General features: G+C 36.1%; 11 protein-coding genes, 6 long non-coding RNA genes and 1 pseudogene across 18 annotated transcripts; 13 read left to right on the forward strand and 5 right to left on the reverse strand.

Annotated features, from left to right (window-relative positions):
• Positions 1 to 6: 6 nt before the first annotated feature.
• LOC114526206 (scavenger receptor cysteine-rich type 1 protein M130-like) lies at positions 7 to 6,401 on the forward strand (the record flags this gene model as incomplete). The annotated part of the gene is made up of 8 exons (XM_028547721.1): positions 7 to 19; positions 447 to 566; positions 1,502 to 1,624; positions 2,904 to 3,224; positions 4,542 to 4,667; positions 5,134 to 5,253; positions 5,427 to 5,546; positions 6,154 to 6,401. Coding segments are annotated over 8 exons (1,191 nt in total), but the record flags the coding sequence as incomplete, so codon positions are not given.
• A 28-nt stretch (positions 6,402 to 6,429) lies between these two features.
• LOC114526184 lies at positions 6,430 to 8,502 on the forward strand. The gene is made up of 3 exons (XR_003687319.1): positions 6,430 to 6,473; positions 7,546 to 7,668; positions 8,415 to 8,502. It is a non-coding gene; the product is annotated as an uncharacterized LOC114526184 (long non-coding RNA).
• A 283-nt stretch (positions 8,503 to 8,785) lies between these two features.
• LOC114526073 (galectin-3-binding protein A-like) lies at positions 8,786 to 9,842 on the forward strand. Its single transcript, XM_028547575.1, has 3 exons — positions 8,786 to 8,822; positions 9,355 to 9,675; positions 9,811 to 9,842. The coding sequence occupies exons 1-3, from the start codon at positions 8,786 to 8,788 to the stop codon at positions 9,840 to 9,842; spliced, it is 390 nt and encodes a 129-aa protein (XP_028403376.1).
• A 1,177-nt stretch (positions 9,843 to 11,019) lies between these two features.
• On the forward strand, positions 11,020 to 11,902 carry LOC114526152. Its single transcript, XR_003687310.1, has 3 exons — positions 11,020 to 11,113; positions 11,220 to 11,330; positions 11,590 to 11,902. It is a non-coding gene; the product is annotated as an uncharacterized LOC114526152 (long non-coding RNA).
• Positions 11,903 to 12,366: 464 nt separating this feature from the next.
• LOC114526153 lies at positions 12,367 to 14,157 on the forward strand. Its single transcript, XR_003687311.1, has 3 exons — positions 12,367 to 12,449; positions 13,515 to 13,625; positions 14,122 to 14,157. It is a non-coding gene; the product is annotated as an uncharacterized LOC114526153 (long non-coding RNA).
• Positions 14,158 to 14,162: 5 nt separating this feature from the next.
• LOC114526151 (fibrillin-1-like) lies at positions 14,163 to 22,378 on the forward strand (the record flags this gene model as incomplete). The annotated part of the gene is made up of 9 exons (XM_028547669.1): positions 14,163 to 14,244; positions 14,721 to 14,840; positions 15,362 to 15,484; positions 16,315 to 16,716; positions 18,196 to 18,318; positions 20,509 to 20,631; positions 21,078 to 21,404; positions 21,567 to 21,689; positions 21,766 to 22,378. Coding segments are annotated over 9 exons (1,725 nt in total), but the record flags the coding sequence as incomplete, so codon positions are not given.
• A 2,563-nt stretch (positions 22,379 to 24,941) lies between these two features.
• Positions 24,942 to 27,289, reverse strand: LOC114526074 (annotated as a pseudogene).
• A 3,422-nt stretch (positions 27,290 to 30,711) lies between these two features.
• LOC114526060 lies at positions 30,712 to 32,624 on the forward strand. Its single transcript, XR_003687298.1, has 3 exons — positions 30,712 to 30,765; positions 31,606 to 31,728; positions 32,406 to 32,624. It is a non-coding gene; the product is annotated as an uncharacterized LOC114526060 (long non-coding RNA).
• Positions 32,625 to 35,190: 2,566 nt separating this feature from the next.
• Positions 35,191 to 37,144, forward strand: LOC114526075 (collagen triple helix repeat-containing protein 1-like). The gene is made up of 3 exons (XM_028547576.1): positions 35,191 to 35,250; positions 35,551 to 35,673; positions 36,722 to 37,144. The coding sequence occupies exons 1-3, from the start codon at positions 35,191 to 35,193 to the stop codon at positions 37,079 to 37,081; spliced, it is 543 nt and encodes a 180-aa protein (XP_028403377.1). The 3' UTR covers positions 37,082 to 37,144.
• Positions 37,145 to 38,929: 1,785 nt separating this feature from the next.
• Positions 38,930 to 45,052, reverse strand: LOC114526054 (vicilin-like seed storage protein At2g18540). Its single transcript, XM_028547550.1, has 10 exons — positions 44,843 to 45,052; positions 44,730 to 44,761; positions 42,393 to 42,528; positions 41,970 to 42,000; positions 41,501 to 41,585; positions 41,343 to 41,387; positions 40,586 to 40,646; positions 40,048 to 40,283; positions 39,655 to 39,867; positions 38,930 to 39,265 (listed from the first exon to the last, which is right to left on the reverse strand). The coding sequence occupies exons 1-10, from the start codon at positions 44,847 to 44,849 to the stop codon at positions 39,038 to 39,040; spliced, it is 1,074 nt and encodes a 357-aa protein (XP_028403351.1). The 5' UTR covers positions 44,850 to 45,052; the 3' UTR covers positions 38,930 to 39,037.
• Positions 45,053 to 50,118: 5,066 nt separating this feature from the next.
• Positions 50,119 to 54,734, forward strand: LOC114526057. Its single transcript, XR_003687296.1, has 3 exons — positions 50,119 to 50,246; positions 52,087 to 52,301; positions 54,607 to 54,734. It is a non-coding gene; the product is annotated as an uncharacterized LOC114526057 (long non-coding RNA).
• A 6,334-nt stretch (positions 54,735 to 61,068) lies between these two features.
• Positions 61,069 to 64,022, forward strand: LOC114526056 (adhesion G protein-coupled receptor E2-like). Of its 2 annotated transcripts, none has more exons than XM_028547552.1 (4): positions 61,069 to 61,202; positions 63,528 to 63,653; positions 63,738 to 63,868; positions 63,965 to 64,022. In XM_028547552.1, exons 1-4 carry the CDS (start codon positions 61,154 to 61,156, stop codon positions 63,998 to 64,000), a joined length of 342 nt encoding a protein of 113 aa, XP_028403353.1. In that variant the 5' UTR covers positions 61,069 to 61,153; the 3' UTR covers positions 64,001 to 64,022. The 2 variants fall into 2 exon arrangements, with proteins under 2 accessions (XP_028403353.1, XP_028403354.1); XM_028547553.1 differs by lacking the exon at positions 61,069 to 61,202 and adding an exon at positions 61,663 to 62,120.
• A 10,855-nt stretch (positions 64,023 to 74,877) lies between these two features.
• Positions 74,878 to 80,503, forward strand: LOC114526053 (bromodomain-containing protein C631.02-like). Its single transcript, XM_028547549.1, has 8 exons — positions 74,878 to 75,314; positions 75,568 to 75,771; positions 77,235 to 77,470; positions 77,603 to 77,759; positions 78,232 to 78,347; positions 78,570 to 78,647; positions 79,460 to 79,603; positions 79,955 to 80,503. The coding sequence occupies exons 1-8, from the start codon at positions 74,954 to 74,956 to the stop codon at positions 80,069 to 80,071; spliced, it is 1,413 nt and encodes a 470-aa protein (XP_028403350.1). The 5' UTR covers positions 74,878 to 74,953; the 3' UTR covers positions 80,072 to 80,503.
• Positions 80,504 to 84,878: 4,375 nt separating this feature from the next.
• On the forward strand, positions 84,879 to 89,459 carry LOC114526055 (microfibril-associated glycoprotein 4-like). Its single transcript, XM_028547551.1, has 4 exons — positions 84,879 to 84,921; positions 86,465 to 86,658; positions 87,727 to 88,104; positions 89,180 to 89,459. Exons 1-4 carry the CDS (start codon positions 84,881 to 84,883, stop codon positions 89,437 to 89,439), a joined length of 873 nt encoding a protein of 290 aa, XP_028403352.1. The 5' UTR covers positions 84,879 to 84,880; the 3' UTR covers positions 89,440 to 89,459.
• Positions 89,460 to 96,148: 6,689 nt separating this feature from the next.
• Positions 96,149 to 96,667, reverse strand: LOC114526077. Its single transcript, XM_028547577.1, has one exon. It carries the CDS (start codon positions 96,665 to 96,667, stop codon positions 96,149 to 96,151), a length of 519 nt encoding a protein of 172 aa, XP_028403378.1.
• Positions 96,668 to 118,251: 21,584 nt separating this feature from the next.
• LOC114526078 lies at positions 118,252 to 119,376 on the reverse strand. Its single transcript, XM_028547578.1, has one exon. The coding sequence runs from the start codon at positions 119,374 to 119,376 to the stop codon at positions 118,252 to 118,254; it is 1,125 nt and encodes a 374-aa protein (XP_028403379.1).
• Positions 119,377 to 125,804: 6,428 nt separating this feature from the next.
• On the forward strand, positions 125,805 to 131,607 carry LOC114526058. Its single transcript, XR_003687297.1, has 4 exons — positions 125,805 to 125,965; positions 127,428 to 127,482; positions 128,024 to 128,111; positions 131,508 to 131,607. It is a non-coding gene; the product is annotated as an uncharacterized LOC114526058 (long non-coding RNA).
• A 749-nt stretch (positions 131,608 to 132,356) lies between these two features.
• Positions 132,357 to 137,813, reverse strand: LOC114526079. Its single transcript, XM_028547579.1, has one exon. It carries the CDS (start codon positions 137,811 to 137,813, stop codon positions 132,357 to 132,359), a length of 5,457 nt encoding a protein of 1,818 aa, XP_028403380.1.
• Between the last annotated feature and the right edge of the window lie 4,164 nt (positions 137,814 to 141,977).

The raw sequence follows: 141,977 nt of genomic DNA on the forward strand, positions 1-141,977 counted from the left end.
AACAGCATTTGGTGCGTAGGTTAGTAATTCTGATCCCGCAAACATTACTATATAAAGAATTCATGTATTTTTTTGGTTTAATTCAGCAAAATAATCCTACCGACCGACCGGATCGAACATTATCGTGTCTTTTGTGCTTAAGACAATTATTGTAATATTTCAAAGCATTAGATATGAGTTTTACCAAAACTTAGCTCATTAACGTTTAGCAAAAAGGGCCATTATAATGTGAGTTTTCCAGCCGTAAAGATAAAAAGGTGGACCTTATTGCTTAGCTACAAACAAACCTGCTTTGTACCGCGATCTAACCTATCCTACATCACATGCAGTGCTACAACACCATGCAACAACGAGTTTTATCCTTATTACAACATTTTACCCTTTTTCTCTAACTTGTTTGTTTTAAAGATTGCTTTTTTAATGAATTTTATAATATACATCCTTAGATATCAACGAATGCTGGTCGCCTGACATATGTCAACCAAACGCTTATTGCATTAATTATCAAGGATCTTACCGATGCGCATGTAATGACGGGTATGCTGGAAATGGAACTGTTTGCCAAGGTTTGTAATTACCTCGGCTTCACAGAGCAATAATATAAAATTATACACATAAACAATAATAAGAGGGACGCACAGAAAATTTTTTGGCCCTGGGCAAATGTTTCTTTTAAAACGCCAATCCACAGCAAATCAGAAAAATAGTATTTTGAGTGAACACATTTTTACAGTTTGGTTTTTGAATTCATACTGCTTGAAAAAATGTTTGAGGCTTAAAGCATGGCAGATAGTGGTGTAGCCAGCTTGATGATTTTGTCCGCTATGTAAACTTTGAGCAAGTAAGTATAATTATTCATGTCCTTAAAATTGTTTGTTTTCAAAGCCAACTGATGAACACCAAAATATTAGCATAGCGGAACAAATCGTCAGCCTGGCTACGCTACTGATAGCAGATGCGGGATAAAATTTAAGTTACGTTGAAAGGGGGATAAGAAATAGGAGATAAGATTTAAGTTACATTCAAAAGTGACAATGTTAATTATAATAAAATTGCATCACTTCAACTATGAAAGTCCGAACCCTCTCTCCAAGTTGACCATTCCCCCCCCCCCCCGCGTAGGCGGCTATGTGTAATAATGATTTCAAATTTTTAAAAGCAGATTGTTGAAAGTAAAAGTACTAATTCTGAAATTGAACTTTCGTACTCTCTCGAATCGGTGTATGTATCGATTTTAGTGTTCTCATCTACAGGTTGAAAGAAGAAGTTTAAACAGGTGTTACTGAAACGTTCAAATCTCTTTAAGTGATTTTGTCTGATTGCCGGAGTTCCCCGTTACCCGAATGAGTGAGTCTACTAGACGTGACACTTGAAACCTCAAGAAAACAAGTCGAACTCGAGACTATTATAAAAATGAATTTACAGCTCTAGGCTTAGCTCAACATATAGGTGAATATCCAGTATGAACATAAATTCAAACTTCTTTATCTTGTATTTATAGACATCGATGAATGTTCTCAGTCTACTGCCAGGTGTCCTTCAGTCGACGAATATTGCTCCAACATCCCAGGATCATTTCTATGCTGTATTGGCGAACCTGGTCGAAACGAATCGACTTGCAAAGGTAAATAAAACCTTCCAATACATCGTGTTAAAATGTGATGCATGAACATTTCCAACACGACCGAAGCTATAGCCCAATAATTAGGTCAGTGGTTTAATATTCATATCATATTATTCTGTTTTGCCCGACGTAAATTTATATATAGGTAGAAAGGAAATAAGTACGAAATAAAGAATAAGATGCTTCATAAACAAGACAAGAGAGTCTTGGGAGAATCTGGCAAAATAACAACATTTTCAAGCATGCATCTATGAAGCATTATTTATAAACGTAAAAGCTTTGAAACCTCTAAAGACCGTGTTACACGTGCAATTTTTCTCGCAACTTGCAATGCAATCTTACTTACGTACAGACTATTCAAAATGTACTATAAGTGTACGACACGTACATGGAGTTTGTAATAAACATTAAAATTTCGTAGTGGCCAAATTTACATCTCTCAAAAGCGGAATTTGCATTGCAAGTTGCAAGAAAAATTGCACCGTGTAACAGAGCCTTTAGAAAGGTCACATTTTGCATCGCATTATGCATGATTGACTTGCTTAAATGTTGCCACTTATCATAATTTATTACGTCAAGGTTTCTTGCTTAATTTGAAGTTTTACTTCCATGCTATAGAGCATGCATGACACATATAGAAGACGGGTTAGACATCTTGACGAATTATTAATCGTCTTGTGGCTAAGTGTGACTACTGCCGACTAGTATAAATACGAGATGAACATAAACACGTGCAAAAAAATCATTTGCTCTATTTTCCGAGAAATGTTTGGACCCACATAATCGTCTGGATGGCCCCGCCTTTGTGCACAAAATGCGTTCATTTTATGATCAATAGTCGGCCATTATAACAAATGCGGCAAACAGAGTTGGATCTTGTGTGGTTTCGGTGAGCGAGGGAGGCTACCTGCTGAGGAGTTAATCAAACACCAGCTGTTTATTCTAAAAATTATTTATAAACATTCATCTAAGTTGATGATAAGGTGCGACATCAGCTGTTGGAGCCCCGGAGGGAGCCTAGGGGGACTCTAAACTTATGAAAACATGTACAGAAAAATATCCTAAATCGGGTACAAATTTCTTATGTATCATAAGCTATTTTACTGAAATTTACTACAATGAAAACTTTATGTATTGTGAACAAGGAAATATTTCGAAAATTTAAAAATAGCGACAAGGAAATACTTTTGGGAATTTTGTGCTGTCTTGTGATTTCGATGTAATGTTGGGCCTTACTGATATTTAAAACATTCCTCAAATCACTTGAACTTCTTTACAGAACCCTCTATAAAGTTAAAAGGTTCGATAATTTCAAAAAATACTGGCCGTGTTGAAGTATTCCATGATGGACAATGGGGAAGAATCTGTGGTAAAAATTGGGATATAAGAGAAGCCCAAGTGGCATGTCGTCAACTTGGTTTCCCTGGTGCTATTCGAGCATTGTCCCCTCGTGAAGTACCCCGTGGCTACGGAAAAATATGGTTAGACAAGCTTGATTGTACTGGTCGTGAGACTCATTTATCTAGTTGTTCTGGTATTGACTGGAGAGATCATAACTGCCACTATTATAGAGTTGCTGGAGTAGAATGTGCCTTAAGAGGTTAGATTAACAATCAGGGCCGGTTGTATCAAGCCCGTTCAGCTTAATCGTGGTTAAGTTCAAGATAAAGAGCAAGTCTATGGTTTTATTCAAGAAGCAAACTGAATGTTTCTAACCTTAATACAAATACACTGTTTACAACTACATATTCAGTGCATAGTATTCAAGTTGATTCATTGAAGAAAGATGTAAGCGTGTTATCTAAATTTGACTTATCCACCGTTTAAGCTAAACGGGCTTGATACAACCGGCCTCTGTTATATAACTTGTTATATAACTTATAGCTAATGCCACTTACTGTCACCATATTTACAGTGCTCGTAACTATACATTGTTTTTGGTCTGGTCGCTGGTCTTTTAATTTAATATCGCACATATAAGTAGTAATTCTTCCCACACATCTCAATATTTGAAATATTTGACCTCGGCTACTCGTTTAAAACAAGTCATTTTGTTTTCTGCGATTAGTAGTGACGAATTTCAGTCTTTCATACAATCTGATTGGCTGTAGCACCGTGCGCTGGGTATATCATAGTTTCGAATCTCGTATTCAAGGCTCGTGTTCGACTTTGTCTCAATTACCATTTACCGATTTTAATTTCTAACTTTTCCACGACCTCAATCAGCGGTGTTACCTGGTGGTTAATGAGATAGTTCAGTTTTGATTTGGCGGTTGACTAGTACTCGAGGAAGGATCTCAGTGAATAGTGATCGCGGAATTCATTCAAGGGTTAAGCCCTGGTGAAGGGAAAATGAGAGTTGATGAGAGTTGAGAAGCGAGAGTTCGCACGAGAGTTTTCCAAACATTTTGCACTATTGTTCTGTCACTAGTCAGAGTCTAGTCTGCTACGAAATGCAAACCGCTGGCGCTTTTGCAACTCTCATCAACTCTCATGACCGATCAAACGCGCCCAAACTCTCATCAACTCTCATCAACTCTCATCAAAATTTGAACCAGTTCAAAGTCGATGAGAGTTGATGAGAGTGCACGAGAGTGTATGAGAGTTCGCGGTCAAACGCAAGCGAGAGTTGCAACTCTCATCAACTCACATCAACTATCATTCTCGTTTGACCAGGGCTTTATAAAATGCTCAATTAAAACCATTTTATATTTCTTATGTCCGTTTCAATATTACATTGCTTTCAATATAATTTTATTGCTTTTGTTATCTGATATATGTCTTACAGCGCATTGCTTTCTTTTATTTCATTGATTATTATTATTTATATTCCTTTCAACATTTTATATTTTTTATTAATATATTGCTTCCTTATTTGGCTTTCAAAATTTTACATCACATTCAACATTGTTTTTAGGTGTTGATTATTGTTCCAGCGGATTACACAGCTGTCATAGAAATGCTGAGTGTATTACAACTCTTGGTGGTGGCTTCTTATGCAAATGTAATCAAGGTTATACTGGAACTGGCTTTTCTTGCAATGGTTTGTAATGCATGTATACTTCCACCGAATAATCGTTCATGCATGATTGCAAAAAAAGTATAAAACGCGTAAAATCTAACTGAAAAATACTTCAAAGACTGAGCCTTAAAGAAATCAAAATTTTATATATTGGAATGTAGAAAAGGTTTAAATTGTAAATATACAGGAAACTGAAGCTATATATTACTCAGTTATGGCCGTCTTGTCTCGATGATAAGATATTTCAGACGAAGATGTGCAAACATTAGCGACTGTTTTGATGTCACGTTCACGTCGTAGATTTCGTGGTCTTAAGCTCACTACCCTGCAAATGCAAACATGCTTAAATGAGATAATTTATGTTCAATCATAACATGTAGAATGTTTAAGAGTATAAGAAGAAATCGCTTCTAAATGTTGTGCGCAAAGCAAAGCTAGTCTAAACTTTTCGTTGTGTTAAGTGGCAGATTTATTAACTTTAACCTAGACATCAATGAATGCTCATCACCTCACATCTGTCATTCAAACGCTTCATGCACTAACACTCCTGGAACTTACCGATGCACATGTAAAAGTGGATTCATTGGAAATGGAACTTTTTGTGAAGGTATTTTTTCACCTCGACTTTTCAGAAAAATAATCATTTTCAAGCTAGACTATATACAGTAATCTGTGTGTAGTTACCGCGACGTTTTAAAAAATGTAAAGACTAAACACGATGAGGAGGAAAATTTTATAATCATTTAATATTCTAATAATAATTTTCCAAATGCTTCTTAGATTATGATGAGTGTTCCCATTCCGCGCACTACTGTCCTTCAATTGAAACTTGCAGAAACATTGTTGGCTCGCATGAATGTTGCTTTAGACAATCTGATGGAAGTAATGTTACTTGCCAAGGTAAATAAATCAAAGGCATAGAATTATACCCTTCGAATAAGCAAATGTGCTCCATAGTGATAAAATTTATAACCTTTTGCACTTAAGAAGCAAAATGAATTTAGAGAAAAGTGAATTTTGACTTTTTCAGCATTACTCGCGTTTAACATAAGAAAAAAGATTTGTGCAAATTTATATTAATTTTGCATATTATACTGGCTGAGAAAGTGCGTACGCCGCAGGTGGCAGCAGGGTCAACTCCTTTTTACCAGCAGTGGATTTCATTTTAACCATTGCATTCAGTCTATACCTTAATTCCAATGAGCATCAAGAATAACACTATCGTCTGGTGAAAATTTATCAAAATTCAACAGACAATGTTTTCCAAGCGTGTAAATTGCGCAGAAATGCCTTTTCACCCATCTACCCCTCTTTAACTTTGCATAGTTCCGGGGTCTCCGTGAGAGAAAAAACCCGGTATGATCTGTGTAGGACTTCTCGGACAGTCAAACCCTTGACGATCTACCGAGTTCTGAGATATATTTTTGTGTTCTTTTGTGTGTGTACATCTAAAGTGAGACGTGGTATGCGGCTTCTACAAAATTAATTGTCAATCTTAATTTTTCAGAGATGACTGTCAGATTACAAGGACCGTCAAGTTTCAATGGCACTGGTCGTGTAGAAGTGCGCCATAACGGACAATGGGGGACAATATGTGATCATAATTGGGACATAAACGATGCTCGAGTAGTCTGTCGTCAACTTGGTTATTCGAGTGCGCTCAGAGCTCTTCGAGGAGGGCAAGTTCCTTCTGGTTCAGGACAGATTTGGTTGGACGAAGTTGGTTGTACAGGGAATGAACAAAATTTAGAGAGTTGTCCTCGCACTTCGGGTGGGGAGTCATCTGCAGTCATTCTGAAGACGCTGGAGTGCAATGTTCTTCTGAAGGTAAAAAATAATTTAACATCTAGGGTAAAATTAATGTAAAAATCATTAAAAGTAAAAGTATCATGGCAGAATTTCTTGCTTTTAAGTGGGGTAAAAGAGTTTATCTTGACAGATATGTTTGCAAGATAACTGATCTAATATTACAGATACTGTAAATATTTTTAAAATCCATTTTAATGTCGGTGGATCGTGATCAAAAGATTCGTGTTATTGAATCACGTTCAGGTAGAACCATAACGCATTCCCATTGGCGTTAGTTACAATGACCTATCTTCTACAACAGGGTTACGCTACATGGGGGAACAAAATTATTAGTTATAACAAGTTATTCTGAGTGAAAAATGAGTTTTAAGAATGTCAACTTCCCATAGTTGGAACACTACACAACCCAATGATTGAAAAGGATTTTTTTTAAATAGGTAACAAATCAAATTTGAATCTGTAATGATGAAATTGTTTTTGTTTAGCTTTAAAAATGTTTGCCTAGTTGCTGGAAGAATTAAAAATTGACAAAATAATAATAGTTTATTACAAAATCTATCGCTAATACTCGTTTATCGCACAAAGACAAAAGTGTTTATGCTCTGTCCTCGAATTTTGCCATGTTCGCTTTTTTATTTTTTGAGATATCGTTTTGAAAAGGGGAATAATAATTTTCGGTCACTAAGAGAAACTATAATACAGGTTTTGCATATCTTCATGAAATATAGAGAACAATACAATAGAACAATGAAACAATAGAATAAACCAATCGAACACTTTTGTTTGCTAGGGTAAAACCCTAATTATTAACATTTTGTTAAATTATATAGCTTTCTTTATATATTTTGAAGAGAAAAGATACCTAGGATCGATTAGGAAAAGTTTTAGATTATACCCTTTAAATTTTTCATAACAGTATAAATTATAAATCTGTTGTAGTGTACCCCTTACACTAGAACTAGTTACGTCGCTGTAGAGCATTGAATCCTCTTTTTCCCTCTCTTTTAACAAATTGGAACTATTGAAAAAAATCGCGACTGTCTGGCGATTGTCTGCGCTATTTATAATTTTAAATTTGCCGTCCATATAGATGTTGATTATTGTACATTGGGGCTGGACAACTGTCACAGTCGAGCTCGATGCATTAATGAAACTGATGGTTTTTCATGCAGATGTAATCCAGGCTATACCGGCAACGGTGTTTTTTGCAATGGTTAGTAACACTTATGTATAGTTTCTAAGTTAACTAAGTGACAAAAATAAATATCCACCACTAGTAGCATTATATTTCTAATATTTTTAATTATAAGCCCTACTTATAAAAAAAAACTAAATGAGTTTTTCTCCAATATAATGGACCACTTGCGCTTTAGATTAATTTTTGATCGAAGTAACCAGAAGAAAATAAATCACCACAGCTACATGCAAAGACCTTACTTAAATTAGTGCAAATGCAAAGTTTGGCTGGGAAATGTTGTAAAATAAGGAAAATATAGCCATGCGAAGTGGCAAATTTTGTATACTTTTGTATTACGTGCAGAAATGTGTAACTAAATTAATTATAAACTTCTGACCGTAATACAAAGGTATACAAAATTCGTCAACTTCGCATTGCAATATTTTCCGTAATTTACAACAACTCCCAGCCAAACTTGGCAATCTTTTTAATATTAGTAAGCTCTTTCAGAAAATGTCGTAAATTTCGAAAACGTCCTGTATTCAAATGACTAAAATTACCCGACAATAACCAGATAAGCAAAGGTGCAGATAGGTATCGGCATCCCTAATGACAGATATTAGAAATGATCTGTAGTGGTTACTTGCATCATTAATTTTCTTTAAAGTTTTCTTCAGTGACAGAACACAGTTTTTGATGATTTAATCATGGAATATTTATGTTTTGACGTTCTAGGTTTCTTTGAATATTTTTCATCATTGTCAGACTTATATTCATCTTAGATATTAATGAATGTTCATTTCCAAACGCCTGCCATTCCAACGCTTTTTGCACCAACACTCCTGGATTCTACCGATGCTATTGCAAAAGTGGATTCATTAAAATGGAAGTGTTTGCCAAGGTACTTGTTTACTTTGTTATCAAATAATAGAATTAAGCATTTTATGTTTTGCAAACAAGTCTAATTTTTTTTATTACCTGTTCATATAAAAGTAAATCAACTTTCTCTTTAGATATTGATGAATGTTCTGATACAATTTATAACTGTCCTAAAAACGCAAACTGTACCAATACAGTTGGAACTTATCTTTGTTGCGAAGATTTGATTTGTAAAGGTAATTGAAACAATTTATATATATACGAATGGTTTGATATGGCGTTGAGAATATTTTTCTTTAAATTTATGGCCAGTAGGTAAAAACTTTGCATGGAAAATAATAACGATCGATGTTGATCTAGGATGGGTTTTGAAAAAAAAAGCCATGTCTGCAGACACCTACAAAAGAATTCTAAACTCTCGCTAATTTCATGTTTTGTAAAAGTTTTCGTGTTTTTTAAATACACGAAAATTTGTAGTAAAATTATCCATACTATGTCTTCTTTTTGCTATACGTGTTTATCACATATAAGTGTATAGATTAAGATTTTTAAGAGCATTTTATATTTGTAACATTCTATTAGTGAGAGTTCGAAACCTTTATAATATATCAAAGTGACAAGATGGTCGCGTGCGAACGCATCATGGAAATAGGCTAGAAATCTCGTTAAGCCAGATAAATAGAGCCTGAAGTCCGTTTTCTGCTAAAATGGCTTCCTATTATATTTTTCTCTATACTATCGTTAATATAGTATGCGATTGTTTTTTTAATCATGGCACAATTACAGTATACAATAACGCATTCGGCCTCTAATTTCTCCCAATAATTTCGTCCAAATTATTAGAGCCACACATCAGGTTACAAGGTCCGTTAAGTTCAAATGGTACTGGTCGTGTCGAAGTTTTCTATAATAAAAAATGGGGAACAATCTGTGATGATAATTGGGATATAAGAGATGCTCGAGTGGCCTGTCGTCAACTTGGTTATCGGAATGCTCTCAGAGCTCTGGGTAGTGGCCAAGTTCCACCTGGTTCAGGACAAATATGGCTAGATGAGGTTAGATGCACTGGGAATGAGCAAGAACTGTCCAGTTGTTCTTCTCGATGGTGGGGACGCCATGACTGCAGCCATTCTAAAGATGCTGGAGTAGCATGTTCCTCTGGAGGTACGTTTTTTAAAATGAAACTTCATCCGTATGTCACATTTAAAGTTTCGATAAACGTTGGGTCTCCTGAATACATCCAAGAATCTGGTGGGCAAAATTTACCCGGATTTTTTTTTCTTAGTTCTGTCTCTTTAGGATTTGAATTAAAGCATTTATCATCTGCATAGTTGACTAGGAACTTCTCCAATTTGAATCAGTAGAGCATCAATTGCCTGTATAGTCTATAAAAAAATCAGTTATTCGAATCCGTGTAGTTCCTTCACTACTATACTTTAGCTGATTGACGTTGATTAAAGAAATTTCTATTTCTCATCATCTTTCTTGTTTTTGTATACTAAAATTTATGTCTATAGTCAACAATTCCTTATTTTATTCTTGCACAGAGTTTTGTATTTATTATTGTTCACAGCTGTTGATTATTGCTCCATGGAATTTCACAATTGTGGCAGGAATTCCCAATGTATTAACACCAATGGATGGTTTGCATGCTGCTGTAATCAAGGCTATGCGAAAAATGGTGCTGCTTGCAACAGTGAGTAAAATAATATTATAGTTTAATACGATAGAAAAAAACTTCAATTTCAAATGCATACTAGCTGTCGCTTTTCCGAAAGTCGAAATCTCAATGACCTAAAGCCTGTTTTCCACTAGGCGGAATTTTGCTCGCGGAGCGGAATTTTTCTTTGTTTTTCTCACATTAGCTCTGCGTGAAAGCGCGCAGACAATTAAAAATTCCGCTCCGCGGGTAAAATTCCGCCTAGTAGAAAACAGGCTTTACGTAGATCCTAACGTAGATCCTAAGGTACATAACGCTGATTTTAGTTTTAACGTTCTTGATATTTACCTTGTGTCTTTTACGCAAAAATCGCTTCACGCTGAAGTGGAGGACTCAACGTTAGTGAATAAATAGAACAACTCATAAGGATTAACATTAGATAACGTAATAGAAATATTCTTTGAAATTTCGAAATAAATACAGCATGCATGATCGTTTTATGGATACTTTAAACTGTGCTTCAGAAATTTATCGCTGGATCCTCCTCAGCAGTGTTCTCCGGGACTGCCTTAAACAAATTAAGCAATAATGCATGCAGTATAACAACTTTTACTAAAAGCATTCCAAAAGCTAAATCACCCACACTGAAACTCAGTTCTCTTTCATAACGTTTCCATGGCGGTTGACTTTTTTTGGCGGTTGACTTGTTTTTATATCTTTTCATTGTTTAAGAAATAACTTTCTTATTGTTTCACTCAATAAGTGTGAGTGGGATTGAGCTTTTGAGCATTAGCAATGTTTTATTTGCAAATTTATTTCCAGATATCAATGAATGTCTATCATCTTACAACTGTTCATCGGAAGCCTTTTGCACCAATACCCCCGGATCCTATCGATGTACATGCAATAATGGTTACACAGGAAACGGGACTGTCTGTGACGGTGAGCACTTATTTCGAATTCTAAAATAAACCTTGCATGTAAAATCATTGAATAATCTTTCAGTAGAAGTGATAGTTGGATAAACTGAAGACATTCTTCAATTCAGATGTCGATGAATGTTCTCTAAATATATACACCTGTCCTTATCCTTCAAACTGTAAAAACTCTGTTGGATCTTATGAATGCTGTTTCAATGAAAATGGGATTTGTCTACCAGGTACGCCATAGATTAACGTGAATTACAACTAAAATAATATTGCAAACTTCAAGTTTAATACTTTCTGTATGAACATTTTTTTTATTTCAGTTTAAGTGCAAATGTAAATTAATTTTTCAAGATTAATATTTTTATTATAATGACCTGTATCAATCTTGTCCTGTCTATATTTCCAAATTTAATATTCTTTAAACAAACTTTGATTAAAAAAATAAACTGAATTATATCCTGGCGTCTTTTCTTTGCCGTAAAACTTTAGGGAAAGGTATCAGGTTGAAAGGACCATTTAGTTCAAGTGGTGCTGGTCGTGTGGATGTATTCCATAATGGAGATTGGGGAAGAGTATGTAGTGACCGTTGGGATATAAATGATGCTCGTGTTGCATGTCGTCAACTTGGTTACATCGATGCTATTGCAGATATTCGCAGTAACGATGTTTTTAGTCGTAGAAAGATATGGTTGGGTGATGTTAATTGTGCTGGAAATGAGGACAGTGTATTCAGTTGTTCGCATTGGGGCTGGGGGAAACATGACTGCGGCTACAGGGGAGATGCTGGAGTTGCTTGTTTAGTAAAAGGTAAAATTAACACCGGACAATTGCGAATAAACAGGACATCTTGAGAGTCTAAATTAATATGAATCAAGCAAGAAAACGTCACATGCAGGCACAGTTCCTACCTGTGTCTTGATTCATATTTTGACTCTCAAGATGTCCTGTTCCTTCGGAATTTGTTTTTTACTTTACTATGGGTTCTGCTGTATATAATGGTATTGCATGGTCGAGCATAAAATTTTTCGTGATATACTTTTTAATTTCAAAAAAATATTTCACATAAGTCGAATCATAGATTATGATTACAAACTTCTTGAAAAACAAATAACAAATTTGTTGAATAATAAATATATAAAGCTGTAAAAGTTTAAATAATTATAATGACTTCCAGCAAAGTGGTTAGATTAAATTACTGAACATTTTACGGTTCTGTGTTTTTACAGGCTTTGATTACTGCTCATCGGGAATGGTTGATTGTCCTAAAAATGCTCATTGTAAAAACACTGATGCTGGGTTTACATGCTCATGTAACCCAGGCCTAGGCTTTGCCGGAAACAGGTGCCATGGTGAGTAATGTACCTGTAACATATCATCTTTGACACTAGTACCATTTTGAAACTAGTAAACAAAGCGATATCATTTCATGCCCAAATAAAATCTGAAGTTTGAAATCGTCCTAAACTTCACTAAGCAGTTCCATGGAAAAAAATATTTTTGTTAAAATTCCTATTTTTGTTTTTGTGCTCGTATGTGGACATAATTATGGACATTTCTTTTACTCTTATTTCTTACCCTTTCTTACCCTTACCCAAAACAATTGTTAGCGATGGAGGGACATAAGTAGTTAATTGATTTTTTTACCATCAAAGAATGAAAATATTACGAAGAAAAGTGTAAACTAATAAAAATTCGATTCTGCCATCATGTTTCTGGCTCATTAATAATTATTAGCATTGTTGAAATCTACATGCATTATCAAAGAGAATGGACGACTTGCGCTTTCGACTAATTTTTTACCTCGGCGATAAAAAGGACATTTTCTGAAAGATCTTACTTAAATTAGTGTAAATGCAAAGTTTGGCTGCGAAATTTTGTAAAATACCGAAAATATAGCCATGCGAAGTTGTCGATTTTTGTATACTTTTGTATTACGTGCGGAAATGTGTAACTAAATTAGTTACACACTTCCGGTCGTAATACAAAAGTATACAAAATTTGCCAACTTCGCGTGGCTATATTTTCCCTATTTTACAACATTTCGCAGCCAAACTTTGCGTTTGCACTAATTTAAGTAAGATCTTTCTAGCTGTGATGATTTATTTTCTTCTAGTTACTTCCATCAAAAATTAGTCTAAAGCGCAAGTCGCCATTATCATGCATGCGTCTTTTTCGCATTAAAACTAATCCACATGTATCATCCTCTGCATGTGGACCTGTAAATTTATGTATACCTGTTAAGTCTGTTCATGCTGTGTAGTTTTTACCGTGAAATATTTTCAGTGAAATAAATGCGAACTTTTCAATGACTCCCCTCTTGCAGCCCTAAACTTAAGGTAACTTCTAACACTCCTGTCATTCAATAAAAAAGGCGTCTTATTCGTAAATCAACACGTCATTAATTTCATTCGTAGATATCGATGAATGTCGATCCATTTCCTGTGGTTTCAACGGTCGATGCATTAATTCTTTTGGATCTTTTCAATGCATATGCAATGCTGGATACACTGGGACTCTTTGCCAAGGTATGAACCCACAAGGATACTGAAATATTATATCTTCTCTTAACTCAGGTCGTGTATGGGTTGAGCTTACTTGCCATGCGTATATGATGAAATAGTAGCATATAATCGCTAGTGTGGTGTAAATATATTGTTTTTATAGTTACTGCATAATTGCCATTTTTTGCCATGAATTATTTATTACATGTATATGAGTTACATAATTTCATATAACATGCACTTCCATTTAAAATTGAACATTTTCATCAAATTTTCAATTTTAAGCTTACAGGACACATTTAATGGCATTCCGTGGAGAATTGCCACTTAATATAAGTCCATTTTTAATGAAATTTTCACCAAATGCTCGTTGGCATTATGCATGACGAGTATTGTCAAGTTCATGAAAAAAGATAATTATATGAAGTATTCGGGAAAATTTTAAGTTGCGGTACCTTATACGTCTGAATTTTTCTCGGATTGTCTGTATGTTTTGACCACTTTCTGTTTAACCATTTAGATGTTGATGAATGTGCCCTAAGAGGGCACACGTGTGGCAGTAATTCCCAATGTAAAAAAACATTTGGAGGATATTTATGTTTATGTATTCAAGGTTATACAAGAGAAAATGGAAATTGTACTGGTAAGTTCCTAATCGCTAATTCTCTTCTACTTTTCGTAAGTCAAAACGTACCTCTACTTGTCAAATTAATAGCTTTCGTTATCGTGTTGTCGTTTTCGTCCAGGGAAAACCTTCTTCATGGTTGGGCAACAGCTTTAAAGTTTTTTCTCACTTGTTGTTTTTCTATAAAGCCCAAATAGAAAAAAAAATTGGAGCCTTTGTATACTTGTAACCAAATATTTCTTTTCCATCACCTGCTGATTTGTATATACATGCAGAAGATATAACAGTAATCACATCACAACGTGAAAATACATGATCGATTCAATTTTCCGTGTGATGGTGTAACAATAATTTTGCGAATCAGATGCAAACAAGGAAACTGTTATTTTTTCACTAAGCGAAAATTTAAAGTTAAAACCTGTTTGTTTCTACTATTTATCTATAGCCATATATAAAGAAAGTCAAGAGTCTAAGTTTATGTAATTCAATCCTAGATATCAACGAGTGTATAACACTTAACAACTGTGATACGAAAGCCTCTTGCGTTAACACGATTGGATCTTTTTCGTGCATGTGTGATGTGGGATACACTGGAAATGGAACAGTGTGTGAAGGTATATCATGTATAATCATTTTTAGTAAAGTAATTAACTAATGCAAATTCTGGCCATGCCCTAATTAAAAACAATGTCGCATTGTTAGGCGATAAACACGTGCCTAATTGGATTTCATAAAATGGCGCCCAGTCAGTGTATTTGTCAAAATGAAAGCCTAATAAAATAGTTATTTTAAAGAGAATGCTGTACCTAGAAATCAGCAAAAGAAGCAATTGTTGGGGAAGGATGCTGCCGTTGCTAACGGTTGTTAACGTTATTTCGTATAAAGCATCGCTTTATTTGAGATACCGTGAAATTACAAATAACGACACAAAAGATTCCTGGTTGCCAAATCGACTTCTCTCAAAAGTAGAATCGCATTGCATATTGCAAGCAAATCATCATCGTGTAACACGGCCTTTATACGACTTACACCACGTGAAAAATATGTGAAAATATTTCCATGCATGGGATTACAATGATAGCAGCGAGAATTGTAGCTGAAATGGTAGAAAAAATTATGTCCTGAATGTCTTCAGATATAGATGAATGTGCTCTGTCTCCTCACAATTGTCTACAAGGATTAAACTGTACAAACACCGACGGATCTTATCTATGCACATGCGATGATCAACATGCTGGAAATGGATCAACTTGCCAAGGTAGTTTCACAAATTTCATTTTATCATGTAATATTTCTGATCATTTTTTGAACTCCAGGTGCCGCTGAATGATATAAGAAAGGCAATATTAACAATTGGCCATAATACAACGACATTAATATTGGAAAAATTGTGTTTCAATTTGTGTCCAGTACTAAAGCACGTCAAAGCAGCAGCAAGCGATCCTGAAAAATTATCGTCATAGATATTTAACTCCCTGCAGCAATTCATTCTTACCTCCTTTCGTTGAAAGCTAGTGCAAGATGAATATACGTCCTTTACATTTTGCAGTTATTGCTATTCTGGGTGGCGCCATGTTAGAATTTAGGGCCATTGACTTCCGTTAATATTCCGCTGATATCGCAATCACTAGATTTTTCAAAACAACGCGTGGAAAAATATAATTTGTTCCAGTGTTGAGAACTGAGATATCGTGAATAATCTCAAATCTTATTATTGCTTTTCAAAATTGCGGCTCGCCAATAAAACACTGCATATTGCATGTATAATGAAATATAATTATTGGCAGGGGCGGGATGAAGGGACTGTGTCCATCCTGTTATTTTTTGCAAGACTGCTTTCGCAGTTATCTAAAATTCACGTCTGTCGACGCTCCCTGTTTTACAATACAATTATGAATCCTGATGAATTAATGAATTTTTAGTGACTTCCATTGAGAGGACATCTTGTGAATTAGATCCCCTAGCTTAGATACCTCTTTATACTTTTCATTGTAACCATTACGATGTAATTTGTAAAATATAATGCAAATTTATGCATAAATGGCCATCATTTGCTTACTAATTCGTATGGTATTTATTTCAATTTAGCTCAGCCTGGCTACAATACATATCTTGTCAAATCAGTTGACTTTGGATATTTGCACCATTTTACATACCAAAACGTCGATCTTCTTCAATTTTCATGGACTCGTACACCAGCCCATTTTCGTTTCATAAATCGAAACGTTCTGCAGGAATTGAAGACTGGAAAATGTCTTCATATCCCAAAGTCATGGTGGGTTGTTATTCTCACTCACGATTGTGATGGACCAAATGCAAGACCAAGGTGGTTTTACAATTCTACCGGGAAATATTTAAAAGATGTTTCAACGAATGATGATCAGGGTTTGTGCCTTAGTGCTCAGGAATATCATGGCAAACTTAACTTTGAAAGTTTCCCTATTTTGTCAAATTGTGGTAGACGGAAGAGCAAGGTGACACTGGGTTTAGGTGAGTGTCACAAAAACTAATTATTCCATAGGTTACCCGACAATGTGTTTTTTCATAGCATTAATCCATAATTAAGGTTCTTATCCGTTATAATTTGCATTACCTTGCATTACATTGAAATTTTTTAATTATGTGTGCGTGCGCTACTTCATGTAATGCAAATTATAAGGGATCAAAACGCTAGTTGTGGATTAATGGCATGAAGAAACACATTTCCGGGAAATCAAAATTTAAAAAAAATTTTAGAAAAAATGTTATTAGTCAAGCATTTATCTGCTAAAAAAAGTTAAATGAAGAAAGATTATTTATGTGACAAAAAAAAGAGTGCACAAGCGCCGTTTTGTGAGCTTCTAAATGAATATGAATTGCATGTTCACAAGATTTGTGTTGACAGGAGTGGAACGCTGAACCAGGCATCTGATTAACAATTTATATAGTTAGCACCGATCTTGATCTGAAATGTACTCCAAATCTATATTGGAGATTCCAATATAGTAATAATTGTAAATAGAACTCACACATCTACAAACATCGACAAAAACCTAACTGCAAAACTAATTACACCCGCTCTTACTTTAAGGCGCTGTTACATTGTGCAACTTTTTTGAAACTTGCAATGCAATTATAATTTTGAGGGATGTTAATTTGTAGTAAAGAGTGCAGTTAAAAATGCCCCGAAAACGTTATTCATAGAGTATCACCTTGCGTGTATCATATTTCTAACTTAATTGATTATGAAAATAATTATTTCATTCGCACTAATTCGCACAGATTGCTTATAGTAAAGTCGAAACAAGCTGTCTTGAAAAATTGTCGTTGTTTTATGCATATATATGAGTGTTATGACAAAAACAACCGCAATCAACGTCAATCATGACAAAATAAACTGTCTATAATTATCAAAATTTACGTATCAAAATGTATCTATCAAAATGTACGTTCAAAATGTAGGCATATGTTTCAAAATGTATCTATATCAACAGGGCCGTAACTAGAACGATAATTGGGGGGGTCTTTATTCATATATTCAGTTCTGCCCGACGGATTTCTTTTGTAAGTGCAATAGCTCACAATGGAAATCCGTCGGGCAGAACTGAATATATGAATAAACACCCCCCCCAATTATCGTTCTAGTTACGGCCCTGTATATCAAAATGTATGTATCAAAATGTATGCATCAAAATGTTTGTATCAAAATGTATCTATCAAAATGTACGTATCAAAATGTAGGCATGTGTATCAAAATGTATCTATATCAAAATGTATGTATCAAAATGTGTGCATCAAAATGTTTGTATCAAAATGTATCTATCAAAATGTATCTATCAAAATGTATCTATCGAAATGTAGGCATGTGTATCAAAATGTTTGTATCAAAATGTATGTATCAAAATGTATCTATCAAAATGTATCTATCAAAAATGTATCTATCAAAATGTATCCTTATCCTATTATCCTATTAAATTATTCTTATCCTAGATATCGATGAATGTTTTTTGAAAATGGACAACTGCGACAAAAATTCCAGGTGTATCAACACTGTTGGTGGTTTTTCATGCGAGTGTAATCAAGGTTATACTGGAAGTGGCACTTATTGCTTTGGTAAGTCGTCTTTTAAGGTTTTTGTGACAACCGCGTAAGCGGTAGCCACTATGTCAGAGGCTTGCTTGCTTGCTTGCTCGCTTGCTTGCTCGCTTGCTCGCTTGCTCGCTTGCTCGCTTGCTCGCTTGCTCGCTTGCTCGCTTGCTCGCTTGCTCGCTTGCTCGCTTGCTCGCTTGCTCGCTTGCTCGCTTGCTCGCTTGCTCGCTTGCTCGCTTGCTCGCTTGCTCGCTTGCTCGCTTGCTCGCTTGCTCGCTTGCTCGCTTGCTCGCTTGCTCGCTTGCTCGCTTGCTCGCTTGCTTGCTCGCTTGCTCGCTTGCTTGCTTGCTTGCTTGCTTGCTTGCTTGCTTGCTTGCTTGCTTGCTTGCTCGCTTGCTCGCTTGCTTGCTTGCTTGCTTGCTTGCTCGCTTGCTTGCTTGCTTGCTTTCTTAAATGCTTGTCTTGGACAATGACGTCACACTCAGCACTACGTCACACAACTGATGTACGTCACACTCGGCAGTTTTCGCCATTTATCGCCAACCTTTCCGGTGCAATCAAATATGCAATTCAAATACAAATTATTTTAGTATCAACACAGCTTTTCTATATGTACGTTGTTTTGCTTACATTTTTGAGCTGTTTGAACTTTGCACGTCTTCCTCATATATAATAATCAATATTTAAACGACACATTATGGTCTTCTACAGTATTTAGACGACACCTGCAGACCGCCGACAGCAGGCGATTTGTTTGTCTATAGACGATTTGTTCGTCTTCTGATGTGAAAACGGCTAATATATCGCTCACATTTTATGAAATTTGGAGTTAATCAATACGGCAGATGCGTTGCAAAACCAAATGCAATTTCTATAGTTTAATAGTAACATATAATATTTGTAGATGTGAATGCTGTCTGCTGAAACTTTAGCATATAGCTCACATGCACAATCAGTTTCTGTAAACATAAGTAGAGGCAGGAACGTAAAATAAAAGGCTGTGTCATTCTACCTAAAATTATGCTTCGGCCGAAGAGGTCTGAACGTGATCCCAATTATTTTATATATCGTCACGCATCGTCTTCATCAGCATCAACTTTACTGTCATCATTGAATATGATCAATGAATGTGGTAATTATTGGCATGGTGAGTAAAATAGCCTGCTCATTTGGGAAAGAATGAGCCCCTTTATTAATCATCAGCAATGGAGAGTGATAATATATGCCAATCCTCACTGATCCATTGTATTCTTCTCTGACTGCACGACAAAGGATTTTATACATGCACCAATGACCTCCGGTAATGACATAGCCCATTCTTTGGACTACAGTAGTGTCAACCACGCGCTTTAGTATAAGAAGTCACACCCAGTTTACCCTGCTGATTCAGTGAATCAGTTTAATCAGACGATATTCATGGCTTCGCGAAGAAATAATCCGGCTGTAATTGGCTGCATCCACAACCTGTCACCTTTGAAAAAAGGTGAAAAAAACTGAATGGTGCGACTTCGAACTCCAAATGCAAAACAAACGGGTACAACTATTAGCACTAGCTATTCTGCCACCTAAATCCATGATACAACTCAGATGACAAGGACAGAGCGGTAGTCACATGTACGCGCTGCGTACCTATTTTTTCCTATTACAATACAATAATTATAAAGCAATAATTATTAAACAAAGTTTTCAATATTAGTTGGCAAAGATACATTCTCATCTTAATTATAATCCATGCACCGTTTGTGTGATTTAAACCTAACCAGTAGCGTAGCCAGCCTGACGATTTGTCCCGCTATGCTAATATTCTGGTGATCATTGACAGCGAAAACCATCAATTTCTAAGGAAATGAATAATTATAATAACTCGAAATTTACATAGCGGGACAAAATTGTCAGGCTTGCTACGCCATTGAACCTAACCATGGCCGTTAGGGAAAGGGAAAGGGAAATATTGTACCTCAACATCAAAAGCATCCACTGATTGCAACTTGTTTAAGAAAGATACATGCACTTACCTCTAGACACCACCACCACCCATTTATTGTTATAACACATGTTTTTTTAAATCACGCATCTTGCCGCCACAAACGAGACATATAAAACGATTTCCGTTGTTACTGCGTGTTTCATGATTTACCATGGAAATGCTAAACGGCCGAGATAATTTTTTTCCACGAGTAATGAATAACATATTTCATAACACATCCGTTGTAGATATAGACGAATGTTTCCTAACTACCGACAACTGCCTTCCCAATTCAACCTGCAACAACACAGATGGATCTTATGAATGTATTTGTGACGATGAACAACCTGGAAATGGAACTGATTGTAAAGGTAAAGAAAGGTCTTGATTTAATATTGGAATCATATAAAGTCATTCAACAGTTTTTACTGGACCCTTTGACGGAAATGCATCTTCTACTTGTGCCTCGAGAAAGTTCCTACGAACTTTGCTTGTTGAGGGTAAAATTCCCGCGTAGTGCGGTTGGGTCTTTCTTGTGCGTCGGTTTCTCAATATACCACATTCGCAACATACCATGCACAATTTTTATTTGAAGAATAAATGAAGCATGGATCTTGAAAAGTCTTCAGGCCCACGATATATCATTATTGGGAGCGAGGAAGTGTTCAACATATTAAGAATGTAGCCTTAATAGGCTCTTGTAGTCGGACGTATTACACAATTTCATATAGCTTGCCATCGTTTTAAACCTTTGCAAACTCTAAAACCCTCTTAAAATTACAAAAAAAAACACAGTGACTGATAAATTCCTTTACAGGAAAAGATATCAGGTTAAAAGGACCATTAGGTTCAAACGGAACTGGTCGTGTAGAAGTATTCCATAATGGAGAATGGGGAACAGTTTGTGACTATAATTGGAATATACATGATGCTCATGTTGCATGTCATCAACTTGGCTATTTGTATGCTGTTAGAGCTTTTGAAATGAGACGCGTTCCCTCTCGCCCCAGGCGGATTTGGTTAGACGACGTTGATTGTGCTGGGTATGAGCAAAATCTGTTTAGTTGTGCTCACGAAATTCGAGAATTTGGCGTTCATGGCCGCACCTGTGAAAAAGATGCTGCAGTAGAATGTACTTCAAACGGTGTGTAATTAATATGAAGAGCGAGTTGACTTTACAATATGATTTATAGTTTCGGTCGAAAATTTATAGTTTCGGTTTTTTTGCTCATTTGTGCAAATTATTCATCGAATGGTGCAAAAATTAACATTTTCTCTAATACTCTGGTTGGATTATTTAACACAGATATAGATGAATGTTTCAATGCTTCTGAATACTGTGGCCTTACTGCTAAATGCATTAACACTTGGGGAAGTTTCATATGTCAATGTAAGGCTGGTTATACTGGAAATGGTTTGTTCTGCAATGGTAGGTTTTTGCAATTCTTAGCATGAGGTATAATAAGTACATTAATGAACTTTTTTCCATTGATCATTATTACTAGCAGAAAAAGAAATTCTTCACCGGAAATCAGGATTTCCGAACTTTGCTTACATTATTATTGGTCTAATTTTACTACTTGGAATAATACTGCTGGTAATATTGATACGAAGACGACGTAGACGATCACAAAGAACATTCCATGATAATGAAAACTTGCAGTTGGTTTCAAAAGAAGATTTACATTCTGGAATTGGTGACGACAATAAGAATCAAGGATCAGCTGTTAGCAAAACTGTCAAAGCAAGTGATGAAAGATGTGAGCTAATAGATCAAGATGAACTCAATAAAGTCACTGAATGCTAGAGCATTTGAGGTTTTGAAAAAGTGATTATTGACAACAGTCATTTTACAATTCATTATGCATGTTTAGCTATAATAAGTCTAGTAATTTTTTTTTTAGTTTACTTTTTAGTACAACTCAGCTTGTTATCGTAGTTTCTAATTTCTAGAAAATTATACTTTTCAAATTTAGTCAAATAAATAATCCGTAGTTTTAGGAGCCTGAAATCAGATAGAGAAAGAAACTGTTTGTGAAAACAAGCATATAATTATGCACTTTGCGGACAGGATGCTTTAATTTTCAGCTTCGTACCATGACAATAAACTGCTTGATAATTCTTTACATGTTTATCATGTCTAAGTTTATTTAAAAATTGTCGGTAAAATAAAGCTTTCATTTACAAAAATCCCACGTGTTTCATGAGATTATAACTCCAAAATTAATATAATTTAGGATCAGTAAGATATATATAGCACTGGTTGAAATTCAGCCTTTTCGCAGGTAGGAATTGCCTGACGAAAGGCCCATTATGAGGAAGAGCCAGAAATTTGAACACTTGTGAGAAAGAATATTGGTTGATTATTGCGAATATGTCAATTGCATCCTACAATGAAAACTTGCAGTTGTTTAAAAACAATTTTCAGCTTGGAATTGATGATGACAAAAAAAGCAGGGATCAGCTTTTAGCAAATCTTTGAGTTCCAATAATGAAAATTGTGATCGATTAGTTCAGGATGAACTCAATGATGTCACTGAATGCTAGAGCAATTGAGGTTATGAAAAAGCGATCGCTGATAAATGTCATTTTCGGATGAGATTTAAAAAAGTAAGGATTTGTTATACTTGAGAAAGAGTATTGTACATTAGTTTTGTTTTGGTTACTTCTTAGTATACTTCTTAGTAGAACTGAATTTGTAATCGTATAGTTGCACCTTTTTATCACATTGACGCAGGTGAACAATCGATTCCCCCAGCAATAAACTGTTTTAAACATGGCGGGAAATAAGAAGTGAAAACCTGAGAATAAATTCTGTTTAAAATAAAAAAGAAACGTTTTGTCTTGTTTTTTCTGCATTTTTTAATGTAAAAAGCTATTTACCATGTTTATGCTGAAAGTTTTATTACGACCTTTTGTCGTCACAGTGAATTATCGATCAATAGTACCATTATAAACCTATGTTTCATCATCCTCGGATTTTTACTAAATTCTCTTCATGAATTATACCTGTTTTCGAAATACGTATAGGTATATTTTTTAAGCTGTTACTTAAAAAAACTATGTTCCAATTATATAATATTTCTTGGCATTTCCAAACCCATGGGCTAATGCCATCAAGAAACGATTTGTGGAGCCACAGAGATACAGCCCATTCAGATTAAAATCATGACAGCATTTGTACCAACGTAACCTTTGTATCTTTTGGCACTTTTGTAAATCGGTAAATTATCATCACGATCTCTGTTCCAAAAAACGCCCTGCCTTTTGTAGAGAGAGTGTTTTCAAGTGATATCAAGGATTATCTTGCCTCAGTTAGGTTAATAATTATAAATTTCTTCGTATCATGTTTAACCTTATTCAAAAATTATTGTTGATTATAATGTTTGGTAAAACGCAGCTTTAATCTACACGAAAAAACATCTGCCCCTTGAAATCCTGCCCGCATGGTAGGAAATGCCTGAGCGAAAGTGCCTGATTATTTACATACTCCATTATGCCTTTCGAGCTTTGACCATGACGGGAGGAAAATTCGAATATTTGTGCGAAATAATCTTGGTTGAATATTGCTTGAATAAGTCAATACAATCCTAACTTTTACTTTATACAGTAACGATAAAGATTCACACGTCTAGGGATGGTCCTTTAATGAGAAATGAGTACGATAGCGGCGAAAATTGTCGGGATTTTAGGTGAGTTCTGTGTCCATGATGTATAAAATTATGTCAACATATGAGTGTACTTGCATGCTTATGCTTATATGAAGTATAAAGGTTCTTTGTTTTCCTATTATATATCATGAATGTTTATCGTGGAATGATTTTTGCTATAATTCTCTTAAAACTATTCTGTTAATTAAATCTATTTAATACTTGAACCAACCTGTCGAAGTGTCTTTATAGGGTGGCAAAAATATGCTTTGACTTTCTTTGCAAAGGACTATATAGGTATTAAAAGGAATAATTGGGACACGTACGGTGTGTACACTGTATTGAAATTAGATTTGGAATGAAAGACCAATCAAGATGGGTGATCTAAGTAATAAAGTAACGGCTTGGAGTTGGAGATAAAATGTAGTTATGATAAATATGATAATTCATCACAATTCTTCGGTAAATACTACCAACATGTGTAATATATGTCAGTTATTGGCACTTCTGGGGAACTCGATGCAGAGAAATGCTAAAACGAACGGCATCTATATTTAATTAAATGACGTTATAAGTAAAACCAGGCAACCTAATATGAAAATACTAAGACGGATTATTGTCTTGAGCACGTGCTCAACAATCGCATAATGATTTAATGGTAAGCAGGGGTGCTTCAACATTATCGAAGTTTGTCATCTGTCAACCTCTGGTCAGTTGATTTCCAATTTAAATGACCAGGACAGAAGTATTAAGGAATAATATTTTGTGGGAATAGAGCACTATTAGGGGGGTTGAGCCGTCCAAGGCATCCTCCCCCCAAAAAAATTTCAATGTTTAGAATGCAGCAAATTTCATTTCCTGCGTTTTGTGGGTGAGATTTTTACAATATCGGATATAATTTTATTGCATTACCTGAACTAAGAATAAGCCAAATCTTTTCTGAAAGACGACCATACACTATCCAATGATGGTTTAATTTTATTCTTGTAGCAATTTGGGAGCTGGGGAAAATTGTCCTCTTTGCTCTGGGCGGTCCTTTTTTTAATTTCAGATTTATACATCTTTATACATTATAATTACAATAATAACACAAAAATTATCATATTAAATGTTTTTATTCAAGCGTCACTTTCGGTGAAATGGAGCTCAGCGATAGGTCGAGAAGAATTTTTAGCGGTCCATTACTTTCTCGTAATGGACTAGCACTTTCCCGTAGTGGACCGGCGTTACCGGCGATCCATGTCAAGATGAAAAAATGAGAAATTCTGAATAAAAAGGCACAAGAAAAAATTTAACTGCTTTTGAAATTAATAACACATCTCCGAACGGTTTAGGTTCACAAAATAATTCAATTATTATATTAATGTATTAATTATTTTGTTTTTGTTTTTATCAAATGTGTATAACCAGGCTATTGATACGAATTCATGCATTTCTTGTTTGTTTCAAGTGCAAATACATTCCTTATGCCATATGATAAACTTATTAACCTTGCTTGCTCGTTTTTCACCGAGAAATATCGGACCTCGATCTTTTTGTACAAACCTCGCTCTTCGAGCTAGGGCTGTTCAAAAAGACCTCGGTAAGACTTATAATGTATCACACGTGTCTGTGTGGGTAGTTTGGTTGGTTTTCTTTGGCAAATATTTTTAAAATGTCCCCGCATAGTCTAAGTAACTTTGATTTTTCATATTATATATGTCGTTTATAATCTGTTGATAATTCTAAGAATGCTGCCTTACGAAAACACTGCCAACTCGTCAACTTTGCAGCCCAGTGGTCGGATTTTCATTGACGTTGCTTTTAGTGAATAATGATGTCCTTTCCATGACCACCAATTGATACCATTAGCAAACGATTGGTGTGAACCATACAGATACATACCATTTAAATTAGCTTTGTGACAATGCTGGTACCACCATGCACCTTTGAATGACCTGGCACAATTGCCAGGCCATAGATCATTGTCGCGATCTCTGGTCGTAAATGCCATGCTGTTATGTATCGAGAGAGAGTCTCCCGCCGTGCCTGAATAATATAAATAATTACAAATGGCAATATTACAGCAATTAAAAAAAAATTAAAAATCGCACATCACTGTTATGATGCAGTAGAATTTATCCCGATTTAACAAAAAATCTTTACATGAGAGAAAATTGCATTTTCCTGTACATTTCTTTCCAAAATTTTATAAATTTGGAAAATCTAGCTAGAATGGTCAATTATCGAAACACCGTCATCATACTAAATTATTGATGAGCGACACAAGTTTGTATTTAGATAAATTAGCCAGGCCTAAATTATTGTTACTTGTACAAAGTAAAGGTGTCTTGACCTGAAAACAAAATTTACCGATCCAACTGAAAGCACGAAATACAAGAAAAAACCGTGAGATCAATTTAGAAGGCAAAGAAATAATAATGCGATTAAAACTGCTTGTTGTCAAACTTACCACTATACGCTCCAATTTTCAAAGTATAACTCTGCAGCTCGCTTTTAACTTTGAAAAAATCGTAATTTGCATACTTAGTGTTTCCTGAAGTGTCCTCCATATCGATGCGGATTTCATTTTCTGAATTTGATGTAAGCCTATGGATTTTATCTAAGCCAAGCCAGAATTCCCCATTTAAATCACCAAAGCCGTGTTTGTAGTCTTGCCATTCCCTGTAGAAATTGACACTGCCATCAAGACGTCGTTGAAACACCGTCCAGCCCCCTCCTGATGTTTTCATGTCGCAATATACTTCAAAGCTACCATTTCCATCTGCATTTATCTTGTAAACACCGCTTCTCCTTTCTCTGTTTGACGGGTCACTACACCTCTATAAAGATTAGTATATTCAATTTAACTATAATAACAACAAGAACAGCTAGAAATTGTAGTATAACAAAATAGCAATATTGCGTGTAATTTGTTCCTTGTTTCGTTGCGTCCTTAATTCTGTTATTAGCGGATGTAATAGTCGTAAATATGTCTAAACCGGTGGTTGATGTAAAATTCACACCCGAACTTTTTTAAAGTTTTTTTTTAACCTAATAAAATGAAGTTAGACAAAAAAACAAAAGGCATATTCGAAAATGTGGACAAACATGTTTCAATATGTACTCATAATGCTATTTTTTCCAGCCAGAATTAATCTACCTCGATAACTTGGTGAAATATTGTCCAGTCACCTACTCCGATATTCTTTTTTCTGTCTGTTGTGTTTGTAAGTTGACAGTTAACTGCGTCTTTATCGTTAGTTGTTGTCCTGAAATTAAAGCCAGCACAACTTTTTTCTTCGTAGCAAAGGATGTTGCAGTTCACTTGGACATCGTGTTCGAAATGATGACTTGAAATTATCTCTTCAAGAGGTAATGAAGGTCCATCTGGAAGCATACATTTTTTGGTGGTTTAAAACTTTTGTATTATGAGTCGGTGAGATCGTGTTTGCAGATGGCTTCTTTGCTGGATATAAATTAATATTTCTAACATGCAAGCTAGCTTTCAGCTGCTAATCTGCATACGATCTTCAATGGGACTGCTATGAATTATAATTGACAATGATGCATGCGGTCGGAATTATAAACCCATAAGGCACGACTATATGGAGGCAATATTTTTGCTGTTTTTTAAGCGGTCCATGATGCAAAAATCGCAAACTTACTTATTTATTCAATTTTTAAACTGTTTCTTGAGATACCTCTTTACCACTGTAAAACGCTCTATTCCGTATTCTCGATTATTGCTCCAAACTTAAAACAAATGTTTTCGCAAATTCAAAGTAAAAAATGTGCAAATAGAGCATGCATTTATGAACTTTGTAAATGTGCACTTTATATGCAAACTAGCATAAGAAAGACAGTTAAAATTTCAATGATTGAATACCTTTGAAATGCCTTGAGGTTTCAATAATAAAGTTAAAATTAGAATTATAGTTAAATTTTTAAAAAAGGTTACCATTTTTCTAAGGTAAAAAGAATTATATTCAGGTTTCAATCGACAATTTGAATATGGAGCAATTTGAAAGTATATTTTGCAATATATCGCATATAGCTGAAACGATAAAAAGAATATACTGTCAATGTTTCATTAACTTGAATAGTAATTTGATACTAACCACTCAGGATAATTTCATAGTTCCAAATGCCATAACGCTGTGCCTTTACTCTTGAAATCAGGAAGAGTATTATCATAGGTAATATAGTTCTCATCGTTAATGTAAATATACAGGAGAAAAATTCATCGTTCATCTACGTACGAAATTCGTGGCAAATAAGTAACAAACAGAAAAATTAAAATAGACTATTATAAATTTGCAGGTGCCATAATTCGATACCTTGACTAAAAGGCTATTAATAAGTTATTTTAATGCATATATATAAAAATATATATATATATATATATATATATATATATATATATATATATATATATATATATATATATACGTATACTAGCTTATAATTATTTTATGCGTATATAGAAAAATGTTCTCAAAGCATAGTAATTACGTATGTGTCGCCCGCTATCTCTACGTATAAAGTGACTATTCTGTTTCAATGTTATTGCGGCAAGGATTTGGTAAAGTAAATCCCCAGCTATATGATGCACTTAATTTATATTCCCGAGGGAAATAGTGAGTTTTGTTTTCCCAAAAGTCTAAATGTTTCCCGAGATGAAGTCGAGGGAAACATTGCATGAGACTCGAGAGAAAAAAAAACTCACTATTTCCCGAGGTAGTGTATATGAAGATTTTGTTATATAGGAACAAAAACATAGATACATGTTACACAACAATTTCAGTTAAAAAAAAACCTACTTTACTTTGTTATGACAGGAAGCGGGCAACAATTTTTCACCTGTTTGCCTGGCGGGAAACATTGCATTTATTTAAAGTCATGTGACTGCAAATGAACCAATCACATTTAAAATACACAGCACTCCTATATAATAACAAGTAATGTCCCCAGTATGAGGCGAAAACCCGTACTACACGAAAGTGTTGTGAGGTAATATAAGGGAGAAATAAATTACAGTAAATGCTTTTTCATAGTAATGCATTAATACATTGCGTATCTATTTTTAAGGCTCTTTAAACCCTGCCAGGGCGTCTCACAGCGTTTAATGTAGACACGGTCGTCAAAAATCTGCAATTGGATTACACGGCTAAAAACTCTGAGCCTGCGGTTTATCAGCATGTAACAATGTTATGCTGCCATTATTGTTCACACTTGTCAACAACATTGAACAATATTATTGAAACTGAATCGAGTGTGACAATATTGTTCAATGTTGATAACAACTCTGAACAATGTGGGCAGCACAACATTGCTCTATCTTGTTTGTATCAATATTGAATCAACCTGATCGTTTTTAGGCGTGCGGCTACAACAGAAAATTGAGAAACAGCGGTGCTTACTATGAAGAATCAAGAACAGCTGAACGAGCTCGGCATCAACACGCGCACGCGCAGACTTAAGGATCACTAGGTGGGTAAGCTGAATAAGAAAGGATACTTTTTGAAGAATAGGCAAAATATTTTCAGTCTGCCTTCTCTGCAGGAATGGTGAGCGTCAACATGGTTGGTAAAGTTATTATATATTTTTTGCATGAATACTTCAATATTTCGTTGTTGAGTTGATCGCATATCATAAGCTAACCTAATAATTAAAAAACCCATGGGACGTCGACGACAACGTAACGTTTTGCGCAAATAGAAAGTTGCAAGTTCATTGGTATTATTATTTATCTAGGTCATAGGAAGTAGATATTTTACATGTTTTGTTTGTTTCACATGTTTCGCATATTTATATGTTTCGCTTGTGCATGACTGCTGTTCGAGTACTTCAAGTGCATCAAATGAAGTGTCACGATAATGTTGCGACTGCGGAGATAGCAAACAAGATGTCTTGTCTTGAGCATAATATATAGGCTATTGATAATCTGTCTGAGGAAATTTTGAACATGACCGCTATATTTCACTTTGTTGCAATTTTCGGTACTTCAAAATGGAGAACCAATTGCCATGAAAGTGTGCCTGACTTAACGCATTACTGCGAAAATGATGACGTAGGAAATGTGACAGTTGACATGTTTCAGTACTTATATATCATCGAGGAAACTATTGTTTGTGAATAGTTTATAAACAATATTTTCCTTTTACATGAATAAAAATTAATATATTGAGTTCAATTCTATAATTCGAAAAATTGCTCTACAATTAATACTTACACAAAATTGTTGCAATTTTCAGTGCTTGAAAATGGAGAAACAATTGTCATGAAAGTGTGCCTGACATAACGCATTACTGAGCCTGTAGTATTTCAATAACAATCGCGCAGAGTTGGGAAAATGATAATAATTATAGGAAACGTCTCGCTTGTGACTGTTGACATGTTTCAGTACTTCTTATATCATCTAGGATGCTATTGTTTTGTCTCCAGCTCTTCCCATGAATATAATATCCCCCACAAAATTTTACTGAATTGAACTAACGTCATACAAATACCATGAATAGTGTATAAAGAATATTTTCCTTCTACATGAATAAAAATTGATCTATTGATTTCAATTTTAAAACAAAAAAAATCGCTCTACAATTAATACCTACACAAAATGAATCGTCATAACTCTGCGTCAAAAGATCCATTTTAACCGCAAAACGAAAGAACTTCCGTAAACGTAACATCCGTTCGAACGATCACGCAACAGAAATATATTTTCAATTCAAAACTAAATTTTATTCATAACACGCCGTAAGTCAGCAAGAGAAAGATCTCAAAGTTTTCAACCTGCAAAATAAAGAAAACCAAATAGAAAAATCGCATCTAACGTGTCTTGGTGTTATTTTGCTCTCCTTAACATTGTGCACGGTATGTTTGTATCGTATTGGCTGAAGTGACCATAGGGCATCTCTTTACACTTAAGATTAAGGAAAGAAGATATAAAGTCTTCGTATGTTTCGTATATTTTTGCATGATAAATCTGGCTAATTTACTCATCGTAAGTGAAAGAGCTGATGTATTTCGAGTTACGGTTGTTTTCCAATTGCGCGTTTTTTATACGCACGGAAAATTTTAAATGCTTCTAAATTTTTATTATTTACCATCCGGGTCTACAAAGATAACATCTAAAAGGATTTAGACTTTTACGTGCGGGTACGTGCATATGAAAAACGCGTAACTGCATGGAAAGCAACTCTTAGTCTAATTCAATGATCCCTCTAGGTCCAACTCGCGTGTACCGTTAACCGTTTTATATCTTCTTAACGATGAATCCACTGACGATTAGGTTTAGGTTAAACTAGCTGCCTCAGGAAACATTTCCTACCCCAAAAAGAAATTCAGCCGTTACCACGGAGTAGGGAAAGAGGGGGCTATAACAAAACAAAGTAGCTTCAAAAAGTGTTATAGGTCTAACATTCAGGGGCATTGCGACCGGTATGATAAAGAGGTGGTCAAATTGCTTTGTTATTTGTTCGGGAAATCAAGTAAATTGACCAAAATTTACAACAATATTCATTTGTACATTTAGCTACGAATATTTCAGGCTAGTCATCCTCACCAATTGTTAGCTAATTTCATACAGCATGGACCATGGTTCGGATCTTGGACAATGGATCGTAAAGCGTTCGCGATGAATCATGATTTATAAAACCTAGGCTTTAGCAATAATGACTACATAATTATAGTTATTATGCTGTTCCCTTTTAGGATGCATCGAGCACATGCAGTTGCTCCAGTGGCGAGAGTTCGTGTTAAAAAGAGGAGAAACGGACCATCAGACAATGCACTTACACTAATCTGAGAGATGGCAGAGATTCGGGACAAATCATGGTTCGTGAAAAGAGCGACATTTCTTCTAGAAATATATGTTTTTTGACAATCGTACTAGTTTATTATTCCTTTTGAAATATTCAAATTGCTGTCAAGAAAGTCAAATTGCTATGGATTGCCATTTTAATACATTTATTTCGAATTATGTACTCAATTTCCGTAATATTCATGCATGCATGCTCCTAGAAAACACTGATTGGCAATTTTATTAAGGCTATATGCGTCCAATAAGATATGGTTATTGGGCGTTTTCATTTGTGTTTTCACGCTAACGGGTAAGCAATCACTATAAACGTACATAGGTGTACGAGACAGGGAGGTCACCTTCTCTCGCCAGACTTTTGAATTTAGAAAAGCCTTAGTTGAGCAGATTTTACTGAATTGTACAAAATTTCGAGCGAAAATTACACTTTCGGCTAAATTTGTATTCACCGAGTTTTTATATAGCTTATAATCAAATTTTACCTTCAAGAATTTATCGGATCGGAGAGATTTTGAGCTTCTGGGGCGACATCACTTGCATATCAACGAGGCAATGAGTTAAGCTACAAAATTAATTGGATTTGCACGTGTTAACATTGCGAATATTACGAGACCTTAGAAATTTTTTTTTCCGAATTTCACCTTCGCGGATGTCATTTTTGAAAATTTTTGAAGCGGTTTTTGTTTTCTTTCAGACATGTGATTTCAGAAAGACTCGCTCTGACACAGCTCTGCGTGTTACCTACCAGGGAGATTTGAGAGTAATAAGTGGCAATAACGTTTGTCGACGTTGGTTCTTGACAATCAATGGCAGAGAATGTCAATCACCTGCTACAATTGAAACTCAAATCCACCCTATTGGAGTCTCCGGCCTGAATAACCATCGCCCTGCTACTGTGGATGGTTTTTGTGAGGGTATTAAGCAAGGTCGTATCATTGTTGGTCTCTCTGTTGGTAGTTGTAAATATGGTTACGAAAGCCAGGCAGGTGATGCCTACACTTGCTGGGGTTCAGTTTGTCGTATTATCATTGAAGAAGTGCCGCCATTGCAATGAAATGTTTGAACTGAAATAACTATGTGTTTGCACTTTTGTGTCACTTATAACAGTATCATGTTATAATTATATAAGCCAGAAAGATAGATAAATCTAAACCATATCTGTTCACTAATTAAAATGCATTTAAAATGGTGCAATGGTGCCATAAACGTACCCACCAGTCTTTTTTATATCATCAAGATGCTCGAAGCGGAATAATAGCACAAAAATATTTCTTATCATTATTCATTTTGAGCATAGTATGTTTTAAGTAATAACTTGCGGTCTCTATCTGAAATGTGCATCATATACAGGTAAGTTACCAACAGCGAGGTTCGAATGCCAACAACTGATACTATTCTACCAGTGTGAATATTAATCTTACAGCTTTTCTCGCGTGCATAGTTGTAAGAAAACGTTCTCATTGTGTTGTTTTTTTTCTGTCTATGATGGGAAAAATATCGCGTGTGCGGATGGATTTTAAGCTGTGTGATGAAAGAATTCAGAGGCCAATAAAGATACGTACTTTTAATTTGAGATGGCGATATCAAGCGGCTATTGTTTATATAAAAAAAGGTACGCAAATCGTGGATATCGGTTGCCTTTGAGTCTGAAAGCCTTTGAAGCCAATCACTGATGTGAGATCAGTGGAACCAATCTATTTACAAACTTGCGGGCATCAGTAAACAATAAAGAACTTTTATTTAAATATTGGCTGAAAATATCATACAAACTGCTTCTACTTATTAAAATTGTGCTTAGAATTGAACGATTCTAAATATGACTGATTTAATTTCTGTGTAAACAATTGCATACCATGACATTAAAATATTACCCTGATAATAATTATCATGTACTGTACAGGCTGAATCAACTATATCATTTATAGTCCTAGGAACTGGATTTTCCTCCATGTCATTTAACAGTCTTAGTAACAAGTACCCATACAAATTACGACACAATTGACAGTATATCATTCGAACATACCACAAATAAAATTCACTGTTTTTTTTACTTTATTTAATTAACTTGTCGAAGGGAAGAAGTAAAACTTGAAGTAAAACTTTATTAGTCTTTTGATTCCCAAGCTTATATAAGCTTGCCATTAAGACCATAGGCAGCCCAGCAAACAATGTTGGTTCGTAAGATTACTTCATTATATCAGTGTATTAAAATTAAGACTGCACAGCAAGTTGTGACAGTCTGTACAGCACAATAGCTGTCAAATATTCGGCATGCAGGTGTCTTGTTTCGATGTATGCCCCCACAATCAGTGGAACTAATCTATTAATCAAAAACTTCAGGACATCTGTTAACAATAAATAACTTTTATTGAGTATAAAAATGACCAATTCAAAAATATGACTTATTTTAATCTCTTTGTGAAATATTTTGTATACAATAGCTACAAACTGTTTACCAGCATTTGCACCAAATATCAAATCGTTACCCTAGTTAAAATCAGCATGTACTGTACAGACAGCATCAACTATTATATCATCTATAGTCCTAGATCCTGAATTCTCCTCCACGTCATTTGAGAGTCTTAGTAACAATCGCAAGTAAACATTATGACAGTATATATTTGAGCATACACAGGTACAATTCACTTGATAACGCGCACGTTTATCAGATACAACGACCACTTGATCGTGACGTCATTAAACACTCAACCAGATGCAAAGCCCACTTGATCGTGACGTCATTAAACATCAACCTGAATCTGCAGTCAATGAAATCTTGAATTATAAATGGACAACTCGCAATCTTTTCCGAAAGTAGCGCTGAACGCGCGAACAAGTATGTTCGTCATCTTTCGTACGTCCAAAGATGGACGGACAAACCCACGGATCCATGCAGACACATTTCAATTACATAATTGTTATGCGCGCATGCGCAGCGGCTACCTACAAAAACTATGTTAATTAGAGTGATAGAGAAATGACAAACGAAATATTTTAAGCCGGACTGTGTATGTGTTTTGATGCATTGTTGGTCTCAAGTATTTCGAATCCAAAAATATTGCGAACCGAATTACTCATTGAAATGCTCAGTGACACAGTGAAAGTCCACAAACACTTAAAGTGCATTTTTATCCAGAAGTCCTGGAAATATCTGTTGTTTGTCTATAATTATACAATTATATGCAGTTACACGAACACATGACTAATAACTCGGGCACTTTAAATTTTGACGAAAAGCATGACTGAAGAACGTGGCATAACATCCGTCTCAGCAATCACGCAACAGAAATATATTTTCAACTCAATCTATATTCTATTCATATCACGCCACAAGTCAGCAAGAGAAAGATTGCACAGTTTCATTCAACCTGAAAAATATAGCAATTAAATGCAGAAGTCACATCTAACGTGTCTTGGTGTTATTTTGCTCTCTTTAACATTGTGCACGGTATGTTTATATAGTATTGGCCGAAATAACAATGATCGTCCAGTTCAGCGACAAAAATGATAACTTGACCGACTCGATAATCTCCCTGAATGTATATTCTGTTGATATCCTACATAACGTCCGCCAGGGCCTGGTATCTCAATGAAAGGGCAAGCCATTCTAATGACGCATATATCTGATCCTATAAGTCCGATTGGCGACTTTCAATTTTTGAACTTGCATTGTACTCATCAAAGTGTAGTCATCTCCACCAATTGTTAGCTAATTTCATACACTATGGTCCGTGGATCGGATCTTGGAAAATGCCGGATCGTAAACTTAATCATGACTTATGAAACCTAGGCTTTGCCAATGACTAAATAATTATAATTGTTATGCTCTTCTCTTTTAGGATGCATCGAGTACATGCAGTTGCTCCAGTGGTGAGAGTTCGTGTCAAAAAGAGGAGAAACGGACCATCAGACAATGCACTTACACTAATCTGAGAGATGACAGAGATTCGGGACAAATCATGGTTCGTGAAAACAGCGACATTTTTTCTAAAAATATATGTTTTTTGATAATCGTACTATTTTATTATTCCTTGACTATTGGATTTCAAAATTTTCAAATTGCTGTGAAGAATGACAAATTTCTACGGACTGCCATTTTAATATATTCGAATTCGAATTATGCGCTCAATTTCCATAGTATTCCGTCTACAGTCATTTGCTCCTAGAAAACAATGATTGGAAATTTACGTCCAATGAAATATGGTTATTGGGCGTTTTTATTTGTGTTTTCACTATAAACGTACATAGATGGACGAGGCAGGGAGGTCACCTGGCTGTATGAGCAGGAGGCTACCTGCTCTCGCCAGAGACTTTTGAGTCTAGAAAAGTTGCCCAGATTTTACCGAATTGTACAAAATTTCTAGCGAAAATTACACTTTCGGCTACATTTGTATTCACCGAGTTTTTATATAGCTTATAATCAAATTTCCCCTGGTAATTGAGAATATACCGGATCGGAGAGATGCGAAGGCGCCAGGTTTCGAGTTTCTTGGGTCGAAATCACTTGCACATTAATGGACGACTTGCGCTTTAGACTAACATTTGATCGAAGTAACTAGAGGAAAATACATCACCTCAGCTAGAAAGATCTTACTTAAATTCGTAAAACTACAAAGTTTGGCTGCGAAATTTTGTAAAATAGGGAAAATATAGCCATGCGAAGTTGGCAAATTTAGTATATTTTTGTATTACGTGCGGAAATGTGTAACTAATTTAGTTACAAACATTCGGTCGTAATACAAAAGTATACAAAAATCAACAACTTCGCATGGGTATATTTTCCGTATTTTACAACAATTCGCAGTCAAACTTGGCAGTTTTACTTATTTGAGTAAGCTCTTTCAGAAAATGTACTTTTTTTCTTCGAGGTAAGAAATTAGTCTAAAGCGCAAGTCGTCCATTCGACTTGCATTGCGAAGATTAATAGACCTTAGAAAAAAATTTTTCCGAATTTCACATTCGCCGATACCGTTTTTGAATATTTTTGAAGCGGTTTTTGTTCTCTTTCAGACATGTGATTTCAGAAAGACTCGCTCTGACACAGCTCTGCGTGTTACCTACCAGGGAGATTTGAGAGTAATAAGTGGCAATAACGTTTGTCGACGTTGGTTCATGACATTCAATGGCAGAGAATGTCAATCACCTGCTACAATTGAAACTCAAATCCACCCTATTGGAGTCTCCGGCCTGAATAACCATCGCCCTGCTACTGTGGATGGTTTTTGTGAGGGTATTAAGGAAGGTCGTATCATCGTTGGTCTCTCTGTTGGTAGTTGTAAATATGGTTACGAAAGCCAGGCAGGTGATGCCTACACTTGCTGGGGTGCAGTTTGTCGTATTATCATTGAAGAAGTGCCGCCTTTGCAATGAAATGTTTGAACTGAAATAACTATGTGTTTGCACTTTTGTGTCACTTATAACAGTATCATGTTATAATTATATAAGCCAGAAAGATAGATAAATCTAAACCATATCTGTTCACTAATTAAAATGCATTTAAAATGGTGCAATGGTGCCATAAACGTACCCACCAGTGTTTTGTATATCATCAAGATGCTCGAAGCGGAATAATAGCACAAAAATATTTCTTATCATTATTCATTTTAGCGCAGTATGTTTTAAGTAATAACTTCCGGTCTCTATCTGAAATGTGCATCATAAACAGGTAAGTTACCGACAGCGAGATTCGAATGCCAACAACTGATATATTCTGCCAGTGTGAATATTAATCTTACAGCTTTTCTCGCGTGCATAGTTGTAAGAAAACGTTCTCATTGTGTTGGTTTTTTTCTGTCTATGATGGGAAAAATATCGCGTGTGCGCAGGGATTTTAAGCTGTATAAAGGACTTTTATTTAAATTTTTGCTGAAAATACCATACAAACTGTTTCTCCTTATTAAAATGGTGCTCAGAATTGACCGATTCTAAATATTCATTCATATTGACTGATTTAATTTCTTTGTAAATGTAAACAATTGCATACAATGACCTTAAAACATTACCGTGATAATAATTATCATGTACTGTACAGGCTGAATCAACTATATCATTTCAAAGTCCTATAGGGACTGGATTTTCCTCCATGTCATTTAACAGTCTTAGTAACAATTACACATACAAATTATGACACAATTATGAACATACCACAAATAAAATCCACTGTTCTTTTGACGTTTATTTAATTGACTTGTCAAAGGGAAGTAGAATACATTGAAGTAAAACATTAATAGTCTATTCCACTTCTCATTTTGGAATTTTATCATCAAGTACTTTTAAAGACAAGTAGTTATGATTTCCTTGGAGGCAAACATAAGCACCATCTCTAAAATGTTACAACAGACAACATCCTGTACTTGCTTTCTATACGCAATTTCGTATCATTTGCTCATTCCTGTTCAGCATTTAAGGTTCACCCACACTCAAATCACTATAAAAACAATACGTGAAACCCACCAATGTTTCGCACTTTACAGCGCTAAGTACATAGAAAAACGGTTAGAAAATTCAAAAGAAAAAAAAGTTTAATTTTGCTACGAAGCACAAAGTCAACACATACAGTGAACAATTACTCCAATTTACTGTGTCTCGATTTCGAGATGACCCCCACTGGAATTATGAAATCCAATAATTAGCCACTAACATGAGACCCAATAATTAACCACTAGCAGAAAAAGCTGATTTTTTATGTGTGTTTTTTTAAATATTTGGACGAATATTTCAATTTATTTACTGCGCCTTTAATGGTGTCGAAAGATTTCGTCTCGACATAGCGTGAGAACGTTCATACGTATCATAACCCCTTTACCTGAACAATCAAATATATTATGAATTTTGCACTTTATTATATTCAATCATAATACGTTATAAGGCAGCAAGAGGAAGACCACAATTACAATCAACCTGCGGATCAAAGCAAAAATAAAACAAAATGAAGAAATTGCATCTAACATGTCTGGTTATTTTGCTTTCAATGTGCACGGTAGGTTTATATTGTAGTGCCTGGATTAATGTGCTCTTTGGCGATCGGCAAGAAAAATGTAATTCCTGCAGATAAACATCCTGCATGTGAATTCTGTTGATCTGTTGATTACCTATATATAAATTATAACGTTGGCCAGTGTACCTCGATATTAACTTGGTTGAAGCCTATATAAGAATGTTGATTTACAACAGACGAATCTGCAGTCACAAAATAACCACAAAAATATATGGCCAAAATATTTTCCTCATTTTTATTATTCAAAGTACATAGATTCTTGTACCAAAGTTATGGCTTATATCACTTTAAAAGTAAAAGATTTCAAAATCAAAACGTTTGTTTGCAGTCTATTTCTTTTCGGCCTTTTTCAAGGAAACACCTGACCATGCGGGTTTCTTGGCGCCCGCGGGCTCTGCTTCCTTCTTGGCACGTGGATCAATGACGGCTTTGTGAAGTTTTGGTTGGTTTTGCCAAGCTGCTTTTTCCTTCTTCTTTTCAGGATCCTCACGCTTCATGACAGTTGTTCCAATGATATTATCACTCTTTCGTAAGTTATTAACCCAATTTGGTTGGTTCTGACAAATAATATGGAAAGAAATGTCATTATTCCTGCTAAAACTTTGAAAACATAATATAACTAGCAAACTAAAACGGACAATCTTTAGAGAGGTGTTATCCTGCTTGGATGTACAACGGCCCAATATGGACTCAATCGACCTAATTTCGTGGGGATTACTCTGATATGAACTTTTAAACTTTTAAACGAACTCTCGCGACAAGCGGCAAACGTTCTCACGACAACATTTTGTACAATTATAGTGGGCACTACTCTAATGGGAAAAGCAATGGTGCAGCTTGTTTATATATCGGGGATCTGAATCGTCTGGATATCTGTTCAATCGCTATGCCAATGTTCAAGTGCCTTCAGCCAGAACGTAGTTTGCTCGTTACTGATTACACTCACCGCTGCAGATTCGCGTTGCTTTTCCTTGAAAGCACGGAACTTGTCTTCCCAGAGAGACGATTGCGCTTTCTTAACCACATCAAAGAAGCCTGCGCCTTTTCCAGCGCCCGCACCTCGTCCGCGTTTAGGCGCCTCGGGCACAACAGCACCATTCTTAATGGCTTCGTTATACTCGGCTTCAGCGACTCCATATTCTTTACGAAGTCGTTCCACCTAAAATTGAAAAAATACTGCAATCCTGTTTGTTTCTAATTAGACCGCTAATAGTTTTGTAGCTCTAATCTGAATGTTTGCAATAAACATGCATTTACTATTACTATAGTCGGTAGCATGCATTTGGTAGACTCCGGTCAATCTAAAAACCTCAGTTTCCAATAGTAACCTTGCACTAACCTCTTGATGATTCATTTTAATTTTCATTTCAACATCTCTCTGCTGTTTCGCTAAGTTCTCCGTAGCATTTTCGGCGTTGCGTAGGCGCGTGCGCAATGAGCGCACTTTGAGATCGAGTGAGCTGATGTCAGCAGTTGATGCCCCGGATGTAGCGGTCTTTGCATCAGGTTTGTTCTTTGCATCCCTCTCCTCGGCGAGTTCGTACAGACGATCAATCAGAGAGTCAATGATTCGACCTGAAAATGAAAATAAAATATAACATTAATGATAAGAAACGAATAATATAGTCGTGAAATAATCCATTTGAGAAATTTAGATTAACCGCCGATTTGGGTTGACTATGGTTTCGAAAAAAGGACGCACTCAAGAGCGATTTTAGCTTAGTGTCTGAAATCTTTTAAGTGTGCATAAAAGAGAGATTTTTTTTGAAAAATCTTAATGGCATTCATTTTAAAAACGTTTCAACAATGGGTGCCTGCATTCTGAGGAAATTATCTATAGTGGGATGATTAATTCAATATTAATGAAATGAACTTACGTTTTCGATCATCATCAATCTTTCCAAATGCAGTTTTGGGACCGTCAGTCTTATCACCTCCCTGGAAATTTAAAAAAGTTGTTGGGTGGTGTTAATATGAATTGGGTGCGTCCCACCCTAAGCAACTAGGCGTGTAGAAGAACTTTCACTGTTGTTGCATTGAACCAGTAATCATTGGTCTTATAGGTGAAAAAGACGAAAAATGGAATGCAATAATTGCTAAATAAATTATTTCCCCTCCCCTAAAAAACGCTTAGCCGCAGCCCCGACGTGAAGCAGGTTCTTCCAGTTGAAATGTCGCAATAGAAACGTCCTTTGACGCGACCTTCACGCTCAGTTGGTAAAGTATTGGGTTACCTGGCAATCCTACACCTAGCAGGTGTTTCTATCCGGAGGCTAGGGGTGCCGCAAGAACGATTTTGATTTCAAAAGAGATAAATACTGCAGAACACGAATATATGAATATTGTCCCACCCCCTCCCAATTATCGTTTTTGTAGCGTCCCTACCTACAGCGGTCAAGATTTATAAGGACGCGCTATCATGTCTCGAAATATAAAAGTGGAGCACACTTTCACATTACTTGTAGTTTTAGATTGTCCTAGAATATGCGCATCGTTAGGTAATTGTAAAAGTGATATAAATCAGTATCGCAGAGTGCTTAACGCTGCTCTTATGTAACAATAAGCCTTCCATTTTTTGTATCCGATCAAGCACGACATCTCAAATTGGTATGGTGGACGATGGAATGTCTGTACCTTGGCAGGTGGAGCTTGTTCTTCCTCTTCTTCTTCTTCTTCCTCCTACCAACATCAGGTAAAATACTTTATTTACAAAACTTGTATCTTAATTTGTTTGAATTAAAACTTAATGATGTCGAAGGCTCAAAAACGTGAGGTAAATAAATATATATAACCTCCTGTTCCCGTTGTTTCCTTGCATCTTCCTCTTTTTTTCTTCGTTCTTGTTCTTGCTTCGCCTTTTTATCATCTTCTTCTTGGCTGAACACCATAATAACGAACAAAAATATACGCATGAATAATTTCCTCTACCTGTTAGATACAGTACCAGAATTATTCATGCTGTTAAAATAAATAGTTTTCACCATATTTCGAAGGCAAACAGAATTAATTCACAACATTCGCGGATCCAAGCTCTGAAATTTTGTGGGACTATCCTTTCACATTTCTTATTTGTAAGTTGAATCAATTAAAGTTTAGATTCTGATACACAAAACAAGATTTCCATGGATAATGATTAACGTTCTCGTTGCATTACCATCAAGCCTTAAGTTTAAATCTGGTAGAGTGGGTTCATACGATAAGGGGTTTTTTTTCGATCTAAATGAAGAATTTGTAATCATCAGGAGTAACCGTCCCACTAACCGGCGTGATTTTGCAGAACCCGCGTCATCACCTGTAAGGAAAAGGTGAGCTTTAGTAAGAGGTATATTATAGATAATACGACAGAAAAGACGTTCGCAGTTCATCATGCTCAAAGAAGCAAAATGTACGAATTAATATATTTCCACGGATGTAAACCCCAAAACGCACCAAACTATAATTAGTCTCCAGCCCCCAGACTTTATTTTCAGAAATTTAAAATGATACCCGGATCTTGAGGTTAACAAACGTTCCTGTACACCTGACCGGGACTTTGATGTGCAAGGTCTCCAATAGCCCCCCCTTCCCCCCACCGGGTACAATTCGAATACCCCTGCATTTTTGCCAAGATAACGGATAAAGCTATGAATACGGCAGTTTCGATATTATGAAACATGTTTCGTTTATTTGACTGTGTGATCTTACCAGACTCTCTCTTCTTGCGTCTTTCTTCTCTGGCTTTTTGCCGTTCAGCATCCGCCTGATTAGCTTCAGCTTCACGCTGGCTTCTCCGTTCTTCACGTTCTAATCTACGTTTTTCACGTTGTTTGGCCAAGTCGTCCTGTTAACGTAGAGCAAAATTAAGTTCAAGATATTTATCCAAGGTCAAGAAGGGTAATAAGACAATGCCGAGATAAGCATTGCCTAACGTTAGGGAGTATCTTAAGAACATTTTATCACTGCACAAGAGAGCAAGGAATAGTAGAATCTAAACAAATATAACATGGTTTAAGAAACGCTCTGGTTGCTTTGGGAGTATCTTAAGAACATTTTATCACTGCACAAGAGAGCAAGAAATCGTAGAATCTTAATCGTAGAATCATGGTTTAAGAAATGCTCTCGTTGCTTTGAATCCGCATGTGAATTCGAACGGGTACATGACACGTAAAGCTTGCGTTGTTATACTATAGCTGTATCAGACTTGTCAGAACAATCTTGTAACTAGACGGATAATGACATCGGACTTCCTACTAACGGCTTGTCTGAAACTTGCCACAACGACCTAAACGTGCTGCGAACACAACTTGTTGACAGCTTGTAAACAGACTTGCAACAACTTGTTTGTACGTTTGTTACAACAGCGTTTCACGCGTGAACTATATTTGCTTACTATGCGTCTTACATACGCAGCACATACCGTTTATATAATTAATATGAACATATATATAATCAGTCTCAGAGAATTACTTTGCAGATAAACTACGTATTAGAGCAGTAACCAATTCGATATGGCCACATACTACAATACTTCATTTGTTCAATAATGTAATTGCAACCATTCAATTCATTGAATTCAAGACTAGAGGCCGGTTGTTCGAAAGGCGTTTAGCTTAAACGGTGGATAAGTTAAAAATGGAAAACCAAATTATCTATTTATTGAACAACTGAGCTGAAATATTTCGATAAATAGTTTAATTGTCAATGGAAGTACATATTTAATGCTAAGATGCTAATTTAGTCATTCACAAGATGTATGAAAGTAATTTTAAACTTCGGCTTATCCACCTAAACAACGTTTAAGCGTTTAGCCTTTCGAACAACCGTCCCCGAATGTTTTCAACCAAATATGAACGCATTTCTTGAGCCAGTGAAAACACGTTTACATTAGGTTATTCACAACATAGGGTATCATGTATCACATCTCAAAACTGGTATTTACATTTATAAACACTGCGTCGGTGTCTCTTCAGGATTTACTTCCAGTATTTAAGCCAATAAAATTGAAGAGACTATATTCTAAAAGAGCTCATAATGATCTATAATTACGCATACAAGTGATACAACATCACTTGGTTACAAAAACACGATACATACAAGTAGCATCATTTGTGTAATAATATATGATTTGTAAATCTGGTGTATGCATGCCCTCGCAACATTGTGCATAGATTATGTTGCATGTGTAGAGGGACACTCCTCGCGTATTAGGTCGAAGTTCAAATATAACATGATATAAGTTTACATTATTTTTGCAACGATATCTAAAGAAGAGAAAACAGCCTCACACAAGGATCGCAGTATTGTGACCCAAAAAGAAACATTGTATCACCAAACTGATTGTAATAACAAGGATAAATACGGGGAGACATGTCTACCATTGGTGAGCAAGCCGTTACCAGTTGGGTTGTGGATTATTGGCTGAAAAGAGTTCGGGTCTGTTCGTCCAAACCGCGAAGCTCAACCAAACACAAACCACAACTTCTTTAAAACCGTAGCCCGTCGGTCATGCGTTAAACGTTGTCCTATATAAATATGGGCATGAATTTGCACATGCAAATAATCTGTTGCCGAAACCGAAAGCCTTTTTATTGCATGAAATAGGGTAATATTGCGTTAAATCTTTACAAAATTCCATTCCCATTGTATATGAAACCTCGAATGTAAAACATCATATAGTATGGTTGTATGTTGACTGTACGAGATTTCAGCGAAAATCATCCCAGGCTTTCCAGAATGCTGTGACATCGATTTGTATGTCCCATATCCTTAGTTACAGTTGTGGCTTCTTGAGCTCAAATGTTATACAAAAATACTTTACGGTCACGAAATGTAGTCTGATATCTATAACCTAATATCGGGGCTATATTTAAACCGAGAAGATCAATACACGAGGATGATCTGAGCAACAGCATTTTTACAGACATTCGGTGTTATGAACTTGATCGCGTGGTCCCATTTGCAACAAGTGTATGCACAGTTATCGGCGTATACTAGCTAGCTGCTTTTCTACGCCAAAATAATATTTTGTGAAATGACACTTACATCATCGTCGCCACCACGTCTTGATCGTCGATCTACAAGCAAGGAAATACATGTCAATATACGGTATTAAAATATTTCCTTCATACTATAAAAGTCGCGAAATTTAAACCTACCACTCATCTTTTAACAGTCTAAATGTCAAATGTCTTAACGTGGTGTTTTATTAAGGCAACTGTAACTGCTTTGTCAACGCAGAAATGATTGAAACACGAAGCGCTGGCTTGCTTAGCGATGCTAACGACGAACAGCAAAAGACAGGCCCAACCTTCGCACTACAAGCAAGAAAAATGACAAATAGCTTACGTTCCAACCCCTCAGATCCTGCTGTGGATTGAAGATTACTGTTTAATTTTCAACTCAATGTGTTTAGCACCGCCTACTGCGGTGCACAACATTACAATCGATTCTGTTACCATAATATAATCCCGTGCATGTACATTCACAAAAAAATATACTTCAGACAAACAGTGTTACGACAAACAAAACGATTTTGGTATTTTATTTGAGAGTTTTAGTGCAAGAATATGGAAAAATTGGCAACATATATTCTTTGGTTGTTTGGTTTAGGCGTCAAACACAATGCTCCTGTAGACAATGCTTATCCGTAGAGCTCTTCACTGATTGGTTCATTTCACAATGTATTTCATAACATGTTGATATGGTCTGTCGCTCGCAAGCAAACTGTTTGAATAAACTTGACTAGATAATTCCTGTTATGGATTACTACATGAAATCAATGTTAAAATACCACAAAAGAACCATATAAGTATAGCCACTATCAATATGAAAAGCCGTGAAATGATTTCTGAGTCAGGAAATGCTAAATTTAGCCCACTTTTGAATCAGCTGGCAGTGGCAATTGATCCTGATAGCTTGGCGCTCAGGAAATTATCAGATGTACAACAACGACAGACATACTTCGTAATGTAATTATCGTTCTAACCGTTTTTTCTGTCGACCAGCTTAGGCAAGATTAACTGAAATATTTGTATTATCGAAATGCTTTGTTCATGTTTATAACTACGTATGCTAAAATTGTGAAATTTGGTATAAAAACTATGGTAAATATAACATGGTCTTGCTACCAACGCTGAAATGTTCCATAAATTTCCAATTATAAATCTGATGAATATCATTTGTAATATCATTCCGATACTCGCCCAATAAATAGATAATCCGAATATATATGAACACTATCACTTATATATTTTTCATGTATTCTCCATCTTATGACCTTATGTAAGCTTATAAGAGCAATCATAATTAATTAATTATTCATTATATTTATCCTAATTTTTTACATCTAAAAACAGCGCTTTGGTCATGGTACTAAAAATAACATGGGTAATAGTTTTGACCATTAAAATACTACACTGGCATGGCCCATGAAGCCAAATTCTCGCGTGTCTGAGTTCCCGACACGCGTGCGGGAATTTTCAGCACAATGAGAATGCGTGGCAATGCCTGATGAAAATACACGCACTCCTTGGTGGAATTTGGAAATTAAAATTAGAATATTAATTATGCCTGCCGGATTTTGTTTCTAAGTGTAAATAAATACAACGCTTTGGTATAGTTATTGAAAATAGAATATTAATCCTGACTATTTAGTGAGGCTTAACCTTTTTTAAAGCAAACAGTTCCGATTAGTAATTACACCAGCAAATCAACACCAACCTCAGCCTATGCTCAACACAAATTTCGTGAACGTTAAAACAAGTTCAAACTTTGGACGTTTTTACAGTGATGATGATTGGATGTTGATGCGTATTGGCTCATAATCTAGTGCAACTGTGCAAACGAGTTTGTAGTTCAAAATTGTCTTCAATTAAAAAGTGATTATCTTGCAAATTTGTGCTTTCAAACTTTCTCACTCCCAGTCTCAGTCTCGAAAACAGTTAAACAGAGCCCGCGATCTCCCTGTGGATCGCGGGCTCTGGTTTTGAGAGATTGTCTCACCACTCCTTGGTTGTCTTCCCATTTTTTTGCATGTGTGTTTTGCCTGCACGGCCCACCAAATATATTATATAAGGGGTCCACTACTTAACTTTGGATAACAGAATGATGTTATTGTTTCCACACTAGCCAGTAGGCACTGGCAGGTTATTCTAAGTAAAAAAAGAGTTGTCTCAATGTCCAGTTACCATAGTTACGAACACTAGACACAGCCAACGATGGAATCTTGTAAACAGCAAATCAGAGTATCGCTGTAACGATCGATGGAATTTCTTTAAACTTTCAATGGTTGCCTGGGTGCTGAACCGGAACAATTAAAATTGGTGCGGTAATAAAAGTTTGGCAAGCTAAATCTTCCCCGATCTATCCCTCAAAAATCGTCGCTATTTTGCTTTTGCTAAACGAAATACAATTCATTCAGTTCATCCCGAACGGACAAATTTCAGAATAAGCCCTGAAAATCCTGTCAAGTTAGGTTTATTACTTCTTAAATTTTCTTGCGTGAAAGAAATGAGCCGGATTTTTCGTTCGCTAATTAGAAAAGTATATTACAATAAAACGATCGAACAACTCAATGAATAGGCCAATCGAACACTTTTATTTACTCAGGGTAAAACCCTAAGTGAATAAAAAGGTTCGCTTAATTCTCGTATTTAAAAACAGGATAAATCATATTATTATGCATTACTAATGCAATCTCGATTGTGATTAGCTAAAAACCTACAAATAATTGTTGCCTGCTTCTTGCCATAACAAAGTAAAGTGGTTTTTTTAATGTTTTTGTTCCTATATAACAAAACACTTAATGTACACTATCTCGGGAAATAATGAGTTTTGTTTTCCCTCAAGTCTCAAATGTTTTTCTCGACTTCGTCTCGGGAAACATTCAGACTCTTGGGAAAAAAAAACTCACTATTTCCCTCGGGAGCATACATTAAGTATATAATGTCTTGCCACCTACACGACATTGAAAACTATCCGTAGATGACGTAATTTTTTGCCGCTGGTTTGTTGTCAATAATGGCGCAGGCTTTCTCTCTAAAAAGGAAATACATAATAAAACAATCATATTGAATTCGATTTTCGCATGATATCGAGAATTATCAAGCCTCAGTTTGCGTTATTCGCCTCAGCGAATAATGCAAACTTCGGCTTGATAATTCTCGATATCACATTCAACCTCATCCAATAATTGTCAATTATTTCTGAAGTGGACCACCTTAACTGATCAGCTTCGTCCAATGACTGGACTTTATTATGTAGTTATCATTCCATTGAGTTCACTAACAATTAGTGGAATTTGACATGTCACTTTACAAAGTTCACCAGACAATAAAACAATACCTAATTTACACACAATACAGGCAACACAGAGATGATCTCCAATAACAAGGTCGAAAATTTGTAACAACATCGTAGACAAATGCAATCATGTACACGGAAATAAATCCAACGTTATAAGTCCTTTCCTCATTAACTGGGAACTCAAAGGCCTCAAACAACCTTTTCGTTTTACCGTCGATATTCAGTGCTGTATCGCTTGCGCGGCATATGGTAAAACGCGGACTGGACTGGACTTGTAAAACACGGACTGGACTAAATTAGTAAAACACGGACTGGACTAATTTAGTAAAACGCGGACTGGACTAAATTAGTAAAACACGGACTGGACTAAATTAGTAAAACGCTGACTGGACTAAATTAGTAAAACACGGACTGGACTAAATTAGTAAAACACGGACTGGACTAAATTAGTAAAACGCGGACTGGACTAAATTAGTAAAACACGGACTGGACTAAATTAGTAAAACACGGACTGGACTAAATTAGTAAAACGCGGACTGGACTAAATTAGTAAAACGCGGACTGGAAACATTCCGGGCGTAAAAATCGAGCAATTCTTTCAGAATCTACACAATTTATCATCTTATGTTATGAATTACGAGCATTCAATTCAACACAAATATAATTTGGAAGGTTTATTCCATTAATAGAGCTAAGAGGTTAGGAAGAAACGACGGTGTGTTGTTTATGTATTGATAGATCTCTTACACGAATATATATTATATCGATAGCGATAGCAAGTCGATACCTGCATGGTATTCTGCATATACAGTACATAAATGATATACAGAACGGACATATTGTGCAGTAATCAAATCATTTTGCCGGTATACAGTATTGATTGTAAGTATATTGTTTTTTATCGATTTACGCGTCGAAGTATGATTATGTCTATGATGTGGATATTAACTATTATGTCTATGATGTGGATACTTCGACGCGTAAATCGATACAAAACAATATACTTATAATCAATACTGTATACCGCCAAAATGATTTGATTACTGCACAATATGTCCGTTCTGTATATCATTTATGTACTGTATATGCAGAATACCATGCAGGTATCGACTTGCTATCGATATAATATATATTCGTGTAAGAGATCTATCAGTTCATAAACAACACACCGTCGTTTCTTTCTAACCTCTTAGCTCTATTAATGGAATAAACCTTCCAAATTATATTTGTGTTGAATTGAATGCTCGTAATTCATAACATAAGTTGATAAATTGCGTAGATTCTGAAAAAAATGCTCGATTTTTACGCCCGGAATGTTTTGAAGCAATGCTCGTCGCTCCTCGTTTCTTTACATCGTGAATAATGTTCAAGGCTCTACGCTTCCTTTCCAAAACTTTGGGAAAGTATATACGACTTTTTAAATCTCTTGTTGTGTTAATAATTATAAAATTAAAGAAATTTTATCGATTCCAGTCCGCGTTCTACTAATTTAGTCCAGTCCGTGTTTTACTAATTTAGTCCAGTCCGTGTTTTACTAATTTAGTCCAGTCCGTGTTTTACTAATTTAGTCCAGTCCGCGTTTTACTAATTTAGTCCAGTCCGTGTTTTACTAATTTAGTCCAGTCCGTGTTTTACTAATTTAGTCCAGTCCGTGTTTTACTAATTTAGTCCAGTCCGCGTTTTACTAATTTAGTCCAGTCCGTGTTTTACTAATTTAGTCCAGTCCGCGTTTTACTAATTTAGTCCAGTCCGTGTTTTACTAATTTAGTCCAGTCCGTGTTTTACTAATTTAGTCCAGTCCGTGTTTTACTAATTTAGTCCAGTCCGCGTTTTACTAATTTAGTCCAGTCCGTGTTTTACTAATTTAGTCCAGTCCGCGTTTTACTAATTTAGTCCAGTCCGTGTTTTACTAATTTAGTCCAGTCCGTGTTTTACTAAGTCCGTGTTTTAGAAGCACCGCATATAATGCTAGAAGCACCGCATATAATGATAGAAGCACTGCGTATAATGTTAGAAGCACCGATTGAAATGACGATTGATCACTTAAGACAGCTATGGCTTTCCATACATGCTGGCATGGAAACTTTATCTTTCTTAGTGGAAGCACAGAACGTTCGATCATTATTGTTCTCGCGCAGTATTAATCAGCATTTTACTAACCAAAATAAAGCCAGAAAGAGATGTTTTTGTCGAGCTATATATTTTACAAATTTTTAACATTTAAATTACTTTAAAGAAGGAGAATAACATATCCAGGTAAGCTATATGTATTCTATTTTCGTTTGATGCTTTAGATGGATTGATATGACCGCTAAAATATTGCTTTTATCAACGAGTCACTTCATTTGTCTCGTGTTACAGTGTATCTTATCACCAATATATTCTGTGAGATTTTCCTCAGCAGAAGTTGCAAGAATACTGCCCATTAGGAACCGTAGACAAACGCTAGTTTCGTCTAGAAATAGCGGACAATTGGCCGCAATATTTGAACCCCCTCCCCCCTCTATATAGCGCACCACCCTAATTTTGGTCATCACAAACGAGTAGGACAAGCTATTTAGAATTTCCCCGCCGCCATTTTTGGTTTTAAAATGCTGTGATCGGAAGTGCCGGCATGCCCTGACGGCCGGAGGAACGAACAAACATTCGCCCCAAAATTTAACACTTAACTCCTTAAAATTATTGATATATTGTAATAAATTTCCTGCACAAAGTTCCTTATTGCAAGTTTTGTGTGAATTTTAATAATCCAAGGTAGGACTGAGGCTCACTACCCCTTCAATTGGGCCAAATTCCCTATTTCCAGGCAAGACCTATATGTTGGTTGCTGAAATAGTCTATGACATGTAATATACTGAACATTTTGTACTTGAAGTACGGTATTTTAGTTTATCACAGTTTTTACAGAGATACAATTTCAGCTTAATTTTAAAGTTAATTATGACAGTTGTTTTCATTGAGGCAATATTCACTAAAATTAGGTTGCTTGCCCAAATGCCATTTCACACATACTCATCCAAAATCGAATTAGAATGGTATGATCCTCTAACAAAATCCAATCTAACTATAAAATTATTATGTATATACACACTGCCTAAATGTAATATCTGATACAATATTGACCATGCCTCAAACATCAATCAGCAGATGTATTTGTCTCAAAGTCCATGGTAATTTTTTAACAAACTGCTCAATCATTGTTTCTTCAACTAACTAGTGTACTAGTAAAGTCATGAATGTGCGCTAGATCTTTCCTTATAACTTAGGTATTTATAACATTGGGATTAAGATATTGTGATGTGCTCAGGGACACCTTGTCTCTGCACACAATATATTGCTTTGTATTTAGTTTTGTAGTTTTAGTTGTTAGTGCTGTATGTGACTTGTAATGTGATTAGTCTTAACAACTGCTCCTATAAACCTCCATATTTGAATTTATTGTCATGGTTTATTTATGTATACCATTGGATTTGGTGGGAAAATCTTGTTACAAGCTGGAGAACTAAGAAACCCTGTGCCTGCAATGCAATGCTTTTTATTTACACAGATATATATCAGTCAGATAGTGAGGAACTGGAATCATTGTAAATACCTTGACATTGTTCTATAAATGCGAATTTGTAAAAGCTAAAAACAAAATTGGAGTCCTTCTGCTCTATCACTTTCATTTGAATGTGGTGCAGCAACTACTAAAATAGACACAAAAAAGCCTCAAAAACATTTGTCAACCTATTTGGTTGAGAACCAATTTTCAAATGAAATAATTGATTATGTGTAACTCCAAGATTTGACTCAATCTGGCGTAATTGGTTGCCTAATTGCCTGTAGCAACCAGCCCCAAACAATGGTTATATGACTGGTACATATGTGGTGCTTGTTAGCAATATCAAATCAGATCTGAATGCCATCTTCCTTGTCATCCTAATTTTTATTGAAGCCTATAAACTGTCCATTTTTACATGTATAATATTATAACAACATACAGTAACTTCTCATTAATTTCTGATACAAGATGTTAACACTTTTGTCTTATTTGAATTAAATTACCAAAAAACAAGGCCAAACAAAGAGTTAAAACTATAAATTACCATTGCAGATAATCAACTGAAAGCAACTATGGCTCCTCCCGACTCAGGGACGCAGCGTCAGATACAGCGACAAAGACAAACAAGTACAGATGAAGTTATGGTTGAAACACCAGATATTGTGACCTTCTTCATTGCTGATAGAGTTAGGGAACAAGGACTTGTTGTACCAGAAGAAATGAGAGCCATTTCAGTCAATGGTGAAGTGGCGTCATGCTTAAGACAGGTTTATTAATTATAAGATTGTTTATCAACTACAGTAGTTTAGGCACCCAACCATTTATTAAACACTACCAGTACTGATGTTCTTCTATAGCTGAAGTACTGTACAGTTTCTAGTTGTGTAACACTTGGGAATTGATTTTTAATTGAAAGATCGACACTTGAACCTTCATGAAATGTCTGCAATGTCACATAGTTTTGTGGTTTGCAGCAAAGCAAGCATGTTTTTGCTTGACTGACTCGCCACACTAGCCAATCAGAAACATTCACTAGCTGTCCAAAAAACAATGTGATGACTTGATCATCAAAATTTGATGATGAAAGTCTAACATGATCACAGTTTTCCAGCTCATCATCAGTAAGTGCACTACAGGTACCAACCTTAATCTGAAAATTCAAAGAAATTATTTGGTACTATATTACATTTTTCTATTATTTACTGTACTAATTGACCTAATCACATTGTAAATATGATTTTGGTATGGCTATTCTCCGTACTCCAAATTCGCATGGCTATATTTTCCGTACTACTTGAGATTTTACCGCAAAACTTGGCAATTACACTAATTTTGGTATGCGGTTTTTAGCTGTGGTTTTCTCTCGTGTCACCTAGATCGTAAGCTCGTCTATTATGCAAAAGGTCACACCATGCAAATGATTGGCAGATAAACATTTGTGCTGATCCTCCAAAACCTTAATCTCCCTATTTTTAGTGCAAAGTTTCTTTGAAACTTTGAGTTTCTTTGAAACTTTGCAGTATTGTGATGAGTGGCGAAAATTCAGGCGAGTCAGTCAGTCATACTGTAAACTTTCCGGGGGGGGGGGTATATTCCATAAATAGACCTAAGAGGTTAGGAAGAAACGACGCTGTATTGTTTATGTATTGAAAGATATCTTACCTGAATATATATTATCTCGATACCTGATATTTTGCATACAGTTCATAATTGATACTATACAAAACGGACATTTTGTGCAGTAATCAAATCATTTTAGCGGTATACAGTATTGATAATATTGCTTTGTGTCGATTTACGTGCCACATCGTAGACGTAATATGCACGGTTTATTTACATTATTTACTAGAAATACATGCATGCAGCAACCCCTCGCCATTTTAAAGAAGCAAAATATTTCGTGCGCCACCCAGACTTAACTTTCTACGCTAATATTATGAAATAACTCGTGCAAATTTTTCGGAAACAAAGACAGTCGTAAAGGTGAACAGAAATCACCTGATTGCCTGCTGCATTACGTTGCAGTTTAAGTGAGTGTTAAACTTTTCTATAGCTAAACCTTCAAAACATCAAAACAGCACAAATAATTATATTAACCATACAAGCACTAAACGTCGAATGTTGTTTTTCGATTATTTATTTCATTCAATAATTTTAGCGACTATATAAGCTGCAAAGTGATATTTGTTTTATCAAAACTCTGAAGTACACTTTTGAGAACTCTTTTTAAAGTTTAAGCGATGATGTAAAGCCTTAAACGGTCGGTTAGCTCCTTGTAAAACGACATACCAAGCTCGTACTTGTCAAAAAAACAATGCATTCTTACAGCAAACACTGAACAAGCAAAATATAGACACCTACCACTTCAAAGATTATAAACTACGAGTCGTTCCTATTTCACCAACTGTTTCTGTGCTGTGATGATCTTTAAATCTTTTATTATTGTTTTAATATTTGACTCCATGATTTCATTTAATATTTTTAAAAAATAGTTTGAAAAATGACGGTTAAAATGCTGACGCTATCATGCATGCTCTCTTTTTGTCTTTGCCAATCAGCAAGTCGTAGACGACCGTTCTTTCTTCGTTCAAATTTCGCACATTCGCACAACTACCATGATCATTGAACGTCCATGACATTTTGGCAACTTTGGATTCCGCTATGTTCTTTCGGGTCCCGGGTGTAATTCCTAATCTCCGGGCGGAATTAGTACCCTCGCACGGCGCTCCGCGCCGGCTCGGGGATTACAGCGAAACTATTTTGGCTATTCTTTTGAAATGACGGATAAATTGTTGCCATCATATACATGTAGTTCATGTAGTCACAGTTGTTTCACGAAGAGGGGATACATAGTTTTTCTTGCCGAACGCTGTAATAATAATCTGAGAAAATAGCGCCCGCTTTCCATGAGCAACCAAAATTATATAATAATGACAATATCGCGGCTCACGTACTTTGAGGACAAACATGTGGTTGCTTACATGCATTAGAGGGCATGGAAACTTTGCACTATCCTTGGATCCCTAGTTTATTAAAACAGTCTGACTTATGACTTATTCTTGTAATTTTAAGGTTGGCGATGATTTAGAAAACAATCTCGAACTTAACAACCTTATTGGCCAAATAAAAGTCACGCCGCAGACCGCATTCGATACATTTGCGGACGTAGCAAATAAAATATTCGCTGATGGTGTGTACAACTGGGACGTGGGGTAGTGACATTGCTGTACTTTGGCTTTAAATTGGCATCGTCTGTCATCAGTCAGGTTCCGTTGCTCAAGCTTGTCGTTGATTGGGTCGTTAGATTCGTCAAGGAACGATTGGTCAATTGGATTGCGCAACAAGGGGGATGGGTAAGTTTTATTATCGTTCTTTGCTTACACATTTTTGGTGAAAATCGAGCTTTGGATGCTTGTTTTCAATTTTGTTTCATATCGTGTTTAAATCCTGAATGTTTTTTTTCCCTAAATTTTAACTAATAATGCTCGAACTTCTGGCAGGGCTTTTACTGAGTCTGATGTTTACAAATAAATGATGTAACTAAAGCCGTCACTATGAGCCTTTATATATCTACTAGAAATACATGCATGCAGCAACCCCTCGCCATTTCAAACGAAGCAAAATATTTCCTGAGCTAGCCAGACCTAACCTTCAATGATATGAAATGTCCTAAATGTAAAGCCGATAGCTGATGTTTCAAATTTTTCGGAAACAAATACAGTCGTAAAGGTGAAGTGAAATCACCCGTTTTCCTGCTGCTTTCCGTTGCATTAAGTTATAGACTTTCACAGTTTAAGTGAGAGTTAATACTCCATTATAGCTAAACCTTCAAAACATCAAAACAGCACAAATAATATAAATAACCAAGCAGTGAACGTCGAATGTTGTTTTTCGATTATTAAATTCTTGCAGTGATTGCAGTCGACTCTTTAAAGTGATATTTGTTGTATTAAACCTTTAAAGTGATATTTATTGTATTAAAACTCCAAAATACACTTTTAAGAACTCTTTTTGAAGTTAAAACGATGATGTAAAGCCTTAAATAGTCGGTCACGTCTTCGCAAAACCGAGCAAAACGACACACTGTACCAAGCTCATAAAATGTATTTGTACAGGAAACACGAAAGAAACCTCGAAATAAACAAAATAGACTCCTACCATTTCAAGGATTATAAACCAGTTGTTCCTTTTCACCGCTAATTCTTCCAGTTCTGATAATATTTTAAACTCTTCCCAGTGTTTTATCTATTATTTGATTCCACATTTCATATAGTGTTTTCGAAACATTTTTTTAAAAAAATAGTTTGTTAAAATGACAGTTAAATTCTGACGTTTTTCACTGAAACACGAACGTTTCGTCTTAGCCAATCAGCAAGTTGCTAATTACCAGTCGTCACTCGTTCAAATTTTGCGCGTGCGCACAAGTACCATGACCATTGAACGTCCATGACATTTGGGCGACTTTGGATTCCGCTATGTTCTCCCGGGTTCCGGGTGTAATTCCTAATCTCTGGGCGGAATTAGTACCCTCGCATGGTGCTCCGCACCGGCTCGGGGACAATCGGTGACAAAATTGGGGTTTCGTCGTTGCCTTAGGCTGTGGAATTTCTGGCCTTTCAGAGCAAGTGCTGCCCTATTCAACGAAAATCTAGCTGAAAGCTTAGTACTGCATGTACGAGTATCTTCCGACCTAGGCTCATTGAACATTATCGACCGTAGAACAACGTGGGGAGACTGTTGGATTGTTGGATTTACAAGCTACAGTGGGACAACATTAATGACTTTATCTTTCAGAACATTATTCTTTAACGTACTCCCAACATAGTTCATTGTTATGCGGTCTTTTAATTCACACGATCCAATTTTGTCGGATCCTATTCACTTCTGTCGTCGATGGTTATAAAACAACAATAGACTATAAAACATCCATCAGAAGTGAAATGGATCTACATACGACGTCAGCTTAACGAAGTTTCACGGTTATCCTCGTTGTTTACGATCGATTACATACTTTCACGTCCTGTATCAGCAACGAGATGCTGCGCAATTATTCAACATGACACCTTGCATTGGTGTATTGTAGTTTTACATTGTTGTCAATTATGTGCATATAGTCTTAGTCTTAGGTGGCGTCTTGCATGTAGCTTCTTCCATCATATCATTGCTTTGTGCCTTGTAAAATAAGCTATAGCCGTGGAGTACAACTTACTACAATTACTATATGAAATTAAAACGATTCATAATTGAGGCACTGAATAGGGAGATTACGTTTAAGATCGCAACAACAGCGAAAATGGTCCGTTCTGGATATATAAGCAGTCCTTAATCCTGATTTCATTGCTTTTATTTCAATTAGCTCATATAGATACTGTAGGTTCCTAAAATAATAAATCTATCAAATAAATAGTAGAAAATTCTGTCGTGGAATAATCCTGTCAAGTAGCAGTCAATATTTTTGACAGTGTGCTGATTTGTGTGTTATTATATACCTAGAGAGCCATCACAGACCATGTCATGGAAACAGCACGACAAGCGTCCACGTATCAAGTAGTTGGTGTTGCTCTTGCTGGCATTGCAGTTTTCATGATGGTCCTTGGTCGAAAGTGATGCGATTGCTTCTAATAATGTGGTAGTAAACGACCACGGACTAGGTTTCCGCAAGTGATCGTTGTGATCAAATCTACTTTCAATTTACTTAACATTGATATGAACCGAGTCGAACATGATGCATGAGTGCGTGCAATAATTTAACTGCAGCCCGCTTTCACTAAGCGATTGAAATACTACTTCATGAAACTGTAGCTGTCAGTATCTTCATTGTTGTCAATTTGAATTCAACTTTTTGAAAATTATTAATTTTTATTCACAACTCCTTCACATAGTGCACTGTCTGTTGTTCACATTACCATAACATCGTTTTTTTGCTGCCGAAATTTTATAAGAAGAATGGTGGGTAGGGACCCAGCCTGATCGTGGGTAGAATTATTCTCCTTACTTATTAGCTGCTTATAGCAACAACGCTTTCCATTTTGATTGTTTAAACTCTAGTAATTACTCATAATTATATAACAATTTATGAGCTGGAGATTCGTTAATTGATAAGGGAGAAGGCGGAATGAATTATCACTATCAACTAACATTATCAACAATGAACTAACATTATCAACTGAGATATACAACTGGGACGAACATCCCTCAATTAGTGAAATTGGAAAGTTTGGTGGCGAAATATTGTAAAGTATTAAAAATATCAGCGTGTGAAGTTGACAAATTTGGTATAAATTAGTTTTACGTTCGAAAAAGCGTTGCCACTTTTCGAAGTTCGAAAAGTTTGCAAACTCACGCGACGATATTTCTGGTATTTTCAACACTAATTTTGGAATGCTCTTTCCAGCTGTATACCTCAGAACCGACGAATTTTCCTTGTTGGAGATTTACTAAAAAATCTCGTTTAATTTTTAAATTCTACTACGTCGTCAGCTAGGGTCGTGTCAGAGTTGTACGAGATTTCACAGTGAACAATGAAGTCACTGTCAGGTTTTTTGTTAGAAAATAACAAACACAACATAATGAATACGCAACCCTTATTATACAGGGTGTCCCAAAAAAAACGAAAACTATTGAAATCACCCATAACAATGCAATTGTTAGAGTTTGAATGCTTAAGCACTCTGTTGGGACCCACAAGTGTATAAATGTTTACCATACTCATTTTTATGCATGCATATGATGCAGTAAAGTTTTCTGGTTCGCAAAAATGGTATTTATTAACAATATTTACAATTTACAAATATGAATAACAATATTTAAATGTGCATCTCAAGGACCATGACCTTCAACATGTTCCCTTTCTCTAGCAACACAAAGCATTTAGCATTTTAAACTTGCATTAAATCCCCACGGACTGAAATTCGTACACACGGCATTCAAATTTTAACAATGAGCGATTTCAATAGTTTTCGGTTTTTTTGGGACACCCTTTATATAAGTCTATTCAACTATATTTATAATACAAAGGTGTCTTAATTATTTGTACTTGAATTTGGAATGGCAGATTACACCCACTTGCCAAAAAGTTAACTGAAAATATGTCATGTAACAGGCAACAACTCACCACAATAGGTGTGAATATTTACAATTGGTCTGAATAATCACAATAGGTGTGAATATTTACAATTGATGTGAATATTTACAATTGGTGAGAATAATCACAATAGGTGTGCATGTTTACAATTGGTATGAATATTTACAATTGGTGTGAATATTTACAATCGGTGTGAATAATCACAATAGTCATTTATCAATTAGTTAAATTAGGCCGTGTTTACCATTAGTTTCTTTCTAAAATAATGAAAAACATTATTCACGTCCCAAATACATTTCTATCGCGGGAAGGAAGGTCTCGGTTCGAAAATACCCTCCATGAACCGTTTTACCAGAGGGTGTTGACCAAAGGGGATCGTATTGTTTGTTTGACTAAGTGTAGACAGGCACTGCGTGCCTGCACAGAAGGCACTGCGTGCAAAATTGATAGCGGAGTAAGACAAACCGGAATGATAGAGATCTGTGGGAAAGTCCACAATTTTAGTGGTCGGACGGTCAAAAAATTCACAACTTGAAGTACTACAAAATTGGCTCCATTTGTTTATGAATGTTTGGTATTGAGACTTGGTCCCTTTCCTCCAAGATGCCATACCGATTTCAGTGGATTTTTGTGACATACCTATTGTGGTGAGTTGTTGCCAGATACTTGACATATTTTCAGTTCTAACTTTTTGCAAGGGGTGTGATTCTGCTGGGGCAGCTGGAAGCTGCTGCAAGTTGAATGAGTGTCCATGATTGTCGGCGAATCAGAGGGGGTTGTATTAGAAGTGGTACAATGAGTGGATACCAGGGTTGACCAGTTGGCCAGTTTGGAATTACCAGGATGCGTGGCTTTTTCCTCTATGGGGCAATGGTTTGACGGAAGCCATGGTGACCAGTGATGGTGACCATGGTGACTAGTTGACTAGCACCCAGGTCTCTGCGCTGTGAAATTCAATATGGCCGCCAAAATTGAAATTTGATTGTGAAAATTAGGCTTTAGTCTCTGTTACTTTCTTGGCGATCATGAGTTCCAAAACAACGGATGAACAAATGGTTCCCAGTCAAATTACGTACATGGGTGAAGAATGGTCTTTAGTTAGGTCATGTGGTCAAGGTACATTTTCAAAATGCTTTCAAATCCTTAACAAAAGAGGACAAAATCTAGCACTAAAAATTTACAAACCATGCAAGAGATTTGAATTCGCGTTTCAAAATGAAGTCGAAATATTATCGCTATGCAAGTCATACCAAAAATCAAATTTGTCGTCCTATATTGTGAGCTACGTTGATAGCTTCATTTCATCCGGACGAAGGTGCATCCTCATGGATCTCCTAGGCTGTAGTTTGAAAGACCTACTAATCAAGCACCAGTCAACAAGATTCTCATTATTTCTGGTCAAGAAAATTATTCATGATTTGCTCTCTGGTGCTATGTTTTTAGAGGAAATGGGTATAGTACATGGTGATATTAAACCAAGTAATATTTTGTGGAATATGAACACAGAATGTTTTCAGTTGATTGACTTTAGTGTCAGCTTCAAATTAAGGCTCTCAAATAGAGTTCAACAACCTTTGCAAAGTATGGGGTATCAGGCACCAGAAGTTGTAGAGTGGAACAAGGTGATGAAAGGTATGTACTTTATTGTTGTACTAGGTTGATTTCAACTTAGTGCTGGGCAATGATGTCCACATTTGTTTCCTCCATGCTCAAAAACAAGGGTTTTTGCAATGCAAGGAAATTTGCTTGCAATCAGCAACCACAAGGGAGGCAGGGATTTGTGTTGATAGGATATATTATGCAGTAATTATTTTCAAAAATTTTTCCTTTCCCTTTTTTGTCCATACTATAATGCCCCGTATGAGGACAACCATATGAAAATAAGTTGTAGAAACCCTGCATGTGAATGTGAATTTTCATTGCAAGCCTCCATGTAGCCCTATACTTTTTTATCGGAGGTAGTATGTGCAGAAAATGGCATATGAATACTTAAAGTAGAACTTCTGTACATAGAAGTACCCAGACTGGAATGCTACCAAGACCATCAGCTTCCTTGCCAGCAACTTATCATCTTAAAATAAGTTTAAATAAAGTACTTATACACTGTACCATTATGGATAAGTGTATTACAAAAAAAACTAGCAAATGCCAATGGTAGAATCTGTTTTATGATATTTAATCATGCCATAAAGTATCAAACTTGTTCTGCCTCAACATGGTTAATAGAAATGGTCTGTAGTTATAGTTATTTTCTCTCAGTGTTTAAAGTTCAGTGTTTATAAGTTTATGCAAATCGGGTCATAGCTGCACAAGTTAATAAATGCTTAAGAGCGATTAAGAAATATATTGTGAGTACTACAATAAAAATGCTTTTGATATTTCAGGTGCTACTGTCAGCAATGAGCAGGATCTTGATTCGTCAGTGGATATTTGGTCTATTGGATGTGTGCTTGTTTATGTTACCACTGGTCAACCTTTATATAGTAATGAACATGCATCTCAACTTCCTAGATTATGCAAAAATTGTGAATTAAAATGTTCTCCATGTGTCCATGCATTAAAATCAGCAGAAATTATAACATCGGTAAGAAATGAACTTCCTGTTCACGAAAGGAATATTTTAACACATATCATTTCTGGATTTTTACAATGCCACTCTTACAATCGTTTATCTCCAGCCTACGTTCTCAATCATTCTTTTTTGTTGACAAGCCCCTCTCCAGATGCAAGCATAACAGACTTGCTATTACTTCCAACAAGTGTTCTCCGTTTTCTGAATATGTTTAATGAAACAAAATCCGAAGTCATTGAAGATATTTTATTGGATATCCGTGAAGAATGTGAGCGATTTGGTGAAGTTGTGTTAGTAAAAACAAGCAAAGTGAATAGCGATGGATATAATGTTTATGTTGAATATCAAAAGGCTGAGGATTGCTGTGAAGCGCAACATTTATTGACAGGAAGATATTTTGATGATAAATTTGTCGTTGCCACTTTCCTTCCATTGCAACACTTAAGGGAGAATCGTTTCTATTAGAGAAATTATTTGTAAGATGTTTAAGCCTGTGATGGAAGACATTATTGACTGTTGTGTGAATATTGCCCAGAAATATTAAAGCAGAAGCACACATTTTAGAGTGTGGGGAGGTGTGACACCCCCACCCCATCTTTTACCAAATATGTCTTAAAAGTCGGTCTCAAAATGTGTATGGGGCATCAAAAAGACGGTCTGACTAAAATTTGAAATACGGTAACGTTTTGTATGGAAAACGGCGAACAGATGTGTCTTTTGTTTTGAGAATGGAAATTACATAAAACAACGAAAATTGTTTACAACTGTTTAGGTCAAACATAGATATTAATCATGTCATACTAGCACCGAAAAATAAACTTTCGTGCCGCAACAGTCAATCACAACTATCAGATTACACCTAGTCATCAAGGCAGCCTTGGAAATATTTAGTTCTCTTTCAAAAAATGTTTTGGGTTATTTATAGTTCAGGTAATGCAATAATTTATATATATTCGATATTGCAAAAATCTCACCCATAAAACGCGGGGAATCGCATTTTCTGCACTCTAAAATTTCAAAATTTTCTTGCGGGAGGACGCCCCTAACTTCCCTAACAGTGCTCTATAACAAGGGGAAATTTCGTTTTAGACCAATCTGCAAGTTTTTTGACATTTTCAGTAACCCAATCAGAATGCATAAATTTTTATAAAAAGTAGAATATTTATAATTTTATATGAAGTATTATAAATTTAGGCGTTCTGATTGGCTTTGCCTACACGTAAAAGTTGCGCAAGTTGTTAAAAACAGGAGCTAGTGAATAATGTTGTGCTGCACCCTGTGAACAGTATTGTTAACAATGTTGTTGCAACTTGTTACAACAACATTGCATCGTGATTGCAACAAGATTGATGATTCAACAAGGTTCAACAACATTGTTAACAATACTGTTCCCCGTCAGGATGTCCCATAGCCTAGGTGTCTTAGATATTAATGTATAATATCTATTCGGGATCGCCTTTTCATGTAAAAGCGGACTTGCCAGTTCAACGTGTTTATGTCAGGATGTAAACACTTCTGGACCCTGAAAAATTTCTTACTTCGGCAAAGCATTTGGAATAAAACACAAAGTAATTTTGGACAAATTACCATGCAATATTTACGAAGCAACATTAACCCCCACTGATCATGGATAAACATTGTTAATTAGACTCTACGCATGTTGAACCATATGGTTGATAATTCATAATCAATGTTAATGATTAATATATATTAATTATTATGGCAGGCGCAATTGTCGCACACTAGGGAGAAAAGCATTTTAATTAAAACATTGCCACCGATGTGCGAATTTCATGACTGGACCCTTCGAATTCAAAGTTTCCTACTTTGGCAGGGGCCGGTTGTATTAAGCCCGTTTAGCTTAAACGGTGGATAAGTCAGAATTAAATTACACTCTTACAACTCTCTTGAATGAGTCAACGTGAATGTTATGCACTGAATATGTAGTTGTAAACAGTATCTTTGTATTAAGATAAAAAACATTTAGTTCGCTTGTTAAATAAAACCATAGACTTGCTTTCTTTTTTGAACTTATCCACCGTTTAAGCTAAACGGGCTTGATAGAACCGGCCCCAGATGAATAAATAGAATAGGCAATGGAATTAAGCCGATATATATCGAAATACCAACCTCATCTAGCATAAAGGTCAAATCAGTTATGGTACTATAGCGCGTGCTTTGGTTCGAAAACTTTTTTACGTGCATTCGTAAAAAGAGAGGGAGGGGAGTTCTAACGCTGCGCGGTCATGGTTATGTCATGAGTATGCTTTGCATGGCTGGTTAATAATCCAAATACAAGAAGGTAATTTTTAATTACTTAATTACTTACAATTTTAGACATTGACGAATGTTTGTATGTATCTGCCAAAGTATGTCACACAAATGCAAGTTGTATTAATACGAATGGTTCATACAACTGCACGTGTCTCACTGGGTATTCAGGAAACGGAAAGAATTGTTCTGGTAAAAAATTGGGTTAGCAGCAATTGATGAACTTTTCATGGTTAAGATATATGCTTGTACTTTCTGAAATATTTACAATTTTAGACATTAACGAATGTTCAAATGTATCTGCCAAAGTAAAGTCACACAAATGCAAGTGGCAACACTACGAATTAATGGTTCATACAACTGCACGTGTCTCTCTGGATATTCAGGAAACGGAACGAACTGCACAGGTAAACAATCGGCGTTTTTTGGCGACCATGCATTATTGATATATGTCAAGCTTTTTATCGTTTATATTTGCGTTTCTGACTAACTCACAATTTTAGACATGGACGAATGTTCTAATGTATCAGCTAGTGTGACGAAAACGAAATATGTACAAACAATTGTTCGTTCAGCTGCACCTGTTCATTTTGATATGCAGGAAGAAAGAACTACACAGGTTTTGCTAAATGAGATTTCATACTCCCAACTAGCTTGAGCTTGCTGCAGTCTCACAAAATTATAGTAACAAAAATAAATGAAAATAATAGAAAGAAAAAATGGTTCCTTATAATTATTCATTATTCTAGACAATCACGGATGTTCCAAGTTCCAATGCATGTTGCAATGAGTGTCACACAAATGCGAATTGTATGATATAATACGAATGGTACCACTGCACCTGCCTTACACAGCCAAAAACGCCACAGACTTGTCGCAAGATGCGTTCGCACGGCTTGCTCCAATTTGTTCACAAGTTGTAGCAAACCTGTTCACAAGTTGCTGCAGCCCTGAAAAGATCAAGTTGCAGCAAGCTTGTGAAAATCAGGCCTGTTTGAAGTTGTGAATTGCGAACTTGCTGCAAGTTGTTAAAACAACTTGAAACAAGCTGATAACAACTTGCAGCAAGTCTGTTGATAACAACTTGCAGCAAATCTGTTGACAAGTTGTAGCAGGCTTGTGGGCAAATTGGGTCAAGTCTGCAGTTGACAACTTGCATCAAATCTGATAATATACCGACTTGTAGCAAGTTGTCGACAACTTGTAACAGACTTGTTCACAACAAGTTGGCGCAAGCTATGCGAGCGCATCTGATATGAACTTGATGGAACAAATCGCATCAAGTCTGCAGCAGACTTGTTACTACTTGCACGTTTTTGGCTGTGTACTGGATATGAAGGAAATGGGAAGAATTACACAGGTAGCTATCTGACACTATAAACGCCTGTGAAATTGCATCATGGTTGAAAATTCTGTATTATATTGAAAACATTGATATGTCAAATAGTCTTTACCGCCGTGGAAGCTATCAAGTGCAGTGGGGGGGAGAAGGGGTACAAGCAGCAGTTTTAATGGATATCAAGAAAGTATGTTTGTTCGAAAAATTATCAAAACGACACGAAAGATGCTACCTAAATTTTCGGTCTGAGATGACACAAAATGCCTTTTGAATATCTTACATCTTCAGTCGGGTACGTACCCAAAAACATGCGGTGAGCTTTTGTTATACCTACCCAGACACATGTACGTGTTTCATCTGTTAGGGGCTGTTTACATGAGCTCGGTTACCCGAGATTCAACAAAGCGTGAGGAGAATTTGAGGTATTGAAATAAATCTTTATGACACGAAACAAGCACATGCTATTGACAGCATTGTTGTGGGGATTATACGACTGTCAGGATCATGTTATCTGCTCATTTCAATATTTCAAAATCATCTCATGCTTCGTTGAATCTCGGGTAACCGGGCTCATGTAACTGTATGGTCAAACGCGCATAGACTTATCTCCACAAATAAAAGTAACAAAATTAATTATCAAAACATGAATTCTTCTAACGAATAAATTTGTTTTGTATTTTTCTGTTTAATAAAGGTTGTAAGCAGAATGTTAAGAAATATTTGTATTATTTTTACCGGCAGCTTACTTTGTTCCGAATGCAAAAGCTGCGCCTATAGATCTCGAAAACGGTAAATTTTTTTACTCTAAGCTATATATCTTTTAAACCATTCTGCTGAAGATGAATCGATCTTGATTCGAAATATACAGAATAAATTTTGTATTATGCTATCATTTTTCGGAATAACTTAAATTCTATATGTGCTAAAACTATCAGCTGGTAAAGGATTATATATCTTTTATTTTTATTTTGATTGCATTGTAAATGGGCCTACGTTTGGTGGTGGTTATATCACTTGTTCACTTCCAATGATGACAGAAGAGTAGTTTTATATATCTTCTACCTATACTTTTAAAAACCACTAAACCAGTCATTTTAGCCTTTTCTTCAAAAAATGATTTTCACCTGTCGAATGATTTTTTAACGTTATTCACTTTGCAAAACATGTTAATAACTAATATTATTTATCCAATATATCAAATCGCACGTCTTTAATATTTGCCAAAATATTAGTATTAATACCAATATACCAAGGAAACCAAGGAAAAATTTTTGTTTTGTGGAAAATCAGTGGTGATTGCCGGCCTTTATTCTTTATTCTTCCACAAGCACTTTTTATAACATATGTCCCGTTTTTGAAGTATTGCAGCACGGGCCTTAATTAAAAACTGTGACATGAATTATTCAATTAACTCTTGCGTTTTCTATTAGCTAGCACAAAGTCGTCCGCCCCTACCTATTAGTTTAACTGCGTGTTATGTTTATAGTAATTAAGAAAAATTTTTATTAAATGCAGCTTATCTCATATCTTACGATCCATTCCTATTTGGCTTCATTCCATGCCATGCATTCAGTTCGGTGAAAAATATTAATATTGAGTAAGAAATTTGAATGATGTATCTATCAGCAACTTTTGTCTTGTTTTTGCTTGATATTGGAAACATTTTCGCAAACCGATGTTCCCCGAAAAATTACAACATAATCATAAGAGGTGAGTCAACTTCGGATGTGACAATGTGGTACGTTTCCTCAGCGTAAAATATCGTATTACTCCGTTTTATATACTTCATGCATGTGATAGGCTTAGTTTGCAATCATACGCTTTTTTGATAGGAACTTTTTTTGCAAATTTTGCTTAATAAGTTGAATTTTTAGATGGTCCATCATTGCCCGCTGATGAGATAATATCAAGACACAATATTACATCTTTACATGTCATGTTGGGATGTCACACTCACTGCCAAGACGAAGAAAAATGTGTTGGATTCAACTACAGAAAAACAAAGAATGTCGAAAATTGTCAACTGACAAACGTTACTAAAGAGAGAGAAAAAACCAACACAGGAGATTGGATGCTGATGCTTGATGTTGAAGCGGTAGGATAATGTTATGATGTTCGATATTGCAACGGCAATAAATAGGCCGAATGATTGCGTAGGTATACAAATTACGAATAATATAATAATTATACACGGGCACTGGCGGAACTTACAACTTATTGAACATCATCGATAGGATAGATTTGGCCGTTTCTTCACAATCACCTATTGATTCAAATTTGTACATTGGGAAAATGCATAAATGGTTTTTCTTTTGCTAATTTATAGTTGTAAATTTATCTGGAATTGACCAGGCGACACAGTTGTCGTTCTCATTCACGATTCTATAGCCAACTAAGCAATATAGAAATGGACAAAAAATAAGTGCAGTAAGGAAAATCCATCCTACCAAATATTCACGGGGTAAAATAAAAGAGAAACCAACTTTATAGTAACTGAAATTATCTCCTAAATACCCGGTACCATATATCCATTAGGTTAAGGTTATACCTACCCAGTATTTGTTTGTCATAACAGAATAATTTTTTGCACTATGGATATCAATATCACTTTTTTGGCTGTTTCCAATAATAGTATTATCGCTTTTCAAGCATTTGGAACGGTTGAAAAATCACTATCCGGTGGATAGCGCTATTCGGCTTCATGCAACCGTCCCCGGTCAATTTATTGGCACGGCACGGCTAAAATAGGTACCCGTGTCAATTTAATTAGTGTTCAGGCTAGCAAACCAAATGCTACGCACGCGAACATTAATTTTAGCCAATAAATTGACGCAGTGAAAACGGGGTGAAAAATGTTTGAAGGATTGAAGTAAGATGCCCATAAAAATTTGCCATAGTTGCCATATACTAAAATACTATCGTATATTACCGTATTATATTGACTATATCATTATTGTTAAAAGGGTGTACGGTAATCTAGACCGTGTATAGTAATCTAGGCCTATTTCTTTTAGAAAAAAAATGAAGAAGAAAAGGGAAAAACTGTCGACGGAAATTCTGGTATTGCTTTCAAAAATTATTACTGATATAGTGCTAGAAATTGATGTAATTTATAATCCATAGCCCGTATTTGTAATATGCATGTCAATTTGGGCCAGGAAACAGTATTTTCTTTCTATAATTTAGACGTTGCCGAATGTCCCATTCAATCTTCCATTTTTTGTCATAAAAATGCAATATGCGCCAACATCAACGGTTCACACAACTGCAGCTGCCTCCCTGGGTATGCAGGAGATGGAAAAAATTGTGCTGGTATATATATTAGCATTTTTTTGTTAAAATTGGAAAAATAACAAAGTACATAAATCATATTATTAGATGGACATGGGCATGTTGTACCGGAAACTAAAACTTAAGGCTAGTTTCCACTCAGGAAAATTCTACTTCGCATCGGACAGGACAGGAAAGTTTCCTTTGTATAAACGCCGCCTGAGAACTCACCGACAAAGGAAATTTTTCTGTTCGTTCCGATCCAAATGAGATTTTTTCTGAGTGTAAATTAGCCTTTACACACTTTTATTTTCCACGATTCACTAGTGAAATTTTGTGTAATGCGCGTGTTTCCTAGGGCGACCGTCGCGAGTTTTTCCGCTTTGTTTTATTCTTGCCAATTCTTGCCAACAATGGCGGCCCGAGTTTTTTGTGTTTCCTCTTTTTACATGATCAAGAGGATGTGAATCATGTGATATTTCAAAGAATTTCCTGAAAGCAGAAAATCTTTCTAAAATATAAATGTATTGTATTTTAACAATCACAGTAAACATCTAATGCTTTTCAATGATTGTATCTCCCCTATTTTGAAATTCAGTTTTCACAGTATAGCAACGGAAGCATGTATTAATTATATATGAGGAAACTCGCGATGGAACAACGAAATCAACCTTCTACGCTAAAGAAGGATTATGACTGGACATAATTATTTTTCCGAATTCATTCATTATTTTAGACATTCACGAATATTATTTTAGGGCTACAGCCCCGGTTCCGACGGGCCTGCTAATAATCGATCCTTCAATATTGTATATTATAGCCAATGAATTGGGTTCAGTCATAATGGCCGCCGAGTCACCAGAATTTACAAAAACTTTGGCAGAATGGCTGCCGGTGACAGGGAATTGGAGTGTTTGTTGGCGGGCGACAAGAGACGAGAGTAAAAGTGAAAGATTTCATGATAGATGCGACTCAAAAGTCCCGACATTGACAGTTGTAAAAGTTTTAAAAGATAACAAGACTTTTATCTTTGGAGGATTCGCGACAGTTAAATGGGAAGTAACAAATGGTGCTTATGTATCTGCTCCAGGCTCCTTTTTGTTTTCAATTCGCAATAATGATGATCTCCCGCCTTTCACGTTGCCTTTGATAAGTCCGAATAAGCCATATGCAATTCAACGACATATGAAATGTGGGCCTAAATTTGGGGTGGACCTGATCTTACCATTGTTGACGGACATCTTTTTCGGTATAGAATAGTTAATTACGCAAATATCGGTTACACATATCAAGCTCCGCCTGGATATACGAAAGGTAAAAGCAAGACACAATCCCTCCTTGCTGGCAGCCTCTATTTTACTCCAGTTGAAGTGGAAGTTTTATATTTACCGTGAATCTATGCCGCGTGATAATTATAATATCTTAATTGCCATTGATTATATAATTTATGCCCGCATAATTAACAAGCCAGAAGCCGTAGTTTACAACGAACGATGTATTATACTTTATTTATGCTTTATGACTAAGTTTAGTCCTATAGAGTGGCTAGTTCTCCCTTATTTAGACTCGAGAGCCGCTTCTTCGGAGGGAGCTCCTCTCCTGTTGTCTATTTTCTAATAATTTGTCATATTCAGTTAAATAAAACTAACAACTACATAATATTATACAAGTATACACAATAATGTGACAGAATTTATTTGTGATACATTTCTGGTGTGTTTGACATTTTTAGTATAGAGCACTTTATGAATGATTTTGTTTAGGTTTTAAATTTTAAAGTTGCGCCGAGGATAGATCGAAAGTTCCCGTGTTTCTATAGACAGTTATAGAAACACGCTTCTCGGCCAAGCAAAACGCGTGAGCATACTAAAAGTAAAATACAAATGGTAAAATTATGTATAATTTATACTATTACAAATAAAAATCGATTATATAGAGTTAATGCTTTCCATATTCATAAACCAATTATGTAGTGACGGATGAGTGCCAGAACAGCTGTTGACCATGCAAGGCCACTCAAGTTTGAATCACTAATTTTCCCTTCACATCCTACAGAATCCACTCTACACCGCATAGGATTCTTGCCCTTTTGAAATCATAATAGTGAATAAAATTGGTCTTAAATCCTCTACCCTAGAACATGGAACAATTTTGCATGGTGGCGAGGCTGCACATATTTGATATTTTCCAAACGTCTGGGGATTTCCTAGAAAGAAACGATTGGTTAAAACATATTTCACACTTATTGGTCGTACTTTCCTGATAAAGCTCTTAACAGATATTTGAAGCAGACGTTCTTCTATTTCAGTTTTTAAACACTCAACTGATACTTCCGGATAGCTCTTGATTAAATTCTTATTAATTGTTGTTGCCCCTAAATAATTTTACCTCGGCCATGCAAGCTTGGTAAATAAGACGATCGTTCTTAAAATATATTAATTTTAAAATACTGCGGCGAAATTTATACGCCTTTATCTATGTTCTCAAAAGATGGTGTTGGTTTTTTCAGACAGCATATTTCAGATGAAGAGAGCTATTATATTTCGCGGAGATTTTGAGGAGTGGCCTGGGAGGAGGTGGAAAACGTCTGCGTGCATGTACCTCGATCAACTTTACCTGTAATTGGCATTGAAGAGCGGTTCCGAACGTCTCCGAAGGCTTAAAATGACTAACTTCATTCTAAATAAAACTAGAAACATTGCATTCTAGAAACTAAGAAGTTGCATCCTACAAGAACTTGAGCTAAAGTTGACTGTTAACAAATTTATCTTCTAAAGCATTTATCAATTAAACTGAGCAACGGCAGTTTCAGAACTTTTATTTGAGACACATTTTATTACTGTAAAGGTTGCTTACAGTCGCTAATGTAACAAACGCCTTGTTTACACTTTCAATTACTATACTCTAAATGTCAGTTCGAGAACGACCAGAACATTTTAAACAATTTTTGTTCGTCATAGCTCTAAATGAGTATAAGCTGAGTTAATGATAGGAAATTAATACTGAAACATGTTACATTTTAGCACTTTTAAATCAAGTAGGTTACCCATTCTTATGAGCAGAACCACTGTAACCTACTAACCTTGAAGAAATATTTTGCCGCACACGAGAAATTTTCGGCTTCGCAATAATTCAATTATTGAAATTCAAGATGTAATTATATTTTATCAATTAATGGGTATTTTTTGTTCGAAAAGTTGCCATTCAGATTTTCCGCTATAGCTTGATAATTTTGGCGCGTGCGCAGACGCACGCTTTCCCCAGTATTGGGAGTGTCACTTCTCTGCAACCCCCTTCGATATGGACCTGATTTTTACTATATCCAGCTTTAGAGAATAGTGTTCATTGTCTAATTGTCACATTATTTATTCAATTATCTTTAAAAAGAGTAATTCACTTCCCTGAGGAATATTTGGTTAAACCAGCGCATGCGCAAAAATTTCCCGATAAGAACAGTTTGTAAAGTGGAAGCATTTCCCGCCTCGCGCCATTTTTAAATTTTGGATTTGACGATGAATGCACTCGTGTGCAAATATTTCAATGAAACGAAGTGTATTTGGGATAATTTCTGCGAAATAAAGTTGAATTTTTACACAGGTAAGTGTTTTAGATGCATATAAAGAGTGTAAATTATTTTGGGGAAGACATTCAAGCGAGATATTCGCAGTATTATTATTATGTTACCTGAATGGGTTCAGACGACAGTTGACATTTTATTTGGGCGCGTTCATGCCCGTTTAACTGTGCTTTTATTCGTATTGGTATCGAAGGGCATTCGTCTTTGTACTAAAGTGTTCTGAATATAATTTAAAATCAAATAAAATGCTCAGTTTTAGCCTCAAGTTATTTTACTATTTGAGCTAATATTTCTATTAAGTATTAACCGGGGGGAAGATATTTTTTATTCTTTGAAAACAATGTTTGTTTTTTTCCTGGGGTCAAATTCATGTGTGATAATTGTGTAGTCAAATTGTTAACTTGACATAAAAGTCTCTGCCTTTGGCTAATTTATATAAATGACAGTTTATAAAAGTTTGTGAGTCTTGATTTAGCAGCCAACAGCTTTGCCAACATGATCAGGCAGCAGCAAGGCCAGTGGCATAACCCCACCATTGTCTCCCCATATAATTCTTGAGACAAATAATATTTCCATCTTTTTGACATTTGTCATACTGTTTAAATTTTATATGAAAATTTTTTCATATTCAATCCAACCCAACTTTTCATCTATGTAGGGGAATGCATGAACTGGGGTCCTCTTCCTTGAAATTTAAGCATACATTAAATTTAGAAAGTTACATCAGTGTTTAACAGCTGGGAGCTTTACGTACTTATATAACAGTAGAATTCATATAATCCTTGAGTAATTTGACTGACTTTGGCTATAAGGACTTAAATAATTTGGCTGGGTCACTGTGATAGTTAGTTGGCAATAGCTGCAGACTACTGTTGCATTTTGGGGGGAAGTTCATAATAGACAATGCAATTGTTGCTCTCTGCAACATAATTTAAAATTTCAGTTAAAATTTGCCTGTATGAAGTAATATTTAAAGGTAATATATTATAATTTCAAATTTGCATATGTTTGCAATATTAGTGAAGTATAAAATCAGATAAACAATCTAATTGATGATTGGAGCAGTAGTTTTAACCTGCCAGCATGTTCACAGGTTGATTATCTGTTCCTGCATGAATAGGGTTAGGAAACTAAAGGAAGCAAAACCAACTAGTAACACAACCATCTAAAAGCAACAATTAAGTAACAAATAATTAAAAGGTGATTTTTGTTTTTAATTAGAGCATACATTCTGCAAACCAGTTGAAACATTGCATAGGGTATATAACAATGATATGTACATAGCCAGAAAATATTATACAGGAAGCATTAAAAGTTTATACTTGGTATGGAATTATTTTCCATATATGTTCAAAATCAGTGCGAAATCATTTTTAAATTTATTACTCATGCAAAAGTTCATGAAATCCTAAAATATGCTGCTGTTCTCATGATATATTTTGTACTGTTAAGTAATATGGTACATTAATTAAAATAGATTAAGATTAAAATATTCTAATATGCTCAGGATTAAATTTCATTTAATTTTCTTTTGACAATTTGAAGAATTAATATCAAAGCCCAACATAGTGTTTTAAAAATACATTCAACACATGTTTAACAATTTAAAGTACAAAAATCTCTTGTGACATATTTAAGTTATTATGCATGTTATTTATGAATATATTTCTCTAAGTTTGAAAGTACCAATGTAATGGTTTAATCCAAGAATAGCATTTTTTGACCAAAATATATTCCATGGCTATTGAAACAATTTTTTTACAAAATAAGGAAGGAATCAAAATATTTTATTTTAGTCTTTTTGTTACTAATATTTTAGATTTCAATGTGATTTCACTGATATTGTATTTTTTATTATTTGCCTGAGTTCCTTTAGTGTCCTGTATTGGCTCTTTATAGCTAAGTATTACCTAACTAGAGTATATAGCTAATAGTTGATGAATTTAAAAAGAATTCCTTCTTTTCTTAAACTGTTCCTTACGGGTATTTATAATGCAAATATTAATGTAGATAATCTTTTCAGTGCTACTCTTTCAAATTGTTCCTAATTAACATTGCCTCCCCTCCCCCCCCCCCTCAATATCAAGTGAGAGAAATTAAATGAAGCATAACAACTGATGTTTAACAGTAGCAAAACAAAGTATATACTATATGTCTGCCTGTGATTCTTTCTTTTAATTTGAAAGCTTACCCACTATTTTGCATTGTGCAATGGCACATATATATGACACATACCATTCATACCATACACAGTAATTAATGGGTATTCCTGTTCTGCCTGGATTGTTTGTATTTTGTAAACAAAACATGTCAAACAGTAGTTATTTCTTTTGATTTTGAAACACCTTGTAGTTGTAAAACTTGTACATAAACTGTACAATATATTGTGATCTTTGTAATTTTTGGGCACATTTTGTTAGTATAAGGCTGTTGATAAGGCTATTTATAGCCAGTTAGATCCAAGATGGATTTCTTTTTATCTCCATATCACTACTATTGGGTGTTTAAAGCTGTATTAATTAATCGGATAGTTTGAATACTTATATAGGTCCCTTTTTATGTGTATGTTATTTTTTTGTGTACCTATTTTTGTAATCAGATATGCAAATTTTATTGACCCAGTTGTTAATGACATTTTTAAATTCATATAAAATATAAGCTATATTCATTAGCTGATAACATCATCCTGCTTTTTGACTGTATGTTAACCTAAAGGTAGCTTGAACAACTCCTGCAATATTATTAGAAAGACTACAGTCACATTTCCCCTTTGATTTACGTAGAAAATCGTGTTATAGATGCTTAGTTGCATGGGCCATGATCCTCTTGAATGTCACTTAAGCATGTTAGACCCTTAGCTAAGTGTTGTGTCATTTTTAGGAAATGGTAAAATAGAGTCAAAGCATTTCAATGACATAAAAAGGGCTGATAGGCTTTACTATACGTATGGTTATTTCATGTGTAAGTAGCCAGTCAAACCTGGATTTTACATACAAGTACAGTATGAACATACATATATATTATTCTTTGACATTCCTCTGTATGACGACTGTGTGTAACTTTTTAGATGGATGCAACTGTCTCAAAAATTCCAGAAAAGGAAGAATATGAACAATGTAGAGAATATTGTGAAGGAAATATTGCAATCTTTTATTGTCCCCAATGCTTGACCAACTTCTGTGCAGAATGCTATGACAAAGAACATAAACTAAAAAGAAGAAAGAAAACCACGGTAAAGTCTCTACACCTCGTAAAGTATGTCGAGAACATCACCTCACACTGGAATATCAAAACAAATCGCGATTCATGTGCTGTATGTGTGTCAAAGAACTTCCACCAGGCGAATTAGCTAGAAATAGCATTGAACCTATAGATGGAGTTGCATCTGTTCTTAAGGAAAGGCTTGATAACAGAATTAGAGAATTGGATTTGGTTTCACAGTCAATTCACAAGAGAATTGAAGCGAGTGATGAGAGCATTAGCTCTGCTGTGGAATGTGCAAGATCTGAAGTGCGAAGGTTTTTTACTGCCCTTAACTTGCTTCTGAATAAACAAGAAGAATCGTTTCAACATCAGCTTACGTCGTTATTGCATACGACGACATCGCGACCAATTTTTAATGAAATGCGAGAAACTTCAGAAGCTATTGATGAACTTGTTGAAAAAGGTCAGTTTTAAACTTTCTTTAATAATATATAGTGGAAAGATATTTTGGGTAAACTTTAAGAAGTAAATTAAAACGGGGCTAAGGCAAGAATGATTCATACAGAAGGTATTGTTGTGTTGATTTTACCAGTGAGTGTGGTTTTTCTTAATATGGTTGTTTAGATAATCTTGTTAATTGTTTAATTGCATTGAAAAGCATGTTGATCTGGCAAAAAATTTCTATTTGCAATTGTTTATATACACGTTAATTTTAGGGAAAGGATTATTGTGTGAAGATAATCTTGTTGTTTCCAAAAAGTTTGATCATATCTCCAGAGTAATCGATGAGTTACTCCTTAGTGACAACGTTAATAAATTTCCATCACCTACGTTACAAGTATCTATTAATGTTCATCGACATCTTCTGGAAATGGTCAGACATCCTGGGTATATATCCACCACCTTTGATGAATGTAGAGGTATGTGGAGTGTGAGAAAGTTGCGATTATTGCAATACAATTGATAATAGTGCACTAATGGTAATATTACTGCTGTAATAAATGGATTATATGTACGCAGATTATAGGCTACGTACAACTATTTTTAAATCATTACAATATTTTACAAGAGTAGTGGGCGAATACATACGCGTGGAGGATAAAAAACAACCTATCCACTGGTGCGATATTAGTGAAAATATAACGGTTAGTGATGTGATGAGATCTCTGCAAAGCAAAGTTTTGTATATAACTAGGTCAAAAGGAGTTAGCCCTATAGGGCTATGCATTCGTTTAGAGTGCATCTCCTTCAGGAATACCATTAAAAGAGGCTTTTGATTTAAAACTAGTTTACCTCCATATGAAAGTCGTTCACTCCAATTAGAATAACATCTTTCTCTGTTTATCATAAAAAAACTTTGACATCCTTGAGCACTTGTTGAAATGTGTTGGTGAAATCGTTTCGTTTACACTTTATGTAAATAATTGCCTCTAAAGCAGAAAATCCCTCTAGGTAGCTCAAACAGTTGAGCATTGTTGGCTTTGGCGTCTGTATCCAGTGCCACACATGTAGCACTTTTTTTCATGTGAGCAATGGGCTTTAACTGATATCAGAATCATACTTCATTATAATGATGAGGTTTTCCTGGTTCCCAAGGGCGAAGAGTGTAAGAATTCCAGTTCTGTATGTATCTCCAGTACGTGTCAATTTCTCTAAGCTGTTGTTTCTCAGACCTAATGAAACATATTTATCATTTCTTTCTGTATTTTTATACAATCATTGACATTTTGAGCTATCCATGGGCGTACTGAGGTCTTTGAATGTTCCACAGGCATCTGTTGAAACATTTTCTTCCTGTCTGTCTGAAGTAGTCAATGCAATTTATGTGTTCAGGGCTTCGTCATAAGCAAACCAACGTCTGTAGAACTTTGCAGTATATTAAACACAGGATTAATTGTTGGATACAATCACCTTACACCTGTATCCTTCCACTGATCAATTTTAAATTGCAAATCAAGCAATTAAGCAACTGGTTAGATAATTTGAAGACTTCTCTAGATTTGATTTTTTTTGTGGAACCATCATACTTGTTTCCTGCTGTGAATATATATATAAGAACTCTCACAGAACAAAAAATTAATAGTCATTTTGCGTTTCACTAGTCTGTCATGAAATTCCCAATTGCAATATCCGCATGCCGCTGCGTTTTCGGCATTTCATACAAAGAAAACGATTAGGCGATGGAATGTATACTCATGAATCGCGCTTTTAAAGCAATATGAAGTCGACGGCAAGATTCTTTAATCCGAATTTCAGGCAAATGTAAATTGACGTTGACAGTGACTTCAAAATTGAGTTTTGCATATTTTTTTCAAATCGTTTGAAATCACATGTCTTGTTTTTGTTTTCCAAAACAAGTTTTGAAATTATGGTTCTCTTCAAGCATCAAGAAATGTTGTTTACAAAAGTGAACAGAAGCCAAACAAATTTGATGAAAGTGTTGAAGAGAATTTTGATGCAAAGGAAAAAGATGATGTTGGGGAAACATTTCCTACTCCACCTCAAGTCTCTATTTGTTCTCCGCCAATTAGTGTAACAGGAGAAGACGATGAAACCCCGTATCCGCTGATGCCTCGATTTTCTCGAAATTCTAGTCCAATGTTGTCCAGTCCGGAAGAGGTGGGCGAAGAATTTCTGTGTTTATGTCATTGTTTTAGTATTTGTTTTCTTTTTCTTGTTTTGACAAATTTTTAAACTGTTAAACGCCCATGGTGACAAGCTAAAACTGTCTTTTTTTCTTTCAATTGTAAGGACATGACTTTACGACCATTGGCTGTTAATAATGTCAACAACGAGAACGAACAGAAAGGAGTATGTTCTTGTCGTTCTAACGAGTCACTTGATTCAGAAACTCCGAGAAATACAAAAGATGCAAAGGATTTAAACCAGAAGACAGATGGCAATCATGGTAAGATAAAGAGCAAGCTGAAAAATTAGCTTAAACAACCGTGGGAATCAAGTCAGCGACCTTTTGGTTTGCTATAGTCCCAATTCTCTTTTTTTGGACAATCGCCGACAATCGTTTTTTTGGCCAAATTTCAAAGATGCATTGTCTAGTCTATATATCTATATATACATCTATGATGAGCAACATTCAATATTTAAAAGCACAAGCAAGACCAAACCATCTGATCTCTACACAAAACGATTTTCATTCTGATTTATCTGCTTAAGTATAAGATAATAATAAATTCATGTTCTAGAAAGACAGATCGCCTTAAAAAAAACTTGATGTAAGATTTGTATTAATTCGAGTAATATCTTTGTCTACCTTTCTCGGTTTATCATAAAAAAAACTTTGATATCCTTCAGCGCTTGTGCAAAAGAGTTGGTGAAATCGTGAATGGCTTTTTATGTGAAACTGCGTGTGATGTTTTTAGATCCAAGCAGTAAATGTAAGGAAAACAAAAGTGTTAAGAGGAAACTTTCCGAAAAGAGCCTCTTACTTCCTTTTCCAAGAAAATCAAGACGCACTGAGGCGTCGAAAGAATTGAATGTGAGTATCATTCCTTGTTTGTGACGAACTTTACGAACAGTGGCAAGCCCACCAAAGGGGTATAATTTTTGTAGTTTTGTTGATCAAGTAAAAAATGATATTGCTTTTTGGAGCTACTATTGTCTTGTGTGTGTTGTAGTTACTCCTTAGCTTCTCGACATAACGGAGTTAGGAATTATTAATGTAAATAAAGTTCTTATTGTTTCACTGTTTTTATTTCAGCTGTGTGACAAGTTATTAACCGAACTGTGGGTCTCAGATGATTCATTCCCGTTTGCTAGACCAGTTGACCCTAAAAAGGTGAAAAATGTCTATTATAGTGTTTGATCTAAGGCATCAGAGACAACTGTGGTGGGTGCAACTTTACTACAGTAACTCCTGCTGCATAATGCACACCCATGCTGCAGCATAATGTAAACTTATGTTCTTTTACTTCTCGTGAAGGCGTTATTAGTCACGCGAGATCCTCTGGAAATATTTCGTACGGTAGTCTTCATAATTATAAGGATATCTTCATTTTAAAATCGTTTGTATGGTTTTATGGAACCGCACGCGACTTCAATATTTAGTACAACATTTTCTAGACAGCATGATTACTTTGTAACTGTAATACCGGGTTCAATAGCGACCTTACGCATGTAGGACGCGAACGCGACGACGACGGCTATCAATAGTCAATACAATTGGTCATTGAAAAGAAATGAATAATTAAAGACCCATGATGGGTTTTAGACGCCTTCTTCGTTCTGTTTACAACGGGAAAACGTCGTTTTTTACGTCTTGCCTAGAACGGTTGCATTTCAAGACCCAGCGAGCCCTACCTCGAATTAGGCTCTATAGAATTGTCCTTAAACACAGGCACAATGTTTTTAACGCCTTTATATCTCACTAAATCGGTAAAATTAATAATATACAACAACCACTTTGCCAAAGCATTTATTTAAACGAGAATTTCAGCCGCGTCATCGTCGTGTTGCCGTCCTATATGCTTAAAATCCCTAATGTTTCCTAAAACGGGGTGGAAAGAAAACCTGCATTCAACTTAAAGATAACCATGCAGAGGTAGCGGGCATGTTTTTTTTTTAACTCTTTCTGATTTTTTTATATTTTAGGTCCCTAAATATTACGAAATAATAAAAAATCCAATTGATTTGACGGCCATCAAGACGAAATTACAAACTATAAACTATGATTCAGTGTATGATTTTGTTGACGATATGAAATTGTTATTTGATAACTGTTATCTTTTTAATCCGGTAAGTTTTAAATCCAAAGAGTTTATTAGATTAGATTAAGTTAGATATATAAGATAAGATTTACGTAGAATACTTCATGCAGATTGCCAACGTTTTTGTAAGCCAAGACGAAGGTTTTTATAATTTATGTAATTTTGGTGACGGTAATAATTTTACAAATGTTCTGAACTGAACTGCTCAAAAATCAGTTTCCAGCTATTATGAACATCTATGATTGGCATGTAATTTTTAAACTCAGAATACTTTAAAAATTGAGCAGTTTTTTACTACTTTAACACAGTATTATCTTAGTTTATATACTTCCTGTGAACTCTGCATGCTTGTGCTTATTTGTCGCTTTTCTTTTTTTAGCAAAATACGTCCATATATCAAAATGGTGTGAATTTGGAAAAACAATTTATGACCTTGCTGCGAGCAAATTTCCCCACGCTTTACTATCAATCATCAATTCCCGAAAATAATGTGTAAACTTTTTAAATATTGTTGAAGATACCTCTTTGAAGTGCTGGAAATAAAGTTATCTAACTGTGGTTGTAATAGATTTGCATGGATATATTTGTGTAATAGTCGATGGATAGTCGATCAAGACATCGCCTGGAAACTCGTCTAGAGTCATGATCTCGATAAAGCACTAAAACAGTATTTACGAATTACGGGGAGATTAACCCATGGACAGACAGTTGTGTCGTGGCCATTTTTTTTCCGCAAGCAATCGAAAGCATCCTTATAACGTCACGGAAAACGGGCTTTATCTTGTCTTGCATGCAGGCACACGCACGTGTTAAACGCCGGATTTGAAAAGCGCGATATATTCCGCAAAGACGCCGCAAATATTGTTTTATTATTTGAGGGCAACACAATGAGATCCCGACCCCCGGCCTAAAGTGTGTAACTAATTTAGTTACACATTTCCGCACGTAATACAAAAGTATACAAAATTTGCCAACTTAGAAGTTTGCATGACTATATATCTTCCGCATTTTACAAAATTTTGAACACGACGACGACGTGGTTGGAATACTCCTTTAAATAAATGTTATGATAAAAGGTTTTTGTATATTGTCAACTGTACCAATTTAATGAGATATAAGACGTTGAACACATTTTGTTTACATTTAGGGACAATTCTATAGGGCTTAATTCGAGGTAGCCCTCACTAGGTCCTGAACATAGACGTTCTATACATAGGACGTAATAAACGACGTTTTGTCGTTGTAAACAGAACGTAGATCACGTCTAAAACTCCTATAGGTATTTAATAATTCACTTCTTTTCAATGAAGCATTGTATTGATAGCTGCCGTCGTCGAGTTCCAATCCTACATATAGTACATGCTTAAGATCCCTATTATGCGTTGGCGAGTACTGTATTTAGGACAAATGCATTGTCCAGTTGGGTTTTTGCATCGGTTCTGCCCGTGAATACTCTTGTACAAAGACTAGAGTCATATTTATCTTGTCATATTCATCATAGAGAACAAATGTGTGAGATACGCAGACAGCTCGTATTAAAAAAATAATAGTTCAGAATGTAAAGAAAGCGTTCGTTTGATAGTATCCTTAAGTAATAGTACGATTGAAATTTACTATCGTTGCTGGCTCCGTTTTGTAGAATGTTTAATCAACAGGGCCCGGTTGTATGAAAGCCGGATAGCGCTATCACCGGATAGTGGTTTTTTAAATAGCTTTAAAATCACCCGTTGTTTGCTATAACTTTGATTAAATCTTTGTATTCCTAAATTGAGGATCCTTTTCAACAATTGCTGGTTCCAACACTGAAATTTTATTGCTCTCTAAGCATTTTTAGAACGGTTGAAAAAATCACTATCCGATGGATAGCGCTATCCGGCTTTCATACAACCGGCCCCAGTATACCAAACAACAGCAATATTTTTACCGAAAGTTTTTACCCTGGTTGGCGAAGCTGGCGAGCAGAATGATGAATTAATTTCTGATGCCGAAGGCAGTCAGGCATGCATATAGTTGTTCCGCGAGAGTTTTTTTGATATTTGATCTGTGTTTTTATCGAATGCACGCTCAGACTAAGAATAGTAAAAAAAGTAAATCATAACATTACAAATATAAACAAAAGTTTATCAAATCACGAGATTTGTGGTTTATCCACGCCACGCTATTAGACGTTTATTTGCAGAGCGCAGTGAGCGCACGAAATAACTCACTGATTCGCTATATATTGTTTCTGTCAAGCAACAATTATCTATCATACGAGGTCATTCAGAGTTTGTTTCGTACATGCACTCATATCCAAATTATTTCTATCCCACGTCACCGTATAAGATTGCATAGCGTGCGAGACCATACGTCGTTCATAGCTCGCTGTATAAACCAGGCCTTGCATGAGAAACGCCGCCTTACAATCACAAAGCCGTAAACCCATTATAAAGTGTGATTTCCCTCGACATGCCAGGAAAGTCTGGAAGTTCTCAACATTGTTCTCACGGAATTATGAAACTGCAAAACAAATCGTTAGAGGAGAGAAAAGTGTTGTCTTTCATCTATCTACAACTCTGCATGCCTGGACTTGAGACTCAATAGTTCAGAGGGATGAGCGAGTCGTGATATTGGAAAGGAAACGGAAAATCGAGCTGTTCGGAATTGGTAGGAGGTACTCTGGTTTATGTAGTTAATTATAGGAGAGCTTATAAACGCTAAATTATGTACAGGCTGGCTGTATGGATTACACTTCACAAACAATGATTCGTGCGCAAAATCGCACCGGATGTGATGCGACACCGGGGTTTTCCAGGGAGGTTTTAATCAGGAACTGGCATGCCATGATCAGCAGCACACATAAATTCACACACTATCACGCATTAGTTTTGAACAACCACAGATAAAAATATTAAAAAAGCATTTCCCATGCATGTGCAATGATTTGTACTTACGCGTTTTACTTTTACCTTAACCTTTTACCTTTTAAAATACCTTTAGGGCAGGCGTTTAACAATGCACAAACCACACAATATCGTATAACATATTAATTAAGGGAAGCGTTTTAAATTTAGTTAGGGTGTGACACGCGAGAAGCGCGCGGAGGGGGGGCAGCATTCCCGATATTATATGCATTTGGATGCAAATGATGTGTCCTTTAGCTGACTTTGTTCGGAGAACATTCATTGCATTACACATTGTTTTTGATTATATTAAAAAAATGAAATTGAATCTTCAGTCTTTCTAGGTCAGTTTTGTATTGAATTATATGAATTATATTTAATATTTAATAATGCATGTACAATATTGGGCGCCAAGTATACAGCAAAATTATTTTTCACTGAATTTCTGCTAAAAAGCGCCTATCTTAGGTTTTAGATGAGGGTAAATTAATTATGATTTTTTGCACTTCACTCGATGTAGGGAAATTCTAGAGGTTTAAGGGTCTTAATTTCGAGTGGAATCATACACACACTTCAAATTCAAGCCAGGAACAGTTGATGGAAAAACTAGTCTAAAAACTATAGGTCCTCCGGCAGGAATCGAACCTACGCTTTTGCGATGCCGGTGCAATGCTCTTGCCACTGAGCTACAAAGGTATAAAAAGAGCAAGCGTGGTTAATGTGTTTATGATGGTAATGCCGGGGATAAGTGAGGGTAAATCAATTATGATTTTTGACACTTCACTCGATGCAGGAAAGGGTCATTAGCATCATATACTCATTAACCACGCTTGCTCTTGTCAGCGCTACCTCTTAGTTGATTAGTTTTTCCATCAGCTGTTCCTGCATGGCTTAAATTTGAAGTGTGTATATCTTAGGTTTTAGTCTATGAAACAATTCGTGTGGTTTTTCTCACATTCTTATGCTCTAAATCACAAGTTTGACTCACAAATATATAAAACTGATTGAATACAGACATCTAAAAGATTAAGGCTAAAAGATTAAAATCTTCTTCGCTGTTATATAATTAATTTTATTATATGACAAGCGTTTGTTTTGGTTTACCATGCAATTTGATTTGTTGCTGACAGGTCCGCGCGCAATACGCGCAATTCTTATTGCCCTGTGAAAAACACAGCAAAACGAAAACGGCGAAAACAATAAATTTCGGCTAATTGTATGTGCATAAAATAAAATTAACGAGATGACTAATGAGGAGCATTCTGAAAGCGAGTTTTTATTTTCCTGAAATGTAACGAATATAATGTTTCTGTTGGACCGTTGCCAGTTCATCGACAAAATATTTCAAATCATTTTAAATCTGGCTTTAATCACAATTAATACGGAACTTTTAGTTTTAAGCCAGATAAAGCCTGAACTAAAGTTTTATGATTTGTTCATGTCGTTCGATCTTCATTAATATTAAATAATTTATGATGTTGTGTTTATATTTTACACTAAAATAAAGTGCTTTTTTTCCCTTTTGTTCGCCACTGTCGTCAGGCCGGCTCCAGAAGTAATTAAATCTGAATGTTTCGGTTGCGTGTGCTCGGATGTGATGAAAAAATTAATCATTACAATATACGCATGGATTATGCCATATAATAAAAAACTTACCAACTTTGACTGCATGTTCGGTCTATACGGAAAGATATACATGCTCAGTTAGTAGGCTAAGTATAGTTATTATTGCACACCAAATCATCAACAGAATCCAATCCTATGCATCCATTCCATCGTTGATTTCATAAGTATTGTTTAAACTATTTTAAACTTTTACGTGCGTGACGTAGGTACAAAAAACGCGACAGTGGGAAACAGGGGCTGTTTACATGAGCTCGGTTACTCGAGCTCGAGGTATCGAAATAAATCTTTATGACACCAAACAAGCACACATGCTTGTTCTGGTGATTATACGACTGTCAGGATCATGTTATCTGCTCATTTCACTACCTCAAAATTATATCACGCTTCGTTGAATCTCGGGTAACTGGGCTCATGTGAACAGCCCTTGGTTACAATCAGATTGAGAATAATTTGCACAATTATCCTCTCGCACGAAATCACCAACAAACTCACTAGACACTAGGAGGCTCTAAAATTTGACTTGGCCTTGAAATTATTTGTCATTCTATTACATTTCTGCGTTTTTAATTTTTTTTAATTTTATAAGAAACACGAAAATTTTTAACACGCAAATATTTTTACACCGCCGCCTGTGATCTGTGACAACCTGAGATAGGAAATCAATTAAAATGTTTGTATATAATTACTTGATGACAGGATAACACACGTAATCAAATCACTCGTTCTGCCTCTTCGCTACAAATTTTCCTTAATCTGGGATAACCAGTCACACATATCTCAACATGCAGCGAAGTAACATGATTCAGTTTCTCTTCCCATTTATCTTGGCCATCTTAAGGTAAGTAGCCAAATATTAGTAGAAATTGTATAAGTTAATATACTCTTTCAGGTGTAAAAAGGCGTTCATTAGGGGCGCCCAAATAGACTCCCTGTTATGCGTGCGAAAATGTTTGTTAAAGAGATCTGAGGTGGGCGGCCCGAGCCATCATAAATGCCTCGTGTATTTTGAAGTCATGAAAAATCTATCTTAAGGGGAAGAATATTGCTGTAACTGAACGGCATGACATGCTGTTAAATTTTGAGTGACTGAGAAACTGCATTTTCAATCATGGCTTCACCGTGGCAACAAATTCAATTATCACTAAGAGGGCCATATGTTGAAATGAAAATATATTTTTCTTCAAAATTATACCTTGCGTTTCACTGAACAGGTCAGTGCATGTATTGCTTACTCTATGAAATTGAAGTATTCTTTAGTAGTAATACGAGAAAGTAATCTAATTCGGTGTATAAGCCAGAGACGGCGACATGGAATGAATTGAATTCCATGCATAATACATCATTACGTTACCATAGGACTTAAGGCCCCGTTTACACTACACTCGATTTATTGGCACGGCACGGCTAAGATGGGTACCCGTACCAATTATAGCTATGCTGCGACGATAAATTGAGTGTAGTGTAAACGGGGCTCTATACTTTATACGGTTAAAGCAAACTTAGGGATTTAAACAATGTGATTATAATCGGTCTGGGCCTTGTGGATTAATGAAATTTGAACTTTATAATATTGCTGTCGGCTGTATTGCAACATATTTTGAAATATATATGCATACGGATAGGGCAACTGCTCTCCCAGAAGATTTTAAATGTATAGAAAAGTTGGGCAGATTTGTAGCGAATTCAACCAAAATTTGGGCCGTTTTTTGCTGCAATAAGTCTAAAGTGATCAAGTCGATTTGTACACTTATTATAATCATATTACCCGTGTCTAAAAGATTTCTTTCACTAGTCAGCCATTTAACTTGTCAAGCTATTTTGTTTACTGACGTTTGATAAAGACCAGGATATAACCATGCATTAATTATCATGGGGTGGTGCAGTTGGGTATATTCAATATAATTCAATTTGCAATATAACCAGGGTGAAGCGTCTGATCTCGTTTCTGAATAGACTTCCGTCATTGCGGGCTATTCTTAACTCACAATCAGGCGTCTCTCTGATTTTTTTTGTTTTCTATTGGCCCATTTTTATCACATGTTTTGCCTCCATACAAAACCATTATTCTCCTCTATTTATTTTCATACTAACTCTCCTCACGAAGGCCCTCAGGTCGAAACGTCTAGAAGTGTTTTGTCCATTTTAGACAGCTGTTATACCACATTTGATGCTAATTCAATTTGCATGCAAACCAGAAAACAGTCTGTATTTTTTAGAAACAAAATGCTTTTATTTTCGTAAAACACCGTGGCATTGCAAGTCTAAACTTTAGCAACTAATTGAGCAAACCTAAATTACAACTCGGCACAAATTTGGCCAGTCCCGCCCTTGTAGTGACACCTTACAATTCAATTTTGTTGCAAGAAAATTATTTTCTTTAGCGTGGATGCTGTATATTTTGAAGATGGAGAACTGTGTATGGTAAAAAGAAACTTTACTGTAGCCACCTGTGGTCTCAAACCAGAGATTGTCGCTATCAAGAATGCGCTGTCGAGAATGGAGAATGAAATTTCAAGTTTAGGAAGTGAATTAAGACAAGTTAAAAAAACCTGTGGTAGTTGTGTTCATCGGGAAGGTATCAAATTAACAACATTAATATTTCATCTAGAAAGTAGTAAGACACAACTAATGCATTTCTTGTGCATGCATGTGCTCTTGGAATGCCGTATGACTCGAAATTTTGGGCTCTCGTTTTTGAATAAGCCCAGTGCTCTTTATTTAATAAGCCTTCTATACTTTATACTGCATGACAGGTTTTCCAGCTTGTGAATTTTTGAATGAGAATAAATCTAAAGTGCGCATTGTGGGGGTAGGTTCGCATTGTGGGGGTAGGTTCGCATTTTGGGGGTAGGTGCGCATTGTAGGAGGTGAGTGCGCAATATGGGGGTAAGTGCGCATTGTGGGATGAGTGCGCATTGCATTAGCAAGTAAATAAGGTTAATTATGTTAACACGAAGGTCAACAGGTTATTATGATTATGTTTATACAAGCGGTCAATTAAATGTCTGTCCAAAACCTTATTACCATGAACCACTGTATTTAAGTATTTTTTCAACGGCTGCTTTTAATTATTGCTCAGTGGATACAGAGTATGGAAATCTTAGATCAATATTTGTTCTTTCACATTCTATCCCAGACCCGGCAGGAAGGTTCATATTTTCATATTTTCCTCTAATTCCGACTTATTTCCTTCGAAAGGAATTGTTTTACGGTGTGAGAACTTGAATATCTAAATGAATAGTAACTCTTAAAATTTTCATTATACGTATTTCTGTATTTCGACTGCACAGAACTTTATGAAGTGGCTTTTACGTTACGTAATAGGCAATTTAAATAATGAAGTTTTACTATTCTACGTAGATCGTAATTATAGTTAAATATTCTAAATTCTTTGGATGCTCCCCAAATAAGCGCTATCACGAGAAACAGGAATTTTTGTATGGCCTAAATTATTGAACTATATATGCGTATAAGAAGATTTGTGAGTTGCATTTCAGGATTTAATAGAGGAGCTTCCGAGCTAGTCTACGAAGAAATCAATGGAACGAAAAACTATTTGCACGACCAGAGCGTGCGATGGAAACGTTATTTGTAATGCAACTTGATGAATACCCCAAATACGTAGACTTATTCTTCATTTTAGCAAGAAGTTGTGCTGACAACCTTTATCTTGGAGCAACTGAGGACGGACTTTACTACATTGATCCAGATGGCAACGGAAAATTCAAGGTATTTTGTGACATGACAACATCAGGTGGAGGATGGACTGTATTTCAACGTCGTCTTGATGGAAGTGTCGACTTCTACAGAGGATGGCAAGATTACAAGACAGGTTTTGGCACCTTGTACGGTGAACATTGGCTTGGTCTCGAAAAAATTCACAGAATAACAAAAAGCCAAAAGCATGAACTTCGGATTGAACTAGAAGATTTTTCTGGAAACACCCGTTTTGCCCAATATACCAATGTTTCAATTTCTAATGAAAGTGACAAATATCGAATAAATCTCGGAGTATATTCAGGTATGTTTGAAATTAATATTCTTGTATGTTTGCATGGTGACATCAATGATTAAATTAGGTACACCACGTAAGTATTAAATAGAGAGTTTACGATTCACGACGCGGCCAGCTCGACGACGCGCTTTCAAAACAAAGAAACTCCACACGTGAGAAAATAAGTATGTATAATTTGTGGTCCGATGACAGTGTTGCGATCCCAGCGACGCCTTGAAATAAGACACGGCTTCTCGACGGCATGAAAAGTATTCTTTTATAAACTAATTTCAAGCGTAATTAAATTAGCTTGTAGGTACACCGCGTAAGTATTAAATACTGCAAAGCTTTCAGTCCGGTAACCCGTTCCTTCATCAGTGCAATTATCTGAATACACATCTACACGTCACTTAAATATAAATGTATATTCAGGTAAGTGCACTGATGAAGGCCCAGGGAGTTTACGATCTACCACGCGGTTAGCTCGACGACGCGCTAGTCGATTACTTTGCTAAAAAAAGGCTGCAAGAAATTAGTTATACTGCCAGGACTTTGAAATAATCATACAAACGTTTCAATTGTGCTAAGAACTCCGATGTCTAGCTGATATCGCAGTTTCATACTACCAAAGAGCTATCACCTTGCCGCTGCTATTCATTCGGCATAAAATGAAGTAAGGGTTTAATAATTTTCCTTACTATAAGCTTTCTCCATGGTGACGTTAAAAGCGGTAGTCCGATGTGAGCCAAAGTTAGATTGTTATGACGTCATCATGGGAAAGACTTATTGAATAATAATTTATATTCGCGACAGAGAAACATAACAAATTCGCATATCGCGCCCAGCCACCCTTTTGCGAGAACAAAATTCATGCAAAATATATACCTTAAATTAGTTTTAAATTTTACAAAATATATTATTGATCGTATCACGATCAATCTTAAGCAAGTATTTGTATTCATTTATATATTGCGGTCTGTCACGCACGTGCATGTATACTGTGTTAACAGACGAAAAATTGTTGCCAACATAGTTCAAGCAGACGAGGCTATTTAGGTTTTCTGAACAGAAACTCAAAATATTTTGTTTATGTTTCTCACAGGTAATGCTGGTGGCAATGCTCTAAGGTTGCATGAAAACATGGCTTTTACAACCAAAGATTCTGACAACGACTTATTCAATGAGAATTGCGCTGTTAAATTCAAAGGTGCTTGGTGGTACAATAAATGTCATCATTCAAACCTGAATGGAGATTATCACCAAAGTGCTCTTGTCCAGTATGGGAATGGTATTATCTGGTATGAATGGAAAGGGTATTATTTCTCTCTCAAACACGTTTCAATGAAAATTAGAGCTGTGTAACAGAAGGAGAGGAAACTGTGTAGAACTATTGTTTCATTGTCATAATACATGCAAATACTTTGATTTTTTCTGTCTTGTATCTGTCTTGAATTATCTTTACCAATAAAACCAATGTACTTTTAGATAGTTACTGTATATTTTCATCTTAAATCGGCTTGTCTCATTTTTGGTACACCTGCATAATGCGAAATCTAAGCTCAAACTTGTTCTCAGTTGCATAGGAATCAGGTCAGGTGGACTAGAACCGTAAGGCTTGAACACCCGCAATGTTTTTGCCCTCAGTGATGTGATTTTTCTCAATCACTTTGGGGGAGATCCCACATATAATCCTGCCAGCTCCATTGCACTAACCCCCCCCTGACAGTCGGTAGAACTACTCCCTTCTCTTGCCCGAATTTAAGGTATGCGATGTCAGTATCGTAAAGTTTCAAACGTTGGAAAAACATTAGGAGGATAAGAATTCTAACGTCATATTGTTTTGAATTAGGTAAACTCTGTTGTTAGACACAATTATTTGTTGCTAGACACTCTTATGAAATTATTTTGATCCAATTATTTTTCTTTGATATTTAACTCGCGATGCGGTGGAGCGCGCTATTGCACTGAGCTCTGCATACAGAGTCTAACTTGTAGTAAACATGTACATTTGGCTTATCTGAGTTTTTCGTGCAGCTATAGTTATACTGGTACATGCATTCTGTATAAAATACTTTTATTAATCTTAACGTTTCATCGACATGAAACAAATTAAAAATTGCTGGTGTGAAAGTTAAGACTCTAGCGAAGATTACGATATAAATATTCTAGGAATAGAACATTTAATACTGTGCATTAGGCAAAAATAGCAAATCGTAGCTGTTTTCTTAAAATCTTTTAAAACCATTACCAATTTGTTAAAATACAAGAAAGTTGGCACTTGTTTGTGAGTTTGTGAATGACTGAAAGCCGCTCCAATATATGAATTTGGAGATCATAGAGATCGGTTTGTGTAAAATAACTAAGTTGCTACGTATTTTTACGTCTCGGAGAAAAAGCGACCTAATCCATGCTGTTTTGCGTGACCAAGGCTTAAAACTGTCAAAACGGGTGTACTGACCCGTGACTTCCGGAAAAATCTATGCCTCAGGTGGAAATTTTTAAGTCTAAGAAATGAATTTTTTCATTCTGAAAATTGTCTGCCTGAACCTTAGATTCAGTCCAAGCAGTTAAATTTATTCCGAAGAACAAAGGAATGTCTTCCGCCCTAATCAATACGAAAGTTTCTGTCGTCAACATACCGACGATAAAATTAAATTTTATGTTTCTATTTTCTATAACAAATCACCTACAATGACTTTCTCGAATTCAGTGAGCTGTACATGTATAATATTCGCTAGTACCGGAGCTAAATTAGTTAGAACCCATAGAAACGCCGTCTGATTGCTCATAGAAATTATTATCAAACGAAAAAGATGTTTTGATCGTTTCGTCTCATTTGATGTGCAATCACTTTTTACTATAATGTCCCGTTGAAACGAACCATTGATATAATACTAAAACGTGTTTTTGAAGATAAGTTGATTGACACCACGCTTTCTCAACACACGTTAAAAAGCTTTTGTTAGATTGCGCCACCAAAACATCCTTCTCTTTTTAATAAATATAATTTTCCATTACATTCATGCAGTTTTGCATTAGAATTACCTGATTGATATTCTGTTTGCAAAAACCTTTTCAAGGACAAGGACATTAGTAACGCGGGCCCAAGCACTTACGGAAATAGAGACAACCTGTTCTAACCTGTTTCTCTGACAAACCCGTGGTCACGGTGAATGACTTCAAACATTGAAATTTTACTATTTCGGAGCGTGATACACTTGGAATGTTGTCACATACTTAAGGTACGTCTCCCATTTTCACTTTTCTGATACAATCTATTTAGCTAGTAAAACTTGTATCTTCCACATTATTTTTTTGCCAGAGTTTACTGCATGCAAAGTTTCACCATACTAAGTACAGGATATGCCCGTAAAGTATCAAAATTTTCTTTGCGAAGTAATGTGCACGATTTTGAAAGTCTGTTTCAGGTTCCAAAATTTCCAATAACGCTTCGAAAAACCTTGTAAAAGCTTCGAAAAACCTGAATATTGTATCATATATATCCGTTTAAAATTCAAACAACTAATGGATCGAGCTTACTATATTGTATTAGCTAAGTTGGAATATTTTTGTTTCCGTACTTCACCTAGTCTCAGTGCATTTCAACATATTACTTTTTTCTGACTATATCAGTTTTCATTCTTGAAAAGCACGATTTAACCATGCTTATTTTAAAACCATTTTAAATTTACCAATAAAACTATAAAATCATGGAATTTTGAACTACACGCAATTTTGTGGAAATAGTGATAAAATACTATCAAAATAATTTGTTTGACTATCATTAGAGTCAGCTTGTAGAGTTTAAAATGATACTGAAGCTGATAGCCTACAATAAAATACAGTATCGAAATACTGACAACATCCAATCAACCTCAGAAACATCAAGTTTGAATTACCAGTTTGCCACCAGTTTGTGAACAATTGCACATGCTAACTTCCAAATCATGTTAATTTTCGAAGAGTGATATTGCCACCTGGTAGAATTGCCACAAGAAAAATCTTGCCAATTGATTTTCCATAAACGAATGGTAGCGCTGTTTGAAATTCCACTAGAGAAGTTTGATATGCGAACTTTGTTCCCCGAATGTTGCGATTTCTTCCTCATTTCTTGACCAAAAAAGGCGTGAAACAAGTTTTACCGTATCACAATATATAATTATGACCAGATCAAGGTCAACAAACTCGTAGCATTCCAGAACGTATTACTCATCGTCCAATGTCAGTTGACTCAAAGCGAGTAAATAATCAGAAACGTTGTTTTCCCTCGAGTCTCAATGTGTCTCTTGACTTCGTCTCGGGAAAATTTTCAGACTCTTGGGAAGACAAAACTCACAATTTCCCTCGGGAGCATACATTAAGTGTGTAATATACTTGGTCTTAACACTTTTTTTAATGTTTGACATCATTTCATATCGTATTAAGGTTTGGACGTTTTAATTTTCATGTCCCAAACCTAATGTTAATAAACTACAGTCTTTGTTTAAGTTCATTTCCATTTGCTTCGGTACACATGAAAAGTTCGACGTCTGAAACAGGCCTAGACATTTTAATAGTTTTAATATTGGATTTTCTATTACTTTGAAGTGTCTAGAACAGAATTTGATTGTGTGCTATAGAAATACTTTATTATTATTATATCTATCGAAAGTTGACGATACTTCCCTCTAAACGCGATTGTCCCTACAGTATGTCACCCACAATCGAGCTGTGTTGCTCGCGCCCAGGGCCAGGGGTGAATATTTTGGTTCCGGCCGGATCGACCGATTAGGTTATACTATAACATGGCGCATGCGCATGTTGCAACAAGAACTTAGGCTCACTCCTTCCTTGGTTTTATTTAGGTATATGAAGAAAAATGGAAATACACATGACTTTTTTTCCATTTGTTGTCCTTTTTGTATCAACTGGTTGTATGATCGAAGATGATTCGTCCAAGAAAATTATTGATAAGTTCGATTCGGCTCGAAAATTGGTGGAGCAGTCAAAGAAAGGTGGCATGAGCTATGACCTGTTGTGCAGTGAGATAGAGAAGGGGGGATACGACAAGATTGCTTGCCATCTTAGTGATTTTCCTTCAGTTGGTTTACTGGTTTGCAAAGCTCCTAAATACGGGCGTCCAGCTATCTCTTGCCAGGAAAGCATTCAAAAGGAATTAAAGAATCTCATGGCACTGCAAGATAGCTACAAAATCAAAACGATTGAGTTTGATGAACAACCTATCAACGAAATAAAATGCGGAGAGAAATTTCTCATGAAGTCTAGTTCGAAAGAGAATGCATGCAGTGGTCTTTTGTTTGGATGGGTGGAGAGGGGAGTTGGAATTTTCCAGCATATTCGCGATCACGTCGCACACAAAACTGTTCGCGAGTTAATCGATAATGTCATTTCTATTACAACGAAGGAAGGGCTGAAAAAGACAACGGTTGATCTTGAGAAGATAATTACATTCATGGCAGAGGATCCGGGCGAGGTTGTCTTCAGGCAGATATGCGAACTTCAGGGATTTTTTCTCTCTGATGGAGGATTCCTGGTGAATGATCCGGTCGAGATTTTCGTAAATATCCCAATATGCGGCCGTTGTTGGAACGACAGGGATGACCCCGAACCAACAACAGCAGATGTATATTTTGCCCTACGAAAGATGGTTGCTGAATTTAAAAATGTGATCATGAACGGGCGAACTCACAAATAAATTTAAATTTCTAATCCCACAGACAGCATCAAAATGTTGCATGGGCATTATAAGTAATATTTCAAATCTAAGTTCGTGTTCTCAAAGAATCGCTTTCTTAATCCAAGTTCCATGAACAGTATTAGAGTGTAGTTCCCTGATGATTTAGGCTATGTGCACACGAGCGTCGTTTTCGAGCGTACGTTTTCAAAATCGTTTATCGCTTTGAGGCCTTGTCCCAACGATCCAAGGAAAAATATGTTCAATGTTAAATTACTGAAATTAGCTTCAACTTCCATTGCAAATTGACGTTATTTGAAATCGCTTTGGCATGAAAACGAAAAAGAAAACACTCGAAAACGTTCACGCGTCTGCATGCACATAGTCTTAATCTGATGTGCTAATATTTTTTAAGAATGATTTATTGCAATATTCTAAAATTTGCACTGAATCGTCAGGCTGTTGGCCATTGTGTTGATCATGAGAAGCTGTGGATCAAAGATTGGCCAGGGAAACAGCTAGAAACGTAACTGGTGCGGAGGGGGAAGGTAGGTGCATATTCAACATTCAGCCTTTGCCCGATTTTTTTAAAATGATTGCCCCTACGGTAAGTACACAAGAAAATCTGAAATCTTACGCATTTATATAGCCATGTATTTAGAAATAATTCCATCTAAGACACAAGCAAGGATTTGAAATGCTTGAACTAATCACGTAGACCAAAATAAGGGATCTTATAGTTGTTTAATGCAGTCAAAATGTAAAAAGAATATATTTAGAGTATATTATATTCGTTAAACACAATTAGCTATCGCGAGTTAACAGTTGTTTAAATTTAGAGACCTGCTAATATATTTACCTGTACCTTTACCAAAAAATAGCGAGAAAATGGTTTTCGCTTGTGCACTTCAACTTTTACTATAAACTGGATAAATTGAGTAATATGTAATTTTAAAATTAGGTGAATTCGTGGGATTGTGCCGACCTCTAGTTCGATAGAGCCGTTGTTTAGAAATGTTTTGATAACCAAATCTTTTAATTAAATTGGGTATTTCTGCAAAGCAGGAAATTGAAAAATAAAATCGCTCACATTCATAGGAACATTTCGATTCGGATAGTTTTAACAGCTTTCATTTTCATTTTTGCACAACGAAATATTCCGGCATTTTTTGCAAAAACACGCGATCACGGGTCGCCTAAATATGATTTGAAGTATACTATTAAATTATAGCTATCAGTATAACAATGCAAATTGTCGATTATATTATCGCCTTATTTTTAAAGCTCACATTTAAACTTTAATCAAAAACTCATGCATTGAGTGAGATATTTCCGTAATTTCGTAATTTGATTTTCTGTAAAATTTTCACTCATAAGAAAGGAATTTTCGGTCACATAGATCAGTAACAAAAGTCACATGCACCAATACAACATTAATTTGTCCCCAGAAGTGCATTTATTTTTTTACTCCAAACTAGTGAAAGCACGTAGGTTTATAGGATCACTCTTGTGCGATTTCTTAACTACATACATTCTGTGCAAGTATCGGAGATTCAATATTAAACGATAACTAGAAACCTCCTTCAGAATAATCTCGTGCAAAATGCATTTTAGCGCTAAATCATTATTTACAAAAACTCTCCTTTTTTTCCCTGTGATCTGAAATGGCGGGAAAAGAATTGGATTGATTTGTCAAATGAAAACCCATTTCTCATGTCCCTCGAAATATACATTATATCAGTTTACAATTTATGTCAGAGCTAGAGTTCTTATAACTAAACCTAATCACAAAATTTCGAAAGAAACAATAAAATATATAACCAATAGATTAAATACTGATGAATGGATTTCTATTTCCGCACCATTTCTTAGCGCTGAGTGGCTAAAACATGAGCGCGAGATCACCTGGTTGTTATCAAACAAGTATTTATATGTTTGTGAAATATATTTATGATATAGAGGCATCGCTGTTCTAATCTTTTTATCGTTATAAACCAGCCCGTTTACACTTGCAATTTTATGTGCGATTTTATTCTTTTGGTAGATGTGAACGAGTGAGCAGCCGACAAATGCTTTGATGAATAAGAGTTCTTATTTTAACGTTCGTAACTAATTCACTCGTTCACATCAAAAGAAGAAAATCGCTCATAAAATCACAGCAAAAATCGCAATTGTAAACGGGCCTTCATAGCTTGTTATAGTTATACTATATATTATATAATACACCGAAAAGCATTGATATAATTTTCGAATGTCAAAAGAGGCTTTCCAAAACCACTCCTTAAGAACTCCTTATTACTATATGTTCATCTAAAAGTCTATATCCGCTTGTTCTTGTTTTGCGACGTCTGTCTTGAAGATTTGCAATCGTGTTAAGCGTGCACTTACAAATATCATTCAGTTTAAATATAACACTTCCACCTCTGCTGGAGTAAAAGCTAGACTGCCAGCAAGGAGGGATTGTGTTTTCCTTTCACCAAAGCTATATCCAGGCGGAGCTTGATACGAAATACCTAGATTTGCGTAACTGCCGTATGTTTTTTGAGTAATAGTTTTGTCAAAAATGCTAAGATCAGGTCCAATCCCAAATTTAGGCCCGGAGTCCTTGTTTGATTCAATCGCTGTTGCCGTATTCGGATTTTTCAGAAACGACTTGAAAGGCGCGAGGTCATCGTTATTGTGAAATGAAAATAAAAAGGAGCCTGGAGCAGCCCGTGAGCCTTCGTAACCTGCCCATGTAGTTGTCGCGAATCCTCCAAAGATAAGACTCTTGCCATTTTTTACAACTTTTACAACTGTCAATGTCGGGACTTTTGAACTCCCGTCTCTTGTCGCCCGCCAGCAAACACTCCAATTCCCTGTCATCGGCAGCCATTCTGCCAAAATTTTTGTAAATTCTGGTGACTCCGCGGCCATTATGACTGAATCCAATTCATGGACTATAATTATAAAATATTGAAGGATTCTTATTAGCAAAACCACTGGCCTACGTCAACATGGAATGCTTTGTGAAAATATCAGTTTAATTATTACTTGCCTAAACATTCTGTTCCATTGTAAAAAAATCCGCGGGGACATTGACAGTCGTAGGAGCCATCAGTGTTGCTACAGTTTGCTTTGGAGTGGCAGTTGTGGGCTGCCGCTGAACACTCGTCTATATCTGAAATTATCGATATAATATAGTACAAGATAAGTTTTGTTCGCTCTTCAATGACATTATTTTGTAAAATGACATTGTGCATTGACTGTTTATTTTTGCGCAGTTATAACTACTAATATAATAATTACAAAGATAATTAGTAAAATTCTGGTCTCTGATTGGTCCAGCGACCCTTAATTATTACGCGATAAGACTCTTGGCGTTTTGACTTTTTTTTGTGGAAATCTCTTTTAGAATATTATGCGTATACAATTTGTAGATAAATTATTATTTTACGTTGTATAATATCTAATTCTATACTGTATTGTTAATGTGCTTTTATACGAACGGGCTTTCTCTTCGGAGATATAGGAACCCTGATTTTTATAATTTAATTTTGATTTCATTAATACACTGGCGGTCAAAAAGAGCTGCTCAAAACAAGTTAAAATGCTCTCAAATCAACGTAACTGTCCCTCTAACAATATATACGAGTAAATATAGACTAGATTACATGCGAAGCTATATGAAATATTAATATTTTGTCGACCCTCCTTTGGCCTTATAATTGATAACGGCCTTACACCGGCGTGGTCTACTTTCTGTTAAAGTGGTAATCTTAACAGTCAAAAGAAATTCATCCTATGGACAGTCTTTATAGCAACGCATAAATGATGGACGCTTTATGAATGAATTCCTTTCTTGCACTATTCCCTTGACATTGTCCAACAGATTTTCAAAAGGGTTAAGGTCTTTTGATTGTGCAGAACAATCCATTTCTGTCACTTCCTCTTCCTGGAACTATTATTTGACAATATCTTGGAAGTGTGGCAGGTTGCATTACATTATTGAAATATTGCTTAGAAAAAGAGAAATAACAGCTCAATAAAAGATTGATTGTCACGATTCCTGTTACATACGATAAAAGCAACATTTGAACAGTTTTTTTTTATCACCAGTGTATTATTATGATTTCATTTTTTTCCCTCAATTATACTAAACTTTCAAAAAGTGTATTAATTTCTTCTGATTATCACTCCTTAGCAAAACTGTCGGCCGACCATAGAAGGAAACATTTTAAAAGGAAACTAGAAATGCATGCATGCAGCAACCCCTCGCTATTTCAAGCCAAGTACACAATTTCCTGAGCTAACCTGACCTAAACTTATATTATAAAATGACACAAAACTGAAATTAGTCTATATTATATTTTATGTTTCCATCATTCGAAAGAAATATAATCATAAAGAGTAGTGAGTAGTGTAAACATTGGCCGTTCGAATTTGCTGCATTATGCCAGGCCAAGGCAGCAAATAAGTATAATGGTTTAAAATTGAAGTTTCAAACGATTAAACAATGCAAAATCTTCAGAGAAAAAGAAAAAACCTCAAATGTTAGGCTATTTTATTCTGTTATGCAGTCGACGGCTAAAAGTTTTATATTTATAGAATAATTTAGCGTGTATTTGTAATATCAAATTACACTTTCGAAAACACTTTTTAAAGTTAAAGTTAAAGCAAAGGTGTAACAGCCTTTCACAGTTGATTTATGCGATTGCATAAAAAGCTGAAATTTATACAAAGCTAAAAATTAATCTTTCTCTGTAATGTATCCATTTTCTTCTGTGTTATCTTCCATGCCTCATCTTGTTTCTTCTCGTTTTATTTTGCACAACGTTTATGAAACGCTTTTACAAAAGAGTTTACGAAATGACGGTTAAATTGCAGACGTTCTCATTGAAATACAAACTTTCTATCTCAGCCAATCAAAACGTTCCGCGCGTGATTCCTAATCTCCGAGCGGAATTAGTACCCTCGCGGGCGCTCCGCACCCGTTCGGGGATAATACAACAATAGAGTTGATGTTCGTGAGCATAAACATGTTTTTGGCCCGCCTCTGAACTCTGCTGCGAGGAGGGCTAAGACACCTCTAGGGTTAGAAGGCTAAGATGCCCAAGAACATCAACTGTATTACTATTATATTACCTTTTAAGGGTAATTTTTGTCTAAAAAATATGATGGGTAAAAGCTTTAGTCATTCTACTGATTGGCTTAGATCAGCGGGCTAGGATATATTCAGCCCGGCAAATTTATCCTTTTAGCCCGTCAAATACACCGCAATGCCCGCCAAAATTAATACAGCAATAAATTTCAAAAGAAAATACGTATCCGGAACGAGATTATATTAGCCCCTATGCACCTCCGCTTAACGATTTTACGCCGTCCACGGTTAGGGATAGGTTTAGGGTTAGGTTAGTAAATACAAGTTGTTAAACCTAAAGTAATGTATACATTACATTGGTAATGTAGAAAGATTTTTATGAGCTAGACGAATAATTATTTTCTATCTTCTTATAAGTAATGTTCTAACGGTGTCACAATTTTGGTGCTAAGTAAATTATATTACAATTTATAAAGTCATTCTAATCAAGTAAGGCATCCTTTTAAAATTTAAGCTAGATCGTGAGGGAAAGTAAGGAAAATAATTAAAAAGTTTAAAAAGTTATTTTCCGTAAAATGAGATTGTATTCATACACAAATGCGTTTCTGGGTCTGTATATATATATAGAAACTATAAAATCGATTTTAAATATTTTACGCACCTGTACAATTTTTTCCATTTCCTGAATACCCAGAGAGACACGTGCAGTTGTATGAACCATTCGTATTGTTACAACTTGCATTTGAGTGACATACTTTGGTAGATACATTCGAACATTCGTCAATGTCTAAAGCAGTAAATGATTTAAAAAATTTTTCAAATGATCAGTTCAAATCAATCAAAATAAAACAGTTCACATTAGGATATATTAATTTACAGGCGTCCTTAAAATGAATTTCATTGAAGGATTTAAATCTTAAAAGATTCGCTTTGGAAATTTATAACCATCGAAAAGCCTGAAAAGTGGAGACAGGTTGTTTACCTGTGCAATTCTTTCCAACCATTGCATAACCAGGAAGACAAGTGTCTAAAAAACCACAAGAAAAACAAGCTAGTTTTCTCATCCTAAATCCCAAACAAATTAAAAGCATATATAAATATTCAGGTACACAGAGTTGCAAAAAACGCTGCGGGTACGCGGGTAACACCCGTTAGAAAGGTTTGCTTTGAATGAAGTTTGTTAGGAAGGTTCAAAGTCCTTTCATTAACTTCATATCTGGAAGTTGCCTTGTCATGACGAGCTCTGTTTTCTGTGCTCTATAGATCGAGCCCGTACAATTAATAAACTACTCAGACATAGAGTTGGAATAGTTACGTTATGCTGGCTGCCACTTGACTCAGTGACGTAACGTAATTTTAAGAAAGGTTTTCAAAACTTGAAATTCTACCAAAGGAAGATTGAACTTTTTGCAACTCTGCAGGTACCCCAGCTATATATTTTTGAGAATTTTAGAAGAGTACCTGCACTTCCGTTGATATTTTCTCTCTTTCGTTTCTCATTCTTTGTCTTTTCAAAATTGATTACAACATGCAAAATTGCCGTAGTTTGAAACGAGACAAATTATTCACAAATATTAGATTATTTCTAAAATTATCTCTTTCGCTTTTTTTATAGTTTGCATAGGAAAATTTAGTTATCTTCAATATCGTCATTTGGGGTTAAACCCGAATATAGATCAAAACTCAAAAACAGAAACAACCTAAGCATTAATTTAAATCGATTTATAGTTAAATTATACTCAAAAAATTATTCCTAGAGCTTATTTACCCACAACTTGCCGATACATGCATGCGTACATTGTGGTGACAAGTGTTTTGGAAACCCCAGCAAAACACAATTCCAAACGTTATAAAGTTATAATCAGTGCCTTTTATTTCTATACGAACCCGATAATTAATGACTGAGAGGAAGTGATATCCGTTTGCCTTAAAAGAATTCCAAAAACCCCACAACGTTAACTTTGAGAAAATTTTTTGTTGTTAAAAAACGAACTTATAATTAAATTTGTCACCAATCATTTCTCAAATGCGTAAGATTTTCACGAAAGCGTAAATATTGTCGGAGAAAAGTTGGACCGGCATTAATCGGAGCAAATATATTTGTACTTCTATTTTCCTGCTAATATAGATATCATTTATCTATCAGCTTGCAATTTTAAAGCGGTTATATACATGCGCATGTGTATGTAAATACAAGCAAAGAGTCTTGGAAACCTCACCGCTTCAATATCAAGCATCAATACCCAATCTCCTGTTTTTACTTTTTCTCTTTCTTTGATTACGTTTGTCAGTTGGCAATTTTCTACATTTTTTGTTGTTCTGTAGTTGAATCCAACACATTTTTTTTCGTCTTTGCAGTGAGTGTGACATCCTAACATGACAACTGACAATGTAATATTGTGTCTTGATATTATTTCATGCGAAGGCAATGATGGACCTCCTAAAAATTTCAAGGACACTCGTTAAAACTTTGGGAACGAGAATTGAATGGGAATTTATCTGTATGATTGGAATTTAGAAACCATTTTAATCATGGAGTATTAAATAAAATTCCACGACAATATCTTTTACTAACGAGATTTTAAAGGGCACCAAAACATCTCAATGATAATAAAAATTTTAAAATGCAAAATATCGAATCTTGGATATAGGTCAGTTTACACATGACTAAATGAATTGTTAGCGTTTTTAACGAAATTTAACGTCAATAATATTTTACTAAACAACATTAAGGATGACTCGCCTGTTATGATTATGTAACTTTTTGGAAAACATTGGTTTGCAAGAACGTTTCCAATATCAATTATAAGCAAGAGCAAGATCAAGGTAGCTGCTACAAGCATCATTTAAATCGTCTTTTGTCTGATCAAAAATATATAAAATGGGAGACGTTTCCTAGAGGTATGACCAGGAAAGAAAACGAATAGAACTGGATCGTGAGCTACAGTATCGTGTTGGCTGTGTTTAAGAAAAATTTAATTACGTTGCTATAATCACAATATATACCTACGTTAATAAGTAAGGCGACTTCTTAAATGTTTTGACTGTCTAATAAAGTGAAGCGTTTGAAGTGTTCATACTTAGTGCGCCAAAAATAATCTTAGTTATAGTAATATTTTACTGTTTTTGAGTTCGAACTTCAAGGGGAGGGGTTGCATTGCATGGAACACACATGCATTCATACAATATACACGCGATTGCGCTCAAAAATTCACCACAAAACCTAAATATTATGTCCGTGTTGACATAGATACTTCGAGATGAAAAGGAAAACACAACGTATCTACCGTGCAGTATAACCGAAATATTGCTCTAAAAAATTGTATGAAATGCTGTTGAAAAGACATGAAAATCGCAACACTGAAAACCAAAATACCATGCACAACTTAATTTTTTCAGGAGAAGAACGATCGACACAAGTGCCCATGACTCAACTCAGAAACACCGGATATTACTGAAACTGAAGTGTAAATTATAGAAGCATGCAATATAACGTAATTTGCAGTTTTATTTAATTAAAAACTTAAATTGAATATCTTCTATTTTCAAAACAGCGAATGCCGCTCGTAAACAGTACGTGCATATGTAGCCTAGTTTCGACAAACGGGCGAATAGCAGCGGTCACTCAGTATATCTATCAAGCCTCATTTTATGGGTATTTATTGTTGTATGACTATTCATATTATTTTACAAGTTTTCGGTGGCATATATGCTGTGCTGTGTATTTGTGTACTTTTGGAAAAGAGTTCCACTCATTTTGTCAATGACGTGGCCTTATCTAGACTAATGTAATTTTTCTTTTCTCTTTCCCCTTCGCATCCGCGTCGGTTATAAACTGCTAGCAACAGCCTGTACTTTTTATTAACCCCCACTTCTCTCCTATATATTACCCCAGACAGCCATCGAACATTTGTCGAATATTGCTACCGTGCATGTTCGTAAGCAGTTCAGAGTGACCAATTTTTATACGAAAAACGACATCGAAGTTATTTTATGAAAATGAGTTGTTCACAACACAAATTACGATATTTTGACAATGCAGCCTAGGATTAAAGAACTAAAGTGTTTTTTACTTTATATAAGTACTCTGTCTGTTTTACTATTATAATTTTGAACTTACATAGGCTACATGTCCCCCTAGATTCAAGATTCAGAAACAAACGAAGTTAGTCCCTTTCTGGTTAAAAATTCGCCATTTTTATTAGCAATATTTTACTGCTTTTGAATTCAAACTTAAAGCGGAGAGATAGGTAGCATTGCATGAAAGATATACATGCATACAGTTAGTACACGCGATTGCGTTCAAAAAAATCACCAGAAATAAGATTATATATACTTTGAGCTAAAAGGAAAAAACAGCGTACCGTACAACTCAGTATTACCGAAATACCGCTCTTAAAAATTTTATAAGTGAAATGCTGTTTAAAAGACCTGAAAACCAAAACACTGATAAAAAATAGTGAAAATACCACGACCTAATTTTTTCAGGAGAACGACGAGGCCCCTTACTTAATTCAATTCAAAAACCGGTGTATATTACTGAAACTGCATGAAGTGTAAATTATAGAAGCATGCAATATAACGTAATTTGCAGTTTTATTTAATTAAAAACCTAAATTGAATATCTTTTATTTTCAAAACAGCGAATGCCGCTCGTAAACAGTACGTGCATATCTAGCCTAGTTTCGACAAATGTAAGGGGCGAATTGCAGCCGTCACTCAGTATTTCTATCAAACCTCATTTTAAGGGTAGTTATTGTTATATGACCATTCACATTATTTTACAAATAATGAAAAAAATATATATTTTGTTGGCATATGCTGTGCATATATATTGCTACCGTGCATGTTCGTTAGCCATTCAGAGTCACCAATATTGGGCAACATTAAATATTTAAAAGAAACATTCAAGCTATTTTACACTATTGAAATAACTTTAAAAGACCTGAAAACCAAAACACTGAAAACCAAAATAGTGAAAATACCACGACTTAATTTCTTCAGGAGAACGATCGAGGCCCCTTATTTAATTTCATTCAAACACCGGATATTACTGAAACTGAAGTGTAAATTATAGAAGCATGCAATATAACTTAATTTGCAGTTTTAGTTCATTAAAAATTTGAATAAATTAATTATATTTTATTTTCAAAACAGCGAATGCCGCTCGTAAACAGTACGTGCATTATTATGTAGCCTAGTTTTGACAAACTTAACAGGCGCATTGCAGCCGTCACTCAGTATTTCTATCAAACCTCATTTTAAGGGTATTTATTGTTATATGACCACTCACATTATTTTACAGATAATGAAAAATAGTATATTTCGCGAAAGATTCGGCAAAAGATTTGGGATTTCAATTGCGTGTGGCATATGCATGCTGTGTATCTCGGAAAAGACTTCCACTCATTCTCCCAATGAGAAAGCCTTATCTATGCTGTATTTTTTTTTCTCTTTCCCCTTCGCATCCGCACCCACACAGCCACTAACCATTTGTCGAGTGGTGTTACCAAGTGGTGTTCGCGAGCAGTTCAGAGCGACCAAATTAACACGAAAAACGACATTCAATTAAGCTACTAAACGTTGATGAAAATGACTTGTAATTCATGCACAACACAAATGACATTATTTTGACGATGCAGCCTATGAGTAAAGAACTAAAGTTTTTTCCTTGACGAGAACTGTTTTACTATTGTAATTTTGATCTTATGTACATGTCCCTGAATTCAAGCAGAAGCGAAATTAGTCCCATTCATTTATTATGGTTAAAAAGTCGCCATTTTTATTAGTAATGTTTTATGGTTTTTGAATTCGAACTTAATGAGAGGGGAGCATTGCACAGAACATACATGCTTGCATGCAGTACCCGCCATTGCGCTCAAAAAATCACTAAAAAACCTTAATAAATTATTATGTCCGTGTTGACATAGATTCTTCGATTGAGCTAAAAAGGAAAAAAAAAAACAACGTAGCTACAACTCATACCACCATACCGCTCTAATATCCGAAATTAAATGCTGTTTAAAAAGACCGCAACACTCAAAATCAAAACACCACGACTTAATTTCTTCAGGAGAACGATCGAGGCCCATCATGAACAGTTCAATTCAAAAACCGATGTATATTACCGAAGCTGAAAATTATAGAAGCATGCAATATAACTGAATTTGTAGTTTTAGTTGGTTAAAAACTTAAATTAACTATATATCTTTTGTTTTCAAAAAAGCGAATGCCTCTCATAAATAGTACGTGCATATATTTGGGCTAACTTAACGGGCGAATGGCAGTCGTCACACCAAAAAGTTAATAATAAGGAGTATTGGCTGGTTGTTATTAGATATGAAATACCGTTTATGTTTCAGGAAAAAATTTAGGATTACAATTGCTGTCATTTACGTGTGGCACATGCTGTGTATTTTGGAACAGAATTCCACTATATTCTCTATAATGAGAAAACCTTATCAACTGTAATTTATTTTAGTTTCTCTTCCCCCTTCGCATCAGCGTCGGTTATAAACTGCTAGGAACACCCTATTTTTCTGTTAGCTAACTCCCACTTCTTTCCTATATATAACCCCAGATGACACAACCATCAACCAATGATCAATTTAATACGAAAAAGGCATTCAAGCTATCATTTGCATTGATGAAAATGTCTTATGACTTATTCAATGACTTTGACGAGCCTAAGAGTAAAGAATCGAAATGTTGTTTGCATAACAAGAACTGTTTATATAATGTTGAACTTGTACATGTCCCCTGAATTCAAGCAGAGACAAACGAAATTAGTACCATGCTTTCTTGTTAAAATTCGACGTGAAAAAACACGCTAGCTTATCTCAGAAGCCAGAGCCTGGCGTAATAATACAATTCTGCTGTGCCAAAGAATTAAAGGATACACAGTTGCGTAGCCAACCTTAAAATCCATCGTATACTATCACGCTATCAACATTTTAAGTTTTTATAATTAATTCCTCGTCTTCAAATCGATCAATTGCTTTCGCATGCAGTTAGTGAAAATGAAAAATGGCATAATGCGCATAAACGCAAAGTTGGTTGGCTACAGTATACTGCATGTCATTGAGCGTGTATATAAAATTATATAGACGGGCACACACATGCAAGGGCGCGGTATGGGTCACAATTCTGGTTTACATGGTTTACTGACCTGCTTGATGTCTAGTTTAGACAAAACACGGTTGCATGATGATGTGTTTTGAGCCTTGCATGACGGGCATTGACACAAAGAAATTTATATTTAAGCGCCGGACATATAGTGCATTTCCGAAGGAGTTAGAATAAATGATGCCGAGTATTGCAACCCCACGCGGAATAAAAGCTAGCTAGTCATTAAATATAATTGACTATACACAGTGTGAGCGATAAGAAAAGTTTCGCACAAAAAAAAGAGCACTTTATTACGTATAATCATAGCCAATCTATCTATATAAATTATTGCCTATATCATGTAACTATTTAGAAAAGTTTGTAGCGAATATATGTTTGAACATTGAGAGATATACGATAATTTAAAATTCTTTACCGATATATGGTCGTCAGTTTTCTTTTATTCACCTCCTCACTTTCTGGATATGGCAGCGCCTGCCCTCTCAACGCCCTAAATGAAATGAATTACCCAGCGTGAAAAATACGCGCTTTTTAACAGAGTGTTCACTCCAGATGTTACACAAGAGCCTTGCAATTAACAAATAAAATTAAACCGGATATTACTCTTTTTAAAATTTGAAGACTTGTTTTTAACCGTGCACCGCGCACGTCCACTTAAATTATTGTAGTAGTTATTCCCTGTCAAGTGTCAAAAACATTATTTTTATTACAATATTTTTATTACTTAGGGGCTGTTTATACATACACACATCGCCTTTATTAAAAAACACGCTATACCATTTAGTAAAATGCTGATATGATCCCGCCTAGCCGCGGAAAACGACAGTTTCCGAGATCCCGCTTGTAATACAAACAATATAATTATAATGAATGTTTATATGATCACTCTTCCATCCCACCTTGGCAGGATCGCAGCAAGAAGCGCCATTTTCCATATAATTATATAAACACTCCATCCCGCTTGGCCGGGATGATGTCGCGATAGACATACCTTCGGAGCATGCGTATATTTGTTTCCTTCCATAAAACATGGCATCGAACAACCCTGCACTATAAAATTATCTCGATATAAACACGCCATCCAGCTTTGGCGAGTTTCATATACACATGCAGGCTAGACGGGATCATATAAACAGGCCCTTATAGCTATTATTCAGTTATGTATAAAGGTCATTACATGATGAAGTTACCGTGTATGCACAATTTTAACTATAAACATGCGTATTACCGTCGTTTTATTTTAAACTTTTCCATCAATAAATAAACACTAGAATATGAGATCAGAACTGATTTTCAATGATCTGTATGACATTGCAATAATTTATGAATTCTCGGTTAACCAATATCGGCAACGTGTTACTTTGTCGCCTTTAAAGAAACGTTTGGAACTTTATATCATACTGAGTAACAATATCATACTGAGTAATAATATCATACTGAGTAATAATATTATAAAACGCCTGCTCAGGGTTACGCGCATATTCTCGCCCACCGCCAATCTGCTATGGATGCTAACAGTAGAATAGTTGGTAGAACAGTTTCAAATCAGTCCTTAAATGAAAAACATCGACTTCATTATTCACCGACAATGACTTCGCTTGGGCGAATAACTTCTAAAGAGAGGCAGAGAGACAATGACATCTCTATAGTCTAATGTCAAGTGTATAGTGTAGTGCAGGGGCGTAGGAATATAGTTCATCACAATATAGTTTTAGTGTTACGAGTTTTGGTGTTTCATAGGTTGAAGACAGACAGCGCAAATTAGTTCGCGAAATGCATGTTATCATTTTGCGCAATTGCTCTCAAAACAACTTCAAAATAGAATCTCTCTCGAGGTACTTTAAAATAGCATCTCGGCGCCAACTATGGCGCCTCGTAAACGTATACACCCCCCAATCTTGAGCATTTTCCTACGTCCCCGGAGCGCAGAATACACTGTAGAGTGCCTATACATAATGATATTCAGCATTATCAACGTCAGGATTATTCAGTTTTCTTGTTAGAAAAAAAGAAAATGCAGTATATACTATACATACCACTTATTAACCGAATTTGATGTCCGTATTAGAAAAATATCAGACCGAGGTCTTGACAGTACGGACCGAGCGATATAGCGAGGTCCGTACATGCATAAAAGACCGAGGTCTGATATTTTTCCAGTACGGATCGAACGTATTCGGTTAATAAGGTATTTATTATATGGCATACAGTATTTAGTTTATTTATTTATAAAATGCGCTGCAGCATTCTTGCCGGCTCTTTCGCCAGCCAGTCGCCAAGCAAGCACTGAAGTGGCTTCTAAAACTTTGTTTTTTACTCGTTAAATAAGAATGATACAGCTAGTAATACAAACAAAAATCAAAGATTAATGAATATAATATTCACATGTACCAAATAATGCTCTTCTTCGTCCATTCTCCGTCGATATTTTTCGTGTCAAAAATAAAAGTACAAGCTTGTTTTTGTTCAAAAATATCGGAGTTGGACCGTTCGGCAACGGTCTAATACTGGGGGGTTCCAGACCGGCAAAGAACCAATTAGCGCACGCCATTTAAGTCACGAAACCGCGTGCCATATAATAATTGTTCTTATTACAACTAGAAAGGACTTTTTGCTTATATACATCAGCAACGAAATAATTTTTGAGCGCACGCATACAGGAGTTTGCCGGTGGAAAGCATTTATTAAACATTTTTTTTCTTCCAATCACACCACTGCAAGATGTATTTTATCGCTAAATGACTTACTTACAAACACTCTCCTTATTTTTTCCACGTGATCTGGAATGGAGGTAAAAGACCTGGCCAGTTGTCAAATGAAAATACATTTCTTAATTGTAACAACTTAATATTTCTCTATGCTCTTTATCCTGCTTCCTATCTAAAGGCCCGCTCTTATTTGAACATCGGTAACTAATTTACTCCTTCAAATCTATCAAAAAAAGGAAATCCCACATGAAATCGCTGCAAAAAAGGGCCATTATGGCTTGTTATACCGACATTGTATATAATACACCGAAAAAAGCCCTTATAATTATGTTTATATCTGCTTCTTCTTTTATAATGCGTCACCTGTCTCGAATATTTGCAATCGTGTTAAGCCGGCGCGCACTCACAAATAACATTCAGTTTAAATATAACACTTCACCTCTGCTAGAGTAAAAATTGAATTGCCAGCAAGAAGGGCTCGTGTTTTGCTTTCATCCAAGATATATCCTGACGGAGCTTGATAGGAATAACCAGAATTTGCGACATCTTTTCGTGTAGATTTATCAATATCGCTGTCAACAACGCTAAGGTCAGAACCAGTCCGAAATTTAATTTATAAACTCATTTTAATTAAGTGAGGTTGTTATAACGATGGAAGAGGTCTTTCAGAATTCAGATCTCGATCGCCTCGATACACTTGTACTTCCCTGCAAATTCTCCGCATTTCCTGAATACCCAGATAGACACACCGCACCTGTTATCTGGAGTACTATCCATTAGTCCTCAACATCAAAAATACTGGTTGGATTTAGATTCGTTGTATTTCTAGTATTCAAGTCAATAACATGTAGTGATTTGAATAGTGGGGTAACGTAGTAGACCTTTCTTGTTATATGATCTACTGTAAACCGAGAGATGGTCGTGAGAGATGCTATCGTGGTTGCATTACTTCCGTCCAGGTAACTGTGATAAAACTGGTGCCATCGTAGTAGAGGAGTCATTTAGTCCCCAAATCATAATTTAGTTTCACGTCGGTTGCGGATAATATATGGTCACTATATGGCTTTGCATGCAAAGTTTGTGCTCAAAAGTGCACCGTGACGAGATCAAAAGCCAAACAGATTGTGCAATCATTTGAAATAAAGGTTTCCGATCGTTTCAATTAGTCGATAAAATAGTCGATATTGAAAGTAATGGCCGGAGTTGTCTTTTAATAATCAACTGTGAGGATGACTACTCACACAACCTTGCTTCCCATGCATAAAAATATTCTATTTATATTCATATAAGAACAGCTGGTTTTTGCAAGTATAGAAATAGGATCGTTCTGAAATATGCAGATGCTAGCTAGGGGGTTGAATTAACTAACAAAGTTTGCAAAAAGCTAATTCTTTTAAAATGGAAGTAAAATTAAAGCTTTTATAAAATAAACGATTAAAATGAACGATGTTGTTAACAAAACTCGCACTATGGACACGATAAAAACATCCGATGAAGCATGTTATGTTCATGTTTACAGTCCCCTTTCTGAATAAATTTACAATATATTTCTCATAAAATAATATCCTATTTTTATGGGTGTATTTTATTCCACTGCATCCATGCACTTCATGCATGATGCGTGTCAAGTTTTGGGTTTAGCCTTTCCGTACATATTGCACTTGGGCAAAAAAGTTTTTTTTACACTTAAATTACAATTCTACCTGGTGTGAATTTTAGTTGACAAGTGACATAATGATTTCGCGATCATGGAAAGATTAATTTTCAATAAACCACTCTCTGTTATAGTTACCATGCATTCTGAGAATAAACATACGCCTGAACATTGAACGACATAATACTTCGAAATTTCTTACCGATATATGTCCGAATTTCCAAAAACGCTTTCTCATTTTATCGATATGGCAGATATATCATTAAAACACTTTAAGGTAATTAACACCGCAATGTTTAATTATTCAGAAAAACAGCTGGTTCAGAAATGGGGTAGTTTCGAAATATGAACAATCCTCGATCCGCAGAATTCGTAGTTTAGTAGGTTCATTGAATTAACGAACAAAGTTCTCGGGTATATTCCCACGCCGTGGACTATCTCTTCCACTTCCGAAAGTATTAAATTTAAGATAAATTATCTACTAGAAATACATGCATGCAGCAACCTCTCGCCATTTCAAATGAAGCAATTTTTTTCCTGAGCTAGCTAGACCTCAATATAAAAATGATGTTTCACATTTTTCGGAAACAATAGGAAAATATATAGTTATTTTTTAAATTAAAGCAAAATTTAAATAAGCCATGTTGTGAACAATTTTCACATACTAATAGACAATTTTTACAATTGTCGAAACGATAAAAAATGCTCACGAGGCATGCGATTTTGGTGGTTTTTTGGCAGTCCCAAATTAAGGGTCCTAAATTTTCTCGTGTTAAATATTCTCACCTTCTATGAGTGTTCCAGATGTTAGCACACAAGCCTTGACAAATAGGTGTCTAAATTCCCTTTGCTAAGCAACTTAATACTTAAAGACCAAACCGGACTTTACTTTTTTTAAATTTTAATGACCCGACTTTTTACTGCACATACATGCATAATCTTTTTCATGTCCAATAATCATTGATAATTCATGGCAAATTGGCGGGATTGGAAACAAAATTTTTCGTGACCTAACCAGACCTAACCTTCTAAGTTTATTTAAAATGTAATGCCGATACTAACTGATGTTTCAATTTTTTCTGAAACAAACACAGTTGTATAATAAAGGTGAAATCACCCGTTCACCTGCTGCATTATACGTTAATATACGTTGCATATTTTATCGTTCCTCTTCTAGATTCCACTTCTACGGCTGTTTCCATTCAGCCAGAGTATAAGAGTTTTAATTTTATTGTTAATTGTGAATAACACTTAAAATTTTTATGCACTTTAAATAATGCCTCACGCTAAGTTTGTTTCATTAAAACACATCAACGTAATTAACACCGCAATGTTTAATTATTCAGAAAAACAGCTGGTTCAGAAATGGGGTAGTTTCGAAATTTGAACAATCCTCGATCCGCAGAATTCGTATTTTAGTAGCTTCATTGAATTAACGAACAAAGTTCTCGGGTATATTCCCACGCCGTGGACTATCTCTTCCACTTCCGAAAGTATTAAATTTAGGATAAATTATCTATGAGAAATGCATGCATGCAGCAACCTCTCGCCATTTCAAATGAAGCAATTTTTTTCCTGAGCTAGCAAGATCCTCAATATAAAAATGATGTTTCACATTTTTCGGAAACTATAGGAAAATATATATCTTTATTTTAAAGTAAAATTAAAGTAAACCATGTTGTGAACAATTTTCACAATCTAATAGACAATTTTTACAATTGTTGAAGCGATAAAAAATACTCACGAGGCATGCGATTTTGGTGGTTTTTTAGCAGTCCCAAATTAGTAGTCCTAAATTTTCTCGTGTTAAATATACTCACTTTCTATGAGTATTCCAGATGTTAGCACACAAGCCTTGACAAATAGGTGTCTAAATTCCCTTTGCTAAGCAACCTAATACTTAAAATCCAAACCGGACTTTCCTTTTTTTAAATTTTAATGACCCGACTTTTTACTATACATACATGCATGCATGCATAATCTTTTTCACGTCCAATAATCATTGATAATTCATGGCAAATTGGCGGGATTGGAAGCAAAATGTTTCCTGAGCTAACCAGACCTAACCTTCTAAGTTTATGTAAAATGTAATGCCGATACTAACTGATGTTTCAAATTTTTCTGAAACAAACACAGTCGTAATAAAGGTGAAATCACACTGTTATTTTCAAGGTGTTATTTTAATACCCTATGAAAGGGTTTTTAAGGGTATTAAAAATTTTGAACTACTTTAACCCCAATATTGGGGTTAAAAAAACACCTCGTTGGGATTAAATTAGCACTATTTGAGGGGTTAAAACTTTCATTTTTGGGGTGTTAAATTTTGGTGCTATTTTGACACCACTTTTGGAGTTATATTAACTCCTCGGTGGAGTAACGAGTTCTAACATTATATATTCTTAATGGAGATTTGAAAACAAGGAGTGAAGATTGGTGATGCACATCGCGTTAATGTTAATTTTTATTGAAATTCAACAAAATTTTGTATTGAAGTCATTTACTACATCAGAATACGTGATGAAAAGAATGCCTCGGATAGTTGTGGTAAGTTTATAACGATAAATGTCATAGAATCAACCGTTAGATAGCGAAATACATGGTCGATCGGCTGGAATAAAGCATTGACTACCGATCATTATATATCGAATTCTAATGACCAAAACGTCAATGTTTATAACGATAAAGGAGCATATACGTTGCTTAAACATTATCTCACATTACTCTAACATCTAAATCACAAAAAAATTCGAAATCACATTTTCAACAGACTATATAAAATAGCTCACTTGATATATTATCATGGAAATGTGAATTGCCCAAGTTTACATTTTATTTGGTACTTTAGAACATGATTTATTCATGAATTATTCAGTAAAAACTATGTTTAAAAAGTACCAGGAATGGGTTTTATAATATTACAAGGTCCCACATTACATGGTTGTTTTAGGGTGATCCTGGATATAAAAATAAAAAAGATTCATTACAAAATAATTAACAAAAAAACAGGAAAATCTTTGGTATTTGATTTATTATTGAATGAACAAGCATGCTTGGATTTCTTGCACATTAATTGTTTGAAAGTTGGTTGATATTTGAGTGTAATGCTCAAATGCATTAGCTATTTAAGTGCTATAAAAAATTGATTGCTCCATTTTTGGATAAGTTTTAACATATATGAGAGTTAAGTGGCATTTAAAACCTTGATGATATCTTTTATGCTACAAATTTTTAAGTTATCCATCTCTCAAAACTGACCCTTAAACATGTTGTATATATATAGTTAACAAGCTATATTCTCATCAGGCTATAAATACAATTTTTTGTTCATATTATTTGTCAAAGAACCATGCATTGAACAGTGTAGATCATGTGAATCAAGCATGGAACAGTGCAGATAATTTAGATCCATAATTATACATAATATGTATTGCAAGGCTAATTAATCTATGATTTGATGTTGCTGGTTATTTTGCATAAATGTTATTGAGGTCTACAAGTGGGACATTGGAAAAGACAAATAAATTAATTGTTTCTCATATATGAAAATTTAACTTTCATGAGCCATCAAGAATGTTAATTCAAAAGGTCAAATATTTTAAAATTGATTTCTGATTAAACTGAAAAAGTAAGAGTTTTGTTAGGTATAACAGAGTATGCTTATAAATTAATAAAGTACAAAACATTAGTGATAGTGTCTTAACATTAACTTTCCTTTCAAATTTTGGCAGTTGATTATATAAAAATCAAGACAAACTGACTCAACTAATCAAGAAAAAGAAAACCTCATGATGTGAGTTGAATTGCCAGGGATACCTATGCTAAGACTTCAGGTCTTTATATAGCTCAGTGGCCGGGTCTTTCTTGTCGAAATATTTGCAAAGTACACACGAAGCCCTCGCTCGCTCCGTGAAAAGTGCTCATTCTCGGTACTATTCATTCGAAAATGGTAAACTCAATAGAGGACTACCAACTGTGGATGCGTAAAGCTGGATTTGGCGACTACTGCGAGCTATTTCAAGGTAAATATTTAAACTTATTCTTGCATTTAGTTTTCCCGCCTTTTTATTATGTTAACTTGGCCTGCAAAAAAAGACAAATTTATTGCAAGATTCTGATAGTTTGATTCTAAAATGTTTTTCAAATAGTTGTTTCTATAATTTTTTATGCTGGTCGATTTATTTTTTCCTGTGGGGCTGTTGGGAAAATAGTTTTTCAGTTGCAAAAATGACAGGGAAGTGTTTTTGTGTTTCTGATCAGCATGAATACATGATATCGCGAGCCTCCGATATTTACCTTTAAAGTTCCTGGGATATTTTAATAGTCTATAACAATTCGCATTCGTATCTTTAGAAGCAGTAGAAGGACAGAGGTCCACAATGCCCGGTAGAGGGTAGAAGAAGCAGTGCCAATGGGTAACTCAAAGACAAAGTGGGTTGAAGGATTATTAAAATTTCTGAAGATTTGGGATGCATTTCAATTCCAGAAAGCCCTAACCTAGCAAAACGATATATGTTGAAAACAACTCTAAAAAAACTGTTCAATTTTCAATGGACGAAGCAACTTATCCTGATAACACTGCAGGCAGCAAATCTAGGTATGTGGAATATTTTTTTCGAATTTTTTTATATTTGCTAAGCCTAAATTACTTGAAATTATTTCTTCCTTATACTCACATGTTTCTGCTTATTTGTTTGAGTATGTTTGCATTTTGGATCACGTAGAACATGTAGATTTTGCAGGTCTGTTGAACAATGTGCTCTAGTGTATGCATACACAGTACACTACTCAAATTTACACTCATATACATGCAATTTTTCTATTTGTTCGTAGAATGAAGACTCGTCTCGTGCAATTGGCACAACAGAAAACCTCCGCAAATTTTACTACGAGGCAAATTGTAAAAGAAGAAACGTGGATCAGAATTGCTTACAGCCAGATCATCATCTTGGTTGAGTGAGTCTTAGCTTAGTAGAACTGAACAGCAAGTGCCTTAATGACTATACCATTGTGTTTCATGCATGCATGCTACTCCACCTAAAAACGTTTTCTTTAACTGTTTTGCAAATGTGCATGTGTATTAAAATGTAAATAAAAAGTATTAAAGAACTATACTATAGAAGCAATTCCTTTAATGCGTAGTTAACTAGCTGTACTCAAACGGAAACGTAATTGATCTCATGTGTTCAATATTATATATAATATATAATAACGATATTTGTGCTGCTTGTTTGTTGATTCGGTATTATTAAGGTTTTTCACTATATAGGTGGAGGTGGAAATCTTCGATGGGACGGAATATTTCGCTCAATTCTCTTTTCAATTGTAAAATTAAACCGAAGCAGATTCACTTGATAGATCACAATTGAAAAGAAAATCAAGCGAAAAATGTCTTTCCATCGAAGTAATTTACCTTTAGGTGAGCTTTTAAAAGTTCACAATTAATTATTTTAACACCGGTGTCTTTTAATCCCTTATTGGTATTAAGTAAATTTAACACCCTAAACGGGATTAAATTTTTAATACCCAACAGGTTCATTTTAACACCCAAATAGGTGTCATTTTAATCCCAAAATCGGGGTTAAATTTTAATACCCATAGGGGGATCACTTTAACCCCCAAAAAGGGCTTATTTTAGACTTTTTTTTGTAACCCCTATTTTGGGGGTTAAAATAACACGTTGAAAATAACAGTGCACCCGTTTGCCTGCTGCATTACGCTAATAATATACGTTGCATATTTTATCGTTCCTCTTCTAGATTCCACTTCTACGGCTGCATGTTTCCATTAAGCCAGAGTATAAGAGTTGTAATTTCAATGTTAGTTGTGAATAACACTTAAAATGTTTACTGAATGTTTACTTTTAATGCTGAGCTATCCCGACCTCAATATAAAACTGATGTTTCACATTTTTCGGAAACTATAGGAAAATATATATTTTTTAAATTAAAGTAAAATTAAAGTAAACCATGTTGTGAACAATTTTCACAATCTAATAGACAATTTTTACAATTGTTGAAACGATAAAAAATACTCACGAGGCATGCGATTTTGGTGGTTTTTTGGCAGTCCCAAATTAGTAGTCCTAAATGTTCTCGTGTTAAATATACTCACTTTCTATGAGTGTTCCAGATGTCAGCATACAAGCCTTGACAAATACGTGTTTAAATTCCCTTTGCTAAGCAACTTAATATACTTAAGGCTGGTTTCCACTCAAGAAAATTCTCCTTTGGATCGGACCGAACAGGAAAGTTTCCTTTGCGTAAACCCCACCTGAGAACTCACCGACAAAGGAAATTTTCCTCTCCGTTCCGATCCAAAGGAGATTTTTCCTGATTGGAAACTAGCCTTTAAAGACCAAACCGGACTTTACTTATTTTGAATTTTAATGATCTGACTTTTTACTGCACATACATGCATGCATAATCTTTTTCATTTCCAATAATCATTGATAATTCATGGCTTTTCAGAAGCCAGGGGCAGTGCTTGGCGCAATACATGCATTTCTGCTGTGCCAAAGAATTAAAGGACAGACAGTTGCGTAGCCAACCTTAAAATCCATCGTATACTATCATGCTATGAACATTTTAAGTTTTTATCATTAATTCCTCGCCTTCAAATCAATTGCTTTCGCAGTTGGTGAAAATGAAAAATGACATAATGCGAATAAACGCAAAGCTGCTTGGCTACAGTATATACTGCTTGTCATTGAGCGTATATATATAGAATTATATAGACGGGCACACATATAAAGGCCGCAGCACGGCTCACAATTCTGGTTTACATGTTTTACTGACCTGATTGATGCCTAGTTTAGACAAAACAACGTTGATGTGTTTTGAGCTTTGCATGACGGGGATTCATACAAAGAAATTTATATTTAAGCGTCGGACATATATTGCATTTCCAAAGGAGTTAGAATAAATGATGCCGAGTATTGCAACCCCACGCGGAATAAAAACTAGCTAGTCATTTTATAATTGACTATACACAGTGTGCGGGATAAGAAAAGTTTCGCACAAAAAATACAGCACTTTATTATATACGTATAATTATAGCCAATCTATCTATATAAATCATTGCCTATACCATGTAATTTAGAAAAGTTTGTAGCGAATATATGCTTGAACATTGAGAGATATATGATAATTTAAAATTCCTTACCGATATATGGTTGTTTTTCTTTTATTCACGTCCTCGATAACGCCCTAAATGAAATGAATCACCCAGCGTGAAAAATACGCGCTTTCTAACAGAGTGTTCACTCCAGATGTTACACAAGAGCCTTGCAATTAACCAATAAAAATAAACCGGATATTACTCTTTTTAAACTTGTTTTTAACCGCGCACCGCGCACGTCCACTTATTGTAGTAGTTATTCCCTGTCAAGTGTCAAAAACATTATTTTTATTACAATATTTTCATTACTTAGAGGCTGTTTATATACATACATATACATGCACACATCGCCTTTATTAAAAAACACGCTATACCATTTAGTAAAATGCTGATATGATCCCGCCTAGCCGCGGGATGCGACAGTTTCCGAGATCCCGCTTGTAATACAAACAATATAATTAACAAGACGCCTGTACGGAACTTCGTCGGTACAAAAAATCTCTTTCTCAATTCCTTAATATTTATTCAAACAAAATCAAAAATATACAAAATTTATAAAATTAAAAGGTCTCTCTACAATTTCTCGCTCACTCTGTTCTCAGTACGTTTTCTCTATATTTTTTGTTTGGTGTTTCCACTTTCAATTAATTTAGTTCCTTCGAAATTAACTCAATTCCGCTCACGCTCCCCTAAAATTATACGTTTAGAATTCGATAATTTTACAACTTGAAAATACCAATTAACACAACAATGCCAAATGTTTCTTTAGGTCTGTGTATCTCAATGTTTTGTTCTTGAGTCTTAAACTTGCTTTTCACTCGTCTTCATTTGCTAATAACTGTATTTTCTCACGCGCGAATATATCTTTGCTTGCTTCCTCAGCCTGAACCTTCTCTACGGACTTGATTTCTAATGGACACACAAGAGTAACGGGTCTTTGAATATAATGGCCTTTGTGAAGGAGTGTCACCCCTCTCACTACACCGTCTTTGCCTTTAATGTGATGCATAACTTTTCCTTTAGTCCACTCTCCCATATTCTTTCCGTCGCTAATAACCAATACGATTTCTCCAACTTCCGGAACATTTCCGGCTCCTCTATGAATACTATGGTTTTCCAAAAGTCCGTGGATGTACTCTTTCTCCCAGCGGCGCCATACGTGTTGCTGTTTCATCATCAACCTTGCGTGAAGTTTACTCACTTCATCACCTTCGATTTCACAGTCTTCAACGACGTGAGAATTCTGTCCCCACATAATTACGTTGGGTTTTAACACCTGCTCCTCACCATTATGACTTTCCAAGTAGGTCAATGGACGGTTGTTGAGGTGTCTCTCAATGTCCATTACTATCGCTTCCATTTGATCGTAATACAGATGTGACCTTCCCATGGTTTTGTATAGCGTTTTCTTGATCTCCTTGATGAGGCGCTCGTACATACCTCCCCACCACGGCGATTTGGAGAGGTTGAACTGCCATCTAATCTCTCGCTGCGCTAGATGGTCTTGAAGTGATTCACTCTTTCGTATTTTCCTTACCCAACTAGCAGTGGACTGGAAGGTGGACGCGTTGTCGGATATAATGCGTTTCGGTCTCGTACGTCGGGTGATAAAGGCGTTGAGCTTACTCTTGAACTCGTCAGCTGTCTGACATTTTGTAACTTCGAGATGAACGGCCCTGGACGCCGCACACGTAAAAATGATGATGTAGCATTTGCCTTCTTCGGTCTTCGATACTTTATAGCTCAACGGTCCTGCGAAATCTATCCCGGTCGTCTCGAATGGTCTTCCGCCTTGAGTATGAAAGGTAGGTAAATCTGCGGTGGTTGTAGTCCCGTACGGTTTTGTACTGAATACTTTACACAGGTTGCAGCAGTTGATCATTTTCTTCACTTTTGATCTTAATCTTGGTATCCACCAGTTCTCTCTAATCGTAGACATTGTATTCGCGACGCCCATATGGTTAACTTGCTGATGACTATGGCGAATTAATTTCTCCGCAAATTCCCCATTTGGAATGAAAACCGGTTCATACCCCTTGCATTTGAAGATGCCTGTAGTCTCTTCTTTTTTCAGCTTCCACCCCGGGGTCTCTAAGTCTGGTTGAACGTCCGTTTGTGCTCGTCGGACCCACAAACTCCGTGCGCTTGATATTTCTTCAGTGGTTCACTAGTTTTCTTCGTCATTCTTTTCTTAGCGAGGGCGTTCTGCTTGAATCTTAGGGCCCACGCTGTCACTCTTAAAGAGTTAAAGTTCTCCAATAAGAACGTTTCTCAAGTAATGAGTCCCACTCGTCTGGATCTCGCTTTAACGTAAACAATACTCCCTCCACGGTAGGTTTGTGCTCTTCATATACTCTCTTAGTTGACTCAAGCTTCGGCTGTAAGCACTAATCAACTCTAGCCTCACTTTAGTGGTGTTACGCTTCGAGATCCTGCTCTTTGATGTCAGCAGTCCTTTAACCACCCCGGTCGAATGTTCAATCACTGCTATTGTCTCCGCGGAACACGCGACGTTACTAGCATCGGCGAACACGTGCAAATGGACCTTCTTTAACTTACGTATGTCCTTGGCAATGCTTCTCGGCACTCTCAAGTTGTCACCTACTTCCGCATTCCAGCTGGCTCTCTCATCACAGGCTTCGCGATAAATACGTTTGCCCTCTACCATTGTTGGCGACATTATTCCTAGTGGATCATATATCCCTCTAAGTTTGCTTAAAATAGTACGTTTCGTTACAGGACCGTCCTCTGGCAGCTTCGTATCAGCCTTAATTTCCAGTGTGTCCTCGCTCTTCTCCCAAATGTGCCCAAGTAACTTGCTCGGGTTAGGCTCTTCGTCTAAATCTGACACATCCGATTCCCATTTGTGGACGGGAAATTTTGCAGATTTAAAAATGTGTGTCGCCTGTTCCGTGAATACGTTTAACTCGTCAACGTTGCTTGCGGTTTGCATGAGATTATCAACGTAGGTGTTCTCTCGCAGAGCTTGAACGGTGTTTCTTACGGCATCAGGTTGCTGATCAAGGTGGTAGTTGATTGTGGCTCCTAGCATGAACGGACTTGCTTCTGCACCAAAGGGAACTCGGGTAAATGAGAAATGCTTCTCTTGGCCATTGACATTGAAAAGAAATCTGAAAGCATCTCGATCCTCATTGCTTAAACCAATCTGAAGAAAGGCCTTTTGGATATCAGCAAGGATAACGTGTGGACACATTCGCGCTCTTATCAAGACGTCCAACAATAATGGTTTTAACGATGGTCCGGTATGCATACATTCGTTCACACTGTTCGCTAATGGACCGGGTCGGGCGCTTGCATCAAATACCATTCTTACCTTTGAACTACTTGCTTGCTCTGTAACCACAGGTTTATGATGGAGGTAAAACACGCGGGGTCCTGTTGGTTGGCAGGTACTGGCTCGATAATCTTGTTTTCTAGCTGGTCTTTTACAATCGCTTTATAAGTTTCTCGTAGTTCTTTGTCATGAGTTAACTTTCGCTCTATGTTCTTCAATCGTTTTCGACTTGGTTCCTCGTTAGTGTTCACAAGTTCTGCTCCCGGTACCCATGGTACGCAAACCTCGTATCTTCCATCGCTTCACACTGTGATGTTTTCTTTGAACTCTCGATAGACATCAAGTTGATCGTCTTCAGCACGGTCTTCTATCCCTAGCACGTCTAAGGAGTACAAGCGCTCATAATCACGAACATACACCTACCGTCTGCATACTCCTTGCCGCCATGCACAATCCAACCGAAGGTAGTCCCCTCTACGATTGGGTCATTTGGATCACCTTTGATGACATCCTCAGTCTTGATCTGGCAGTAGAAGGCATCTCCCAGTATCACATGAATCTGGTATTCCTCGTTTGGGGTTCTGTAAAAGGATTTCTCTCTTACGTGTGGGTACCTTTCTTTCACACCTGCTATTGTTGGCCGCTTAACTGTGGTGAAATCCATCATTCTACTTCCTGTCAGTTCAATCGATTCGTTTGCACTTCCATCAACAGATTTGATTTTGACATCGAACACTGGCATTGATTGCTTCTTCGTTCCATTAATGGTTAAAATGTTATGTGTCTCATGTCGCTTTGGCTTTAGTTTCAGCTTATCTGTCGCTTCCTTCGAAACAAAATTCCTCCCAGAGCCAGTGTCTAAGTATGCCCATAAAGTTACTCCCTGAATCTTAATTGGAATAATAGCAGGAAGGGATTTCTCTTCTTCCGCAGGCGATAAACCGTTTAAGATTTCCTCGTTCTTAGACTCCCTGTTGCACAGACTGGTGTGATGTCTTGCTTTGCACTTGTAACAACCTCTCCCTCGGCATTTGTTTTCTCTGTGTCCTGATCGCCGACAATTGAAGCAAAGATGTTTTTGTGAAAAGAACTGCCGTCGTTTCTCAAGGGTGTCGTAAACTGGGCAGGCATCTCCCCAGTGAGAGCCATTGCATCCAAATATACAATAGGGCCCCCGAGGGCCTTTACCTCCTGCATTATCTTGCCCAAAAAAATTGTGCTCTCGCTTCTATTTTACCGTCTTTTTACCAGTTTCTGACTGGTTTCTCTTCAACCACCCTTGAAGTGCCTTTATCAAATTATCCGTCCCCCATTCTTCCCACTGCTCATCTGTCCTCACAAGGTCAGCTTTGATGTTGGGCAATTTATTCAATGTGGATAGAACAAATCCCTTTAACATGCTTCCCTCCTCCAGGGTTTGTAATGCATCATAACTCTTGCTTAGCACGGGGCGAAAAGTTAGGTTTGCGAACTTGTAAATCTAATCGCAAATCTGCGACAAAACTTAATTTTGACCATAGTTTGCCAGATTTGCACGCGTGTAAACGTTTAGTTTGCACTCGCATGTAAAACAGTTGCAAAGTTGGCACCTGCCGCGATTGCGTATGGTGCAAACATATTGCAAACCCAGTAACTTTACCCGATTTGCATTATTGTTTGCCTCGCGTGTAAACGCATAGCAAACATTAAATTTGCTATAGATTTGCTTCGTGTGCAAAACCATAGCACAAACGTTAAATTTGCATTATTGTTTGCCTCGCGTGTAATTGTGCCGCAAATAATGATTTTGCATGGATTTCCACAGCGTGTAAACCTCTTGCAAACATAATAAGTTTGCAATAGATTTGTGTCGTGTGTGAATTTAAAGCAAATAATACATCCAACCACAGTTTTGCGTCTCTTGCAAATGCGTGGAAAACGCTATATTGATTTGCAGTACATTTGCATCACTGTAAACTGGGATCAAAATAAACAAATGACAAAATAATTTCGTTTGTAAACTTTGTATTTAGTATGCAATACTTTACAAATACAATTCTACGAATATTGCTTTAATTGTAATCAATGAAAACACAAATTCCTTTAGCAGCTATGTCAAAAACAATAGATTTACAGAGACCCGTTTTGAAAACAACGCGTAGGCAAGGCAAGCCGGAGTTACGGCTGTTTTCCACTTACGCGTTTTTCATACGCACGTACACGCACCTAAAAGTCTAAATTCTTATGCATGTTACCTTTGAGAAAACTAAGTGAATAAATCGAAGGAAGTTATTCTGCATATTTTAGTACGCATTAGTTGACCTAGATGTTAAATAATAAAAATCTAAAAGCATTTAAAAATTTCCGTGCGTGTACGTGCGTATAAAAAACGCGTAAGTGGAAAGCAGCCCTTAAAAGCATTCTTAATATCAGTTTTGCGGAACCAATCAAACTTCGTGTACCATCAAGCCTTCCAGCTGCACAACCCAACGAGTTCACTTTTTCTGTTATGATCTTTTTTGAATTCCGGAGCTAAAACTAAATGTTTGTGTGTGAACCGCTCTCGTTGATTTGAACATATTAATCATAACGGCACTGAATTCGTTTGTTTACCATGCAGGAGTTATTGCCCTATCATCCAGTCAGGAATACCATTTGGAGGATTGCTCTCTTTAAGACTTCCTTGTTGTCGTGGTTTGCTCATTATCTTCGATTTTTCAGATGCCCGTCGGGTCCATTTTCGATCAAGGCTTTGGAAGAGATCGTTAAATCGTCCACTTCTCCAAGAGAGTGGACGTACCACCAATTTTTTCCTCCTAGAGGCATCGACATCATCGTGGCTATCTGGCTCTCTGCCACCTTCATCTTCTGAGTCACTCACAGACTCCTCGGCCGACATCGATTCCAGTATGAGGCCTCTTTTGACGTCTTGCCTTGAGGCCTCGTTGAGACTGGACGTCAGCTCTAACGCCTTCTTTCTTCTACTAAGTTTCTACACATATCAATATACCCAGAATTAGAAAAAATGTTACTATACATTTAGGCTTGGACGTAAGGCCCGGTAACTGAGGATGACGTCAAATGTTATCATTTTGTCCATGGACGAAAAGGGTGGGACGGGATCAATTTTTAGGACCAAAAGGTCGGGGAGCATTCTCCCAAACCTCTATGAGAGCTTTTTTTCTTAAACTGAATACTTTCCCAACAACATGCAGCCAAACGTCAGGTTGTGCATTACTGTGGTACAATAATACATGAACCAATAGACCTTTGAGGTGCTTACGTCATGTCGGTGTCGAACAATGAATCGCAATGCAATCTGGGAAACAAGTGGGACAAAATTGTATAGATAGAAAACTGTGTGACGTAAGCACTTCAGAAGGCTATATATATAAACCCCATTATGAGATCCTAACAATACTATTTAGGGGTTGTTTACATGAGCTCGGTTACCCGAGATTCAACGAAGCGTGAGATGATTTTGAGGTATTGAAATGAACAGATACATGATCCTGGCACTCATATAATCACCTCAACAATAGCAAGGCTTTTTTCAATAACCTCAAAGTACTCTCACGCTTCGTTGAATCTCGGGTAACCGGGCTCATATAAACAGCCCCTAAGGGTCCAATGGTTCATTATTTATAAAACTGTGACTGGTTTTTATGCTGGAGGATAGGGCCTCAGGTCCAATTTTAATTGTTAGACTGAAAAAAAAACAAACCTTCAGAACTCTTGCTCTTCTCCTTTCCCGTTGGAGAATGACAGGTGCATTGCCGTCGGCAACAGCGTTGCTCTTTCTCCTTTTAGTGTGAAAGTGGCAACGGAGGGCTCCTATATAAATAGAAACAAATACGTTCCTTAGTAAACGCATGCAGTTTCAGATTATTATCAACTTGCAATTGAGCTACACCACGTATCTTTATTAATGCAAAGCTTCGGTCCGTTAGCCGAGAAGTCACAACAGTCGCAAGGGGATAGCATTAGTTATTTGTGCGTCCCCGACAACGTAATAAAGAGCAATAAAACTTTCTAGCGATCCCTTTCTATCGAGTTGTATAAAACTTTTATACCTTAACCCCCTGTTAAATATCGATTAGTTATCGCTAAATGTACAGTCTAGACTAGTAGTATCATTTGATATATTCGAGCAAGTACCATGATTTAAAACTGGGATACATTCGGGCAGAGCTACATGCACGACGATCTTAGAAAGTTAATGAGTAAGCTATATACCGTTTCCCCGATTTGTGAAATATAAAATTTGTGACATGCCACAGGCCAGAGTTATAACATCTCATGCACGCAAATTCCATGTTCGCGTTCCGAAATAAGCAATTAGCAAGCGTTCAGTTCACCATGCAAGCTGGCAACTTTCGTTCGAATAAATTAAGCCGAACGTTATTAAACGTTTGTCCACTAAGAGCTTGCTATTCTACGGATTCAGCGCTGTTAGCCAATGGGAAACTGTATTTTAACGATGGTTTTGTTCAGTAATGCGACTTTGCGTTCGTTTCAACGCCTTCGGTGAATGTTGACTACTAGAACACTGCACTCTGCAGTCGATATATACAAGCATTGATATAGTAATATGTCACGCCGTGCGGATTGTTAGGCTACCTATAATCAAAGTACGGCATTTGTGGATTGTCGGATATTAATATAAAAGTATTATTTTTCGAGTATTTTGGGTAACGAGTATTACTTGCGTGATAATTTTTGTCGTGTAAGTCCTGAAAAAGCTTAAAACGATTTTCTTGAAAGTTTTATATTGTAAATATTTATTTGTTTTTCGCTCAATATTCATTTGTAAACTTTTGCCATAATTAACACTTATTTACTCGAGACCTGTCGATATTTCACGAGGCGAAGCCGAACTTACATTTTCTTTTGTCTTAAAGGATCAATGCCATTGTTGATAAGCATGTTGCGGTTGCCGTGCCGTTGTATTTCAAAACTCACTATTATAACGCCGAATGAACGCCGAAAACGCCGAATGAACGCAGCGACGCCTGCTTTTTAGGGCTGACACACCGGATGTAGCAAATTTCAAGCAAATTTGTTTCCGGATGTCACAATCCAGTTGGCATATTGCAGGTCACAAATTTGATCCACGCTGCACGTCATGTGCCTTGCCCTTGGTGTCGTGTAACTCTGGTGTAATCAAGTCGTCGTTTTGAAAAGGCTGAGAAGTCAAGATGTCTATTACCATTTCCCAGTATCTCTTGAATCAAATTTTATTTTCAGAATGGAGGTCAGTATAACAAGTTTAGTATTTGCTGCCTGCCTGGCTTGTACCATCATTCGATTAAAGAAACCGTATACAGTTTGTACTTTATATATTACAAGCCTGTCAAAATAGTAAAGTCAAATTATTTTTATTTCTTAGTTAGATCGGTCCGTTACACTTTAGCTGATATCAAAGGAAGGGAAGGGGATATGTTTATTTCATAGGTAGTAGTTAAACAGTTTGAATTATTTTTGCACCTCAGGTTATTGTAATGTCTCTTTATATGTGCTGAAATTTCTTGAATCACATTAAAATTGTTAGCTGTCTGATTTACATTATTCATGCAAAAATCCCTCATTGACATTGTTCAAATAATTTTCAATGTACAAACACATGAAATCATAGCAAACAAGATTACTAGTTTTTTTCAAGGATATATAAATGTGGTTTATTTTTCCTGTGATAAGAGTCCAGTATAACTTATAAGAAAAATGGATGAAAAGGCTTCCAGCCTGACACTGTATATTTATTAATCCCCCCCCCTAGATGAAAGGCCTAATTACAATAGCCTACTTTCAAATTCTTGTAGTACTAAAATTTGTGTTTTACCCAAGTGCAATTTAATTTAAACATAGTTCATGAAATGTTGTATAATATTGGGCTGAGTGCAATTGCAATGGATTAGAAATCCACTATATTATAATTCAGTTAGAGATTCAATCAGGAGATATGTATTAGGGGGATTGGGTTAAAGACAAAAGGGGGCTTAGCTATCATTATGACTTAATCGCAGTGAAATAATTGTGCACCACATTAAGTGTGGGTCAAGTGTGATTATATTATAATTTATACATATAATTAAGGTTAATTGCACTTGGGTAAATCACTCATTTTAGTGCTGCAAGAATTTGAGAGTACTGGCTATTGGTCTTTCATCTGGGGGGTAGGGTAATAATAAATATACAGAGGCAGATTCCACTTTACTTATAACTGGTCTTTTATCACAGGCAAAATAACCCTTAAAAAAACATTTATATATCCTTGAAAAAAAAACTAGTAGTCTTGTTTGTTATGATTTCATGTGTCTGTATATTGAAAATTCTTTGAACATGGACAAAGTAAATCAGCCAGCTAAAAATATAATATGATTCAAGAAATTTTGGCACATAAGAAATATTTAAATAACCTAGTTGAGGTACAAAAATATTAATACAACTATTTAACTACTACCTTATAAAGTAAAACTACTCCCTTCCCTTCCTTTGATATCACCTAAAATATAACTGATCTAACTAAGTAATTCAAATAATTTGATTTAACCATTTTGATAGGTACATTGTTCAATTATATACAAACGCGATTTCTTCATGCAATGGTGGCACAATTGTTTAGTGGGATACCCTAACAATTGTTTAGTAGGATCTACAAATTCATGTGTTATTGTCTAAGGATAGGCTCCTAAGGTGTGTTTTAATTATTTTTTTAGTTTTTAAAACTTGTAAAGAGAAAATCCATGAGCTGGGAAAGATATTGTTAAAAAGGTAGGCTACAAAAATAGCAAAATTAGAGGATGAGTGGAAGTAATATCTACTCCAGTATACAAACTAATTAACAGCAATCTCGCCATTCTATAACCATCCATGGGCTTCGTTACCGCTATATAATGAACTCTCAAAATTTTGGACATCATAAGAGCTATCAAATTTGGCCTTACATTTATGCAAGTTAACCCTAATATATTCCTTGCTAAAAATTAAAACAACTCATTCACTGGATCCCTAAAACTAAATTGCTCCATCTTGTTAGTCCATTTAAACAAATATGACCTTTGTTTACAGTACTGTACAAAAATATACTCATAACGTATAATTAATCTACTTAGTACCTTTTCACAACATTCCATTTTTGTTCTGTGTTTTTAACTCCTGAGCGAACATGTCTCTATAGAAATTTGTAAACAGTCACTACAAGATATATAAGTTGGTTGGAACTATATGAATTAAATTATGAGTTCATGTGTTGGGCTCAATCATAGTATAAAAACATATATTTATAACAGTAAAAAATCCATACTCTTTTCAGGTTTGATAATTGTCTGAAATCAATGAAATGTGATATGATGATATTATGAAAAATTCAATTATGTGTTATGAAAGCAGAACATGACTTGGTAAGATGTGAGATTAATTATGAATTTTTATAAGCAATACTGGGTATATACATGTTTTACAGGATATGTTTTGCTGTTTTAATCTCAGTATTGAGAGATCAATATAGAGCAGTTTAAACATTTAAAACAGTGGAAAAACAATCACCTAACCCCAGCAAAACTACAGTATGAATTTTCTCTATAATATCCATATAGCTTTTCAGTTTAGATATCTATAGATATCAGGGTTTTTTTGTTTTGGTTTCAGAAACATTCAGAAACCTAAGTACATAAATAGGTGTGTTGTGGAGTATAGTTGAGTTTGTTGTCAAGCTTGCTGGTCATCCTGGCTTTATGTTCGTTCACGATTAACCTATATTTTAGGTGATAACAACACGTACAGTAAAGCAGAATTTTATTTTATCATTTACTATACTACTTGCCAATTTAGTGAAGCTGTACTTACCTTTACAAATGATGGTACTTGGGCATTTTGTGTTTTCCCGTACTCTTTGTCTAGGTTTTCTTGCCGCTCTTGCTGTTTAATTATTGTGTCATTCTGCTCAATTATCTTTCTCTGATTTTGAAGAATCCTTCGCATCATTTCCATTGTGGTTGTAATCTTCCTGCGAGAACTTTCAGGGACCATCGTGAAAGGTTCTTTGATCCAGTTAGTAATACATGGCAAAATTCTGTATCGGTGGATTCCGATGACAGGGATGATGAGGTGTTCATGGAAGGGCGAATGTACGTATTAATTCGCATGGTCGGTCATTAAATCTTCTGTTGGCTCGTTGTCTGGTTATATTCCTGGCATATTTTTGGACTTCCTTCCATATCTCGGATAATGGCATGGAATTTCTTCTGGCTGGATTAAAAAAATGGCTTGAAATTGTTGGCGCCTCTAATCAATGGATGGCTGGGCTGGCTTTAGCCTTCCCAGGCACTTTGTATTATTTTCGGAAAGAGATTGGGCTAGTTGATGACGCGTTTGTTAAGTACGTCATATGTCCTAAATGCCATTCTTTGTACGAATTTGATAAATGCTACCGTACTTTTGGAACAAATCACGTCTCCAACAAATGCTCTTTCGTTAAATTTCCAAATCACAGGCAACGCTTGCGAAGACAAACATGTTGTACTCCTCTGTTGAAAGAGGTGACTCTTAAGTGCAGGCGTAAAAAACTTTACCCTCACAAAGTTTTTTGTTATAAGAGCATCGTGGAGAGCTTAAGAGTCCTTGTTAATCGTGTGGACTTCACCGCTCACTGTGAGTTATGGCGTCAACGTGAAGTACGTTCTGTTAACCAAGTTGTATGCGACGTGTTTGATGGTATAATTTGGTGAGAATTCCAAGATTTTAATGGGGTTTCATTCCTGGGCAATCCGCGTAATTATGCGTTCATGCTTAATGTTGACTGGATGCAACCGTTCAAGCATACCATATACTCCCTGGGTGTAATGTATTTAGTCCTGATGAATCTTCCCAGAAGTGAACGGTTTAAACCTGAAAATGTTATTCTTGTTGGCGTAATTCCTGGACCTAGTAAACCAAAATTAAATATTACCTTCCTTTCTTGTTGACGAACTGCTTATTTTGTGGAATGACGGGGTGAAACTGCGACATCATGGCTCCCCTTTTATTCCAGAAACATTTAAGGCATGTTTATTGTGTGTTGCGTGTGATATACCAGCTAGTCGAAAAGTATGTGGCTTCACGGGACGTAATTCCTCTCGTGGTTGTAATAAATGTAACAAAATATTTAACACTGGAAATGTAGGTGATCCAACTGATTATTCCGGTTTCAAAAGGTGCCCGTTATGAAATAGTGATGAACATCGACGGCAGATGGAGGATACTCAGAGTAAGACTACCCAGGAAGAACGAAGTCGAACAGAGTCAAAGTATGGCGTGAGGTATTCAGAGCTCCTTAGACTCCCCTACTTTGATTGCATTAGATTCACCGTAATCGATCCAATGCACAACCTATTTCTTGGTACTGCTAAGCATGGAATGGAAACATGGCTAGAAGCATCAATAATAACTCCCGCTGACTTGCAAAGAGTGCAGAATAAGGTTGATGCGGTGCATGTCCCAACTAACATTGGTCGTATCCCGGGAAAAATATCGAAATCGTTTGCTGGTTTCACAGCAGACCAATGGAAGAATTGGGTAACAATATTTTCTCCGTACGCATTATATGACATTCTACCCGAGAAACACTACAAGTGTTGGCTGATTTTCGTTAGGGCTTGTAAATTAATTTGTAGCTACTCCTTTTCCGCTGAGAGATATAGCATATGCTGACTCCCTTTTGCTGAAATTTTGTGGCGAATATGAGAAGTTGTATGGGAAACTACGTGTAACCCCAAACATGCACCTACATACACACTTAGCCGATTGTATTTTTGATTATGGACCAATAACTGGGTTTTGGCTATTTAGTTTCGAGGGCTATAATGGGATATTCGGTGATTATTTCACAAATAATAAGTCTGTCGAGCTTCAAATGATGCGAAAGTTTTCAAAGGATCACACTGTCAGCAATTTGGTGTTTCCCGCAGAGTTTAAGGATCAATTGCAACCATTATTGAATAATGCTAAGAGTCGAAACAATTCGAGCCTGTTACTTGTCAATCATGAGGTGGTATTGAAGTTACTGAAGTTAGCGGACGGTGTAGTTGACATTAACGACGAACTGTGGTTTAATGTTTCGAGCTTTTCTTTTGGTGGTCCACACACAATTGAGAAATTTGATCACGATGAGTTAAGATACCTTACGGAGGTTTACCAAATGTTTTTCCCATCCGTTTCCATTTTTTCCATTCCTGAGTTCTTTGATAAGTATGCCTCTGTGGACTGTGCTGGCGACTCAGTTCTCTCGGCTGAATCGTTCCTCCATGCACATTCTTGCCAAGTGAGCCGCCCAACATGGTGGAAACGTGAGTACTGATTCTACTGATGTAAGACCGGGAAACGTTCTCTATTTTGTGAAACAGACTGTAACTGTCGGCGAACGTGTTTGCACTTTTTGCTTTGCTCGTGTGCATTGGTTTCAGTACCACGCTAAGCGTTTCCAATGTGGCAAGTCGGATGGTAGCCCAGAAGTTTGGTGCGCTAGCTTATTTGATTGTTTTGCTGCATCTGCGTTTATTCCCATTCAACGAATTTGCGGAAAGTTTCTCCCTGGCTATGACAAAGTAAATGGTGAAAATGTTTTATTTGTTCTTCCCTTGAACAAAAAGTATTTTTTATAATCCCAGTGTATGTAAATTTGTAAGGATGTTATAGTGTTATAAAATATGTTCAAAGTTGACAGATTTAGTTTAATGGGACTTTAAAAGGAACAAAGTTTTCCCTGAGTGTATGCAGCATATAATCTCATATATGTTATTTACTCTCATGTTATGTTTTAGTTATGTCCCGAAAGCAAGACATCATCCTTCAACACATGAATGAAATGATTTTTTAATCTGACCAAATTAAGCCATTACATGTGAACGAGGCTCAGGAGTCATTTTTTTCCAAATTGTTCAAAGTGAAGAACTCTTTTTATACATGTGCCATGCATGCAAGGTTTGTGCTCAAAAGTGTATCGTGACGGGTTCAAAAGCCAATCAGATTAATTTAAAATAAAAAACAGCTGATTTTTCCAAACATAGAAATAGGGTTGTTTCAAAATATACAGTTGCTAAGCTTGTAGATATATTCCCACCGCGGTAAAATATATCTTTATTGCCGAAAGAATTAAAACTAAAATGAATTATACAGAAAGCTAATTCTTTTAAAATGAAAGTAAAAGTCAAGTTGAATAAGATGAAAAAAATAGTTTTTCAACAAATACAGCAAAGCTGAATTTGCTGCTTTGTTAAATCGGTGAAATACAACAGCAATGGCCAATTACTTTCTTACATTACTACTGGACTTCACATATCATTTGCAATTAAGCGGAATTTCTGCACAGTTCACTATCTCTTTATACATCGCGTATGTGGGGAATGGTCCCAGAGACACTGAATGATTCACTTCGTTTTGTTAAATATATTTATAAACACAATATATACAAAAGTTTTCTTCTGATCTCACTCGCTCGCTTCGTGTTAAAAAAAAAGACAAAAGCACATGTTATTGTTCTATTCCATGAATTAACATAATTTAACTATAAATGTCAAACCCAGCTCCCGCGCTGTCCCACAGTTTCTAACACCCTCCCCCCATTAAAGTGTCCTGTCTGACAGCTTTAATGTCACTCATCGTCCTTCGTTTCATTCCTCTTCTTCTTCGTTCATTACAATTCCGACTATACGGTTTCTTGCCGTTACTTTCGCTGCTCTCGAAGGTCTCTCACTAGCGCCTTGCTTATCGTTATTTCCCTCATTAGGAGTTGTTTCTTTCATGGTTCCCGTCTGGGTTTCCTCTCCTTTTTCTTTGCTTACCGTTTCGTCTGTCGAACCGTCAATTTCCAGGTCACACACTAACTGAAGTGGTCTCTCAACAATGTAACCATTTCCTGTCTTTATCTTGTATCCTCTCAAAACATTATCTCGACCTCGAATAACGTCAACAATTCGTCCGATTCGCCACTTCTTCTTTATTTTGCTATCATCAGTTATAAGTACGATTGATCCTTTCAATGGTAATCCTTTCTCAGTATTGTAAACCTTGCGGTGTCTCTCTTGCAGAGCGTGGACGTACTCAGTGAGCCAACGCTTTTTAATGTGTTCTCGACAAACTCGGAGAAATCTCATTCGCTTGGTCGCCTTCTCTTTCTCGTCCATTTCGTCCACGTCTTCTTCTAGGAAGTTTGCTGGCTGGCCACGAAGAAGTAAATTTGGTGTGATTACAGGTTGTTCGAATTCTTCACCTTGGTAGCAAAGTGGGCGGTTGTTCATAAAGCATTCAACATCCAGCAGAACTTCTTCAAGCTCGGGAAACGTTAGCATCACTCGACCAATTACTTTAGCTAAACTGGATTTCATTATCCCGACAAGCCTCTCGAAGAAGCCACCCCACCAGGGGGCTCTAGACAAATTAAATTGCCAAGTTATCCTCTCCGTCGTTAGGTAGTTAAACAAGTCCGTATCCTTAGTAAGACTGTCTAGCCACTGTTTGGTCGCTTTGAAGGTTAACGCATTATCACTCACGATCTTTTTTGGTGTACCGCGTCTAGCAACGAACTCTTTAAACCCTTTCTTGAAGTCGTCAGCGTCCATGCTCTTGCTCAACTTCAGATGAACCGCTCTTGTCGTAGAGCAGGTGTAAAGAGCAACGTAAGCCTTGCTCGTTGACTTTCGGTTATCTCTGTAGAGAAAGGGACCAGCAAAGTCCACTCCGGTCACTGCGAACGGTTCTGTCATCACGGTTCGAAACGTTGGTAAAGACGCCGTTGTTGGCTGCTTTAACGCTTTTGGTCGGGCTTGCTTGCAAGTGTTGCAGCTGTTCACGATATCTTTCGCCAATCTCCGCAACCTTGGTACCCAAAATCGTTCCCTTGTTTTTGCTATTGTTGAGCTTACTCCCCCGTGACAGATTTGCTCATGAATCTCGCGCACCAATAGTCGGTCCAACGTGCAGCTTCTCGGAAGGAAGATCGGGTTGTATCCAGGTATGCGTCCGTCAACTCTCAGCACGCCGTTTTCGTCCTTGTAAAGAGTACAACCTCCGTCATCCTTCACGTTTTCTTGAACGATTTTCACCCAAGTAAGTTCGGCTCGTTCAATTTCTTCCTTGGCTAACGGGCCGTGGAGCTTTTGTGAATTCTTCCTCGCATTCCTCGTGAAACGGAAGATATATGCTGTCACTCGTATCAACTTTCGATACTTGAACTTCGTTAACATGTAGTTGATCATCTGTGCATCTCTTTCGATCGCTTGTTTAACCAGGGTTTGTTTGGCTGTCATCTCTTGGGAAATCTCCGCTGTTTCCGTTATCTCTGGTTGCTCTGGCCACAATTCATGCTTGGAAATCCACTCAGGACCCTTGAACCACATATCTGTTAGCTTACTTGGTGTTGCTCCCCTGGTTCCCACGTCGCTAGGGTTGCTGTTGGTTGGAACGTAATGCCAGGTTGCATTCGTTAACTCCTTGATTTTCTTGACACGATTTCTTACAAACACCGACCATGTCCCTTTGTTTGCAAGCCAATAGAGCACCGTCACACTATCTACCCAGTTATGGACTGCACAAATGGATTGTTGTTCCAACGCCTTCATTACATTGTTTAACAACTTGGCCAAGGTCGTAGCTGCAGTCATTTCTAGTCTTGGGATGCTTGTACCCTTTGGAGCAACTCTCGACTTCGCCACGAGCAAAGTTTGGTTGACTGCTGTCGATCCTTGGTATTCAACCGTGTAAATTGCTGCACACACCGCCGCCTTACTGGCATCTGAAAATCCGTGAATCTCAAATTGGCTATCACTTCTTAACTTTACGCTTCGGGGCACGGAGATCAATTTCTGCTGTCTCAATCCGCTGATCCACGAATGCCACTTTCGTGTAATGTCAGGTGGTAATATCTCGTCCCAATGCAGCTTAAGAAGACACACACTGCTGAAGATCAATTTGGCAATGATCATCACAGGAGAAGACCATCCCAGAACGTCGTACACGCCGTTGATTGCTGCGACCATCTTTCGCTTTGTTAACGGTTCTCTCACATTTATGCACGGCTCGAACGATACCGCCATCGTGTCCGTAGCTTTGTCCCAAGGCATTCCCAGTATTTTCGTTTGATTTGTGTCACCACTACCTGCCAACGTTTTCGCGTATGTCTCTTCCTCCTCTGCTGTACCGCCACTGGATTCGACGGATGATACGTTGCTATGCCACTTATGCAGTTGAAAGCCGGCCGCCGCCATAATGGTTGTTGATTCTTCCTTAAACTTTATCACGAGACTCTCTGAATCGCCTCCTCCCTGTATATCATCAACGTACGTGTCCTCTTTTAATGCTCGCACTGTTTCTGGGTACGTGTTCACGTATTCTTCCAAGTGCTTTTCCAAGGTTGCACCGAGAATATACGGGTTCGAAGTGGCTCCGAAAATAACTCGCGTAAACCTGAACTCGATTATATTCCGGTTCGTCAAGTCGTCATACCATAGTATCCGTTGTGCGTCACGATCGTTTTGCTTGACGATGATTTGAAGAAAGGCTTTCGTCACATCACCAGTGATACAGAACATTCGGAAGCGATTGCGGAGGAGTATGTCTAAGAGGAGTGGTTGCAATGAGGGCCCAGTCTCTAAGCAATCGTTTAGGCAGGGTGTGTCCACATTTGGTTTTGAAGAACAGTCGTAGACAATGCGCATTTTTGTCGATTCTGCTTGCTCTCTTATCACTGGTTGATGAGGTATGTAGTGGATAACCTTCCCGGTAGGTTGAGCTGGAACAGGCTCGATCACCCCGTCTCTTAGCTGCTCATTCATTATTTTGTTATATTCTTCCAGCTTCCCCATTCTCTCAAGCTTTCGCGTGACGTTGTGTAGTCGTGCAATCGTCTGATTCTTGTTTTCTGGCAGAGGCATACAGTCACTTTTCCAAGGTAGCCCTGTCTCGTAGAATCCATCATCATTCTGTTGAAGTTGCTTCTTAAATTCTTCGTGCTGGAACGACGTCACCTCGTCCCTGTCTGTTACCCCAAGCACATCATCTCTGCACAGTCGCTCAAACTCTTCTTGGCCAGTATGGAGTAGGAAATGCTTGTCGGTCTTGGTGCTTGTGTGAACACCACCATAAAGTGTCCACCCGAACAGTGTAAATTCGGCTCCTGGATCCTTCTCCTGGTCATCACCCAATACTGGGGGCGCACCAGACTTGATACGTTGATAGTCTGTTACCCCCAGCATGATGTGGACTGGTAAGATGTTCCCAGTTGACTTTTCTTCACTAAAGGTTAGCTGTCGAAGGCGTGGCTGTTTCCTCTTTATCTGATTAATGTTTGGATTTGTTACACGGGTCAAGATATCCTTTTCTGCGTTAATACACTCTATTTCCATCTCGAACGCATTTCCCACTGTTGATCCAATCGTGATGTTGTAGATCTCCACCATCTTGTTTAAAGTGCCATACATTTGTTCAATACACCGTCTTTCCTTTCTCTTTGGTCTTAGCCTCAACTTCGTAATGAGGTCACTGCATATGTACGAACTGCTTGCACCTGTATCAATCATGAGTCTCGCCGGCTCCCCTTCGACGCTCACAAGTAAGGTAGGATGAATAGCAGAAGTATTCTGGGTTGCTGTTCTCATACCCTTCTCTTCAATCTGATTCTCACTGTCCTTTGACGATTGTCCTGGTTGTTGGGATGTCATGAGCCCCACTTGTTCTCCAACATTTTCGTTTTCCTTTTGACTGTTCTTTGTGTTGCCCATTGATGATCTTTCTTGTTGTAGGCATATGGAGGTATGGTGTTTTTGTCCACAGTTGTGGCATCCTCGAGCTCTGCATGCTGATGCTATATGTCCTACAGATGCACAGTTGAAACAAGCTTTCTTCTGCTTTAATATGTCACGTTTTCCAGCTACACTTAACACTTTTGTACACTTCACCGCAGGGTGTTCAGCGGACTCACAGTAAATACATCTTTGACGCTTTTGTCCATCTCTGCCATTACCAAGTAATAGTTTGTCCCGGTTTTGCCAACCGAATCTCTCACTCTTCCGCTCATTGTTTTTTCTGTCTTCGGTACGCAATGGGTGCCGATCCACATATTTCCTTAGGTTCTCTACAAGTTGTTTTAGATCCCAATTTTCCCAGTCATCATCTTTCTGTACCAGGACTTCTCGAACAGGTCCCAGCTTATCCATAAGGGTATAAACTGCTGATTGGGCAGATTCTAACTTATCCATGGTAGAGAGTGTTCTTACAGTTCTTGACAGCTTGTTGTGGAAGTCATGGATCGATTCGAGGTTGTGAATACTCTTTATTGCATGTAGTGTCTCCAGATCTTTAATCAATGCCCTGTGAACTTTAATGTCTTTACCATAAGTCTCGTTAAGTATGCGTTTAGCTTCATTGTAACCGTCAATTGAATGTGGCAAACCCATGATGTCATCTCGAGGTTTGCCCTTGACCAACTCTATTAAGTAGTGAAATTTACTAATTTCAGAAAGATTTGACTCATCAACTTCTACCTTAAACTGATTCCAAAAACGAAGCCAATCTTTGTAATCTCCAGAAAAAGGTGTGATGGTATATCTTTGCAGCTTCACCGTGGGTGTTGATTTTTTAAAAGCATTATTCCCTTCGCCAGTGTTCTCATTTAACTTCTGCAGTTCTAGCTTTCTCCGTATCCATTCTTCCTCTGCCTGATGTTGCCTCATGATTGCCGCTTCTGTTTCCCTTTGGTAATTTTCTCTCAATTTCGCTTTTTCAATGCTCAAACGCTTTTGTTCCTCGAGTTCTGTTTGCAACTGTTGTTCACGCCTATGTTTTTGTAATTCCTCAAAATGTGCTTTGCATTGATCCCTTTCTTTCCGAAATTGTGTAATACAGTTCTTTTGTGCCATCGACCACTCTTTTATGTAATCCACTTCTCTGTCGCTATCCATTAAATGTTGTAAAGTTTGATCCTTTGATGCTTCCAGTCGCTTTATTGATTGTGTTATTTTCTCGTGGGCAAGGGCCACATCTTCCAAATTATTGGCGCCTCCTAGTTCAACAGCTTCTGCAAGCTTGAGTTTTTCCAAGGTAATACATTTGTTGTGTTTGGCTTCGCCGTCCATGTTTGTTTACTAACAACTCAAGTTGTAATGTGCGCTTTGCAAATTTGTATTGTTTCGTACTTTAATTACCAATTAGCGCAATATTTATAAATCCCGTACCCTCTAGCGCAATATGGCGCCGCTGTAATAATGCTTCGTATTGTTTCCTTTCACATTTCACGTCGATATATTTCAAATATTGTTAACGATATATATCCCAAATGTCGCATACACTGTAGAATCTTCGTCCAACACTAACCTTCTGTATATCTGTCAAAAGAAACTCTTTTTCCTATCCCGTTAAAGTTGTATGATATCACGTATTAAAACACCTTTTGATTTGCTCGGAATTTTGTCCCAAACTTCGTTGAATGTTCAGTCCTTATTTCGCGTATTTCCTATATCCTGCCGGGGTCGCCACCTTCAGTGTGGGGAATGGTCCCAGAGACACTGAATGATTCACTTCGTTTTGTTAAATATATTTATAAACACAATATATACAAAAGTTTTCTTCTGATCTCACTCGCTCGCTTCGTGTTCAAAAAAAAGACAAAAGTACATGTTATTGTTCTATTCCATGAATTAACATAATTTAACTATAAATGTCAAACCCAGCTCCCGCGCTGTCCCACAGTTTCTAACAGCGTATTATTTTGCAGCAAATTCTTTTGGTGTCAATATACAGGTTTCCATCTCCGAAAAAAATAAAATAAAATTATACAGAAAACTATTTCATTTAAAATGGAATACAATTGCAGCTGGCATAAGACTAGCACGTCCACACTGTCGATACGATAGAAAATACTCACGAAGAGAGCTATATTTATGTTTATTGAGTTCCATTTGTCTATAAATATACAACATTTCTCACAAAATATCTTTTTTTGACATTTTATTTTAACTCATGGCATACCAGGCGCATCAATTTTTTGGTTTAGCCTTCTTCCTCTATTGCACTTACGTAAAATATAGTCAATAGATATAAAAGTTAAAAATATAAGTCAACGTTTCGACGTTTCCATTGATAAGAAAAGACTAAGTGAATTAATGTAAGTAATTAAGCTGGTAGGTACACCACGTAAGTATATAATATATACTGCAAGCTTTCGGTCCGTTAAGCCGGGACTTCATCAGTGCAATAAGGCCCGGGTTAACGGACCGAAAGCTTTGCGTATTATATACTTACGTGGTGTACCTACAAGCTTAATTACTTTTTGATTGTCATCATGCAAACGTACAAGAATATATGCATTAATGTAGCTAATGAAAGCTATATAAAGTCAAGTCTCTCAATTCGCAAATAGCAGACTTTAATTTTTTAGCGGTCTTAAATTTTCTTTAATTAAGAGAAACGTGTTTTCTTAGGAGTGTTCGTTCATTACAGATGTTAATTGTCGCGTATGTCTTGACAAGTACGTGTTTAAATTATCATTGCTAAGCAACTTCATACTTCAAGCTTAAACTTAAAATTGTTTATTTCAATTTTTAATGACTCGATCCTTTTATAGCAAATACATGCATTGTATATTGCCACATCACCACTGATCACTTTTCTCACCACTTCACATCACTTTTTCTGATAACAATCCTAAGCTAGCCAGAATAAAGCTTTTGATTATTAAGTTACTCAAATGAGTCGATAGAAAACATTTCGATATCATTGTTTTTATATGAATAGTAAAACAATTCATAGGCAGCCGACAGTCCTGCAAATATCCTGGCGTGTGCATGGGGGTAAAATTTAATGATACGAAAAATAATCTCTGTAGGTACACTTCTGATAATACGTATTCTGTATTCGTGGATTAAATTCTGGCTCTGATTCAGTGAATGAGGTTAATGATTAGCTGATTAGTTGTGTAGGATTCTGACCCATAATATTTCGTTAATCAAATTACTGATTTGACACTTTTCCTACGAAAGAACATAGCTACAACTCAAATTTGATATCAAAACAGCTGTTTAATTGATCGAAACAGTTATAGAAGGAGCGTAATTTCAAAATTTGTCAGCGACATGTTGCTAATGCATATAGAAAATATGGGCATGCATGCATGGTTTGTGCTCAAAAGTGCACCGTGACGGGTTCAAAAACCAATCAGATTGTGCAATAATTTAAAATAAAGGTTTCCGATAATTTCAATTAGTCGATAAAATAGTCGATATTGAAAGTATGCAAGAGTTGTCTTTAAATAGTCAACTCTGAGGATGACTACACAACCTTGCTTCTCATGCATAAAAATATTTTATTCATTCATTTAAGAACAGCTGGTTTTTGCAAGCATAGAAATAGGATTGTCCCAAATATACAGTTACTAGGGGGTTGAATTAACTAATAAAGTTTGCAGAAAGTTAATTCTTTTAGAATTGAGGTAAAATTAAAGCTTGTATAAAATAAACGATATTGTGAACAAGTTTATGTGGAGTTTTCATCCCTTTTCATGCATGCACTTCATGGTGCGTGTCAAGTTTTGGGTTTAGCCTACCCGTACATATTGCACTTAGGCAAAAAAACCATTTTTTTACACTTAAATGACAATTCTACGCGGTGTGAATCTTAGTCGACAAGTGGCATAATGATTTCGCGATCATGAAAAGATTAATTTTCTATAAACCACTCTCTGTTATAATCACCATGCATTCTAGCTGAGAATAAACATACGCCTGAACATTGAACGACATAATACTTCAAAATTTCTTACCGATATCTGCCCGATATTCAAAAACGCTTTCTCACTTTATCAATGTGGCGGCGCCTGCTGTTCTGTATAAGTTAAATATTTCTGCAAAGAAAATACTCGCTTCCTACGATGTTCCCTCCACACAAGCCTTGACAAATACGTGTTTAAATTCTCATTGCTAAGCAACTTTATATACCTAAAGACCAAACCGGACTTTACTTACTTTAAATTTTAATGACCCGACATTTTACTGCACATGCATGCATGCATAATCTTTTCATGTTTAAGGCTGGTTCACACTAGTCGTAAGAATCGGCGACGTTTTTACTCCGATAGATCCGACTAATCGGGGACGTGCATAACTGAAACGTTCACACTTGCATAATGTGCAAGTTGGTTTCGCGGGAATCTTTAAAAACATGGCGGCAGTAAATAGGCGTTTGCTGTTGCATGGACAATTTCTTTTGCTCTTAGCTATTATTCGTATGAAAACTGTTATCAAAAAACGACAAAAAAGGAAACCCAGAAGAAGACGAAAGTATTGGGTGAGACCACATTTACAAAAAAGAAAACAATATGGCCAATTCCATTCTCTTTTTGAGGAACTGCGAAATTCTGATAGAGAATATTTTTTCAGGTAAAACGCATTTGAAGTTTTGAACACTTATAACTTAATTTTTTCATACATTTATGCCGTTTTTCATGTTTTAGGTATCTTCGAATGAGCCCAGAACGCTTCAACCACTTGTTGTCATTGGTAGGCCCACATATTGCAAAACAAACTACTCATCTTCGCGAAACCATAAGCCCATCTGAAAGGCTGGTAATAACGTTGAGACATTTGGCTAGTGGTGATTCTCAACAGTCGCAATCGTTTAACTTCAGAGTAGGACGAAGTACTGTTTGTCAAATAGTAAAAGAGACATGTGTTGGTATATGGAATGCCCTGAATACTCAATATTTGAAAGCGCCTGAAAAATCGTCTGACTGGAAAGAAATATCTAAAGAGTTTTTTGAGGAATGGAACTTTCCTCATTGCCTTGGGGCTCTTGATGGGAAGCATATAATGATAGAGTGTCCCGCAAGAGGAGGGTCTGACTTTTTTAATTATAAAGGTTTTCACAGCATTGTACTTTTAGCTATCTGTGATGCAAAATACTGCTTCACTATGGTAGACATTGGAAGCTTTGGTAAAGACAATGATGCCAATATATTTAATCAATCAGTCATTGGGAAAGGCTTTGCTTCAAGTGCATTCAACATTCCAGAAGCAGAAAAAGTTGGTGATTCTGAAGAACTACCTTATGTCATTGTGGCTGATGAAATATTTGGTCTAAAGACCTACCTCATGAAACCATATCCGGGAAGTAGCTTAACTGAGTGCCAAAAAGTATTTAACTACAGACTTAGCAGGTGTAGACGAGTTATTGAAAATACATTTGGCATTTTATCTGCACGTTGGAGAATATTTCGCCGACCAATCAAGGCCAAACCATGTAATGTT

This window comes from Dendronephthya gigantea, unplaced genomic scaffold (genome assembly GCF_004324835.1).
Source record: "Dendronephthya gigantea isolate DGI-Jeju-01 unplaced genomic scaffold, DenGig_1.0 000037F, whole genome shotgun sequence".
Taxonomy (NCBI): Eukaryota; Metazoa; Cnidaria; class Anthozoa; order Malacalcyonacea; family Nephtheidae; genus Dendronephthya; species Dendronephthya gigantea.

What these genes read in the sequence shown, in the direction of transcription:
- LOC114526079 (XM_028547579.1), bottom strand. Translation starts at nt 137,813, where the DNA reads ATGGACGGCGAAGCCAAACACAACAAATGTATTACCTTGGAAAAACTC.
- LOC114526053 (XM_028547549.1), top strand. Translation starts at nt 74,954, where the DNA reads ATGTGCTGTATGTGTGTCAAAGAACTTCCACCAGGCGAATTAGCTAGA. An exon ending in TGATGAACTTGTTGAAAAAG is followed by an intron (nt 75,315 to 75,567) that starts GTCAGTTTTAAA and finishes CGTTAATTTTAG; the next exon opens with GGAAAGGATTATTGTGTGAA. An exon ending in GACCAGTTGACCCTAAAAAG is followed by an intron (nt 78,648 to 79,459) that starts GTGAAAAATGTC and finishes TTTATATTTTAG; the next exon opens with GTCCCTAAATATTACGAAAT.
- LOC114526056 (XM_028547552.1), top strand. Translation starts at nt 61,154, where the DNA reads ATGTTCTCCATGTGTCCATGCATTAAAATCAGCAGAAATTATAACATC. An exon ending in AAACGGAAAGAATTGTTCTG is followed by an intron (nt 63,654 to 63,737) that starts GTAAAAAATTGG and finishes TTACAATTTTAG; the next exon opens with ACATTAACGAATGTTCAAAT. An exon ending in AAACGGAACGAACTGCACAG is followed by an intron (nt 63,869 to 63,964) that starts GTAAACAATCGG and finishes TCACAATTTTAG; the next exon opens with ACATGGACGAATGTTCTAAT.
- LOC114526077 (XM_028547577.1), bottom strand. Translation starts at nt 96,667, where the DNA reads ATGGCCGCGGAGTCACCAGAATTTACAAAAATTTTGGCAGAATGGCTG.
- LOC114526073 (XM_028547575.1), top strand. Translation starts at nt 8,786, where the DNA reads ATGGCGTTGAGAATATTTTTCTTTAAATTTATGGCCA. An exon ending in TTTCTTTAAATTTATGGCCA is followed by an intron (nt 8,823 to 9,354) that starts GTAGGTAAAAAC and finishes CCAAATTATTAG; the next exon opens with AGCCACACATCAGGTTACAA. An exon ending in AGTAGCATGTTCCTCTGGAG is followed by an intron (nt 9,676 to 9,810) that starts GTACGTTTTTTA and finishes CTGTCTCTTTAG; the next exon opens with GATTTGAATTAAAGCATTTA.
- LOC114526054 (XM_028547550.1), bottom strand. An exon ending in GATTGATGATGATCGAAAAC is followed by an intron (nt 40,284 to 40,585) that starts GTAAGTTCATTT and finishes TTTCATTTTCAG; the next exon opens with GTCGAATCATTGACTCTCTG. An exon ending in TTAAAATGAATCATCAAGAG is followed by an intron (nt 39,868 to 40,047) that starts GTTAGTGCAAGG and finishes TTTCAATTTTAG; the next exon opens with GTGGAACGACTTCGTAAAGA.
- LOC114526075 (XM_028547576.1), top strand. Translation starts at nt 35,191, where the DNA reads ATGATCGTCCAGTTCAGCGACAAAAATGATAACTTGACCGACTCGATA. An exon ending in ACTCGATAATCTCCCTGAAT is followed by an intron (nt 35,251 to 35,550) that starts GTATATTCTGTT and finishes CTTCTCTTTTAG; the next exon opens with GATGCATCGAGTACATGCAG. An exon ending in GAGATTCGGGACAAATCATG is followed by an intron (nt 35,674 to 36,721) that starts GTTCGTGAAAAC and finishes GTTCTCTTTCAG; the next exon opens with ACATGTGATTTCAGAAAGAC.
- LOC114526078 (XM_028547578.1), bottom strand. Translation starts at nt 119,376, where the DNA reads ATGTCTACGATTAGAGAGAACTGGTGGATACCAAGATTAAGATCAAAA.
- LOC114526055 (XM_028547551.1), top strand. Translation starts at nt 84,881, where the DNA reads ATGATTCAGTTTCTCTTCCCATTTATCTTGGCCATCTTAAG. An exon ending in TTTATCTTGGCCATCTTAAG is followed by an intron (nt 84,922 to 86,464) that starts GTAAGTAGCCAA and finishes TATTTTCTTTAG; the next exon opens with CGTGGATGCTGTATATTTTG. An exon ending in TAGTTGTGTTCATCGGGAAG is followed by an intron (nt 86,659 to 87,726) that starts GTATCAAATTAA and finishes TCTTCATTTTAG; the next exon opens with CAAGAAGTTGTGCTGACAAC.